Genomic DNA, 144,179 nt, shown 5'->3' with positions numbered 1-144,179 from the left:
ACTTGAAAGGTATGGATATCAAAATTGACAGTACTGCCCAGGGTATAGGGATACTTAAAAGGCATCTCTCATCTTGTCACGCTCTTATCGTCCTAGACGATGTAGATAGTACCGATCAGCTGGATGTGCTATTGCCAATTAAGCATATCCTTAGTCCCCAAAGCTTGATTTTGGTTACCTCCAGGGACAAGCATGTCCTCGAAAGCTCAAGAATGTTAGGGTCGTCAATTTATAATTTAGGGGGGCTGAATACACGACACTCCAAAGAACTCTTCTGCTCATATGCCTTTTATCACTCACTCCCTCCACCAGAATTTGAAAATCTGGTAGATCTGTTTGTAAAGGCGTGTGATGGCTTGCCATTATCATTAAAGGTATTCGGAGCGCTTGTTTGCGGAAGAAATGACAGAAGGTACTGGGAGGAGCTATTGGATCAAATTCACAAGACATTACCTGTGGAAATACAGCAAAGGCTTAGAATCAGTTATGACAAACTCCATGAGCAGGAACAACGATTATTCTTAGATATTGCTTGTTATTTCATAGGAGAAGACAGAGATTTGGCTATAAAATTATGGGGTGTGGTGGAACTTCAAAATCTAGAAGACAAGTGTCTACTGGAGGTGGATCATGGAAATAAGATAAAAATAATAAAAATGCATGATCACATAAGAGATCTAGGAAGAAATATTGCGCAGAACGTATCCATGCCCCTCCGTCTATGGTCTTACACGACAAACACCATTGATGACTGGTTGGAGCAATCGTCATCTGTAAGTGCTTGAATCAGTTAAAACCTGTCTTTGGCTTTAAAACGAACTTGAATGTTAAAACTTTTGTCTTTGGCTTTAAAACGAACTTTTAGTTTTCTTGAAATTGAAGATAAAGATAGATATGTGTGATTTTTACTTTTGATCAATTAACAGGTAACAACTGAAGTTCACGGAATCAAGACGATTAATCGAGCACATCGTTTTTCCGATTCGCTCATCACGAGGAGTTCAGAAATGTCATGGTATAGATGATGGAGTGATGAGGTATTCGGGAACTGTTTGAGGCATCTATTCAATAATTTTGGTCGTGGTGGTATTCTGAATTTGCAGCTTGTTACAACTGAAGCTGGTTATTTAGAAAACATAATGAGGAGGGCACGGTCACCAAATCTCATATGGCTCCGATGGTATAAGTGTCCATATTCTTGTCTGCCTTCCTGGATCCGGATGGAGAATTTGAAAGTTTTAGAAATAGCCGGGGGCCAATTGGAGATATTGTGGAAACGTCAATCTCAGTTATGTTTATTGATCTTTCTTAATTTCATTACAAATTCCATCTGTAAGCGAAAATTGTCAATTACATCTTTTTGATCGCTCAAATCTGAACATTGCAGGCGCCTCTGAAGTTGCGTGAGTTAAATATCATCGCTCCTCTTTCAGCCTTTCCCAAGTCCATAGGGCAGCTGAAGCATCTGGAAAAGATTATCATCTGTCGTCCACATTTCCACGGCATCCCACTGGAAAGTTTGCCTGAAGAATTTTGTTACCTTCGCTCCTTGAAATACCTGGAGTTAAAAGGGTGTGAGAAAATGATGTCGCTGCCTGATTCCTTCGGAAAGCTTACAACTCTCGAGCACATCGATTTGACAAGTGCTTCCAGCTTGCAAAAGCTTCCGGATAGTTTTGGGCATTTAAGTCGACTCAAACATCTATCGTTCTGCAATTGCTCCAATTTGACCATTTCCAATAGAGCACTTGGAAACATTACCACTCTGGAATTCTTGGATCTTTCATCATGTAAGAAGGTGAAAGAATTGCCATCCCAAGTTGCACGACAACGACACTTGGGAGAATTATTACTGGTGGGAACAGACTTAAAAGAATTGCCCGGAGGTATGGGCGAACTCTGCAACTTGAGAATTATGACAATAGGAGGAGATTTGTTCACAGAGAATTTGTTGGAAGAGCTGCCACCTTGCCTCGGTTATCTTAAGAGCTTGAATGATTTGTCAGTCACCGGTTCACGGAAACTGACACGCCTGCCAGAATCATTTGGACCGTCGAGTCCGTTGAAAAAGTTGAAATTATGGAAACGTGGGATAGAATACTTGCCACAAGATTTCGCTATGATGAAGTCTCTGGAGATTTTAAGTGTAGATAAATGTCCGTTGCCGGAACTTCCATTCAGAAGGGTTGAAGGAGGAACAGGGGAAAGACAGTTGGATAAATTGTCATCCACCGATGACAATTGCATGTTTGGCCTTCGGGAGCTATGGATGTCAGGGACAAAAATATTGGAGGCAGGCTTTCCGGTGGGCATTTGCCCTAATCTTCAAACTCTGACTTTACAGTCTTGTTCAGAATTGAGGCAAATAAGCTGTTTTACTGGTTTGGGAAAGCTTGAGTTTCTCGAAATGATCCAATGTGATAAAGTGAAAGACCTGCCGAGTTTTGAACCCTTGGTATCTTTAAAGCAGTTGTGGGTTGTACGCTGTGACGAGATAAAGAGCATAGAAGGCCTGGGGAAGCTCACAAAGCTCAGAGAACTACGTGTTCGTAAATGTCATGAGATACAAGAGCTTTTTGGTGTGGAACACATAATGTCATTTAAGAAGCTGTATATTGCAGGGTGTCCCAAATTAAAGTGGGTTAATGGAGTGTTGGAGCAGTTGCAGCTACGACTCAAGCAAGGATTTAATGTTGAAAACAAAGATGGCAAAGATAACTAATTTGACAATGATTTATTGGTAGGGGATTTCCCTGAAACATTTTTACATGGAATCCATTTGAAAGAAGCAACTTTTAATTGCCAAGTCCAATACTGATTATATTTCATGCAGATTGTTATGGATTGTATTGTAATCAGTGATCAAATTTGAAGGGCAGGTTTTAATTTCATTTAGAAGGGCACACATCTAGGTCGCACTTCTATAATGAAAAGCATAAAAAAAAAGCAATTCAATTGACAATAGTAAATTATTTTCAAATTTCTTTTTATTTTTTCACAAACAAAAAGATACCACTACGTCAAAGGTTGCATTAGTAAATGAATTACTCTTACACATGTGATTGAGAAATGTAACCACATAAGATCATATTGCGCAGGCCTTGAACTCAGCCACAATTGAACCAACTATAGGGACAAAATCATAGTTGGGAAACTGCATATGAGTACAAAAAATAAACATATAGGGATAATTATATTTTAATGAAATTGAAATAAAAATAAAAATACGAAGAAACAAAAATACTTATATTAAAAGTATATGGAAGGTCTCATTTATAAAATTAAAAATAAATTCTAGCTTATAGAGGAAGTATCAGTGTAATTCTAGCTTATAAACTTCAAATTTGACCAACTCACTATTCTATTGTCTATTAAAACTCTTTTAGAAAGCTGAGACTTCCAATATTTGCACATCTCAAATTATTGGAACTACAGCCTCTATACTTGGCTGCAAAATTGATACTACTCATTATTCTCCCTTCTACATGCAGCAAAAGGAGACCTGTCTATGTAGCAAGAAGAGGATCATTATACGTTGGGAAGAGGAGGCCTTAACGAGCCCTAGACACAGTCAAAGAGGAGTCTATATACGCTGCCCTAGCCGCAGTCCTCAAGGTTGATGTAATCCGCAATTAAGGGTGACACTTACACGCTATCAAAGGAGCCCTAACGAAGCCTACTAATCTATTGTTTGATGATGCCCTAATCCGCAGTTATGATGAAGCCCTATTCGCAACGAAGGAGAGTTGATCAGTAGTGAACCCATACACTGTAATAAGGACCCTAAATATGCAGTTTAGAAGGGCTTCTATTTGTTGTCATCTAGCCGCAGCAAAGTAGCCATCATACAGAATGAAACTGGAATAAGTTAAGGGACGGTTTGAGCCTCCCTCTTGCAACTGTGTGAGGATGGTTCCTTCTTGTAAGGACGCCGAGTTAAAAGAAGCAGTGGATCAACCTGTTGGGATATCATTGGAAGATCAAGAGTAATGTTTTGGAAGATCAAGAGTAATGTTTATGCTGCTATAGGAAAACTATGTGTTAGGCTATAGGCCATAACACCACACTCAAATATTTCTTATGGGTATTTGAGGGTTCAGATCATTAGCTTAATCTAACAAGGTGTTGTGTATAATGTTGTTGAGATCTAAGGCTAATTTTGATGACTATATGATGTTGCCTAGAGAAAATGGACTAATTGCTAGATGCGGGGTAATAAAAACCACTGGTATTTCACATCTCATGTTTGTGGATGACTTGTTGTTTTCTAGAAAAATAAGTTAAGCAAACTACAAGCATTCTGTAACATACTTTCCAGATTTGGGGTGGCATCTAGAATTATTATGGATAAAGATAACTCTGTTCTCTGATTACTAGTATCTTGCCTCCAAGTCACTAGCACATTTACTAACACTGATACAAGTAACTCATTCAGAAATTGGGAATATGAAAACATACCAGGAATTGGGAATCCGCAAACAAATAAAATCCAGTACGTTAGGAAGCTTGTGGAATGCGCTCCTCTCCAAGCATAAATTGTGCTTAAACCTTGCTTGATAGGTGTTTGCTGAATCATGAATCTATGCTTCTCTCCAGCTTAAATCGTTGTCAAACCTTGCTTTGGGCAGCCTTCAGGCACAACCCAATAAAATTACAGACCCAATACATGACCCATATTGACATCTAGTGGCTCTCAATTGAAACTACCAAATGAAATGGTATCAAAGGGTAATTGTGAAATAATAATTAATAAAAACTTGGATCATATGCACAATTAGAAAAAACAACTCAAAAAGAAACTGTTGTTTTTTAAATGAGAGCAACTTAGAAACTGCCAAATGTAATGGTATAAAAAGGTAATTTTGACATAATAAGTAATAAGAACTTGCATCATATGCACAAATAGAAAAAACAACCCAAAAAGAAATTGTTGTTTTTGAAATGGGAGTTTCTCAAATGGAATTTAAGTTTTAACATGAAAGGAAATTCACAAATTCAACATTCTTAAAATTTTAATTTCAGAAAAAATGAAATTTAAAAAAATGTTGAAAATTTAACAGCCCTTCTTACAAAATTTTAAGATATTATTCCAATTTTTTTTTTAAATGACAAAAATCATATTTTAAATTTCTTTTGACGTGTAAAAAATTCTCCTTACTTCTCTGACGTGCCAGAGGCCCTTTGAAGGGCTCTGACGTGTTCAATTTTGAACGCTGATTGTAATATTATTTTGACATAATGTGTTATAATTTATCAAATATCTCTATTAATTATATTTTTAAATATAATTAATTGTATTGGAAGATATTTTTACTTATGGGGTGTGGGAAATGTTGTTATGATATGTAATTATGTCGGAAAGGTAGTTTCACTTTGGACAATCTCTTTGCTTATAAAAAACAGTATATAATATCATTAAAATCTTGAAAACAGTTTGTAAGTAAGTTGAGTATAACATTCTATAATCATTTGATATTTCTGCAGACCTCTGTCAGTGTGAATTGACCAGATTATATCTTTATTTGCAAGACAGTGCATTAAGAAAGGACCGCTAGACTCTTAAGAGATGAGGAACTACTGAAGAGTAAACCGGCCAGTTTATGTGAACACTAATAATTATTTTATTCCTTTAAATAATTCGATTCATCTCTGAATGAGTGTTCAATTTTGTATGAAAGAATAGTTTTCCTGTTTAAGAAGAGATCGTAGGCCATTGTATTATCACTCAAATCTTATTTGAATGTGTAAAAAGGAACCAAAACATAAAATAGTTAAAAACACTTCTTTCTGAATGTGAAATAGTATTTGGATGGTTTATATTTTCCTTAATATCAATTCAATCTGAACATTGTATTTTAATCCTTTTAAGAAGCAGGTTGAAATTATAGTCAAAACGGCCAATGGCAGAGATTGAAGGTTACACTCTGAGTGCATATTCAATGCACTGCAAAAATGGTAGTTGGCTTTGTGCTGTGGCAGGGTTGGGCAATTTCAAAACAGACGAAAAGTATGTTGTGAGCTGCAAAAATGGTAAATCTTACTAAAAACAATTCTATTGATTTTGGGTTGTAATAAAGTTAGAATTTCAAAACAGATTCATTAGTCAAATCACTAATTTAATGGTTTTCGCAATTTAATTCCTTACACTTTGAAAAAAAATCCCGTGGGCTGTCGTATCACTGCTGACGCGCACCAGAAGACGCCGACGAAAATTTCCACGACAATGTAGATTGGTCATGTGGGGAAGGAAATGGGGTTCAATATCACAGATGTAGCATAATGTTAAATAAGTGGAGGTTTGACCAAAAAAATTCGTATCCTCTATCTTTTATGACAGTGTAGACTGGTCACGTGCTAAAGAAAATGTGGTTTCATATCACTTTCCAGTTTGGTGTTATGTTAAATAGTATTAATTTTTGTAGTTATTTATTAATTATAAAATTTAAAATTGTTTAGCTAAAATTTGGTAAGATAATTTTTAGTTAAATTATAATTTTTTGTTCTTTAAAATGAGTTTTTTTATGGTATATAAATTTAAATCTTAAAATGTTTTGGATTATAGAATGCTGACTTGAATTTTTATTAAATTTGGACAAATTATATTAATAATAATTAAAAAAAGAAATTATTCTAAAACAACATATAACTAATTCTCCAATGGGGTGAGAACTTCGAAGCACATGGCAATCGAGTCCCATGAATGACAACATATGGCTTGCCGGCGGAGGATTGGCCTCCCGATCCCCTCATCTCAATCGACACAACGAGAGGTGTACTGGCAGAGTTTATTGCAATCGTGCGAGACTTCGTTTCGTCTCAGAGAACATGGGTGGTGTAAGGTTAACGAGCGGGATGGCAAGGAAGGTTGGCATTTGCATTTGTGTCTTGGTTTGGTGTTGGGATCCTGGGTGGTATCATGCGCGTAAGCATAAGCGACAACAGAGGACCTCCAGCGCCGGAGGGTGGTATTCGATATTCCTCTTTGACTTTGGTATGGTGAATTCAGTAGAGTTTTTTTCCCAAGATATCCCGGGCTTTACTGTGCCTGCATTGTGTGGACGTTGGTAAACGAGGGAAATTGTTATTTCGGTTTTCTATGGTTTTTAACATGTTTGAGTGGCTGGGTTGAGAGAGGAGCCCGAAGGTGGTATCGCAGGAGGTATAGTTGAGAGTGGCAGTGTCTCTTGGTGGAATTCTCCATTTCTGAAGCCTGGCCTAGAATTTGGCGGGACTGGTGGTTTGGTGGGCAGCAGTGACACCAGAGTCGTCCTCATGGAATACACAGGGTCGTCGACATCTTGGTGTGGTCTGTGCGAAGCTTCTTGGGTAGCGTCGGCCTGGGGCATGTTCTCCCCGGATTTTCCTTCTCCTGCTACTCAACCTCGTGCCGGGGTTCCCATCATGTGGCAAGGCAATGGCTAGGGTGCAGTGGGTGGCCTTCTAAGGCATTCTAAGAGTGTTGGGAGTCCTGGCTCTCGAGGGTGGTGGTCGGGGCAAAGTCCAGCGGGATGAAATTTGAAATTTGTTGGTGTCGGCCCTCCTGACTTGAGCCACATGAAATAATCCGCATGACGTGGGCGCTCCTCCCTGTCAGCCATGCTAGGGTTTGTGGGCTCGGATGAATTGGCAATAGCGTTGGTTGGTGCACGCCGCGGTGGCAAGACAGTGGGTCGCTCTTGTCATGCTGACATGGAACTGCGTAGTGGTTGTGGTGGAGGTAAGCGGGGCTCCAGTGGTGGCGGTGGTGTTCGGGCACAACAAACTCAGCGTCAGGGTGGCAAATGAGGAGGAGGAACAACTAACCGGGGATCTGGGCGACATGCAGCTCCCGGCTCGCAAGAACTTCAACACCGTTGTTTGGAAAATTGTCGGGAAATCATTCAAACTCTAATGGATCGGGTGGACGCAGCGGAACAGGATAGTTGGGAGGAGCATGTTGAGTTGATGGCCACGTTGGATAGGATGCACTACTTTCAGTGCTAGGTTAGAGAGCAAGTGGTGGTGGTCTAGCGAGGCAAAAACCACCTTGTAGAAAAAGTGGAAAAGTTGGAGACTTGGCTGGCGCACTTCAAAGGGCACGCCTAGTGCAACTTCCATCCCCCGCCTCCTCCAGGAACAACCCCGGACAACCCAACTTCCATTACGTCAGATGACTAGTATGCTTTTAGGTGTTTTTTATGTATTGTCTTATTTTTGGTGCCTCTGGCCCTCTCGTTTGTGCACGTTTTCCTTAGCCTTCTTTCTGTATTTTTGTCACTTGTTGCAAACATTGGTCAATAAACCCGGTCTAGGTGAGATCACCTGCTTTTTGCTCTGTTTGTTGTACATCTTTTTCTCAATATAAATAGAATATTGATTTACAAAAAAACAACATATAATTAGAAAACTATTGTTTAATTTTATTATATTTTGAATTTTATTTTAAATTTTAAAAAAATAGTTGAAAATTATAAGTTTTAATCAAAATTAATTTTGACATAGAATTTTATTTTTATATATTTAAAAGTTTTATTTTATTTTTATATATTTTAAAAGTTTTAATTTATTTTAAGATAATTCAATGAAAAAAAAATTGTTGAAAAAAACATAGACACATTTAAAAAAATTAATGTAACTTTATTTTTTTAATCCATTCAAATTTAAATCATTAATAATTCTTCCCCACCCTTTAAATTTGAAGATGAAAAGAGCACCTACTCTTTGAATTTGAAAATGAAAAGAGAAAAGCTGCATTTTTAATTATTGAATTTTTTAATTTAATACTAATTAAAATTTTTTATTTTTAAATAAAAAATAAATTCAAAACTTTTTTTTTCCAAAGAAAAAATTGAATTTTTTATTACCAGGATAAAAAGTTACATAGTATATGCCGAAGCATTCATTTTGGTCTATAATTTGCAAATCATAGAGCTCACTAGATGAATATTCAGTCCAGTTAACAACAAGTAGAGAGAATCACTGAGCAAAAACACGACCTCCTCATATGAGGATTTCAGGCCAGTGCCTGTCAGATATGAGAGCAGCGTTTAGAAAAGAAGGGGCAAAAAAATTAAAAGCAAAATTTCAAGAGAAAACGACCACAGCAAGAACAGAGGAGCCAAACTTGGAGGATCAAGTCTTCCTCTTTTTCTTCTCCACCTTTCTCCATTCTCATTGGGTTATGGGAACAATTTGAAGTGGATTTTCTTCGCCGGGTCGAGGATTTTCTTTGTCTGAATCTGAGGTATCTGATGAATGCTGCCTTTTGGTTCCATTAGTTTCCATTTTATTTGAATTTTTTCCAGATTGTGATTCCATGGTCTCTTGTATACAAATATATTGTGTTTCTGTTGGGATACTTTCGTTTTGACTAGGTTCGTCCTCTTCATCCTCTTCCTCCTCTTCCGAATCTGAATGGTTGAATTTACATCATTTTTGTTGACTGCCGGTTCTCTTCTTTCTTCGGCTGTTCTTTTTATATTCCGGACAAGCATTTTGGAGATGTCCAGTTTGTCGACATATTCTGCATCTGAAAGCTGTATTTTCATAGTCTAAAGACTGTATCCAGCTGCGATATTTGTGTTTTAGGTTTATACTTCCCGATAATCCTTTAGTGAGATCTACTTCCACGCATATGCGTGCAAAAGTAAAAATTCTTTCTTCTATTCTTTGTGTATCCATTTTGATATATCTGCCTATGGCGTTTCCTATGCTTGCCAGTACCTTTTCATCCCAAAAATGGATAGGGAGATTATGAAGACGAACCCATACTGGCATCTTAGACACAACAAAAGTGTTTGCATCAAAATCTGGGAACCATGGAGTGATGAAAAGACCCGAAGATCCCCAGAACCAAGGTCCTTCCTGGATCACGAGATCTCTGACTTCTGGGGATTGAAATTTGACTATAAAGAACCCTTTTGAGCAGAGATGGATCTCACAATCCAAAGACCATTTCGTGAGAATCCAATGAAACAGATCAAAAGGTTTGGGCCAAAAGCCGTTAAAACGACAGATGATGGCTTGTTTTTCATAGCTGTTACATACCTTCTCTGTTTCTATTGTTTCAATTGTTAGTTCAGGAGTGTGTTATAGTTGCTCCACAATGTATGGGCTTGGTTCTAATGCAACTTATTTTGGATCTGTTGGAGAAGCTTTTCCTCCTTGTAAAATATGCTTATAAGATATTTCGTCACTTCTGTGTTGCTGGAGTGGATCTGGGATGTGGTTTGATTTAGATCCGCTGCCTCCCACTGTTGATTTGCCAGATTTTGTTCCTCCTAGTAGTCTCAAATTGAGAATGATTGTAGATCTTGGCTTAATATTGTAATCTTTTATGGATTGGAAGTCCTGAAGAGATCTGGCCCCTATTAATAGGTGTTTTTTTCCAACTGGGTAACCGATTTGATTTGAAATGTTGTATTTCAAATCTCTTACACTGTCTGTAGCTGAAACCCATATAAGTGTTGAGTTCCCCTTGGGCGTTCTAACGAAAATTTGGAAGTGGTCACTTAATTCCAAGTTTGCCCCATTCGCCGGATCCAACTCGATTAGAGCTGTATCAGGTCTGTGGAGCTAGACCTGGTCACAACGTCATTTTCCTTTCCACCAGAGTGCCGGCTTTGGGAAATTTTCGTGCTTTCCGGCTGTCCCTTTGGATCCCGTTGAGAGCTGCTTCCTAGTCATCGAAGTCCTTATGCAGCTGATCTCTGCCTTGAGCATCTGAGCTAGGCTGCGGAACGGACAATCCTTGAGGATCCAGGCCGTATCAGACCAGTGAGAAGAAAGATCCACGGTAAGAAATGCAGATCTGATTCCAGATCCAAGATCTAGCGCTACCTGTAGCCCAAGATATGTTCTCCCAACCGCGTAGAGACTTTGATCTCGTCCTCGGTACCTCCCCTCCTCCGCTTTCAGGAATTCGGTATCAGTGATTGCCTTGGAGGAATCATTAGTGCTATTTTGCGATCTTCTTTCATGGCAGTTCTTGGGTGCCTGAACCCTCATCTTCCCCATGATGAAATCATCTAGTTCCCGGCGAAACGATTCGAACCAGGGCCTGCTGTATTTGCCGAGGGAGTCATCGATGAAGGGTTTCCTTTCTGCGGCCTGCTGCATTATTGGTTCGCGAGAGATCAAAACCGTCGAGAGCCGCAAAGACCTTTTTTTCTCTCCTTCTTTTTTCAAATCTTATCGTGTTAAAGAAACCCATCAAATAAATTCAAAACTTGAATGACATAATTATATTGATTTTACAATAACTTATTAAAAAAATTAATTTTTATACAAGCACAACCATATCACACAAATTTTAAAAAAATAATTGCATGTAGTAATTTGGAATATCTTATCACATACTATCACAACATAAGTTTTCTCTCCCTTATTCATTGAGTAATTTTGGAATATCTTATCACATAGTACCACATCATAAGTTTTCTCTGCCTTACCCATTGAGTAATATTCTAAAAAGTGGTGGGTGAAGTTATTACTTATGTTAGGGAAAACATGTTTGTTATCAATAAATGCACTATTAAGTAAGTTTCCTCTACATTAGTCATTGAGTAAGTTTCTAATAAGTGGTGGGTGGATTTGTTCTCTATGTGACTAAAACATGTGTGTATCATTAAATCTTGAATTCTTATTCCTAAACCTCTTAAATCATGTGTTAAAGTAAATGTTTCAAGTTCATCTTAAAAAGGTGTATGCTTCATTAGAATGCTCACTAATTTAATTTTTATCATTCTTTTATTTCAATTTATAGAATTGTCTCATTATTCAATTATACAAATACCATGGTCATGTTTAACAACAATGCCTCCTCCACTTTATTCCCACTATATTTTATTCATAAATCATTATGTTAAAAATAACCTCACTAGTGATTTGTGCAAATGCCTTCTTGCCCATGGATTGATAGTTTTTCTCGACAAGCCAAATCTAGAGGGACATAACATTTCTTCTTAAATATAAAACACTATTCATGTAGCCTCTATACATAATCTGAGAGGGCGTTATTCAAGCAACCTCTATCCACATTGCCATTTTTCTATGAATTATGCAAAATTTGGTATGGAAAAATGAGGGGCCACAATTCTTCCTAAATTGTATAGCCTTCTATAGCCCACCATATTATTAAAGATGTAGAATATGTTGAAGCTTTAGATAGGGATTCAAGAAAAGAAACTAGTGAAGGGAAATGTCAATATAACTCTCATGCTCTTCATAGTTGGAAAAACATTCTTTCTAATATAACCTATATAAGAAGGGTCACATTCAAATCCTTGAATGGGTGAGGATCTTTTACTTTCTCCCTGATTCCATGTTAGTTTTCAATTGGTTGGATTGATATAATATGCACGATACTTATGTTGATGTTTCTCATTGCAAAAGTGGAGACTTAGTAAAGCACAAAGATTTGCTAAAAACTTTCAAGAGTTTAATTCATTCAATCTACCTCCATATTCAACAAATCTTAATATGGTCATTTGTGACAACATGTAGCTTTCTCTTGAAGTGCTTTATTGGATGAGATAATCTCTTGATTCAAGGTATCAATATTCCATATTAATGATTTCCTTTACTACAAAGGTTTAGAAACTAATCAGTCATAGTTATACATATTATTCATCGATTTTTGCACATGCAGAGTCTGCAAAGATTTTTTCAAAAGAGTAGCATGACTCTACAACTCAACTAAGTGAGTATTACCTTCCTATCACCAATGAATCATACATACATCAATCTCCCAACCAAGTGGGGATACACGATTTTGACTCATCCACCCAACCAAGTGGGGATATGCCAAATGTTTATACAAGACTGAAATAGACATTATTACATCATCCTTCCCATGCAAAGTGGGGTTACAAATTACATCATATGACTCATGGGTCTTTAAAAGAAATACATGACATTTTTAACAAAGACCAACGACCTAAACAAGACCATGATAGTCATCAGCAACTATCATACACCATATGATCTGCACCATAAGCATCTCTCATCAACATCAACAACCTGTAACCTACAATACCATTCTTTTGACCAACCAACAATAAGTAGCAAGATGTATCATTTAGCCACATAAGAATTATCACCAAAGACTTCTAACCATAATGCCAACAATGCATTATTCGAAGCATATGCTCCCCCTGAACCTGTGCCATCTATTCACTGTCAGATCTGATCATGCATATATCAGCAAGAAGTATCAAGGCATCATCATCATCAAGTTAGGATGAAAAGCACTTCTAAACAACATCTTATGAGTACCAACACATTTCCACACATCATCAGCAGATTGTAACCATTATCAAACAGAGCAAATAATGGACTGAATCATATCAGACCCTTTTTCCTGAGTCTGTCCCACTACTTTTCCTCAAACCAACATATATGCGACTATGCAGCTTCGAACTCGCATATACACGTGAATTGTCTTCATGAAACTTGTGTATGAGATTTAAAACACTGAGGTTCCATACTTTTAGCTTCCTCTGAGCCTGCCATGTCTGTATACTCTGCTACGCCACATCTTTCTGATTGTACTTCCTTTTTTCTTCCATATCTTTGATTGTGATGATGTTTTCTCCTTTTGGTATGGTGCCCAAAGTCTTCTCCTGCATTCCTTTGCTATATGTCCAAGTTTGTTACATGCATAACATCATACATGTTTCATATTCTTTCTGTAGCAATCAACAACTTTGTGACCAAACATATTGCAAGTAAAACAATACCCCTTAAAGTATCTAGAACGTGATGATCTTTCTGTGTGATGGTCTTGAACCATTCTACTTCTGCATCTCGTTGCAACATGTCCATAATTATGACATACATAACATTTATTCATTGGAGGAAATGACCGTCTATCACTTCCATATTTAGGAGAAAACGATTTTCTTTGAAGACTATCTTTCCTTGGTTGTTGATGGGTTCAACCTCTCATCTCCTTGTTGAGAATTTTAGATTTTGCATTAGAGTTCCTTGTCTCACCTTGTGAGATAGATTCATCTTCAACATATTCATAAAAACCAAGACTAGTTTTGATAGCAGGAGACCTTTGGCTACTAAGAATATCATCCAAAATCTTAGTACTGTCTTGAAATCGTAACAGTTTATCTTTTTCTTCTAATTTACCTTTCAAGATATTTACCTCAACCTGATGTTGTTCTTCCTTTTCCAGATATTGCTTCTTCAAGATTGCTTCAGACTTTCTTCCTTCTTCCACTTGCTGCCTTAGTTTGAGAATCTCATTTTCTTGTTCTTTATTTTTCGCCTGCAGCATTTGACGTACTATGAAGGCACACTCCAACTGAGCTTTTAAGCTGATAACGTCTTCTATGAGGGCACTCTCCCTTTTGTTAAATAGATCTTGTTGACCTATGATTTTATTTGATGCTTCATTTTCTTGTTCATCTTCAATCTAGGGTGATTCAGAATCTGAATACTTGTTTCCACTTACCGGCAGGCTTTCACTGTTCCTTTGAGTTGTCTTCTTCTTCTGACGTGTTTTCTTTCCCATTGTTCTACGGATATCCTTTAAGCGATAAAGCTTCTAGCAAAGGACTTGCTCTGATCCCAATTATTGGAAATAGTACTGAGAGGGGTGGGGTGAATCAGTATTAGCAAATCACTAACATTTTCATTTCCATACTTAGATTCATATAAGGTTAAGGGAACCCGCGTGTACACGCAACTGTGTTTAATGCAACTAGCATATATCCAGTAAACTTATGATTCAGTTAATCCATTATATGTTGATCTTTAATCAGTGCATCAGAACTTCATTAACCATATGAACAGTAAACAGGTGCAGTAAAACAGAACAGATCATCACACATAAGAAGCACACATGAACACCATGATATAAGGTGGAAACCTAATGCGGGATAAAAACCACCTGCTGCTGTTTTCTTTAAGAGAAGAAAAACCTGTTTACAATCTTGTACTGGCACAGATGCATACTAGTACGCAGGCACCCACCTGCAGAAGGCTACAACCTTCTCTCTTTCTCCAGCTACTACTGGAATGGAGCTACAACCCCCTAGCTCTTGTACTAGCCGATTCGTTTACTAGTACGTAGGTGCCAACCTACTGAAGGCTACAACCTTATTTATTCATCACAACACCATAATATGAAGGCCACATTTCATCCAATTTTCATACTGGACCCATCAACAACATTGAAGCACAAAATCAATCACCATTGCAATACAACCATCAACTACACTTGCATCATTCATTTCTAAATCACCGAACATTGAATCACTGAAACCCTGTTAATAAAACATAGTCACCAAAACACAAAGTAGAACACAGAACTTTGCAGCAACAACCAGATCCAACTGCAACTTCAAATATCATATCTCACAATGTATATGCTACTATGATGAACCAAAACAGCATGTATACGCGCTTTTACCAAAGACAAACCGCGTACAGATCTGCAAATATTTACTCATAACTTTGCAGCTATTCCAAACATCAGTCATACCTAGATTATAACATTTATACAATAAAACATGTGTCAATAATTCAAATCTAGTCTATCTATGATCAAACCACATAATGATAATACATTCCAAGCCTTATGATCCTGATCCATCATCCATCATCAACTACATACGTGCATCATTGATTCAGATCAAGAAAAGCATCAAAAACCCATATCCAGCATATTAGATCTCACACTTCATCAGATATTCAATCCTTGCACACTTCCATTGGCCTAATGATCTTCTTCTCCTTATATAGGTTTAGACCTCACTCAATACCATGGTCCAAAACCACGTAGGACCAATACCTTGGACCCAATACCTGGGGTCAATACCTTAGACCAAATACCATGGACCAAATACCACGGACCAAAACTTAGTTTTCCAACATGTACGTGCCTTTCCTTCTGTGAAAGTGCGTGTGTACGTTATACGCGCCCTTGTATATAGTGAACCTGCGTGTATACACTACTTGGTATATAGTGAACCTGCATATATATGGGACTTCGTATATATTGAACCTGTGTGTGTACACGACTTGGTATATAGTGAACCTACGTATATACGCGACTTGGTATATAGTGAACCTGCGTATACCTTTCTTTCTTCATTCTTTGAGTCTGAACTATGATCTATCATCTGAGTGAGTTGCCATCAAGGACAACACTTGAGTTATACCTATATCATAATGCCAACATCTTCCAGCCAACCACCCAATGGGTGGGGCTTTGTTTATTCCGCCAAATGTTTGTTATATAAGCCATGTCATTTTCAATGGACGGGGAGGAACACAAAACGTGAAAGTTTGTGGAACGTTGACAGAACAAAAAAACTTGGAGCTGAGGGAAACCTATGTGCGAAACCTTGATGATGAGGTTCCAAAGGCAGAATATTTTCTGGGATTATTCCATTTTGATGTTGTGAGGAATCTAAAAGATTCCTTAAGGGACCAAAATTGACATTGTCGAAATGTGACAAACTTTATACTCATTTTAACCAGAATTTTCAATGATTGCAATGGTGCAGTCAATTTTTGCTTTAGTGCACCTTTTAGAAGTAGGTCATGTTTACAATTGGAGGTCTAAGGAGGACAAGATAAACATTTTTGTTGTGATTGTTGTGTTTTGGGTAGTCGAATTTCGAGTCACTCCCGAGGATTGGAGGTATAATGATGTATTTTTCCATGTCCTTTCCTTTATTTTTGCTAATATGAATGAAGCGACCTCCCCACTATTGAAGAAGGGCCCAAAGACATAGTCCACACTAGATTAAATCCATTATCAAACTTTTGTGTGCATTGTCTTTATGATCTCCTTTATGTTGCTTCTTCTTTAAGTATTTGCACATATGGTTTTTACATGCTCTTTCATGCAATTTTGTTAACATCAACTGAAGAAAATATATTGGGTAAGGTCGGTAAATCAGAGACTCTGGATCAAGTTTGGTATCAGAGTGGTCTTCTTGTTGATGTGAATTGCGAGTGTGAATGATAACCAAAGATTGAACGTGAAACATGAGGAGGGAAAATGGAGAAAGACAAAGATATCTACAAGGATTTCTACCAGATTGTAGACATGGTAGATATATTTCTTGTAGATTATGAGAAGAAATCAAAAAGAAGAAATTAGATAAAGAAAAGGATAATGCTTCAGTGAATGAAGGAGAACCTCCATCTCCATCTTCAAGTGAATGTTCTTCTTCCTCATCTTCTTTTCATCATTAGAGTATTCAAGCAGAGAATGTTGGACCGAGAAGAATTCTATAAGAAGCAGAAGAGGAGAAGCAAGGATTGCAACTTCAGCTACGAGACATGGAAGAGGCCTTGGAAAAGTTGAAGTGTAGAGAAGGCTTAGTGAAGCCATCATCACCCACTCCAGAAGTGGAAACTGAGGTAAAGGGTGCCAGTGATTCTTCTGTTTCTTTTTCACATTATAATGATGATTTTGGTGCATTTGAAAAGCACACTATAGGTATTCGTTCGAAGCTAATGAAGAAGATGATATTTTAGGCAATTGATTAAGAGTTAATGGCCAAGGCATTATGAATCCCATCCAAGTGGTGGAATTACCCTGATATGAAGGATTGGGCTATGTCATAAAAAAAAAAGAAACAAGAGAGTCTTCAAGCGACAAGTTTGGGTGAGCGCAGGATGCTGAGAGCACATCACAACATTTCAGTGATAGTGAGAATTCCAAAGGAAGAGCTAAAGCAAGTTCTCCTCGCTAGACTTGAACCAAAGACAATCGTTATGGGAAGGTTACATCGATGTGGAAGGAGACACGACATAAGGATCCATATCCACATCAGGGGAAAAAGAAGGTCAAGAAAGTCTAGAGGAAGAAGAACCATTGTAGCCATTACAACGCTATGGCCAAACACTACAACAAAACCAGCGATTAGCGTCCCTTTTTACTTATTTTTTTGCATCTAGAACCCATTTTTGGTGCTATTTGCATCCATTTATCAAATATGGTGCAAAACTTGACACAAAATTTGCATCAAGTTTTGCACCAAATCTTACACCAAGTTTAGCACCAGGTATTGCAATAGGTTTTGCACCACGTTTTGCACCAAATTTTATGCCAAGTTTTGTGTCATCCTTTACACCAGGTTTTGTTCTAGGTTTTGCATCAAGTTTGGCACCTAATTTTGTTTGACATACTTTTGCATCCACTTTTTGCACCTACACTTGCATCAAATTTTGCATCGACTTTTGCATCCTTTTTTGCATCCTTTTTTAAATCATTTTTTGCATCCATTTTTTCATCCATTTGTGCATCCCTTTTGCGCCAAGTTTTACATCGAGTTTTGTGTCTATTTTTGCATAAAATTTTGCATCTACTTTTGTTGCATCCACTTTTCCCTCTTGTTTGGCATCCATATATACATCCTCTTTTGCATCTATTATTGTACCCACTATTGCATCTAATATTTTTGTGCCACAATTAGCGCCTAGTTTGGCACCTCCTTTTGCACCCACTTTTGATTATAATTTTGCGTCCACGTTTGCATCCTCATTTGCGTCTAGGTTTTCATCAACTACTACATCTATTTTTGCATCCCTTTTTGTATCCAATTTTGGACCGGGATTTGCATCGGGTTTTGTGTCTCGTTTTGCATCTACTTTTGCATCGACTTCTATTGCATCCACTTTTGCACACAATTTTGCATCCACTGTTGCACCCATTTTAAATTTCACTTTTTGCATCCCTTTTTACATCTTCATTTGCATCATACTTTGATTCTTTTTTTGCATCTATCATTACATCCACTTTTGTTATGCCACAATTTGCACCATGTTTTGCACTCACTGTTGTATCCACGTTTGCTTCCAATTTTGCAACCATGTTCACATCCTCTTTTGCATCTATTTTTGCATCCACTTTTATGTCAGGTTTATGCATTGGGTTTTGCATCTCATTTTGTATCTACTTTTGCATATACTTAAATTATATCCATTTTTTGCATCCAATTTTGTTTTGCCTGTTGCATCAATGTTTGCTTCCACTTTTACATCCATTTTTGCATCTTATTTTGCATATTTTTTTGTCTATTGTTACATCCACTTTTGTTGCACCATATCTTGCGCCTACCATTGTAACCACATTTGCTTCCACGTTTGCATCCCCTATTGCATCCACTTTTGTTTCATCCATTTTTGCATATACTTTTGTTTCCGTTGCTGCATCCGCATTTGTTTCACCACAATTTGTGCCAAGTTTTACACCTACCATTGGACCCATGTTTGCTTCCACTTTTGCTTTCATGTTTGCATCCAAGTTTGCATTGACAACTGCATCTACTTTTGCATCCACTTTTGTGTCAGGTTTTTCATGTTGTTGTGCATCTACTTATGTTGTATCCACTTTTCATCCAATTTTACTTCTATTGTTGCCCCCATTTCTATGTTCGCTTTTGCATCCCTTTTCCAACACTCATCATATTTTCTGCATTGATGATATTCCTTATGGCATTGAAAATTATGAACAATTGATGACAATGTCAATAATATTGACAATGATGAAAATGAAGATGATGGCGATGACATGAATTGTGATTATGATGATAAAGATGATAGTGGTTACAATAACAATGATGATGATGGCAATGATTATGATGATGACGATGCTAATGACGTTGGCGAATCTTCCCAATTTTAGATGTTGTCATTGTCATAATCATAAGCATTATCTTTGGTTTCATGATCATCATTTTCATCTAGGTCATCATCAAAAACAATAATGGCATGAATGATGATGATGCATGATTACAACAATGTCGATATAAATTACATTAATGATGATGATGGGGATGATAAAAATGACAATGACGATGATAATGGTGGTGATGATGATCATCATCGATCATCTGTCAAAAATAGAGTTGTTATTTCTCTTACGTATATCAATGTGTCCTAAAAAACCCTTTTCTAGCACTGATCACATTTTTTGGGTTGATGATATTTCTTACAACATCTACAATTATGAACAATTGCAAACAATGTCCGTAATGATGATGATGATGGCATGAATGGTGATTATCATGATGATAATGTAATGATGGAAATAACAATGACAAGGATGATGGTGATGATGATGACAATGATTATGATAATGAGAATGACCTTACAATCTTATGGATTCGTGAACAATTACTAGTTTCAATACCATCTTCTGGATACGTATTGCTATCATACTTTTAAAATTTTCTGTCTCTCTTGAGGTATCTTACTATAATGGTGTTGTCAACACTAGAAAGATATCTTGTTGTAATGGTGGTTCTAATGTTAGCACTAGCAAAGTTTTTGTTAAATTTTGGTTAAAAAAAACCGATTTATGCAATTATTTTGACAATCTATGTAAAAAAGTAAATAACATCCAATTATTTTGACTGTAGTCCCATTGATTATCATGAATTCACCAGTGTGAAGACCATCTTCTACATACATATTATTATTAAACTTTTTGCATTATATCCCTCTTATATCTTGTGGTAATGGCAATATTAGCACTAGAAAAATATCTTGTTGTAATGGTGATGTTAGTATTAGCACTAAAAAAATCACTAAATTTTGGTAAAAAAGGTTTATCATTTATTTATTTTTAATTTGGGAAATTTTTGTTTTTATATTTTTTGTTTTTAATTCTATTTTTATGAAGTAATATTTTTTTTGGTTGAATTTTGGTAGTAACTAGTTTTTGGTATAATCATATGTATTAACCATGTTCTTTATGCTACAAGTATATTTGTTGGGACAAAATTGCTCTTTCAAATAAGTTGCAAAAAGCATATAAATGGAAGAATAGCGATGACAACTATTTTCATTGTCCAACTGTTCAGTATATCATGTATGAAAATATTCAACATTTTTATAAACAATGGATTAGAGGTGAGTCTGTAATTGTACATAATGTTTGGATGATACATAAAAACAAAGTTTGTTTCATTGATGTGGTTAGGATCTACTTTGGATACGAAACCCTAGGTTTGGAAGTATGCAAATAATGAATTTGGTTTACCTTTGATAACAAATGAAATTTTATTTCTTTTTCCTCGTAAAACCAAGGAAGATATGGCAATAATTCTCGTTAGAAAACTACTTCTTGTTGAAGGTTTATAATTGGTTGCAAAAGTTCAACAACTGGGTATAGAAGTTTTTAGTTGCTATTAAGGAAACAATGTGATTATAGGTTTTAGCAGACATAGATCATTCTTGGTATTTGATTCACTTTGACGATGGCCTCTTCTGACTAATATATGAGATTGTGAATTTGTTGATATTTTTTAGATTACCAAGTAGATATAGTTGTTTATAGGAATTTTGTAAAACCTGAAGTATTGACAAATGGTTTTTCACTGTTAAGCAAATTTAAGTCAAATTGGGTTGCAGAACTTAAGGAGAAAGCAAAAAAAATTGTTAGTAGTTGTGAATTGATATAGTCATTAAATAATTCCCAACCATTTTCTTTGTGCTACAAGTCTAATTTTCAAGACAAAATTAATAATTTTGTTCAGTTACAAAGAGCATATAAGTAGAATAATATCAACCGTACTGGAAACTATTTGTAGTGTCCATTAACTATTCAGTATATCATGCGTGAAAATATTTAACATTTTAAAAAACAATGAAAATGACAAGTGAACTTGTAAATATACAGAATGCTTGGATGATACATCCAAGACAAAGTTGCATTCATCAATGTGTTCAAGATCTACCTTGGAATAGAAACCATATGTTTTGGAAGTGTGCAAAAAAATAATTTGATCTACCTTTAAAGATAGTCTAGTATGGTAACCTTTTATGACCAATGATTTTTTTTTTTTCTCATCATCATCATATACATATATATATTAGAAACCAAGGAAGATATGATGATAATCGTCATCAAAAATGACTATGATAGTGGTGGCGATGGTGAATATGATGACGATGACAATGGCAATGAGGATGATGATTAAATGATGATAACGATGACAACAATACAATGATAGGGACCCTATGCCATTAGGGATTCCCTATATGGGGAAAATATTACCTGCGTGTGGGAAAGTTATTATTGATCACAAAAATGAATAAACTCAGTAGAAAATTTGAATCACCTTCATTACCCATCCAAATATCCTTAATAATTCGAATTTTTATTGTAGTGTAGTTTAATATATTTGTGTTAATTAATTCCATAAATTCAACTTAACAAGTTATATTTGTGTGTTAAGCTATATTTGTCTATATTCACAATATGTGACAATTTATACACACATAAATTATTTTCATTTTGTCTCAGTCATAACTTCATAATATTTCTAACCATTTTCAACTAATAGATGAAACTAACCATAGTAACTCTTATCTAACTAACTGAGCTTGTTATTTCCAACCAACAAACCATATTAACTAACATACATTTTAATGACATTAATTGCATCAAGTAATGAGTATACCTATAAGAATATTCAAAACACCAATTTAGATTATGAGTTCTAAACATGGTAATTAAATGACTATTACAACCAAATAACAATGAATCATTTCAAAATGGGACATAATAATTGTCCTTATTTAAACATGAATGACATACCTTGTAAATTATCTAGAAGTCTTCATTTATGTTATCATCTGCATCTATGTCTTCCAATGCTTCCTTGTCAATGTTCATATGTTCTTGCAAGAAATTAATATTACTCTTCCTAAACCATTCTGCTAAAGTCATATTGTGATCATCCTCATCTTCACCTTCGTCATATTCTGTATCAATAAAAGTTGTTTTGTCATCAAAATATCAGTGTTACCAGATCTATTAATTTGATCTTCATATTGTATATCATCAATATTGCCTTCTTCTATAAGATCATTTGCCTTTGGAAATTGTTGGTTGTCATGGTGAATTGCCTCATCTAATTTATCATTTTGTGAAAATACACCTCTAGCCCTGCTTCTCCATACTGCTAAAGGAATGTTGTCACCATCATCTAGTTCACAGTCCTCTGGTTGAACATCATCATCTTGAACATCATCATTGATGCCAATTTGTTCTATGTTCCCCGATTCTTGAACTATATTTGGTTGGTCATCATTACTTTTCTCTGTATTGATTGAGGCATCTTCGAATATATGCCTTAATCTTGGATCATAATGAATGACAAATATCCATTTTGGATCCAAAATATCTTCATAGAAAAAAACCTGCATGTGAAGAAGATAAATATATTAGATCTCCAGTGGTATCAAATTTTATTATCAATGAGAAGGTATATATCCACAATAAAAAATGGATTACAAAATTACATACAACCATTATTTCTTATATTTCTTATATTTTTTTTAGTGAAAAATACCTGCTCACAATGAATTGGTAGAACATAGGGCTCCTTATCCAGTGGTAGGTATTTTGATGAATCTATAGAAAACAATCCACTATGGATATCATGTCTCCGTGTCCTGTCAAATGCTTCATACCATTTACATTTAAAAATAATACATTTGAAAGAGTGGTAATCTAACTCAATAATTTCTTGTATTTTTCCAACGTATTGAAGATTCCCTTCAATAACATTTTTATCTTTTGAACTTGCTCGACTTGATTGCTTGAAATCAACCATGACCCCACAATCGAAGGATCGTCTTTTTGCATCTACTCTTTCTACACGATAATGATGACCGTATGCCCACATTGCAGGATACTTCCTCACCTGTGACAAGCCATTTACTTGAGTGAAATTAAATATGATTGTGCATAGTTAAATAGTTAACAATGTGATTAATGTATTCAAGCAACATTTTGTAATAATTCAAAATTTACCTTTTTTTCACATCCTCTGCACATGTTGATCTCATCTTCTATTATGTTTGCATCTATTCCTTCCTCATCTATTTGGTTTTGAATTTGTTTAGAAACCCATTCTATTGTGCATTCTTTTCCCCATTGACCGGAAATATTAGTGGGAAGTGGGGTATTCCTTGGGTTTGATATCTTAAATTGTTTCCTTGCTTCTAACACTTCTTTCCTTTTTATATCATACATATCAATCCATTTATTCATGAATTCCATTTGGTAGAGGACAAATTTGTTGAGCACAACACTTTCATCAACACCTATTAAAAATCAACATGTATAATTAAAACTTAAAATATTATTCTTTCAATTCGGGAAGCTCAAAATGATATAGTAAATGATTCTAAAATAACTATAATAATGAATATTTTACATACCAATTACTTCTTGAACACCATTAGTTTGAGGCTTTTCTCCATCTATAATATCAGATGCACGTTCTTGATCCCAAAATTGTGCACCATCTTCAAAATCTTTACCAAGGAATTCACATAGGAAGAAAAATGCTTCATTTAGTACATACCCTTCAGCCATGCAACCCTCTGGATGTGCCTTCTGTCGGACATATCTTTTTAGGGTTTTCATGTATCTCTCAAAGAAAAACATCCATCTTGTTGAAATGATACCTGCCATTTCAATGTCATCAACTAGATGTATAAGTAAATGGACCTGTAGGTCCATGAAACTTGTAGGGAGCTCCTTTTCAAATACACATACAATTTCTGTGATTTCTTTCTTCCATCTTGGCACTTCAGACTCATGGATCTCTTTAGAGGTCACCCACCTAATTAGATATTGTCATTAAGTTAGTATGAATTTTTAGTGACATTTAGAATGAGATATAATATATCATTGTATCATATAGAGGAACATTTCATACCATGTAAAACCTTGTAAATATCAAGCGACCACATACCTCGTAAAGGCTGATAATCGACATATGGCATTCCTTAAGTCAGTTGTAAGGCATGAATCCCCTCTTATTGCTAGTGGCATGATATGCTATCAAACCAAATTATTATAGTTCATTAGTATTGATTTATCATAATATATCAAAATAAGTTTTAGTAAGTAAATGATAAGAATAACAATTAATTGATGTTAATACCTTCATAAAATTGTGATAATCATGTGTTTTGAATCCTGTGATATGTCCCTCTACTGTAAAAGCTTTATTCAATGATGATCCATATCCAGTGGGTGTTCTTATTGAACGAATCACATTTTTTAGTTGATCTAACTCTTTCCTTTTTAGTATCCATGGAGCTTCTGCATATGATTCATTTTCCTTACTTGGCCACAAATGTCTTCTATCAAATTTGGTACGTGAAAGAGCAATATCCCTCCTTGATGACAAAGTGTCTTTATCTTTGCTAGATATATGTTGAAAAATAGAATCAGGGACATTTTTGAAAACATGCATAGGATCTATTAAATGAGATATTAATAGATCCTTCCAGTAAGGGAGATCATAAAATATGGATTTCCTTTTCATTCCTTTTGGCATTTCAACCATAACTTGTTCTGGTTCCTCAATTGAATGATCATGACGAAAAAAATGGTTCCAAGCTTTTGATTCAGCATCTCCATACATTTTAAGCCAATCAGCTGGACCCATAACCTTGGGAGGAGGTTTATTTTCAATTTTTCCATCAAATTGATTCTTTAGGCGGCTTCTGAACTTATGGTCAGGTGGTAGAAAAACCCTGTTGTTTGCATATATAACTTTGTGTAGATCTTTAGAATATCGCCCTTCAAATTGTTCTGCACATCTTGGACATGCAAAAATCCCTTTTGTTTGTAGCCCTATAATCAATAACTAGCTTACATAAGAAAACAATAATAATGTAATACTTATATACAACTTGAATTGAAAATAAATTATGATGTACTACGAATATGCAAATTATTTGATCTCTTACCAGAACAAACACCAAGTCCTGGGAAATCATGAATTGTCCAACATAGTATGCCATAAAACATGAAGGACCTATTTGATGGAGGACGTGATATGTCATACATTCTTATGCCTTTCCATAACAATTGCATCTCATCAATAAAAGGTGCAATGTAAACATCCATTTTTTTCACTTGATGTTTTCCTGGAATGATGAGAGTTAGCATAAGGTGTTCCTTTCTAACACTCATCCATGGGGGAATATTGTATACTATCAGTCCAACTGGCCAAACACTATAATTTGAGCTTAGGAAAGAGAAAGGGCACACTCCATCCATTGCAAGTCCTAACCTAATACTGCGAGGTTCATCCTTGAATTTTCTTGGCCATTTTTCCTCTATATGTTTCATTGCTTTGGAGTCCATAGGAATTCGCATGAATCCATCTTTACTCCTATTCTTTGCATGCCAATCCATCAATTGTGCAAGAGATTTACAACGAAACATCCGTTGTAGTCTAGGAATAATTGGCATGTGTCGTAAAACCTTATTTGGAACTGTAGAACCTTGTACATCCGTACGATATCTTTTCTCTTTGCAAACAGGGCATTCTTCATTGTCTTTATATTCATCTCTATATAAGATGCAATCATTTTTACATGCATGAATTTGCTTATATTCAATCCCCAACTTGACTAACAATTGACGCGCTTCTCTACAAGTTGATGGCAACACATTATCTTCAGGGAATATTTTATCCTTTAGAGCCCTGCAAGTTTTTTTTTCAAACCTACACGTTAAAAATGTCATTTATAACGTTGTTTATATACCATAATGTAAAATCCACCTCAAATTAAATTAAATGAAGTTAGTACTTATATTCTAATTGAGGACACAAATTGACAGTGCAAAACTAGAAAAATAATTCAAATAATTACTTTAGTAAGGTAGTGAAGCTCTTGTCTGACCAACCAAATAATGACTTGATTTCCAATAATATTAATGTGCATGAAAGCTTGGATGTTCTACTTGCACCCGATTTGAACACCACTGTCTTTGCTGCTTGCTTAATTGATGCATTGATGTTGATATCATCATAATTATGTTGGCGGTAGTTTCCCTCTATATCAGCATCATCATTATTATGCATAGGATCATCACCCTCATCATTGTTTCCATCCCCAAAGAAACTTGTGAGCATTTCGTTCAATCCTTCTTCATGCATTACATTTCCATCGACATCTCTACTCTGAGTAGTGGATGGCATGTCATCAATGTATGCTAATTTCATCAATTCCTCAAATTTTTCACGTGGTAGTGCTCTCTTCAATGCTTCTCTTCTTCTCCTAGTATGGTTTAAAGGATGAATTGGATCATCTCGTTGAATTCTTAATGGTCTAGTTGGATCTTGATCATTAATAGGTGTATCATCAACATCGTTTACCTATAATTAAATCAACCATTATTTAATGTTAGATAGCAATTACTGTATAGAACATGGATCCATTTCAAAGATATACGCAATAAATTACTCAACAAAACAACATTATACATGTATACAATAAATTAAAAATATTATTTTTGAACACATTATTTTAAAAACAAGCCACATTAATTTCATATTCTTAGATTTTCTACCTTAGGAACATCCAAAAACAACAATTGTCTCAAATTATTCATCTATGCATGTAGTATCATCATGACCAACCTCTTGTTCATTGTGTTGATTTTCTATTTCATTTACAAACTCCATTGTCATATCCTCTTCCACCCATTTCTTTTTGCGTGATTTAATTGTACGGCGTAGGCCACGTCCATATGCAGGTACTTGTATTGGTCTATCAAAATGATTAAACTCCTCATTTGTTCTGATTCCATTGCCAACCTAAAATAATTGATACATGCATTATTTTTTCCAAGGCTAGAGATTAGACTATATGATGTACTTATATCATCCATTAATTTATAACTGAACTTATTTATAGCACCCACAAAGTATAACACTTGTATCAAAGTATTCATTCCATGTATTATCATCATGACTAACCTCTTGTTCATTGCCACCAATTTCTATTGTATTTGTAGAGTCAATTGTCATATCTTCTTCCACCCACTTTCTCATGTGATGTGCTTTAACAGTATGGTGTCCACCCTTGTGTACATATTTTGGTTGTTTTACAGTAAAAGGGTTCAACTTTGTATTTGTTGAAAACACATTTTCCACCTAAAAGAATCAACTACATGCATTATTTTTTTTCAAGTTTGAATAATAAACTATATAAATTACTAGGTTTAGGAAAACAAGGATCAGGAACTAAATTTCATTTTATTATATTTCATAAATTAATGTAATATTCAAGTACCTGATGCCCTAAATCATGTTGTGTGTCTTCATTGGAAATAAATTCATTTGTTTCCATGGCCTCTCCTAGCACCTGCAATACACAACAATGATAACAATTTTTATTAAAGTCATCTATGGAATTGTTATAGTCTTATTTCTTATTCCATTGTTTCAACCATTCTATTTTTCATGTTAGCTATTTGCATTTTCAATTATGAAATTCTCCACCATTGTTGTGACACTCTTATGATAATGATTGAACCCGAGTTGAAGTCTTAACTTTTCATGCAGATCTACACTTCTGATTATTAGGGTCATATCTATTGAATTTTGGATATATACTAGTTTTTAACATGGATATCAAGTTGCCTATCTAGTTTGAATGTACATTAGGAACATAGCCTTGTTTGAATCCTATGGAGATTTCAATATTTAGCGAACATTAAATGTTGAACATATTATACTACCATGTCATACATGTGAAGCATATTTAATATATGTTAGATGATATATTTAATAGGATGTCTTATATACGTATTAACAACTGAATCAGAATTGGGAGGATGAAATAAGAAAGAAAAGAATAGACAAAAACAATATATATATATATTATTTATTAGGCCGATAGACCTTCCTTTGAAAAGGACTTTCGTCGTCCCTTTGCTTCTCAGACTGACACTTGGCAGGGCATAGAGTCGGCATAAACCCTCTAACCACCCACACCTTTGTCGGCAGAGTTCTGAAAGCGAGGACTCAACCCTCTCGAAAACCCAGTTATGCGGTCCCTGTTGCCGTGCACAGCTTGAAACCCCTGTTCTGCGATGCACGATCAACAAATTCGTGCTTTGGAAACCCTGTTCTAAGGATTGAGCTGGCTTTACAACAATAATGGTTCCTCCTCAGCTGCGGCAACGCAGTTCCATGGAGGAAATGCTGGAGGCAATCAAGGGCCGCGAGGATAGATCCCGTGACAACGGTATCCCTCCTGTACTGCCAATGCGGCCGACTTTGAAAGCCAGGCCTCCTTCTGCAGCTGGAACAAGAAAAAAAAACCAGACATGGTTTAATCAGAGCAATGATCAAGTCCCTAGGGACGTTCAAGCTGTGATTCCACCGGTTGATGTTCAAGGTATCTGTATGAACAAGACGAGTGAAAATATGACAAATGTTGATCAGTTTGAAGGGGATCCCTTGGCCGATGGTAGCGATAATGGAGTTGCCGAGGTTAATGCTGAGCGCAATAAGGGTTCAAAAGTGACAAGCAAACCCCTTTTCGCCCTGATGCCCAACATTGATTCCAATATGGCTGGGGGTGCTTTAAAGGATAAACAGGGCTTTAAGAGAAGGAGTAATCGAAGTCTAGTTGAATCACCTTACAAGAAGCCGGCGTGATGATTCAAAGATCGTTCGGGCGACAGCGATGATTCAGAAGCTGGTTCCTATCCTGCATCAGTGGAGGATGACGGGAAGTGGACGGATGACAACGTTTCTGGCATGAAAAAGGTAAGATTGTTCAATACTATAGTTTATTTCTTCCAATGACGACGATGCCAATGTTAATTTTGTTAGCGAGACAGATGCTCCATCGCCTTGGGCCCGTCATCCATTGCCATCGCCATTGCCGTGTTCCTTTGATCCATCGCTGCTGCACAGGCCACCAACCCAACTCCAACCCCAACCCCAACCTCAACCCCAGTCAGCGAGTCCTTATCATCCAGTCTTTCCTGCGGGCGGTTTTCAGATTCAAAAGCCCTATGATAAATCCTTTCCTGAGCCTTGTTCGTTTGTTAGCCCTGGTGGCGGTGATGGTGGAGGGGCATCTTCCGGTTCCCCTTTCAATGAGAATGACCATTTGGGTATCTCCCGGGTGCTCGAGGCTCCTTGGATGACACTGAGTTCGCTGAGGCCGCCACTGGGGGCAGGAGGTGAGAGCGGAGGACAACCACCAACTTGGTCTCATGATCCTCAGCCCGAGCCCCAATCGCAGCCTCGGCTAGTGTTCAGTGGCAGTAAGGGAGTAGCGAATCATCATCATCATGGGCCCACATTCACTGGTGATGTTTTGCACCAGCAGAAACATTGGCCGCAGTCGTATGGGAATGGGGCTGACCTTTTCCAACACCTGCAAGGGCTTTCTGAAGAAAACGGTTTTTTGCTGGGCAGTTTTGGTGCACATCATAAGCTTAATAGTACAGGAGGCAATGCTACTATGAATGAAATTGTAAGCCAAAAGTGTGTTGGGAGTGCAAACCTAAATGTTGGGGATTTTGCTCTGAATAGGAACCAAAAGTGTGTTGGGGGAAGCTCAAATGCTTGCTATCTTCCTGTGAATGAAAACCAAAATTCATCTTGTCAAACTGGATCAGTGCCCTGTCAATCATGGTCAGCTGTAGCTGAAGAGCCATTCAGCAGAGATGGAAACTTGATGTTTGGCTCAGTGGTATGCCAGTCTGAACGTGATCGCAGTGAAAGGATGTTAGAGTTGCAATCAGGAAATATTTTCCTTAACAATGCCGAGCTTCCATGCAACCTACAGGGTAAAGGTGCTGTGCGGTTACTTTGTAGGCCTTCCTCAAGTAAACAAGTCTCAGGAAATAAAACAATTCCAGAGGAAGGACTGCCTTGGAAAGGACATCCATCAAATCGATTAGTTGATGAGCCCAGAGTTTCGAGAGGAGCATCCACTCCATCTTCTGAGCAAGTGATTATAAAGGATAAAAGAGGTTTGGATCAAGAAAGTAGAAATGTTGTGCGCAACCAAAAATCTACTTCTCGCATTGCAAATACATTTGATACAGATGACAGGAAAAAGGGACCAGAAATTAAATCCTATGTGCAAATCGAAAGGAACAGTAACCAAAGTATTTCCCGGCGTATCAGACATGTCCAATCAGATATAATTGGAAAGGATGACATCAGAAATGGAACAGCACAACGAGTGATCAAAGAAAGGCATGCCAGGGAAACGGGCAAACAGTCAGTGGAAGTTATTGCAAATGGAGAGGGCATGGGGAATCACTCTTTGAAATCTCAAGGAAGAGGTATATACAGGCATCGGGATGACTTTGAGAAATGTGGGGAAATTGAGCAAGAATGGGATATGAAAGAGTCACAAACCAAGGATCAAAAGCAATCTGGTGTTTCTGATTCATTCTCAACCATTACTGATCATTTATCTGCTTTGGAAGTGAATGAATTTGGTCACTACAAATTTAATGACGACTTGAAAAAGCATATCCTTAGTAGGATATCTGATGATGCATCTTGCAGTCAACCAGTTACCTCTAAACTGGAAAATCCCCGTTCCTCTTCTGGGAGCAATTTGCATTCTGTTCCAGCATCACAAATGGAAAAATCTCAAAGACAATTCCATGGGGTTGCTCTTTCTGATGGAAACCAGAGGTCTAGGATTGATAGAAGGCGGCAAGGAAAACACTTCTCAAATTTAACTGGATGTAGATATCAGGATTTTGATAAAGAAGATACTGGCAGGTTTGGTGGAGAAAACCAACCGTCCAGTGATCACGATTCGCGAGATAAATATTGCAATGAAAATAGGTCAATTGTCCCTCGATTCCACAAGGTAAGAAAACAGATTCTTGATGCTTGATTCTCGTGTGTGTCTTGTTTGGAATCTGGATATAGATATCCTCTAAGAAATGCTTCCTTTCTTATTTGATGACACTGCAATAGGAATGGCATATAAACCTCCAATTTCACTTTTCTATTTTTTTCTGTCTCAAGTCTTTAAAGTTCTGTGAATATGTTGACAGTAATTTACCCTTATGATGTTGTTTCTTATTGTTATTTCTCATCAGCGGCAGAGCTTTGTTTCCATCACTGAAGTAGAGCGATTTTTAATGTTCTGTTCTTTGTCTTTTAGACGTCACAAGCTTTCCATATATAATTTCATTACCTTTTATGCCCTTTAGGTGGTTGATTTGATTATCAAGTGATGTGTGCTCATGGGCAGAAATGCACAGGGCATCAGAGGCCACACAAAAAGTAGGCACAATTATGCATGTGCTGTGCACTTTTCATTACATGTGAATAAAATCTATATGCACACTACAAAGCGTATAACATTTTGGGAAGATGAGTCTATAGTGCATGCGTAACAAGTCATCTTGAAGTTGTTAGAATTAAAGCTAAAGGCGAAAAGCATAAAGCTAGGTGCAAGTTCTCATCATTTTCTCCCTGCTTAGAGGGAACTGTTCCCAGCTTCTGCTAACCTAAGGGGTACTCAATTTCCATGAAGTACATAATAGTCTCTTGACTCTGTGTAGTTGGGGTCTTGACATGGACCCATATCTTCTGATTTTTGGGTCTGAAAATCTTTTGAACGTGGACTGCTTGAATCAAGTGTGGAACAGTCTGTCATGCTGGAGTTCAAAGTAGAAAACTGCTGACAGTTCTCCTTGCCAAAATATCCGAATTTGCTCTCGTGTATCATTTCCTATAGAAGGCAGCTTGAGTTGGTGATGTTCGACTCTGTGTGGATCCAAGTTGGAGTTGCTTTAATAGCTAACAAAATTTGCACCATGAAATTTTTCACAATATAATTTCATAGTAAAAAAAGAAATATAATGATTTATTTATTTAGAGTGTAAGTAAACCCACAATTTTCTATGTCCATAAAATTGCACACAAGGATCGCACTCATAATGCAGGTAATCCAATGCTCCACTAATAACCTGATTAACCTGTGCATCTGATACATCTTCTACAATGTACTGGGAATCCCTGATAAGTGTACAAACATTTTCCCTTGTGTCGATGCTCCTAGGAAATCTAGCAGTTGCATCTCTCAGAAGTCATAGTATTGTCATATGCGGGGGCCTATCAGGCTTCAACATAAAATGGTCTTGAGCCTTTAAGGTAGGTTTGCAACCAAATTTCCTTAGTGGAGCAACAACTGCATTACTCCCATCTACAGTAGTGTAAGAGACAGCCCTGTCAGGAACAGAGTATCGAAGAACTTCTTCTCTACAGAAATAGGCTTTCATATTAGCAGAACTTGGGGTGATAGTGATTGAACTTTTTTGAGCTCTAAAGTCCTGAAATATTTCCTTTTCATATATACTTGTTGGCATTTATGGTGGTGGTGGGGTAGGAAGAAGAACAATCTGCTGAAGAGTTTCATTCCAATTTTTCATCCAATTTGCAAATGCTTCCACCAATTTTAAAAGCACATTTTGAGAAATGTCCCATGCTTCTAGAGAACTCTGGACTTCCATGGACTCATCCCTTGGGGAGCTAGATATGATCATACCACTGGACCAATCCATGACCAGCTCCTGGTAGATTTATCATAGACTGCAAGGAACTTCGAACCCTTGACTCCTAGAAGTTTTTTCATTGAAGCAAAATTTGCTACCATATCAACTCCCAAAGGATGCACAAGAGGGCTTCCAATACCATGCATGCACCTATACTTATAGATTCAAAATTTGAATCAAACCCAAAGAAATTTTCTTCCATGGGCCACTGGTCATACGTCTCCTCCATTACAAAACATGAGCATATGTGTCCTCTCCTAAGAACATATGTGTACTTGTTAAAGGTAATTGTAGGATGGGTATGCACATGGAAAATGTATACTTTAGTTTTTGGATTGATAGGCAAGAAAATGTCCATTGTTTCAAGCTATTGTTGTCCCCTAAGTCCCCTTCAATTCTTAAGATGAAATTTTGAGATCAGGCCTTGTCATTCACTGTAACTTCAAGATCACAACATGACTTAAGTCGCTGAATATGATTGACAACTTCTGGTAAAGTAGATTTATTTGATTCTTTATTTTTGTGTTTAATATGGAACCTATTAGTTCCTTTACCAAAACACCACATCCCCGCAATAGCTCTCAACATAGATATTTTATTACTTCCATTTTGGCTCATTATCAATGAGTAATCTCCTTTAGTGTTCCCTAATGACAATCCTTCAATAAGAGTCATAATGCACTATGGTGTTTGCATTGTTAAAAGTTTTTCGCAAACTTCAAAAGCATTAGCTCCATTACATTGATCAATATCCAAACAAGCTCCCTTTGGTTTTGAGTTTTCTACCAATAGGCTATTTCTTTGGTCCATAATATCACTGCACTTGCCTAAGAAATCCATGACAGGTATCTAGTGCATAATTATCGAGAAATCCCCTAACACGTGATTGGGAACAAAATAGGATTAATTTATTACTCAAAATTTTATTTTTGCCAGTGAAATATATGGGAGCCACAACAACTGCGGGTAAAAGAATTACATCTTCGACCCTTAGAATCTCAACAGGAAATAAATACCTCCCATGTTGTCTTGTCCATACCCACTGTGTTTGCTTGGAAAGGAGCATGGGGTCTCTAAGATCAAAGGGACATTGCCATTTTAGATGTTGAGAATAAGATAAAGGATGATTCTTACTGTCTCCAAAGATGAACTGAAGTTTGCTAGATACAACATCATTATGAGTGATTAACATTGCAGGGTAACATTCAAGATAAATATCACTTCCCACAAAATCCAATATTGGAGCTACTATGTCTGTCTCAACCCCTGGATTTGGTTCCATCATAATGTAGTTCGATGCAGCAATTGCATCTCCAGATGGCAAGTTATTAAATCCTAGCTGCCCGATGCTCAACATACACTTTTAAAAACACAAAAAATTATGCTGCCAAACAATCCATCAGATCAAATATCAGAGGTGGACCCACCTAGTGGCTCTAAAGAAGAAATTTTAGCTGTGACTGTTGGCTTAAACAGAAAGAAAGATATGGTGCACCTTAGAAGAGCAGCAAAAGAATACTTGTAGATTCCAACAGTACCCATAACTGTATAGACATCAACTAAGCTAAGCAACTGAACCTAATTGTGTACCCCACTCCATAGTTAAAATCATTGATCGATAAAAGGTCAAGACAGTAAAAAGATTCCATAAAGTCATGGTTCAAATACAAGAATTGGAACATTTAACACAACTCTATGCTCTTCAGCTCAATGAGATGGGTAGGGTACTAGGTGTTGAATAGTTGATGCAGTGGGGTGCTTATAACATTAAACTTGAAGAATAGTTCAAGTAATTTAACTAGAAAAGACAAAATTATGAACTATATGGGTTGAAAGTTCCCATCACAAATGATCTACAACTAATAGAAAGGGGGCAAGAAACACAGACAAACATATAACCACAAAGAAAGTATGTTACCATGGATTATCAAGGTTTCACATTGAATAACTAGGCCAAAAGACTTTAGAATATGATGTGCACACTGCAAAGGAACCTCGCCATCACTCAAATCAAGAACTGAGTCAAACTCCCACAACTAAATAAAGATGATGCTACCAAGAAAGCATGCTCAGCAAGAGAAAATCTCATTTACTATGCTTTGAGGACAAAACATTCTTAAGAGGGTGGCAATGTAGTAGGAACAGTACTAATTATGCCAATGAAAGGTCAAAGGCCACACACCTCGTGACCAATCACTGTATATCTATACACAGTCAAGAGGCCCAATGTCGATATCATCCTTAATAAATTCATATCAATCAATCATTATCCAGTATTTTAATTTACAATTGCAGATATACTCTATCAATCTTAGTAATAAACAAGGACTATTTATTCCAGTCTCATCCATGAGGTGGTTATGGGACCCCACATCAGTGCTTACAGCAACCTTAGTCACCTTAGGCAAAGACACAACTGTGTCATTTCAGCATCAAGATCCAAACATTAATTCAAGTCAGAATGGGAAGATATTACAGCATTAAGGTTTTCACATGGGTAGATTTCCAAGGAATCCTAATGCAGATAATAAACTCATATAAGTTTCATGTAATTTTAAATACCGCAACAATGATTTGACCAAAATAACCTTGTTGTCAAAACAAACCAATATACCACTTCAAAATAATCTTAAGTCTGTTATTAAGCACAAATAAAAACTTACAAATTCCTTTGGGAAATCTATTGGAGAGTGCTTGTTCCTCCCAACCAACATGCAGGCATCACCAACTCTCGAGCATAGACTTCTTCCTTCTAGGAACAACACCTTCTTAGTCCCTTAGTAATATTTTATAAATTTTTACTAGTAGATTTTTCTTTCCAAAGATACTTATAGATTTCTTTCTAATTTCTAATTTCTAATTGGTAAATTTTTACTAGTAGTCTGCTGCTGTTTGTATGTAATTATATAAAAATATGCTGATGTTAAAAAGAGAAATGTTTTTTTTTAGAAAATAGAAATTTCTAATTGGTAAAAACTGATGCTGTTTGTATTATGTCATAAAAACAGCAGATTTTTAGCAATTAGAAATTAGATTTACCAAATTTTGAAATGTTTCTTTATCTAATTACAGAACATAAACAGCAGCAGATTTTTACATAATTACATAATACAAACAGCAGCAGATTTTACAAGTCCCTCCTCTTGAAGGTAGAACTGGGTGAGTGATTTGCAAGTGACCTAGAAATCTTCTTCATCCTCTATCGCAAAACAGAGTATTTCTATGTTAGTTAGTCGAACTCACATGGAAAATCCAATCTGTGATATGTTTTATTTCTCTAAAATAAAACAAAATTAATCATAAGTTGCATTTCAGATTTGTTTTTGACTTGCATCTCAATCAGCGATATTAGGCTATATATCTCAATAAATTACTGTTTTCATTGTCACGTTCCAGGTACTCCTTTGAGGTCAAGCCCTGAATTCTGGATTTTATTGCTTTAAGTTCGGGCTTGAATGTGCTTTGGAGCTGTTCAACACACTCACTCAGTAGTTGTTGCTGAGGTAAGATTTTTCTAGCCTTCATCATGAGAACTATTGTTGAATCTATTTAGAAATGTCTGTCTTCTTTTACATTTTCAATCACTCTATTTATCTCATTTGCATTCATATCTGTAAGTGGAATCTTAATTTTTTTTCAACTTGTTCGAAAAGGGAGGATTGAATTCAAAATTATCACTTGTAGATATTGTTGTAGTGCTAGGTTCCTTTAGAAGAATCTTGTTCTTGCCACATGAAACTAAATACAGAAGTCAAATAAGATCTTCATCTTCCAAATTTAGTTGAGATTTAATTTCTACACAGCTCAGCTTCGTAGCTTCACTGAACAGCAATAGCAGAGCTGCTTGGTATGTTGTTACTGCCAAATCTATCACCGATGGCTCTTGGCTCTACACAGTTCATATGGCTCACGATGTATAAGACTTTGTTCCTCTGCATTATGTATAACATTAACACACAGGTCGACTGACACGTTCCTCTACGTTAGTCTAGGGCATATAGTTGGCATAGTAAGAAAAGATATGTTGCTCCCTCAGAACTCACTGATACTTCTCACTGGCACTAGCTAGTAAGGTGCCTATGAAGAAGTGAAAGGAACAAATCTCTATGATACCAAAGATCATCTAACTTAGCTTCCACCAATTTTAAAAGCACATTTTGAGAAATGTCCCATGCTTCTAGAGAACTCTGGACTTCCATGGACTCATCCTTGGGGAGCTAGATATGATCATACCACTGGACCAATCCATGACCAGCTCCTGGTAGATTTATCATAGACTGCAAGGAGCTTCGAACCCTTGACTCCTAGAAGTTTTTTCATTGAAGCAAAATTTGCTACCATATCAACTCCCAAAGGATGCACAAGAGGGCTTCCAATACCATGCATGCACCTATACTTATAGATTCAAAATTTGCATCAAACCCAAAGAAATTTTCTTCCATGGGCCACTGGTCATACGTCTCCTCCATTACAAAACATGAGCATATGTGTCCTCTCCTAAGAACATATGTGTACTTGTTAAAAGTAATTGTAGGATGGGTATGCACATGGAAAATGTATACTTTAGTTTTTGGATTGATAGGCAAGAAAATGTCCATTGTTTCAAGCTATTGTTGTCCCCTAAGTCCCCTTCAATTCTTAAGATGAAATTTTGAGATCAGGCCTTGTCATTCACTGTAACTTCAAGATCACAACATGACTTAAGTCGCTGAATATGATTGACAACTTCTGGTAAAGTAGATTTATTTGATTCTTTATTTTTGTGTTTAATTAGGCCGATAGGCCTTCCTATGCATCAACACAGTCGTCAACACTTTCAATTTCCTGTTGACATCTGGCATGGTTTCCTACCATTTTTTTCCGCTGCGAAAATTATATACCTATGGTCCACGTAACCCTCATTAGGTGGCACACGTAACCCTCATTAGGTGGCACCGCAGGTTTCCGAAACCTACATAAAATCTCATAGCGGCATAGAAGGATGCGTGTTTTAGCCAGTTGCAGAAAATATCCAGCTTTATCTCCCTCCGCATGGAACACCACCAAACAACCATGGAAACAGCAGCCGCTGTAGTTTTTGTCCGCCTGCAATAATTAAATACCTGTGGTCCACGTAACCCTCATGCTTCCGGAACTTACATAAAATCTCATAGCGGCATAGAAGGATCTGTGTTTTAGGCAGTTGCAGAAAATATCCAGCTTTACCTCCGCATGGAACACCACCAAACAACCAAGGAAACAGCAGCCGCTGTAGATTTTTATATGCGTTTTCCATCTTTGCCATTCTAAATTGCATACTATACAGCAAACGCTTTTTACTATTTTATGCGTGTTCATAGTTTGCATACTAAATGCATAATACAGTCATATAAGCTACATCAGTCACGGAAGCGATCTGCCATTAGTGAAATCTTCTACAGTCATGTATTTCATCCCCATCTTCTTGCACTCTTGGCCTCAGAGTTAATCGTTTCTTTGGTCTCCCGGTTGTTGTTGCTGTTCTTTTTCCCTGGCTGTTTGCCCTCAGAGTTAATCGTTTCTTTGGTCTGCCGGTTGTTGTTGCTGTTCTTCTTCTCTGGCTGTTGGCAATCACTGGTTATATTAAATTATCACTGTTCTTGTTCTTCTTGTGCCAGTTTTTGCATCTTAAATTTGAGCACGTTAAAATCCTTGAATTTTATAGCTGGGGTGTATATAGGTATTCACTCTTTTAAGGCAGTTTTGTATTCAATGTTAGGCTGCGGGCTCTCCTCATATTTTGTGTTTGTGCTTTAATGTTTTTCATCTTAAACTTGAGCACGTTAAAATCCTCCGTTAAATCCTCACTGTTAATCCCTTAAACGTTAAGTCTCCCTCATTCTATTAAATGTTTAAGCTCAGATCAAGTTCCACTCTACTTGCCAGAGTAATAGTTTTTAAAATTTAGGAACGATCCTCAGCACAATTTCTAAAACTTCACAAAACAATCTGAACATAGAAATATACCGTTTCCTTTTATTGACATGTTTCTTGACTAAATGCTGTTAGGGATTGAGATTTGTCATGGCTGGTTTGCTAATTAAAATGTTTTCTTGATTAAATGTTGTAAGGGATTGAGATTTGTCATGGCATATGGTCTGTTAATTGACATGTTTTCTTGACTGATTGGGGTATTGACAATGTGTGTGGCTCATATTCATTAAAAAGCGCTTCTGCGTGAGTCCTTGATTGATCAACTCCTGATGTAAAGGAGTCTCTTTCTTCTATTTCTATATGTTATGAGATTCTTTATGTTTTTTGTCATGATTATCGAGTGTCACGAGATGATGACATACATCTATGCATTGTAGTCCTTCCCACTTTATCTTGGATTGATCAGCTCCTTATGTAAAGGAAAGGAGTCTCCTTGGATTGATAAGCTATGAGTCTCCTCGTTTTATTTCATGTTGACAATCCAGCAGTTGACAGACGGGAATCTTTAGAACGGTCTCCCCCGAATCTTTAAAACTTTAGAACTTCCATACCACAATTAGCTTTAGCAAGAACATTTTTTCGTTATCGAGAACTTTTGTATCCCTGACTAATTAAACAAAAAAAAAAAGCATTTTCACTTATCCAAAGGAATGCCAACGTTTCAAGCTGCATTAAAAACCTGCCAAACAAGACCCTCTGGATCTGCCATTGCCTCAGAAAATCCTTCTTCATGAATCAAACGACACAAATCATCATAGATAAAGTTGAATGCAACATCGTATTTCTTAAGCATTTGAGCTACTGCCAACTGGAGCATACCCATCACAAATTGCTGGATTATAGAAGCCTGTTGTATGCTCTCCATCAATCAATTCCTGAAATTTGCAAGAGAAAATACATGATTACCATCATCAAACAAAATCTGTGTATACCAACAAAGAAGGCATTGTGCATTTGATATTCCTATTGGCTGCTCCCTTGGTGCTCTGTGTGGTAATTATTCCATGAGAATTGGCTACTTGCTTGGCCTTTGCAGAACTGTTGTGCTTAATGAGTATAGTCCACTTGAAAAATCGGGCACGGCAGTTATTGGCTTTCACGTATCAATGGAAAAATACCACGACGTTGGCACGGTAGTTTGACTGGAGATGAAACAGAATTACCTGAAAAACGACACAGAAATAACTCTCAGCTCTACGATGGCAGAACCAGCAGCAACACATGTAACAGTTGGAAACTATCGTTAGTAGTAAATATGAGATGTTTTTACTTTACTTTTACAGAATGGGATGTTTTTATTTAAATTTTTAGAATTAGATTATACATTATTTTTTCAGAATTGAATATTTTTATTTTATTTTTCCAGATTTATTGGAGATTGGAATTTCAAAACAGATTCAGCAGTGCAATTAGACCGTTCTGATACTCCCAACCCATTTTCACGGGATCTCCTCATATTTTGTGTTTGTGCTTTAATGTTTTTGCATCTTAAACTTGAGCACGTTAAAATCCTCCGTTAAATCCTCACTGTTTAGCCCTTAAACATTAAGTCTCCCTCTTTCTATTAAATTTTTAACCTCAGATCAAGTTCCACTCTACTTGCCAGAGTAATAATTTTTAAAATTTAGGAACGATCCTCAGCACAATTTCTAAAACTTCACAAAACAATCTGAACATAAAAATATACCGTTTCCTTTTATTGACATGTTTTCTTGACTAAATGCTGTTAGGGATTGAGATTTGTCATGGCTGGTTTGCTAATTGAAATGTTTTCTTGATTAAATGTTGTAAGGGATTGAGATTTGTCATGGCATATGGTCTGTTAATTGACACGTTTTCTTGACTGATTGGTGTATTGACAATGTGTGTGTCTAATATGCATTAAAAAGCGCTTCTGCATGAGTCCTTGATTGATCAACTCCTCATGTAAAGGAGTCTCTTTCTTCTATTTCTATATGTTATGAGCTTCTTTATGTTTTTTTTCATGATTATCGAGTGTCACGAGATGATGACATACATCTATGCATTGTAGTCCTTCCCACTTTGTCTTGGATTGATCAGCTCCTTATGTAAAGGAAAGGAGTCTCCTTGGATTGATAAGCTAGAAATCTCCTCGTTTTATTTCATGTTGACAATCCAGCAGTTGACAGACGGGAATCTCTAGAACGGTCTCCCCCGAATCTTTAAAACTTTAGAACTTCCATACCACAGTTAGCTTTAGCAAGAACAATTTTCCGTTATCGAGAACTTTTGTATCCATGACTAATTAAACGAAAAAAAAGAAGCATTTTCACTTATCCAAAGGAATGCCAACATTTCAAGCTGCATTAAAAACCTGCCAAAAAAGACCCTCTGGATCTGCCATTGCCTCAGAAAATCCTTCTTCATGAATCAAACGACACAAATCATCATAGATAAAGTTGAATGCAACATCATATTTCTTAAGCATTTGAGCTACTGCCAACTGGAGCATACCCATCACAATTTGCTGGATTATAGAAGTTTGTTGTATGCTCTGCATCAATCAATTCCTGAAATTTGCAAGAGAAAATACATGATTACCATCATCAAACAAAATCTGTTTATACCAACAAAGAAGGCATTGTGCATTTGATATTCCTATTGGCTGCTCCCTTGCTGCTCTCTTCTTTTTTGGTTCAAGCATGTCAACATTTTTAAATACATGTGAATGAATCTGGACCCCAATAAACACATGTTCAGTCAGAAAGTCTTGTGGTTTTCTTTATGTTCTTCTGCGTTTACATGCTGCTCTGTTCTCTTTTTCTCTTCCAGTATAAAGGACTTACATTCCCAGTCTGTTCTGTCTCCTATATCTTTTACTCTATTTCAGATTTAATAAGCTATACAATATCAATAGCAGCCTAGAAGTTGGCCCGACCTTTTATAAAAATTCAACAATTCCAACTTCATAAATCTATCGGCCTCTCTTTGTACCTTTTGGGACAATTGCTAGTATGGAACCTATTAGTTCCTTTACCAAAACACCACATCCCTGCAATAGCTCTCAACATAGATATTTTATTACTTCCATTTTGGCTCATTATCAATGAGTAATCTCCTTTAGTGTTCCCCAATGACAATCCTTCAATAAGAGTCATAATGCAATATGGTGTATGCATTATGGTAGGTTTGCAACCAAATTTCCTTAGTGGAGCAACAACTGCATTACTCCCATCTACAGTAGTGTAAGAGACAGCCCTGTCAGGAACAGAGTATCGAAGAACTTCTTCTCTACAGAAATAGGCTTTCATATCAGCAGAACTTGGGGTGATAGTGATTGAACTTTTTTGAGCTCTAAAGTCCTGAAATATTTCCTTTTCATATATACTTGTTGGCATTTATGGTGGTGGTGGGGTAGGAAGAAGAACAATCTGCTGAAGAGTTTCATTCCAATTTTTCATCCAATTTGCAAATGCTTCCACCAATTTTAAAAGCACATTTTGAGAAATGTCCCATGCTTCTAGAGAACTCTGGACTTCCATGGACTCATCCCTTGGGGAGCTAGATATGATCATACCACTGGACCAATCCATGACCAGCTCCTGGTAGATTTATCATAGACTGCAAGGAGCTTCGAACCCTTGACTCCTAGAAGTTTTTTCATTGAAGCAAAATTTGCTACCATATCAACTCCCAAAGGATGCACAAGAGGGCTTCCAATACCATGCATGCACCTATACTTATAGATTCAAAATTTGCATCAAACCCAAAGAAATTTTCTTCCATGGGCCACTGGTCATACGTCTCCTCCATTACAAAACATGAGCATATGTGTCCTCTCCTAAGAACATATGTGTACTTGTTAAAAGTAATTGTAGGATGGGTATGCACATGGAAAATGTATACTTTAGTTTTTGGATTGATAGGCAAGAAAATGTCCATTGTTTCAAGCTATTGTTGTCCCCTAAGTCCCCTTCAATTCTTAAGATGAAATTTTGAGATCAGGCCTTGTCATTCACTGTAACTTCAAGATCACAACATGACTTAAGTCGCTGAATATGATTGACAACTTCTGGTAAAGTAGATTTATTTGATTCTTTATTTTTGTGTTTAATATGGAACCTATTAGTTCCTTTACCAAAACACCACATCCCCGCAATAGCTCTCAACATGGATATTTTATTACTTCCATTTTGGCTCATTATCAATGAGTAATCTCCTTTAGTGTTCCCCAATGACAATCCTTCAATAAGAGTCATAATGCACTATGGTGTATGCATTATGGTAGGTTTGCAACCAAATTTCCTTAGTGGAGCAACAACTGCATTACTCCCATCTACAGTAGTGTAAGAGACAGCCCTGTCAGGAACAGAGTATCGAAGAACTTCTTCTCTACAGAAATAGGCTTTCATATCAGCAGAACTTGGGGTGATAGTGATTGAACTTTTTTGAGCTCTAAAGTCCTGAAATATTTCCTTTTCATATATACTTGTTGGCATTTATGGTGGTGGTGGGGTAGGAAGAAAAACAATCTGCTGAAGAGTTTCATTCCAATTTTTCATCCAATTTGCAAATGCTTCCACCAATTTTAAAAGCACAGTTTGAGAAATGTCCCATGCTTCTAGAGAACTCTGGACTTCCATGGACTCATCCCTTGGGGAGCTAGATATGATCATACCACTGGACCAATCCATGACCAGCTCCTGGTAGATTTATCATAGACTGCAAGGAGCTTCAAACCCTTGGAAGTTATAGAATCTACAGAAAGAAAATGAAACAGCAGCGATGGATTCTGAAAAGGTAAGCTAAATTATGTATGAACTTCATATTTTTCCATCTTCTTTATCAGATTCATCTTAAGGAACATAGTACACAGTTGGTGCACTGTATGTGTGACATTTTTTCATTTTTTCCTTTCAAGAGATAAGTAAACAATTTGTTTCACAGAATATGTCATCACCTACATTGGAACAGAGGATGGAATCCTTCGACACACCACTGAAGACTCTTGGACATACTGAGGGCCATGATATATCTCCTTGCTTGTACACATTATTTGGACCAAAATGTAGTACGCCATTGACAAATCGTGAGCTTACATAAGATAATGATAAGGTTGTTACTGGCACACCATTTGAAAATGCTCTACAGTCTCCATTAGTGACTGAATCAGGGGGAGTTGACAATTTTGGCAATGAATTGCCACGGTTAGTTTATGTATTTCTATCCTCTATCGCAAAACAGAGTATTTCTATGTTAGTCAATCGAACTCACATGGAAAATCCAATCTGTGATATGTTTTATTTCTCTAAAATAAAACAAAATTAACCATAAGTTGCATTACAGATTTGTTTTCAACTTGCATCTCAATCAGCAATATTAGGCTATATATCTCAATAAATTACTGTTTTCATTGTCACGTTCCAGGTACTCCTTTGAGATCAAGTCCTAAATTTTGGATTTTATTGCTTTAAGTTCGGGCTTGAATGTGCTTTGGAGCTGTTCAACACACTCGCTCAATAGTTGTTGCTGAGGTGAGATTTTTCTAGCCTTCATGATGAGAACTATTCTTGAATCTTTTTAGAAATGTCTGTCTTCTTTTACATTTTCGATCACTCTCTTCCTCTCATTTGCATTCATATCTGTAAGTGGAATCTTAATATTTTTCAACTTGTGCGAAAAGGGAGGATTGAATTCAAAATTATCACTTGTAGATATTGTTGCAGTGCTAGGTTCCTTTAGAAGAATCTTGTTCTTGCCACATGAAACTAAATACAGAAATTGAATAAGATCTTCATCTTCCAAATTTTTAGCAGATAAAAACTGCTGCTGTTTGTATTATGTAATAAAAACAACAGATTTTTAGCAATTAGAAATTAGATTTACCAAATTTTGAAATGTTTTTTTTATCTAATTACAGAACATAAACAGCAGCAGATTTTTACATAATTACATAATACAAACAGCAGCAGATTTTTACCAATTAGAAATTTCTAATTGGTAAAAATCTGCTGCTGTTTGTATTATGTAATTATGTAAAAATCTGCTGCTGTTTATGTTCTGTAATTAGATAAAAAACATTTGGAAATTTGGTAAATCTAATTTCTAATTGCTAAAAATCTGCTATTTGTATTATGTAAGTATGTAAAAATCCGCTGCTTTTTATATTTTGTAATTATGTAAAAAGGGTAATGTTTTTTTAGGAAAAAACATGAAGGGGGGAATAATGGCATGAGGTCTTTTATATACATGACAACATAAGAGCTGAACCATTTTATCATTTAGCACTGGAGAATCTGATTCCAAGAAAGGAAGAAATTGTCAAAATAGAAATTGTCACTTGGATTTTTAACTAAGTTGTTTGCAAATTCCGCCCTAGAGAGCCATTTTGAGATTATTCACCTTCAATCCTTTGTTTTTTAAGGGAGAACATCCTTTTCTATCGATCTCTTCTACTTTGAGGATATGGCAAGTGGAGAAGGAGGTGCAAGTGGATCGGAAAAGGTAAGCTTACTTTGTTTTTATAGAATAATTGCATAATATAATATGTTTTATTTTTTGTTTAAGGTTTGAAGTTAGAATTATAATTTTATAATTATACTTTGTGGTAAATCATTGAAATTTGGACAGGGAAAGAATCCGATAACGGAGTCCTTGCTTGAAGATGTTTTTGGGATAGAAGGACTCAAAAAACTTCAATCTTTGGATGCTGAATCCCTAATGCATTTTCTTAAGACAAAATCCCCTGAAGCTAATCAACTAGGTCCAAGTAATCAACAAGCTTTAGGAGAATCCATTAGTTCCCCATCCTCTCTTGGATCAAGAAAAAAATCGAAAAAAGTGTTATTGACATCAAACACCAATAATGAAGAACATTGTGTTGAAACATCTTCTCTGGTGGAAACTCCTGGGACTGCAAATTCTTGTTCATCCTGAGCTTATGCATCATCTATTGGTAGTTTAGGTACCAAGATAGAGTATGACCCTGTCTCAGGGGAGATAAGAAGGACAGAAGCAGGAAAACAATTCTTAAATAGGCTAAAGGACTCCTGCCTTCAACGATTTAGAGATCATCTTCACCTCACATTCTCCAAGATTCCACTTCACCTAAAAAAGATGGTGGTACAAGACATAGAGAATGAATTTGGTACCGGTTGGTCGGTTAAGAAGATAAAATTGCAAATGTCGCTCAATTGTAAGAGGTTTCGTTGCAACCAAACAAGAAAAATTAAAAAAATGCCTCAAGATCAAAGACTGAAACAAAGACCTATTGACATACCTTTTAAAGTATGGAAAGAACTTGTAAAATCATATGAGAAGTTGGATGCACAAAGAAAAGCCGACAATGAGAGCATTCAGGTATTGAATTTTTCATTAAACATTATTTAGAATGTATTAATACTTATAAGTATCTTATACATGTATTTGTGTGAAAATAAATTGAATTGGTTTATGTTTAAGGACAAGGCATCCAAGGCGAGGTTAACCAAGACAAAAGTCACTCATCGTAGTGACCAGAAAGGTTTAAAAGCACTGATAACAACCTTTGTAAGTATATTAAACATGTGATATTTTTTAATAAATTTTGTACTAGAAGAAATTCATTGTTATCTAATTTCTCCCTATTTACTGATTGATAGGAACTAAAATATGGAAGACCTCCAAATCATTTGCAAAAGGAGGTGTTGCAACAAAAGAGATGGGTTGAATTTGTTGTTTGGATGGACTCTATGGTATGTAATCTTAGTTGGATTTCCAATATACTTTTAAACCATATTTTCATTTTATTTTTTAGTACTATTAGATATTATATCTTACCTCATTTTATGGTTAACATTGTATAACAAAAACATGCGTTGTGTTATGTAATTAATACTAACATGTAATATTGATTTTTTTTGTCAGAATGCTATAGGTAATGATTGCCAAGACGATGATCCAAATTATGTTCAACATATATCAGGAGATGATGAGGATGAGGATGAGGATGATGGTGGTGAAGGAGGAGATGATGATGATAGTTGCGGTGTTCGTGATGATGTGGATCAGAGTAATGAGGATGGTCAAGATGATCATGAGGATGATCTTGGTGGTGGTAGCTAGGCATGCACATGCATTGTTTTTTATGAAGAAATTATTGTGTAGAATGACATTGTTATGTTTAGATGGGTGTTGTGAATTTACCCTATATCAATGAGACATTTTGATTTTGTAATCATACGATGAGTTTGATTTATGTATGTTGTTAATTTATCGTAGAATAACGATATTCATGAAATATTTTGATTTGTTAATCATATTTGAATTTTAGTTGTTTTGATTAAAAATAATACTGATTTTATTAGTATTATGTTGCTATTTTATACATGTTTTGAAAATTGTTAATGACACATTGTTATTTTTTTGGATGGATGTTGTCAATTTCTCTTAAATTTCTTTACAAATGATTTTGAATTGTGATATCTGCTTTAATGATATTTAGAAACTATCATATATTTCACTATGAATCTATAAAGGGGGTCATATATGTAAAGAAAAATATACTCTATATAAGAAGTCAAATGCGGATGTAACCATGGATGCAAAATTGAAAGTAGAATTGGATGTTAAACTAGGAATTAATACAAAATGCAAACAATTGACATACAAAGTGTTTTAAATTAGAAGTGAAAAATGTGCAATAGTTGACACAAAGAAGGGAACAAAACATGGCATACAAAAGGATATCAAATTGGGCAAAAACAAGGACACATAAATGGGCACCAAATTAGATGCAAAAAAAGACAACAACTAGATGTAAAATAAGATGCAAATTTGAGTGTTAAAAAGAAGCAAAAAACGTTACAAATTAATATGCCAAATGATGATGCAAATAATGGTGTAAATTTAGGATGCAAACTTGGGTGCAAAAAAGGAAAAAAAAAAAAGATGTAAGAAAAGACATAAAACAAGATGCAAAATGGGGCTGAAAAAAGGTGAAACCAAGGATGCCATATTGGATGTAAAAAATGATTCCTAATCTCATGCAAATTTAGGCTCGAACTCAGACACAAAATTATATGCAAATGTGGACACAAAATGAGGTAAAAAAAGATGCAAATTTGGATGGTGAAAACGATGTAAAACTAGACACCAAAAAAAATGCAAAATTGGATGAAAAAGTCGGTGTAAATAATGGTGCGACATTGGACACAAGTAGACACAAAAAAATGGTGCAAAAAGGGGCATAAAATATCTTAAAATTGGATGCAAAACTTGGTGCAAAAACAAATACAAAATTAGACGTAAAAAATGGCTCTACATTAAATGTACCATTAGACACAAAATAAGATGCAAAGGTGGACACAACACATGACTCAACATAAGATGCAAATATAAATGCAAATTTGGATGCTCAAAATGATGTAACATTAGATGCAAGAGATGGTGTTAAAAATGATGCAAAATTGGATGAAACAAATGACGGAAAATATGGTGCAAAATGAGATGGGAAAAATGGAGACAAATCAAACGTAAATGTGGATGTAAAAAATGGTCCAAAAAAAGATGCAAAAATGGGCACAAAAATGGATGCAAAATTTGGTGCTAAATCAAATTCAACACATGGTGCAAAGATAGGCACCAAAGCTGGTGCAAAAATAGAAGCAAAAACTAGTGTAAGACTAGATACAAAACCTGGCGTAAGACTAGATGCAAAAACTGACACAAAATGGATGCATAAAAAGACGTTAAATTGGATTCAAAATACAGTGTAAACTTGATGCAAATGATGGTGCAAAAATGGAAGCAAAGAATGACACAAAATAGGAAGCAAAAGAGAATGAAAAATAGAAGCAAAAAATGACACAAAACTAGAAGCAAAACCTGTCATAAAATAAGATGCAAATCTTGGTTCAAAATTTGACGCAAAAAATGATGCATTGTTTGGTGTAAAAAATGGTGCAAAATCTAGCGTGAAAAAGGATGCAAAATCAGGTGCAAAAAAGGACGCTTTAAAAATTGTACAATAGAGCCAGATTTAGCGCCAGGTTGCTCATCACAATTACAAAAAAAATGCACTAAAATCTGGCGCTAAATCTGGCGCAAATCGCTGGTTTTGTTGTAGTGAAAGAAGGACAGGGAGCATGAGAAAGCACTTGTGAAAGATCCAACCAATGAGGCAGTTCAACAAGGAAGCCAACTACAGGAAGAAAATCCATTAACCTAGTTAGGTAAGGAAGGGGTATCTTTTCTAGGTAGTTTCGCATGGCCACCATTGTAAATCACATGTTGATTTTTAATGTTTGTAAAAGTGATGAAGTGTATAACATCACTTATGAGTGCAACATAGTGATATTTTGGCCTTTTAGTTGGATAACAAAGGGTATGGCTTCTGATGTAAACTTGACCATGAGTGTTATAAACTCTTAGCAAGTATGGTTCTATTTGGAATCTTGCAAGTTGGACATGTATTGGTAGCTACAAGTTGGCATATGGATAGAAGAGTTGGTTTCATCACTTTTGGCTCTAAAGTACACATGTGAAGGAGAAAAGAGTGTAACCTTCCAGAGACATTTGTTATGCAGATCATGATTGCAGTACTGTTTATACTTTTAAAGGACTGAATGTCCTTCAGTCGGGAGGAATGATCCAAGTGGATCTGTAAAGGCTCAAGTTTCAAAGTCCTTGAATATAAATAACATTGGCACCAAATTAAAGTGTTTGTTGCTATGATTCCTTGGGCGCAAATGACACTCAAATATGAGTCTGTATGACCAGATTATAGGAGTTTGAAGTTGACAGGACAAGGCAAGAAAAGGGGGGCCTACAATGTGCCACATGGGATCCAAGGCTTAAATGGAAACCAACTATTGTCCTACCAATCGCTGACATATGGCAACCAATCATTGACTCCTTTTGTCCTACAAAAGACAAAGAAACAAAATATATATATATATATATATATAAGGTCTTGGATAGACAGTGATCGAGTGCTCTGTTAAGGCACTCCTTGATGTGAAGTCACCGGTTCAATTCCCTGCCCTGATCACGGTGATATATTGGACATGATGAAGGTGTAGTCCTATCAAGCTTACATATATATATATATATATATATATATATATATATATATATATATATATATAATGTATTACCCCCATGAGGCATATAAAACAAAATTATAACTAACCATATATATGGTCATGGATCTGATTGGAGGTTCATTATATATTAACAATGGCATGTTATAACCATGGGTAATGTATATCGTTATTTAATACCATATATATAAAACAAATTGTAATGTATTGTTAACAACAAATGTTATATATTGGTCGCAATAGTTATGTCAACGAACCAAATTGTTTTATGTATTAAAACATGTGTTAGATGGGGTTGACGAGTTTTGAACCCCCAACTGACCCAACTGCCCATGACCTAAACTTAGTTTTCCAACCAACCACCTAATGGGCGGGGCTTTTTTTATTCCACCAAAAGTTTGTTATATAAGCCATGTCATTTGCAATTAATGGGGAGGAGTGCGAAACGTGGAAGATCGTGGAACGTTGACAGAACAACATAACTTGGAGCCGGGGGAAATCTGCATGAAGAACCTTGACGGCGGGGTTCCAAAGATAAAATATTTTGCGGGAATATTCCATTTTGATCCTATGAGGGATCTAAAAGATTCCCCTAGGGGCCAGAAGCAACATTGTCAGAATGTGGCCAACTTTATACTCATTTTAATCAAAATTTCATGAGGATCACAATGGTGCAGTTAGTTTTTGCATCTGAGTAGTGGATTCAGGGGTCATAGGAGAAACTCACTTTATTCATTATTTATTGGGCATCAAGTTTGAGCCAAAAATGCACCTTTCAGAAGTAAGCCATGTTTACAATTAAAAGTATCAAGAGGATGAGACAAAACTTTTGGTGATGTGATTGTTGTGTTTTGGGCAATTGAATTTCGAGTCACTCCCAGGATTGGAGGTATAATGATGTATTTTTCCATCTACTTGCCTTTATTTTTGTTGAGATGAATGAAGTGGCCTCCCCACTATTGAAGCAGGCCCAAGAGACGTAGTTCACACTAGATGAACTCCGTTATCAAAATTTTGTGTGCATTATATTTATGATCCCCTTTATGTTGCTTCTTTTTGAAGTATTTGCACATATGGTTTGTACATGCTCTTTCATGCAATTCTACTAACATCAACCAAAGAAATGATCTTGGATAAGGCTGGTAAATCAAAAATTTCGGATTAGGTTTGGTATAAGAGTGGTCTTCTTTCTTATGTGAATGATAACCAAAGATTGGATGTACAACACGAGGAAGGAAAATGGAGAAAGACAAAGATATCTACAATGAATTCTACCTAATGGTAGACATGGTAGATATATTATTTGTAGATTATGAGAAGAAATTGGTAAAGAAGGAAAAGAAGCAGGAATAGAAAGAAGAGGACAATGCGTTGTTAAATGAAGGAGAACCTCTGTCTCCATCTTCAAGTGAATGTTCTTCTTCATCTTCTTCTCATCATTAGAGCATTCAAATGTAGAATGTTGAATTGAAAATACTTCTACAATAAATAGAAGAGGAGAAACAATGATTGTAGCTTCAGCTACAAGCCACGGAAGAGGCCTTGGAAAAGTTGAAGAGCAAAGAATTCTTAGTGAAGGGGTCATCACCCACTCCAAAATCGACAACTGAGGTAAATAGTGTCAGTGATTCTTTAGTTTCATGTTCACCTTATATTGATGATTTTGGTGCATTTGAAAAACACACTACTGGCATTGGTTTAAAGCTAATGAAGAAGATGGGATATGAAGGAAAGGGCCTAGGAGTTAATTTTCTGTTAAAAAATCGCCTATTTTTTACATATATATGATCAAATGGTTGATATTTACCGAAAAATGACCGATTTTAATATTAAATTACATGATTTTTACTGAATATATGCCAACATTCTATACACATGAATTTTCAAAGAAAAATAGTCGCGGACAATACTATATATAGGAAAAATAGTAAATCCTTAAAAAATACCCTAGTGGGGGTGAGTGGTCTTCTCTCCAGAATAGTGCATGTCCATTTGACAAATGGGGGTGTCCTTCGAGTCTCGAGCAAGAGAGATGTGCCCAACAACATAGACAGTGGAGGGTTAAGAAGAGCTCGGTGGGATTAAAAGTGAGGCAGATGGGTCAGGAGAGGAAAAGGATGGGATGTGGAGGGGGAAGGAAACTTCAAGGTTGCAGGAGAGACGACATAGGGAGGAGTAGAGATGATTGGAGTGAGCATTGACATTGACATTCCATCTTGTAGCGGAGGCATGATCGCGTTTCTGGGTAAGGAGGATTACGAAGAGCCCAAAGACTGGACATAGCACTGCCCCCCACGACTTACCACCTATATTTCCATCTCGATGACCTGGTGTCAAATGTTATCTCAACATTTTCCTTTGGTGTAGTAGGAGTTCATCCCCATCCCTGTCCACGACCACCACACCGCATGTGGTCACGTTCATGAAGCATTATAGGCAAATGGAGGTCATGGAGATTGGTAGTGGTCATAGAGCTTGCAAGAACCAGACAAAGGAAAATGCAAGAAGAGACTTGTTGTGGGACTACCAAAAAGAGGGAAGGGATGCACCTTTTAACATAAATGACGTGCATTAAAACATGTAGGAGGAGCCCAATGGTTCTGAACATGTGAAGACAAGAGAGAGGACATGATTTATGGAAGGGTGACGACATGGGAGGTAATGTAGATAAGAGGGATGGCAGGTGGAGTGTCTAATTACTCTAGGCATTGACATGTGGATAGGCCTTGATTGACACCTAGATTCAATATTGATTTGTGTATACTACTTTGAATATTCTAGAATATTATGTGGAGGTTAAATGTCTAGCATTCACCTAATAATTATTGATAATTAAATTAAAAATTGTCACCTCAAATGGTATCATTCCCGACATGCTCGACTATGGAGCATCAGAAGTCCACATCCACGAGATCTTTATGACATTGTAGATTGGTCATGTGTGAAAGGAAATGTGGTTCCATATCACATCACAGACGTCGCATAATGTTAAATAAGTAGAGGTTTGACAATTTTTTCTTCCATATCCTTTGTATCTTTTATGACAGTGTAGACTGGTCACGTGCTAAAGCAAATGTGGTTTCATATCACTTTCAAGGTTGGTGTTATGTTACATAGTCGAAGATCTTTAATTATGGAATAATTTTTGGAGCTATTTACTAATTATATGGTTTAGAAATATTTAGTGAAAAATTGGTAAAACAATTTTTGGTTAAATTATGACTTTTTGTTATTTAAAATGAGTTTTCCATTGTATATATAAATTCAAATCTAAACCATAAAAAGTTATGGGTTATGGAGAGCTCACTCAAATCTTTATAAAATTTTGGTCAAATTAAAAAAATGAAAATAAATAAATAAATATTTTGGCTTTAAACTAACATATGACTAGTAAACTATTGCTTAATTTTATTATATTTTGAATTTTATTTTAAACTTTAAAAAAATTTATTGAAATTTATAATTTCCAATTATTGATATGGAATTTTAATTTTATATATTTTAAAAGATTTAATTTATTTTAAGATAATTATATTATGAAAAAACAAAATCAATTAAGATAAATAACTTGTATAATGTGGACACCTATAACAACTTATACTTGGTAGATTTTTAATCCTTCCCTAAATTGGGGTTAATATAAAGATGTCCCAATATATGTTGAAACTTTGTGTCAACTTTTTGTTGTTGTTGAGATATAGAGTTTAATGGGATAGTAGCTTAAAGAGGAGTAATTTTTGTTATTGAGTGGAGGTGAACAAATTTAAGGGAAACCCTTAATTACTAGATAAACTTGCCAAAAATGCAAGCATTTTTAGGACTTAAGCTTATAGGTAAATTGATATTACCACCTTTCTCTAGATGCTTCACGACCTTGAATGATGTAAATCTCAAGTGCTCTGGAAGTCATACTTTAAAGTTTATTCCATCTTTTCATGCTAATTGGAATGAAATATTTTCGTCCATTCCCTCTCTTCATGCTAATTAGAATGAAAATCTGAATGACAATGTATAATCACATTCTCTATGAAATAGTTTTTGAATAATAACATTGCGACTTTATGTAAGGGTGTTGTGGATGGATGTGGTGGTCAATTTAGATACTTCAAGATTTTGGATGAGTCTAAAACCTTTAGAATCCGCGTTAATTGGTAAAAAAAAGGGAAACAACAACATATAATCACATTTTCTATAAAATAATTTTTATTATAACATTAAAATTATATGGTTTTTATCATAACATCAAAATTTTATATAGAATGAGGTCATCAATTATGAATTACTACATATAATCACATTCTCCATAAAAATAACTTTTGATTATAGCATTACAACTTTATATAAGATGAAATAACTGATAATTTAAAATTTAAATTTTCCAAAATTTATAATTTAAATTTCTTTGCTATGGCATTCTCCATAAAATAATATTTAATCGTATATTATTTTATTAGTGACTTCATGTGAAAGTGATCATAACTTCATATCTCCATAAAATAATATTTGATCATAATATTGTGACTTTATATGATTTTATATGAGGTGATCAGGACTTCATGTCATCTATTTATTCATTATGACTTTATATGATGATGATGGTGGTGGTGGTGGTAGTTAACGTCCACTGGGACCAAATTGGTCTATCCGACCTATAATTTTCTTAGTTTCTAATTATCTAGCTCTTCGTCTTTCTTGGTGACATTGGTGTTGTAGCTTTCTTTTTTTCTCTATGGTCTTCCAACTTTCTTTATCTTGCATCTCCTTCATCTCTTCTGGTTCTTGGGACATTGGTGTCTTAGCTTCGTGATCTATTGTGTTCGTCCTTTTGAAGATAGTCGGAGAAGAAGTTTGGTCTAGGAGATCTGCTTTGTTGTTAAATGAAGATTTATTTTGTGTGGTATTCGAATCCTCATAACTATTGATGCTTGAGGGGTTGTCGAGTTCACTCTTTTGTTGTTGGGCGGGGCTTTCCCCCTGCTTGTCTTGAGAGTTGTTTCTTTCTTGCCCAATTTCTTGTGATTCAGAGTTTTCTCGAGAGTATTCTTCTTTGATGACAGTGTAGTGTTCTTTTTGTGCTCCTTCCCACCATGTAGATTTATGGTGATTTTTTCTATCAGAATTTTCCTAGGAGGTTTTTGGGCAATTTTTGGCTAGGTGGCTTGTCTCAAAGCAGGATTGAAATCTGAAGAGGACACTTTCATAATTGAGTTTCTGGTTCCACACATAGTCTTTACTTGTTAGGTGTATTTCAGCTGGGAATCCGGCACTAAAGTCCATTTCCACACAGATGCGTGCATAGGTGGTTCTGGCATATTCCTCTGTTTCTGGGCACCTGCAGTAAAATTTCTCAATTGCATTTCCAATGGATTTTAGCGAAGAGAAATTCCAGAGATGCAAGGGTAGGTTTGGCAATCTCACCCAAACTGGTGTTGAGGTTATCATTGTTGTTGAGGGATCGAATGATGGGTTCCATGGCCTCGTAAATAAACCTAATTTTTTCCAAAACCAAGGGTCGGAATCTAGAATACATTGTCTGCTTTCAGGGTTTTCAAAATCTACTATAAAGAAACCCCTAGCACAGGGGTAGATATTAATTGCATCAGGAATTAGAGGCTTCCATACCTCCGATATCCGACTGTGGAGAACTGTCAGCCGTGGCCAAAAACCATTGAATCAGTGGATTATGGCACTTTCAGAGAACTTCAAAGCCTTATTGAGTGAGGCGTGGACCACCTAGATAGTGAGAGCTGGGGCTTCACTAAGGATATCTCATGAATTGAAATGATCTAAAATTAATTCGTTATTAAAATTTCATTTCATCTCATTACATTACATAGTAATTTCGTTGAATTTTATGGTATGAGGTAGGTTTGTGATTTATAATATAATGTGTGAACGAAGTGGAATGGTTATTTATGCGACCCCACCCATTTCATTTCAACGCATCTACGTTTGAAAATCACTTCCCAATTAGGGTGGGCATTTGACATATTAAGTATGATAAGAAAATGTTGAATTCCATGAGGCTGGAATTTGGAAATCAATTTCTCGGTGGCATTTTGGTCATTACTTTTAAGTATAGATTTTACATGATTTTGATTTATTTGGTGGTTAGTTATTACCAAATTGCCCAGTGAGAAGGATTGATTCATTAGCATTGACACAATGTGTTTGGTGTCCAACGGAATTGTACCCTGTAAAGTATTGAAAATATGTGGTTGGCTTTGAATGAAAATGTACCCCTTGGACGCATTGAGAAAATTTGGAATGGCACCACCCGGTGATGTAATGAAAAATTGTAGAGGAGAATAAAAGATATATATATAGAAATTAACGAATCTCCAGACATCTTTATTTGGACCATGGATTTTATGTGAGATATCCCATGGATTTTAGCTTCCATATTGAATTTAGAATTTAGATAACCCTACGCTTAAAAATTACTTTGCAGATGGAATTAGACTCCGGTCAAATCGGTTAGTGTTTGGTCTTGAAATTCCAAATTCGTTCTCTTTATACCACAACCCAACCAAACCACGTTACGTTAGTCTTAAAGCCCTAATCCCAAACTGCTGAACTTTTATGGTATCGGGATCTGGGCATCTGGACAATGAATCATATCCCATATCCACCATACAGGTTTGTGTGTGTCCAGCACATCTGTTTGTCATCCTCACAGCTTAATGCCTATTGCTGAACCCACCCTCGCCTCAAGCGCTAACATAAGCGCGTCGATTTCATCTTTATAAGGCGCATTCTTGCTTGCAGTTTCCTGCGCTAAAGTATCTTTATAAGACGCATTCTTGCTTACAGTTTCCTGCGCTAAGTTGCATCGTTGTTATTATTCTGCCTATCACTCCATCCATTATCTATATTATACCAATAACAATGACATCTCTAACAACAGGTCCCCTTTCCTCCTCCACTGCCTCCTGGTGTGCCTCGACTTCTTATTCCGACTACGATGTGTTCATAAACCATCGTGGGCAACACTTTCGCCAGTCATCTCTACAGACGCCTTCGTGACCATGGATTAAGAGTTTTTCTGGACAAGCCCGAATTGGAGGAGGGTCAGAGTATTTTTTCTCAAATAGACCACGCTATTCGAGTAGCCTCTGTCCACATTGCTATATTTTCCAAGAATTATGCACAATCCAGTTGGTGCCTCGATGAACTCGTCCTGATGAAAGAGTCAGGGGCTACCATCCTTCCCGTTTTTCTCAACGTGAAACCTTGTGTGGTCCCGCACACTTGTGAGGACGGGGAGTTCGCTGAAGCACTGCAAAAGCACCGAGAGAAAACAACATTCGACCCTCGAACCGGGGAAAGGAAAAGACGTTACGATTCGGATACCATCAGAAAATGGAGAAACGCTCTTTCTGATGTGGCGGATATAACCGGCTTTGATCTGAAAGCTTTTAATGGGTGAGCATCTTTTCTTTCTTTTTTCAGAAGAAGAAAAGCTATCCTTTTATTAATAAAAACAGGAGAGTAAAAACAAAAGAGTGCACATAATTTATGAGATGATTTGTAGAATTTTATCAATTTTCCTATATCTGTTATCTGTTACATAGATGTCTATATTATTCCTATAATCATTTTTTTTATCAATTATATAACCAGTATCATTATATCTTTACAAAAAGACATTTGACAAACAGCAGAGTTCGCCCAAAAGATCAACTGTCCCATTTCCGCTCCTAAAAATGATTGAAGTATCCAGCATCGGTCAATACACCCCGTTCATAAGCATTGAGATCCTTTGCGATTCTGATTCTGATTCTGATTCTGCTCTCTGATCAAATGCAATATGATAAAAAGAGCTTACTAGTTGCCGGATTCTCCTCATCTCCTTGTTTTTCTTGTCCGCGTTAGTTTTCAATTATGTCGGAATGATATTAGATGCATGATACCTAGACGTTTCTCACTGCTCAGTTTTTTCTCAATTACAATTATTCAAGGACGAGGGCGAACTCTTAGATAAAGTCTTGAACAAAGTTTTGAAAACAGTTCCAAGAACACCATTGGATGTTGCTAAATATCCAACTGGTCTGGGCGAAAAGTTGCAGGAGTTTGAAAAAGCAGTGCTATCGCAGCATGAGGAGGAGTGGGTGAAAACCGAAATTGTTGGAATAGTTGGTGTGGGCGGGGTAGCCAAAACGACACTGGCCAAAGAAATTTTCAACTGCATGGGATCTTGTTACAATAAATCCTCCTTTATATTTGATGTTAGAGAAAAGGCAGCTAGAATGTCTCTAAACTCTGTGCAGAGCCAGCTTATTAAGGACTTGAAAGGAATGGATATCAAAATTGACAGTACTGCCCAGGGTATAGGGATACTTAAAAGGCATCTCTCATCTTGTCACGCTTTTATCGTTCTAGACGATGTAGATAGTGCCGATCAGCTGGATGTGCTATTGCCAATTAAGCATATCCTTAGTCCCCAAAGCTTTGATTTTGGTTACCTCCAGGGACAAGCATGTCCTCAAAAGCTCAGGAGTGTTAGGGTCGTCAATTTACAATTTACGGGGGCTGAATGCACGACACTCCAAAGAACTCTTCTGCTCATATGCCTTTTATCACTCACTCCCACCACCAGAATTTGAAGATCTGGTAGATCTATTTGTAAAGGCGTGTGATGGCTTGCCATTATCATTGAAGGTATTCGGAGCGCTTGTTTGCGGAAGAAATGACAGAAGGTACTGGGAGGAGCTATTGGATCACAAGACATTACCTGTGGAAATACATCAAAGGCTTAGAATCAGTTATGACAAACTCCACGAGGAGGAAAAACGATTATTCTTAGATATTGCTTGTTATTTCATAGGAGAAAACAGAGATTTGGCTATAAAATTATGGGGTGTGGTGGGACTTCAAAATCTAGAAGACAAGTGTCCACTGGAGGTGGATCATGGAAATAATATAAAAATAATAAAAATGCATGATCACATGAGACATCTAGGAAGAAATATTGCGCAGGACTTATCCATGCCCCTCCGTCTATGGTCTTACACTACAAACACCATTGATGACTGGTTGGAGCAATCGTCATCTGTAAGTGCTTGAATCTGTTAAAACCTTTGTCTTTGGCTTTAAAACGAACTTTTAGTTTTCTTGAAATTGAAGATAAAGATAGATCTGTGTGATTTTTACTTTTGATCAATTAACAGGTAACAACTGAAGTTCACGGAATCAAGACGATTAATCGAGCAGATCGTTTTTACGATACGCTCACCACGAGGAGTTCAGAAATGTCATGGTATAGAAGATGGAGTGATGAGGTATTGGGGAACTGTTTGAGGCATCTATTCAGTAATTTTGGTCGTGGTGGTATTCTGAATTTGCAACTTGTTACAACTGAAGTTGGTTATTTAGAAAACATAATGAGGAGGGCACGGTCACCAAATCTCATATGGCTCCGATGGTACAAGTGTCCATATTCTTGTCTGCCTTCCTGGATCCCGATGGAGAATTTGAAAAAGTTTTAGAAATAGCCAGGGGTCAATTCGAGATATTGTGGAAACGTCAATCTCAGGTATGTTTATTGATCTTTCTTAATTTCATTACAAATTCCATCTGTAAGCGAAAATTGTCAATTACATCTTTTTGATAGCTCAAATCTGAACATTGCAGGCGCCTCTGAAGTTGCGTGCCTTTCCCAAGTCCATAGGGCAGCTGAAGCATCTGGAAAAGATTATCATCTGTCGTCCACATTTACACGGCATCCCACTGGAAAGTTTGCCTGAAGAATTTTGTTACCTTCGCTCCTTGAAATACCTGGAGTTAAAAGGGTGTGAGAAAATGATGTCGCTGCCTGATTCCTTCGGAAAGCTTACAACTCTCGAGCACATCGATTTGACAAGTGCTTCCAGCTTGCAAAAGCTTCCCGATAGTTTTGGGCATTTAAGTCGACTCAAACATCTATCGTTCTGCAATTGCTCTAATGTGACCATTTCCAATAGAGCACTTGGAAACATTACCACTCTGGAATTCTTGGATCTTTCATCATGTAAGAAGGTGAAAGAATTGTCATCCCAAGTTGCACGACAACGAAACGGAACTGACTTAAAAGAATTGCCCGGAGGTATGGGCGAACTCTGCAACTTGAGAGTTATGACATTAGGAGGAGATTTGTTCACAGAGAATTTGTTGGAAGAGCTGCCACCTTGCCTCGGTTATCTTAAGAGCTTGAATGATTTGTCAGTCACCGGTTCACGGAAACTGACACGCCTGCCAGAATCATTTGGACCGTCGAGTCCGGATGTTAGGGACAAAAATATAGGAGGCAGGCTTTCCCGTGGGCATTTGCCCTAATCTTCAAACTCTGACTTTACAGTCTTGTTCAGAATTGAGGCAAATAAGCTGTTTTACTGGTTTGGGAAAGCTTGAGTTTCTCGAAATGATCCAATGTGATAAAGTGAAAGACCTGCCGAGTATTGAACCCTTGGCATCTTTAAAGCAGTTGTGGGTTGTAGGCTGTGACGAGATAAAGAGCATAGAAGGCCTGGGGAAGCTCACAAAGCTCAGAGAACTACGTGTTCGTAAATGTCATGAGATACAAGAGCTTTTTGGTGTGGAATACATAATGTCATTGAAGAAGCTGTATATTGCAGGGTGTCCCAAATTAAAGTGGGTTAATGGAGTGTTGGAGCAGTTGCAGCTACGACTCAAGCAAGGATTTAATGTTGAAAACAAAGATGGCAAAGATAACTAATTTAACAATGATTTATTGGTAGGGGATTTCCCTGAAACATTTTTACATGGAATCCATTTGAAAGAAGCAACTTTTAATTGCCAAGTCCAATACTGATTATGTTTCATGCAGACTGTTATGGGTTGTATTGTAATATTATTTTTATATAATTTGTTATAATTTATTAAATATCTTTATTAATTATATTTATAAATATGATTAATTGTATTTAAAGATATTTTTACTTATGGGGTCTGGGAAATGTTGTTATGATATGTAATTATTACAGAAAGGTAGTTTCACTTTGGACAATCTCTTTGGTTATAAAAACAGTATATAATATCATTAAAATCTTGAAAACAGATTGTAAGTTGAGTATAACATTCTATAATCATTTGATATTTCTGCAGACCTCTGTCAGTATGAATTGACCAGATTATATCTTTATTTACAGGACAGTGCATTAAGAAAGGACCGCTAGACTCTTAAGAGATGAGGAACTACTGAAGAGTAAACCCGCCAGTTTATATGAACAGTAATAATTATTTTATTCCTTCAAATAATTCGATTCATCTCTGTATGAGTGCTCAATTTTGTATGAAAGAATAGATTTCCTGTTTAAGAAGAGATTTTGGCCATTGTATTATCACTCAAATCTTATCTGAATGTGTAAAAAGGAACCAAAACATAAAATAGTTAAAAACACTTCTTTCTGATTGTGAACATTATATTTTCCTTAATATCAATTCAATCTGAACATTATATCTTAATCCTTTTAAGAAGCAGGTTGAATTTATAGTCAAAACGGCCAATGGCAGAGATTGAAGGTTACACTCTGAGTGCATATTCAATGCACTGCAAAATTGCAAATATGCACTGCAAAAATGGTAGTTAGCTTTGTGCTGTGGCAGGGTTGGGCAATTTCATAACAGACGAAAAGTATAGCAGTTGTCTATAAAGCGATTTTTTGAAAGTTTTTTCGGGGGTTTTTCTGGTTGAAATTCGGCAGGAATTTATTGGAATCCCAAGTTTGATAGCTAGTTTCTGCACAATGAAAGCGTCCCAGGGGTTTTCCAGGGTGCTAAATCCAAATATGCAGTTAAAAAACCATTTTAACTGCAACAAATCAAAATTTAACCTCAATTTCTTCTGCCGGATTCTGTCACCGGAATCTCCAAAAAATCGCATTATAGACAACTCCAAAAGTATATTGTGAGCTCACTGAAAACAATTTACTAAAAACAATTTTATTGATTTTGGGTTGTAATAAAGTTAGAATTTCAAAACAGACTCATTAATCAAATGACTAATTTAATAGTTTTCGCAATTTAAATTTTTACACTTTGAAAAAAAATCCCGTGGGCTGTCTTACCTCTACCCGTATTCAGAAAACAAAAAATCAAATGAACATTATCACTAAAATAATAGTGGCATTCAACAACATCTGATGGTATCACGGCTGACGCTCACCCAGAAGACACGGCGAAAATTTCCATGACAGTGTACATTGGTCATGTGTGTAAGGAAATGGCGTTCAATATCACATCACAGATGTAGCATAATGTTAAATAAGTGGAGGTTTGACGGTGTAGATTGGTCACGTGCTATAGAAAATGTGGTTTCATATCACTTTCAAGGTTGGTGTTATGTTAAATAGTATTAATTCTTTGTAGTTATTTATTAATTATAGGAATTAAAATTGTTTAGTTAAAATTTAGTAAGATAATTTTTAGTTAAATTACAATTTTTTTTTTATTTAAAATAAGTTTTTTTTATGGTATATAAATTTAAATCTTAAAATGTTTTGAATTATGGAAAGCTGACTTAAATCTTTATTAAATTTGGACAAATTATATTAATAAATAATTAAAAAAAAACTTATATTCTAAAACAACATATGACTAATTCTCCAATGGGGTGAGAACCTTGGAGCATAAGGCAATCAAGTCCCATGAATGACAACAAATGGCTTGCCGGCAGAGGATTGGCCTCTCGATCCCTTCATCTCAACCAACGCAACGGGAGGTGTACTGGAAGAGTTTATTGCAATCTTGCGAGACTTCGTTTCGTCTCAGAGAGCGAGGGTGGTGTAAGGTTAACGAGCGGGATGGCAAGGAAGGTTGGAATTTGCATTTGTGTCTTGGTTTGGTGTTCGGATCCTGGGTGGTATCATGCGCGTATGCATAAGCAATGACGGAGGACCTCCAGTGCCAGAGGGTGGTATTCGATATTCCTCTTTGACTTTGGTATGGTGAATTCAGTAGAGTTTTTTTCCCAAGATATCTCGGGCTTTACTGTGCTTGCATTGTGTGGACGATGGTAAACGAGGGAAATTATTATTTTGGTTTTCTATGGTTTTTAACATGTTTGAGTGGCTGGGTTGAGAGAGGAGCCCGAAGGTGGTATCGCAGGAGGTATAGTTGAGAGTGGCAGTGTCTCTGGGTGGAATTCCCCATTTCTGAAGCCTGGCCTGGAATTTGGCGGGACTGGTGGTTTGGTGGGCAGCGGTGACACTAGAGTCATCCTCGTGGAATACATAGGGTCGTCAACATCCTGGTGTGGTCTGTGCGGAGCTTCTTGGGTAGCGTCGGCCTGGGGCGTGTTCTCCCCGGCTTTTCCTTCCCCTGCTACTCAACCTCGTGCCAGGGTTACCATCAGGTGGCAAGGCAATGGCTGGCGTGCAGTGGGTGGCCTTCTAAGGCATTTTAAGAGCGTTGGGAGTCCTAGCTCTCAGGGGTGGTGGTCGGGGCAAAGTCCAGCAGGCTGAAATTTGAATTTTTTTGGTGTTGGCCCTCCTGACTTGAGCCACATGAAATAATCCGCATGACATGGGCACTCCTCCCTTTCGGCCATGCCAGGCTCTATGGGCTCAGATGAATTGGCAATAGCATCGGCTAGTGCATGCCGCGGTGGCAAGACAGTGGGTCGCTCTTGATGTGCTGACGTGGAACTGCGTAGTGGTTGTGGTGGAGGTAAGCAGGGCTCCAGTGGTCTTGGTGGTGTGCGGGCACAACAAACTCAGCGTCAGGGGGGCAGACAAGGAGGAGGAATAACTAACTGGGGATTTGGGCAGTGTGCAGCTCCCAGCCTGCAGGAACTTCAACACCGTTGTTTGGAAAATTGTCAGGAAATCATTCAAACTCTAATGGATCAGGTGGACACAGTGGAACGGGTTGTTTGGGAGGAGCATGTTGAGTTGATGGCCACGCTGGATAGGATGCACTACTTTCAGTGCCAGGTTAGGGAGCAAGTGGTGGTGGTCTAGCGAGGCAAAAACCACTTTGCAGAAAAAGTGGAAAAGTTGGAGACTTGGTTGGCGCACTTCGAAGGGCACGTCTAGTGTAACTTCCATCCCCCGCTTCCTCCAGGAACAACCCCAGACAACCCAACTTCCATTACGTCAGATGATTAATATGCTTTTAGGTGTTTTTTATGTATAGTCTATTTTTTGGTGCCTCTGGCCCTCTCGTTTGTGCACGCTGTCCTTAGCCTTCTTTCTATATTTTTGTCACTTGTTGCAAAGTACATCTTTTTCTCAAAATGAATAGAATATTGATTTATAGAAAAAACAACATATGATTAGAAAAAACCTATTGTTTAATTTTATTATATTTTGAATTTTATTAAATTTTATTTTAAATTAAAAAAAATAGTTGAAAATTATAATTTTTAACCCAAATTAATTTTGACATAGAATTTTATTTTTATATATTTAAAAGTTTTATTTTATTTTTATATATTTTAAAAGTTCTAAATTAATTTTGAGATAGAATTTTATTTTTATATATTTAAAAGTTTTATTTTATTTTTATATATTTTAAAAGTTCTAATTTATTTTAAGATAATTCAATGAAAAAAAATGTTTGAAAAAAACATAGACACATTAAAAAAATTAATGTAACTTTTTTTTTTAATCCATTCAAAATTTAATCATTAATAATATTCCCCCACCCTTTAAATTTGAAGATGAAAAGAGCACCCACTCTTTGAATTTGAAGATGAAAAGAGCACCCATTCTTTGAATTTGAAAATGAAAAGAGCAAAGCTCCATTTTTAATTATTGAATTTTTTAATTTAATAATAAATTAAATTTTTTATTTTTTAAATAAAAAATAAATTCAAAACTTGAATGACATAATTATATTAATTTTACAATAAATTATTAAAAAAATAATTTTTATACAAGCACAATCATATCACACAAATTTTAAAAAAATAATTGCATGTAGTAATTTGGAATATCTTATCAGATACTATCACAACATAAGTTTTCTCTCCCTTATTCATTGAGTAATTTTGGAATATCTTATCACATAGTACTATAACATAAGTTTTCTCTGCCTTACCTATTGAGTAATATTCTAAAAATTGGTGGGTGAATTTATTACTTATGTTAGGGAAAACATGTTTGTTATCAAGTACCATTGAGTAAGTTTCCTCTACATTAGTCATTAAGTAAGTTTCTAATAAGTGGTGGGTGCATTTGTTCTCTATGTGACTAAAACATGTGTGTATCATTAAATCTTGAATTCTTATTCCTAAACCTCTTAAATCATGTGTTAAAGTAAATGTTTCAAATTCATCTTAAAAAGGTGTATGCTTCATTAGAATGCTCACTAATTTAATTTTTATCATTCTTTTATTTCAATTTATAGAATTGTCTCATTATTCAATTATACGAATACCATGGTCATGTTTAACAACAATGCCTCCTCCACTTTATTCCCACTATATTTTATTCATAAATCATTATGTTAAAAATAACTTCACTAGTGATTTGTGCAAATGACTTCTTGCCCATGGATTGACAGTCTTTCTCGACAAGCTAAATCTGGAGGGACATAACATTTCTTCTTAAATATAAAACACTATTCATGTAGCCTCTATACACAATCTGAGAGGGCGTTATTCAAGCAACCTCTATCCACATTGCCATTTTTCCATGAATTATGCACAATTTGGTATGGAAATATTAGGGGCCACAATTCTTCCTAAATTGTATAGCCTTCTATAGCCCACCATATTATTAAAGATGTAGAATATGTTGGAGCTTTAGATAGGGATTCAAGAAAAGAAACTAGTGAAGGGAAATGTCAATATAACTTTGATGCTCTTCATAATTGGGAAACATTCTTTCTAATATAACATATATAAGAAGGGTCACATTCAAATCCTTGAATGGGTGAGGATCTTCTACTTTCTCCCTGATTCCATGTTAGTTTTATATTGGTTGGATTGATATAATATGCATGATACTTATGTTGATGTTTCTCATTGCAAAAGTGGTGACTTAGTAAAGCACAAAGATTTGCTAAAAACTTTCAAGAATTTAATTCATTCAATCTACCTCCATATTCAACAAATCTTAATATGGTTGTTTGTGACAACATGTAGCTTTCTCTTGAAGTGCTTTATTGGATGAGATAATCTCTTGATTCAAGGTATTGATATTCCATATTAATTATTTCCTTTACTATAAAGGTTTAGAAACTAATTAGTCATAGTTATACATATTACTCATCGATTTTTCTAGTGGGATTGATTACTAAAGATTCCTTTTGCCCAACTTGAGGCATAAGGTTATCCACCTAGATTTCTATACTAGAGCTTGCGTGTAGTGTTTGAAATGTGCAAGTTGAGTCTAAGGCCTTGTTTGCATATGGTTTCATAAACATCCCAAATGGGGTGTCATTGTTACATGTCCAAGAATCCATTCTTTGGATTTTCTAACATTCATAAAATTGATGATTGTATTCTATTTTGGTTTGATTTTATTATTACAACTCTATAAATTGTACCCTATCTAAGAATTTTTCTAAAAATAAAATTACTTCATAATTTATGTGCTCACTCTCAACTTTGTCTTCTTTGAAATTATCATTCAAGTTAATTTTACTTGCATTGTGTATTAATTTTAGGTAATCATTTACTCTACATAATAAAATAAACAAGTGTAATATGCAATGTTGTTGCTTAGTGTTGATTTTTCAAGACAATTGATACAAGTACTTTCTTTTTGAACTATGGTAATCACTTGTGAATATATATTATAATTATTTTATCTTCATCAAATCACACATAAATTCAAGACTAATAACCCTGAAAATAAAGTAGATATCACAATGTGTGTAAGAGAGAGATGTGCGAGTGATAAGTGTGTATGTAAAATAAAAAATCTCAAGTGTATTTTATACCCAAGATACCAAGAGACATATGATCCAGGTAAATCCCTAAAGGTTCAAATTTCAAATTCCTAAAATTTCAATAACATTGACACCAAGTTCAAGTGTTCGACGTTACAATTCTAATGATGCAAACAACACTAAAGTTGAGTTCATATGACCAAGTTATCATAGTTTGAAGTTAACAAGACAAGCATGAAAAGGGGGGCCTACAACATTGCACATGGAACCCACAACTTACATGGGAAGCAACTATTGGCAGACCAATCATTGACATATGGCGACCATTCATTGGCTCCTTTGGTCCTACAAAAGACAAAGAATATATATATAAAAAAAACCATATATATATATATATATATATATATATATATATATATATATATATATCTATATATATATATATAACAAAATTATAACGAACCATGTAAATATGGTCATGAGTCCGATTGGAGGTTCGTTATATATGGTTATTTAATACCATATATATGAAACAAATTGTAATGTATTGTTAATGATGGACGTTATATATCGGTCACAACAATTATGTGAACAAACAAAATTATTTATGTATTAAAACATGTGTCGGATGGGGTCGGCCGGTTTTGAATCCCCGATCAGCCCAACCACCCATGACCTAAACTTAGTCTTCTGTTGGAAATAATATTGGGGGGGGGGGGGGGGGGGGGGGTTGAATCAATATTAGCAAATCATTAAATTTTTCATTTCCATACATAGATTCATATACGCTACTTCAGTTAAGGGAACCCGCGTGTACATGCAACTATGTTTAATGCAACCAACGTATATCCAGTAAACTTATGATTCAATTAATCCATTATATGTTGATCTTTAATCAGTGCATCAGAACTTCATTAACCATATGAACAGTAAAAAGGTGCAGTAAAATAGAATAGATCATCACACATAAGAAGCACACATGAACACCATGATATAAGGTGGAAACCCAATGCGGGACAAAAGCCACCTGTTGTTGTTTTCATTAAGATAAGAAAAACCTGTTTACAATCTTGTACTGGCGCAGACTCATACCAGTACGTAGGCACCCACCTGCAGAAGGCTACAACCTTCTCTCGTTCTCGAGCTACTACTAGAAGGGAGCTACAACCCCCTAGTTGTTGTTGTACTAGCCGATCTGTTTACTAGTATGTAGGCGCCGACCTACTGAAGGCTACAACCTTCTTGATTCATCACAACACCATAATATGAAGGCCACGTTTCATCCAATTTTCATACTAGACCCATCAACAACATTGAAGCACAAAATCAATCACCACTACAATACAACCATCAACTACACTTGCATTATTCATTTCTGAATCACCAAACACTAAATCACTGAAACCTTGTCAACAAAACATAGTCACCAAAGCACAGAGCAGAACACAAAACTTTGCAACAACAACTAGATCCAACTGCAACTTCAAATATCATATCTCACAATGTATACGCTACTATGATGAACCAAACCAACGTGCATACGCACTTTTACCAAAGACAACCCACATACAAATTTGCAAATATTTACTCATAACTTTGCAACTATTCTAAACATCAGTCATACCCAGATTATAACATTTATACAATAAAACGTGCGTAAATAATTCAGATCTAGTCTATCCATGATCAAACAACATAATGATAATACATTCCAAGCCTTATGATCCCGATCCATCATCCATCATCAACTGCATAGGTTCATCCTTGATTCAGATCAAGAAAATCATCTCAAACCCATAACCAGCATACTAGATCTCACACTTCATCAGATATTCAATCATTGCACACTTCCATTGGCCTAATGATCTTATTCTCCTTATATAGGTTTAGACCTCTCTCAATACCATGGTCCAAAACCACGTAGGACCCATACCTTGGACCCAATACCTGGGGTCAATACCTCGAACCAAATACCATGGGCCAATACCAAAATACCATGGACCAAATACCACGAACCAAAACTTAGTTTTTCAACATGTACGTGCCTTTCCTTCTGTAAAAGTGCGTGTGTACGTTATACGCGCCGTTGTATATAATGAACCTACGTGTATACACTACTTGGTATATAGTGAACCTATGTATATACGCAACTTGGTATATAGCGAACCTGCATGTGTACACGACTTGGTATATAGTGAACCTGTGTATATACACGACTTGGTATATAGTGAACCTGCGTATACCTTTCTTTCTTCATTCTGTGAGTCTGAACTATGATCTGCTATCTGAGTGAGTTGCCATCAAGAACAACACTTGAGTCATACCTATATCATAATGCCAACAATCCCCCCCTTTGGACTTAATGGCAATAACCACACCAAGTCACTCTCCCCCTTTGACATCAAGAGCAAAGGGCAGACCAAGATATTCTCTCCCTTGATATACATTTTGATGTCCATACTCCCCCTGAGTACATGTTGAAATCTCTGATTGAGCTCTCCCTTTGTACATGATGAGATGTACCAATCCGTCCATGCTTCCTCTGAGCACATTTTGAATTCTCTGATCGAACTCCCCCTTTGTACATGCCAAGATGTACCAATCCTTCAATGCTCCCCCTGAGCACATGCAGAGTCTGCAAAGATATTTTTCAAAAGAATAGCATGACTCTACAACTCAACTAAGTGAGTATGACATTCCTATCACCAATGACTCATACATACATCAATCTCCCAACCAAGTGGGGATACACCATTTTGACTCATCCACCCAACCAAGTGGGGATATACCAAATGTTTATACATGACTAAAATAGACATTATTACATCATCCTTCCCATGCAAAGTGGGGTTACAAATTACATCATATCACTCATGGGTCTTTAAAAGGAATACATGACATTTTTAAGAAAGACCAACGACCTAAACAAGACCATGATAGTCGTTAGCAACTATCATACACCATATGATCTGCACCATAAGCATCTCTCATCAACATCAGTAACCTGTAACCTGCAATACCATTCTTTTGACCAACCAACAATAAGTAGCAAGATGTATCATTTAGCCACATAAGCATTATCACCAAATACTTCTAACCATAATGCCAACAATGCATTATTTGAAGAATATGCTCCCCCTGAACCTGTGCCATCTATTCACTGTCAGATCTGATCATGCATATATCAGCAAGAAGTATCGAAGCATCATCATCATCAAGTTAGGATGAAAAGCACTTCTAAACAACATATTATGAGTACCAACACATTTCCACACATCATCAACAAATTGTAACCATTATCAAATAGAGCAAATAATGGACTGAATCATATCAGACCCGTTTTCCTGAGTCTGTCCCACTGCTTTTCCTCAAACCAGCATATACGTGACTATGCAACTTCAAACTCGCGTATACACGCGACTTGTCTTCATGAAACTTGTGTATGAGATTTAGAACACTGAGGTTCCATACTTTCAGCTTTCTCTGAGCCTTTCATGTCTATATACTCTGCTATGCCACATCTTTCTGACTTTACTTCCTTTTTCTTCCATATCTTCAACTGTGATGATGTTTTCTCCTTTTGGTATGGTGCCCAATGTCTTCTCCTACATTCCTTTGCTATATGTCCAATTTTGTTACATGCATAACATCTTACATGTTTCATATTCCTTTTGTAGCAATCAACAACTTTGTGACCAAACATATTGCAAGTAAAGTAATACCCCTTAAAGTACCTGGAACATGATGATCTTTCTATGTGACAGTCTTGAACCATTCTACTTTTGCATCTGGCTACAACATGTCCATAACTATGACATACATAACATTTATTCATCAGAGGAAATAATTGTCTATCACTTCCATAGTTAGGAGCAAACGATTTTCTTTGAAGACTATCTTTCCTTGGTTGTTGATGGGTTTGACCTCTCATCTCCTTGTTGAGAATTTCAGATTTTGCATTAGAGTTCCTTGTCTCACCTTGTGAGCTAGATTCATCTTCAACAGATTCATAAAAACCAAGGCCAGTTTTGATAGCAGGAGACCTTTGACTACTAAGAATATCATCCAAAATCTTAGTACTGTCTTGAAATCGTAACAATTTATCTTTTTCTTCTAATTTACCTTTCAAGATATTTACCTCAACTTGATGTTGTTCTTCCTTTTCCAGATATTGCTTCTTCAAGATTGCTTCAGACTTTCTTCCTTCTTCCACTTGCTGCCTTAGTTTGAGAATCTCATTTTCTTGTTCTTTATTCTGCTCCTGCAACATTTGACGTACTCTGAAGGCACACTCTAGTTGAGCTTTTAAGCTGATAACTTCTTCTATGAGGGCACTCTCCCTTTTGTTAAATAGATCTTGTTGATTTATGATTTTATCTGATGCTTCATTTGCTTGTTCATCTTCAATCTGAGGTGATTCAGAATCTAAATACCTGCTTACACTTACCGACTGGCGGTCACTATTCCATTGAGTTTTCTTCTTCTTTTGACATGCTTTCTTTCCCATTGTTCTATGGATCTCCTTCAAGCGATCAAGCTTCTAGCAAAGGACCTGCTCTGATCCCAATTGCTGGAAATAATACTGAGAGGGGGGGGGGGGTGAATTAGTATTAGCAAATCACTATTTTTTTCATTTCCATACATAGATTCATATACGCTACTTCAGTTAAGGGAACCCGCGTGTACATGCAACATGCAACTAGCGTATATCCAGTAAACTTATGATTCAGTTAATCCATTATATGTTGATATTTAATCAGTGCATCAGAACTTCATTAACCATATGAACAGTAAAAAGGTCCAGTAAAACAGAATAGATCATCACACATAAGAAGCACACATGAACACCATGATATAAGGTGGAAACCCAATGCGGGAAAAAAACCACCTGCTGTTGTTTTCTTTAAGATAAGAAAAAACTTGTTTACAATCTTGTACTAGCACAGACTCATACCAGTACGTAGGAACCCACCTACAAAAGGCTACAACCTTCTCTCGTTCTCCAGCTACTACTAGAATGGAGCTACAACACCCTAGCTCTTCTACCAGCCGATCCATTTACTAGTGCGTAGGCGCCGACCTACTGAAGGCTACAACCTTCTTGATTCATCACAACACCATAATATGAAGGCCACGTTTCATCCAATTTTCATACTACACTTGCATCATTCATTTATGAATCACCGAACACTGAATCATTGAAACCCTATCAACAAAACACAGTCACCAGAACACAAAGCAGAACACAGAACTTTGCAACAACAACCAGATCCAGCTGCAACTTCAAATATCATATCTCACAATGTATACGCTACTATGATGAACCAAACCAGCGTGTATACACGCTTTTACCAAAGACAACCTGCGTACAAATCTGCAAATATTTACTCATAACTTTGCAGCTATTCCAAACATCAGTCATACCTAGATTATAACATTTATACAATAAAACATGCGTCAATAAGTCAGATCTAGTCTATCTATGATCAAACCACATAATGCTAATACATTCCAAGCCTTATGATCCTGATCCATCATCCATCATCAACTGCATAGGTGCATCCTTGATTCAGATCAAGCAAAGCATCACAAACCCATAACCAGCATACTAGATCTCACACTTCATCACATATTCATTCCTTGCACACTTCCATTGGCCTAATGATCTTCTTCTCCTTATATAGGTTTCACTCAATACCATGGTCCAAAACCATGTAAGACCAATACCTTGGACCCAATACCTGGGTTCAATACCTCGAACCAAATACCATGGACCAATACCAAAATACCATGGACCAAATACCACGGACCAAAACTTAGTTTTCCAACATGTACGTGCCTTTCCTTCTGTGAAAGTGCATGTGTACGTTATACGCACCCTTCTATATAGTGAACCTACGTGTATACACTACTTGGTATATAGTGAACTTGTGTATATACGCAACTTGGTATATAGTGAACCTGTGTTACACGACTTGGTATATAGTGAACCTACATATATACGTGACTTGGTATATAGTGAACCTACGTATATACGTGACTTGGTATATAGTGAACCTGCATATACCTTTCTTTCTTCATTCTGTGAGTCTGAACTGTGATCTGTCATCTAAGTGAGTTTCCATTAAGGACAACACTTGAGTCATACTTGTATCATAATGCCAACATCTTCCAGCCAACCACCCAATGGGTGGGGCTTTGTTTATTCCGCCAAATGTTTGTTGTATAAGCCATGTCATTTTTAATGGATGGGGAGGAACAGAAAACGTGAAAGGTTGTGGAACATTGACAGAACAACAAAACTTGGAGTCCAGGGAAACCTATGTGCGAAACCTTGATGATGAGGTTCCAAAGGTGGAATATTTTGTGGGAATATTCCATTTTGATGTTGTGAGGAATCTAAAAGATTCCTTAAGGGACCAAAATTGACATTGTCAGAATGTGACCAACTTTATACTCATTTCAACCAGAATTTGCAATGATCGCAATGGTGTAGTCAATTTTTGCATCTAAGCAGCGGATTTCAGGGCTCATGGTAGAAACTCACTTTCTTCATTAACTATTGTGCACAAAGACCGAGACAACAATTCAACTTTCAGAAGTAGTTCGTGTTTATAGTTGAAAGTCTCAGGAGGACAAGACAAACCTTTTGGTGTTGTGATTTTTGTGTTTTCGGTAGTTGACGTTCGAGCCACTCTAAGGATTGGAGGTATAATGATGTATTTTTCCATGTAATTTCCTTTATTTTTGTTGAGATGAACAAAGCAACCTCCCCACTATTGAAGAAGGGTCCGGAGAGGTAGTCCACACTGGATGAAATCTGTTATCAAACTTTTGTGTGCAATGTATTCATGGTCTCCTTTATGTTGCTTCTTCTTTAGGTATTTTCAAATACATGCTCTTTCATGCAATTTTGTTAACATCAACCGAAGAAAATATCTTGGGTAAGGTTGGTAAATCAAAGATTTTGGATTAGGTTTGGTATTAGAGCAGTCTTCTTGTTGATGTGAATTGCAAGTGTGAATGATAACCAAATATTGGATGTGCAACACGAGGAGGGAAAATGGAGAAAGGCAAAGATATCTAAAAGGATTTCTACTAGATGGCAAACATTGTAGATATATTGTTTACAGATGATGAGAATAAATTGAAAAGAAGAAGGAAGAGAAAAAAAGGAAAATGCTCTGGTAAATAAAGGAGAACCTCCATCTCCATATTCAAGTGAATGTTCTTGATCTTCATCTTGTTCTCATCACTAGAGCATTTAATAAGAGGGTGTTGGGCTGAGAAGACTTCTAAAAGAAGTAGAAAAGGAGATGCAAGGATTGCAACTTCAACTACGAGACACAAAAGAGGCCTTGGAAAAGTTGAAGAGAAGAGAAGGTTTAGTAAATCCATCATCATCCACTTCGGAATTGGAACCGAGGTAAACAATGTCAATGATTCTTCAATTTATTTTTCACATTATGTTGATGATTTTGGTGGATTTGAAAAGCATACTACACGCATTGGTTTGAAGTTAACAAAAAAGATTAGATATTAAGGCAAAGGCTTAAGAGTTAATATCCAAGGCATTGTGAATCACATCCAAGTGGTGGAACTATCGTGATATGCAGGATTGGTGTTGGGGCCTTCGTTTTGATTTTGCAAAGGTTTTGATTATTTTTGCGGGCCAGAGAACAGGGAGGAAACAAGTGGCAACAAAATTAGCTTGTGGGAAGGACAACTGGACCACAAAGCAAGAATAGGTAATTGACGAGGGGTTGCAGCAAGGTGGCGGTGGAAGACAAAGGCAGCCGAGCAGACATGAAGGAGGAAGGGCAGTCGAGGGAAGAACAGTTGAGCAGGAACTAGTAGTCCAAGCAGCAGGGAAGAATATAAAAGGAGAAGGCCTGTAAGGAATAGGGGTTGGTCAGTTAGTATGTTGAGGTTGGTGTTGCGAAGAAGATAGCCGGTTGCAGAAAACTGGTACCAGAATGCAGAGGCTTAGCTGAGCAGGATCTTCGAGCTAGAGAATGAGCCTATGAGTCTGTAAATGGGTACTCCTTGTAATTACCTGCACCGAATGTCGAGATACCTTGTAATGTTTTACTATTGAATTAATACGATATCTGAGGAAGTCCAATTGTGGCGAACTGGTGTTGACTCCCCTAATCGATTCTGCCCTTTCAACCTTCTTAACCAATTGTAGAAGTCTTTTGGGAACTTGCACCAGAATATCTCATATTGGTCATTAATACCGTCAGCATATAAAATCCCTTCACTCACCTTGCTAATCGGCTGATTCCTGTGGATAGCTTGTCTATGCTATAAAATGATCTATTTGGTGATTAATCCCTAACCTCTTTCTTGAATATTCTCGACACCATGTTCTGAACCAGTTCTTGAAACTTCAAGTCCCAGTAACAGAACCATTTGTTGGAATGAAAGAGTCATCAAGGGAAAAGACCCTGGGTTCAAGCGTGGAAAGCCAACAATGGTTCGTTGTAGTCTAGGACAATGCCGACACTTTTACCTCACCCAAGGGGTAAGGAGTCTCACCCAAGGCGTATTGCAACCAAAAATAAGAAGGGTTCATCATGGAGTCAAGGAATCACCAACCAATAGGAAATATACAACATTTCATACATAGTCAAGATAACAATATACCATCCAATATACAGAAACTACTACACACATGAATCTTACGAGACATTTCAAAATTTTAAAAGGGTCACCACATCATATGGACTCATACACATTATGCTACGCAACCAATCTGACCTTTCCTTTATATTAATTCAACAATAAAACATTACAACATATCTCGGCATTTGCCACAGATAATTATAAGGAGTACCTGTTTACAAACTCACGGGCTCATTCTCTAGCTCGAAGATCCTACTCAGCTAAACCTATGCATTTTGGTACCAGTATGCCACAATCGACTATCTTCTTCGCAATACCAACCTCAACATACTAATTGACAAACCCTTCTTCCTTATGGGCCTTCTCCTTTTATATTCTTCCCTGCAGCTTGGAATGCTAGTTCCCGCTCGATTGTTCTTCCCCTCGGCTGCCCCTCCTCCTTCTTGTCTGCTCGGTTGCCTTTGGCTTCCACTGCCACCTTGCCGCAACCCCTCCACAACTGTCTATTCTTGCTTTGCAGTTCAGCGATGATCCAGATTTAAACAGGAACGCAACAAATTACAGAGATAACCATATACACAAAGATGCAGCGGAAATAATACTTCATTTCATTAATGGAAAATACTGAAATATGCTTACAAACAGAAATGGCAATAAACTAGCTAGGGCGATGGTAGCTTATCTCTGAGAAGAGATGTGATGGCTACATGCCTCTGAATTGTTCTGAACTGTATTACAATGAGGCTCGACGGCCTATTTATTGTTGAGAAACAATGGAAAACCCTTCACATCCCGAAACCTAACCCTAGAAGATGAAACGCCAAATTGTGGGCCCCGTTTGGGTAAATTGGTACATCAATTTCCCGGGGTCGTAACTTTGGCATACGATCTCCGTTTGACGCGTACAATAGCTCGTTAGAAAGATCTATCCGAGTACTACCACTTTGGGAGGCAACATCGGTCCATGGACCCATGTTGCCCCAGAATCCAAAAAAACGTCGTTTAGGGCCTCAAAACGGCTCCGGAAGTTCAGGACCCGAAAAACTGCTAAAAATAGTAAACTGTGCTACAATTAAGGAAACTGAAAATGCTGAGAAAGACAATGGTGGGGGTCCAGGTGGACCTGGCAGGTGGCCACCAATATCCACCTGGATCATTCCTCCCCCCTTAGGAAGCAATGGTCCCCATTGCGTTGAGCTCCTCCATGAGATGAGGAAACCTCTGCTGAACTTGTTCCCTGGTGAGCCACTTGCCCTGCTGAAGGAGTTGGCCTGCTTTGACAACTCGATACAGTTGGATATGCTGTTGGCGAGTGTTCTTGATCTGTGTGTCCATGATCCGATCAGTTGCAGCTTGTTCCATGCAATCTGGATTTAATTCTGTGGGTTTGAGCTGTTCTGCAATGTCGGATGTGTCTAGCAATGGTGGAAAGTATGGCCGAAGGCGGTCCACATTGAACACTGGGTGCAGGCCAAGGAATGGGGGAATGCTGAGCTCAAATGCATTGTCTCCCATAGCCTTAGTAATGGTGTAAGGACCATATCGGAGTGGTCTCAATTTCCGATAGGCTCCAGTAAGGCGTTCCTTTTGCAAATGCAACCAGACTTTGTCGCCCACCTGAAACTTGTGTGGCACCCGGTGTTGATCATGTCGCTGCTTGTACTTGGCATTTGATTTCTCAAGAATGTCATGGACCTGCTGGCGAATATGTTGGATGCGCTCAATGAAGCTGGTGGCCTTATCTGTTTCGGACTGGACATGAGCTGAATTCATGTGAGTAGCTGCAAGTGGCATGGCCACATCAATGGGGCATAGTGGCTGGAATCCTAAACCCACCTGAAAAGGGCTATGGCCAATGGAGCTGTGAAGAGCTCGGTTGTAGCTGTGCTGAACATAGGGGAGGCTCTCGTCCCATGTGCGTGGATGCTTTGAGTTATACATGCGCAGAATGTGCACAATCATCCTGTTGACAACCTCTGTCTGGCCATCAGTTTGAGGATGGAAGGCTGTGGACTTCGTGAGTTTGGTGTCCAGCATTGACCAGAGACTGGACCAAAATGTGCTGAGAAACCGACTGTCCCGATCTGAGATGATAGACTGTGGGATCCCAAAGTGCACCCACACTCGTTCAAAGAAGAGTTTAGCAGTGGCTTCTGCTGTGATATTCTTCTTGCAGGCCATCATAATGGCCATCTTTGAGAACCTGTCGACGACCACAAAAACACAGTCATTTCCATGCTTAGTGGAAGGAAGGCCTGACATGTAATCCATGGAGATGGATTCCCAAGGTCGACTAGGGGTAGGCAACGGGGTATAGAGGCCTTGCTTCTTAATGGTCGGTTTGGCAATGGCACAGGCAGTACATGATCGGATGTACTTCCCAACATCCTGTCGAAGATTCGGCCAATAGAAATAGTTTTGCAGTACTGCCACTGTTTTCTCGACCCCGAAATGCCCAGCAGCCCGACTGTAGTGTGCTTCCAAAATCATCTTGGCACGCTCGCTTGAAGGAACACAGAGGTGACCGAGGTGGCATAATAGGGCATCCTGGAGGTGAAAATCTGCAACCTGCCGACCCTCCAAGAGTGTCTGGTATGTGTGGCCGAATTCTGGGTCGCTTTTGTAGAGAAGTGGCCAATCAGAAGTCTCGTGCCCGCAAGAGTTGAGCACGGTGGTTAGCGCCATGATCGGTGGTCGACTGAGGCAATCTGCAACATTATTGGTGCTGCCCTTTTTATACTTGATATTCAAGTGAAACTGTTGCAGGTATGTAGACCACTTCTGATGGCGATCATTCTGCAATTTCCCTTGGGTCTGTATGAATTGCAGAGGTCGGTGGTCTGTGTGGATGACCGTTTCCGGACTGTGTCTGAAAGTGTTTCACTGTGATATGCCACTGGATGTCCATGTTGAGTAAGGACTGCCCCAATAGCATAGTCAGAGGCATCTGTCTCGACCTCAAATGGTTGTTGTAAATCTGGTAACGCGAGCACTGGTGCTGTGCAGAGGCGATCCTTCAACTCCCTGAATGCCTTCTGTTGAGATTCAGACCAAAAGAATTTTGCTTTCGCCCCGCCCTTGGTGACTTGACTCAAGGGCCAAGAAATATGAGAAAATCCCAACACAAACCTGCGGTAGAAGTTGGCAAGACCTAGAAAGCTGCGGAGCTCTGTTAGAGTGGTTGGAGAGGGCCAATCCCGAATGACTTGGACCTTGGCTGGATCGACATGCACCCCCTGTTCATCAATGATGTATCCCAGATACTGAACCTCGGTCATGCCAAAAGTGCATTTCTCCAAATTGGCACATAGCTTGTGTTGCCGCAGTGTTTGGAGAACCTGTCGGATGTGGTGGAGGTGCTCTTCCCAACTCTGGCTGAAGATCAGAATGTCATCCAAGTATACTACTACAAAGGAGTTGGTGAATGGCCGCAAGATGTCATCCATTAGCCTCATAAAGGTTGCAGGAGCATTCGTCAATCCGAAAGGCATGACCAACCATTCGAAGAGGCCCTCCTTGGATTTGAAGGCAGTCTTCCACACATCTGAGGGTTCAATTGGTACCTGGTGATATCCTGACTTCAGATCGATCTTGCTGAAATATTTCGACCCCTTTAGTTGGTCTAGGAGGTCATCAATCCGCGGGATCGGGTACCTATTACGGACAGTGATCTTGTTCAGCGCCCGATAGTCAATACAGAGTCTCCACGTCCCATCCTTCTTCTGTACCAACACTATCGGGCTCCCACAGGGCGAAGAACTCGGACGGATGTGACCTTTCTGCAGGAGCTCCTGAATCTGCCTCTTGATTTCATTGTTCTCCAGAACGGAGCGCCGATAAATTGGTCCATTGGGTAGCGGCGCACCTGGGGTCAGATCGATGGAGTGCTTGACTTGACAGTGCAGAGGAACCCCTGCCGGGGAGGTGAAGATGTCTTTGTACTCCTCCACAATCTTGTCCATCTGTAGCTGCCGTGCAGAGGGACCCCGTTTGGAGGCCGCGGCCACTGTCTTCTTCTTCCCTTGAGGGCGTATCATCAGGAAAACAAATTTCCTGGTTTTGGAAATGATCTTACTGCATTGTTTTGCAGTAATCAAAGAGATGGCGACAGGTGGTGCTACCTCTGGTATCCTGAACAACTTATTTCCCAATGTAATAATAACAGCACGGGGCCTTGATTCATACACAGCATGTCGCTTCCACAAGTATGGTTGTCCTAGTAATACATCACAAACTTCAAGGGGAGCAATGTCACACAATACCTCATCCGTGAAGGGCTTGATGTTGTATGGAAGGCGACACTGCTGGCTCACGCGAAGATCTCGCCCTTGGTGAAGCCACCCAATGGTGTATGGTTGTGGATGTGCTGTGGTCGGTAAGCCCAACCGCTTCACGACCTCTGCCGAAATGAGGTTCTTTTGACTCCCGCTATCAACAATGAACTGTATCGGGGAGCCCTTGACCCACATCTGGGAGTGGAAGAGACGCTCCTCCTCCTCTGGATCTTCGGGTTCATTTTTCTGGATCTTTGCGGTAGCAACAGTGGCGCTGGGATCCGCATCAATGATCTGCTTCCCTTTTTCATACCCCTTATCGGGTTCTGACTCAGAGTCGGAACATGCATCTGATTCTGAAACCTTTAGCTCAGCCACCAGTGACTGCTTGGCCCGACACTCACTTGTGTTGTGAGTGGAGCTCTTATGGAACTCGCACCATTTTCCAGTGTCCTTTCTCGGCTTCGCGGCGTTGCTCTTTGCTTGCAGCTTCGGCTGGTTGTCTTGGGCTGTCCCGCCTTGGCTTTGTCCTTTTTTCTGTGGTTTAGGGGCACCTTTCCCCTGCTTTGGATTCGCAGATCCAAAGTCTCGCTTCTTTTGTTTAAACTTCTGCTCGACTTTGACGGCATACCGGTATGCTGCGCCGAGCGAGGGGATGTTTAGGAACTGTATTTCTTCCTGGATGTACTTGTGCAGGCAGCCACGGTATTTGAGTATCAAATGTTGCTCCGAATCCTTGATACCCAACTTTGTGCGAAGGGTATGGAAAATATTGGTGAACTCCGGCACGTCTTGGTCCCTTCCCTGCCGCAGCGTGGTCCACTTTATGTATTCATCCTCATAGCTTCCGACAGGGTAGTACTGCTCCTTGATGGCATCCCGGAACGAATCCCAGGTGGGTGCGGCTGAAAATAGTGAGCCAGTACTTTCATCCTTCTGCTCGCAGTAGGTTTCCCACCAGTCCTTGACGTGGGGGGCTGCTTTGAGAAGAGAAAAAACAATCTTTTCCCGACTCGAAAATTCATGAACAGAAAAATAACCCTCTAGCAGATTTAACCATTTATCTACGGCATCGGCGTCTATCTGACCCTCGAATATGGGGATTTCAAAATTAACTTGTACCTTAAAGGGTGTGGCGTTTCCAGAGGAGCTGCTGGAAGCCGATGCGCCGCTTCTGGGTAGCCGCTGAAGGATCTGCGCAAAGCTGTCCATCATCGCGTTCCGTTGTCGCTCGAGCGCTTCTTCGAGCAAGATTTTGATGGGATCTCCTGCCCCCTCGTCTTTCTTCTCGTCCGCCATGGGAGGCCGTCGGGATTTGCGAGGCTGGTCTTGCAAAGGTTCAACCAGTTCAAGCCCTAACTCCTTATATCCCGACCTTGTTGGGGACATGCAAAGAAAAACAGAGAAAAAGCAGACCGCTCTGATACCACTGATCCAGATTTAAACAGGAACGCAACAAATTACAGAGATAACCATATACACAAAGATGCAGCGGAAATAATACTTCATTTCATTAATGGAAAATACTGAAATATGCTTACAAACAGAAATGGCAATAAACTAGCTAGGGCGATGGTAGCTTATCTCTGAGAAGAGATGTGATGGCTACATGCCTCTGAACTGTTCTGAACTGTATTACAATGAGGCTCGACGGCCTATTTATTGTTGAGAAACAATGGAAAACCCTTCACATCCCGAAACCTAACCCTAGAAGATGAAACGCCAAATTGTGGGCCCCGTTTGGGTAAATTGGTACATCAATTTCCCGGGGTCGTAACTTTGGCATACGATCTCCGTTTGACGCGTACGATAGCTCGTTAGAAAGATCTATCCGAGTACTACCACTTTGGGAGGCAACATCGGTCCATGGACCCATGTTGCCCCAGAATCCAAAAAAACGTCGTTTAGGGCCTCAAAACGGCTCCGGAAGTTCAGGACCCGAAAAACTGCTAAAAATAGTAAACTGTGCTACAATTAAGGAAACTGAAAATGCTGAGAAAGACAATGGTGGGGGTCCAGGTGGACCTGGCAGGTGGCCACCAATATCCACCTGGATCAAGCGATCCTTCCTGCAAGCTAACCATTGTTGCCGCTCGTTTCCTCCCTATTCTCTAGCCGCCAAAATAATCAAAACCTTTGCAAAATCAAAACGAAGGCCCCAACAATTGGGCTATGTTAGAAAGGAAGAAATAGGAGAGTCTTCAAGTGACAAGTTTGGGTCAGTGCAGCATGTTACGGGAACATAACAAAATTTCATTGATAGTGAGAATTCCAAAGGAAGAGCTAAAGCAAGCTCTCCTAACTAGAATTGCACCAGAGACAATTATTCGGGGAAAGTTATGTCGACCTAGAAGGAGACATGACATAGGGATCCCTCTCCACATTAGGGGAAAAGGAAGGTAAATAAAGTTTGAAGGAAGAAGAATCCGTACAACCATTACAACAAGGGTGGACATCAAAGAGCCACATGTTATAAGCTCCATGTAGAGCTACACCCAAAGAAGGATAGGGAGCATAAGAAAGCACCTGTGAAGTAACTAACCAATGAAGCAGTTCAACAAGGAAGCCAACTACGGGAAGAGAGCCCATTAACCTATTTAGGTAAGAAAGGGGTATCTTTTCTAAGTAGTTTGGCATGACCACCATTGTAAATAAAATATTTCTTTTTAATGTTTGTAAAAGTGATGAAGTGTATAACATCACTTATGAGTGAAAAATAGTGATATTTTGGCCTTTTAGTTGGATAGCAAAGGGTATTGTTTTTTTAGGTAAAATTGACCGTGAGTGTATTATAAACTCTTGGCAAGTATATTCATGTTTGGAATCTTGCAAGTTGGACATGTATTAGAAACTACATGTTTGCATATGGATATAGGAGTCGGTTTCATCACTTCTGGCTCTGAAGTACATAGGTGAAGGAGACTAAAGTGTGGCCTTCCAGAGACATTTGTTATGCAGATCAAGATCGTATTATTGTTTATACTTTTAGAGGATCAAAAGTCCTTCAATGGGGAGGAATGATCCAAGTGGATCTCTAAAGGCTCAAATTTAAAAGTCCTTGAATATCAACAACATTGACAACAAATTGAAGTGTTCGTCTCTATGATTCCTGTGGCCTAAATGACACTCAAATCCGAGTTCGTATAGCCAACTTATCACAGTTTTAAGTTGAGAGGGAAAGAAAGAAAAGGGGGGCCTACAACATGCCACATGGGATCCAAGGCTTACATGGAAGCCAACTATTGTCCTACTAGTCATTGACATATGGCGACCAATCATTGACTCCTTTGGTCCTACAAAAGACAAAGAAACAATATTGAATATATATATCTATCTATATCTCTCTCTCTCTCTCTCTCTCTCTCTATATATATATATATATATATATATATGATCGGAGGTTCTTTATATATTAAGAATGACATGTTATAACGATGGGTAATATATATGGTTATATATAAAACAAATTGTAATGTATTATTAACAACATATGGTATATATCGATTGCAATGGTTATGTAAACAAACCAATTTTTTTTTATGTATTAAAACATGTGTTGGATGGGGTCAATGGGTTTTGAACCCCCATTTAGCCCAACTGCCCATGAACTAAACTTATTCCGCTAGCCAACCACCCAATGGGCGGGGCTTTGTTTATTCCACTAAAGGTTTGTTATATAAGCCATGTCATTTGCAATGGATGGGGAGGATCACAAAACGTGGAAGGTCATGGAATGTTAACAATACAATAGAACCCAAAGCCGAGGGAACTCTACATGCAGAACCTTGACGGTGAGGTTTCAGAGGCAGAATATTCTGGGGGAATATTCCATTTTGATGCTGTGAGGAATCTAAAAGATTCCCTTAGGGACTAGAATTGACATTAGTGAAATGTGGCCAAATTTATACTCATTTTAACCAAAATTTCACAAAGATCACAATGGTGTAGTCAATTTTTTCATCTGAGTAGTGGATTTTCAAGGGCCATGGCATAAAATTTCTTTATTCATTAATTATTGGGAATGAAGTTTGAGACAACAATGCACCTTTCAGAAGTAGGTCATGTTTACAGTTAAAAGTCTCAAGAGGAAGGGACATACCTTATGGCGTTGTGATTGTTATGTTTTGGGCAGTTGAGTTTTTAGTCACTCCTAGGATTGGAGGTATAATGATGTATTTTTCTATGTACTTGCCTTTTTTTTTTGTTGAGATCAATGAAGTCGCCTGCGCCCCCCCGCGCCCCCCCCCCCCAATTGAAGTAGGGCCCAAAGATGTAGTCCACACAGGACGAATTCCATTATCAAACTTTTGTGTGCATTGTCTTTATGGTATCCTATAAGTTTCTTCTTTTTAAGTATTTGCACATATGGTTTTTACATTCTCTTTCATGCAATTATACCAAAATCAACCGAAGAAAATATCTTGGACAAGGTTGGTAGATCAAATATTTCGGATTGGGTTTGTTATTAGAGCAGTCTCCTTGCTAATGTGAATTGCAAGTGTGAATGGTAACCAGAGATTGGATGTACAACACGAGGAAGGAAAATGCAGAAAGACAAATATCTCTACAAGGCTTTCTACCTGATGACAAACATGGTAGATATATTATTTGTAGATTATGAGAAGAAATTAGTAAATAAGGAAAAGAAGAAGGAAGAGAAAGAAGAGGACAATGCTTCGTTAAATGAAGGAGAACCTCCATCTCCATCTTCAAGTGAATGTTCTTCTTCTCATCACTAGAGCATTCAAGCAGAGAATGTTGAACTGAGAAGACTTCTGTAAGAAGGAAAAGAGGAGTAACAAGGATTGCAACTTCAACTACAAGCCACAGAAGAGTCCTTAGAAAATTTGAAGAGAAAAGAAGGCTTAGTGAAGCCATCATCACTTGCTCCAGAATTGAAAACTGAGGTAAACAATGTAAGTGATTCTTCAGTTTCATGTTCACATTATAATGATGATTTTGATGCATTTGAAAAGCACACCACTGACTGGAGTGGCAGGAGGGGGATGGATTCTCATTAATCCCAAAAGAATCATCGAAGATAGATATGCTTGGGGACTTGGAAGGAAGACAAACAATCAAGATGAATCTTATGGTTTGTTTCTCGGTTTAACATTGTCTCAATAAAATGGAATTAGAAAGATCCAAGTCTTAGGTGACTCAATGTTGATCATAAGGCATATGAACTATATTCGTTAGCAAAAAACATGAAACTAAATCAAATTATAAAGAGATCTCAAGGGTTGATCCCCTCCTTTGACTTTATGTCCTTTTTTCATATCCTAAGAGGGAATAATCAGGAACAATAAGCCAACAAATTAGGCTTACCATTTGAGTGAAGAAAAATGTATAGTGAACAAGGTTGAGGAAATGATATGCATTCCCTAATCTTATCCATGGGCTTCAAATATTGGTTTGAGGATGGAATTACTAGCCTCGCCAAGGGAATAGAAAGTACTATCAACTTGGATTATGCAAGGCTAACCACCTTTAAGTTATCCTCCCCCCCACTTGCTTCATTCCCTATCTTTTTGCGCTCCCCCCCCCCCCCCCACTCGCTTCATTCCCTCTCTTTTTGCTCCCCCCTTCCCTTTCCTCCCCCTCTCGTCTTCTCTCTTAAACCCTCCTCTCCCTATCCTCAGCCATCCTTCTTCCTATAATATTTTTTCACCTCTCATTTGTCTCAACCCTCCTCTTCTCCTCTCCGTTATGGTCCCCTCCTCCGTTTCTTTCAACCTCCTACTCCTTGGTCCATGTCGCATCATCCCATGCTTGGCCTGGCCTATACTTGTGCTTCATGGCAAAGGATTTCTTTGTCTGCTGCAACGACGTGTCTGCGTATGTCATAATGGTACTACACTTGTGCCTGGTAGATTGCAAAGTGTGAGTATCTAGCCACCATAGCTTAGATTATGTTGCAAATGTCGGCGCTCCATCATATGCGAAGGCATGTTAATGGGAAATTCGGAGAAGAATTTATTTCCGCTACTCAGAATTTCTCTTGTCACTCATGGGAGGAAGGATTGGGTGAGGATGAAGGTCTAGGAGAAGAGCTAGGAAATAATGGTTGATAGTTGGGAAATTAAGGAGGATCATTGTGATCACAACTCCATTGATACCATTCCCTAGTACTGCATCATCACGTAGAACTGCACCTTCTATTCAAGGAATAATAGTTTGATATGTTTATATGGTTTAAGGTTTATCTTTCCTTAGGTGGCCTCTGTGAAGGCCTTGCAGCTGAAGTTAGGGTCTTTGAGTATCAGTTGATGGTTTTGGGCCATAACGTCAGACTTCAAGGGGGCTTCTAGAGGAGTTAGCTGCAACATAGAGAACTTGATTTTCGAATTACAAAGGGATGCTTGTTTGAGTGTGGCTTCCAGTCTGAGGATTGCTAGTCTGAGGGCTGATAGTTTGCTAATCTGGGAGGAGGTTCTGGAGTAGAACCTCACGGGCACTTTGGAGTTGGAGGTCGATGGTATATTGGAGTTGTGGGTCACCACTATTCTGGAGTTGGGAGTGTGTGATATTTCGGAGCTAGGGGTCTATGGAATACTAGAGTGGTGCGTCTTTGAAGACAAACATGAGTGTGCATAGAAATTATGCAAAGGATAGCTCCATGTCTGGCTCATGGGGTCGTCGCAGGCCTAGGACAGGGGGGCCAAGGAAGGGTAAATATTTGGTCAAAGGCAACAACAGGTAGGCCTATAACAACTGTGTGCAAGATCACTTGGAGATTCAGGAAGGTTTGGTTGTTCTACAGTGTTGCATCCACCAACAACAACTTGAGAATCTAGCCATGTAGGAGTGATAATTGGAGAAGAAGTAGTGAATCTGCCATTTGGAGGACGAGAAGGATGCATTACGTCGACAATTTGAATAATTGAAGCTCAAGATGGAGGAGAGAAGAAAGAGAAATGAAGAAGAATCCACCAGACTGTATCTGAACAGTCCAACGTCAGTGGAAGAATAGTCTGTTCTCTCTCTGGTTTTGTAAATGTTTTTTAATGGCACACTTTAAATTTATATATTTACTTTTCATTTATGTCGAATGTATAGCCATAAGATACCAGAAATGAGAAATTTTTGTAAGAATCATGGGGAAAACTCCCATGGAATGAATGGGGAACAATTGATGTATCAATAACCCTTAGCAAGCTCTAAAATACTATGTAAAATCTTGATTTTGCACGCGAACAAACATGGTTTATAAATATAAAAAACTACTCATTCTGGTTTTTTCTTTTTAAGGACACTACTAACATTGATTTGAAGCTAATGAAGAAGTTGGGATATGAAGGAAAGGGCCTAGGAGTTAATTTTCCGTTAAAAATTGCCTATTTTTTACACATATATGATTAAATGGATGATATTTCCCAAAAAAATGCTGATTTTAATATTAAATTACACGTTTTTTTACTGAATATTTGCCAACATTCTATACATATGAATTTTCAAACCAGAATAATCATCTACAATAATATATATAGGAAAAATAATAAATCCTTAAAAAATACCATAGTAGGGGTGAGAGGTCTTCTCTCTAGAATACTGCACATCCATTTGATGAACATGAGTGTCCTTCAAGTCTCGAGTAGGAGAGATGTGCGCAACAACATAGATGGTGGAGGACAAAGAAGATCTTGGTGGGACTGAAATTGAGGTAGATGGGTCAGGAGAGGAAGAGGATGGGATGTGCAGGGGGAAGGAAACTCCAAGGTCATGGGAGAGACGATAGAGGGAGGAATAAAGATGATTGAAGTAAGCGTTGGAATCAACATTCCATCTCGTAGTGGAGGCACGGTCGCGTTCCTAGGTAAGGAGGATTATAGAGAGCCTATAGACTAGACGTATTTCTACCCCACGACTTACCACCTTTGTTTCCATCTCGATGACTTGGTCTCGAATGTTATTAGGGACGTGGCTTTGAAAGAAAGCCAATTCAGTGCTTGCCTTTGGTGTAGCAGGAGGTCATCCATGTCCCTGTCCACAACCACCACACCATGTATTGTCACGTTCATGGAGCATTGTAGGTAGGTCATGGAGATTGGTAGGGGTCATAGAGCTTGTGAGAACCAGACAAGGGAAAATGCAGCGAGAGACTTGGAGTGGGACAACCAAAAAGAGAGAAGGGAGGTACTATTTAAGATACATGACATGCATTAAAACATGTAGGAGGAGCCCAATGGTTCTGAACATGTGGGGACAAGAGAGAGGACAAGAGTTATGGAAGGGTGATGACATGGGAGGCAACATAGGATGCCGGGTGGAATGGCTAATTACTCTAAGCGCTGACAGGTGGATAGGCCTTGATTAACACCAGAATCCAGGATTGATTTGTGTATACTCCTCTAAATATTCTAGAATATTATGTGGAAGTTAAATCTCTATCATTCACCTAATAATTATTGATAATTAAATTAAAAATTGTAAAAGTCCTATTTCAAAATAGACACACCTATAGACGTAATGACGTAATTAAATTGTTTTGAGTTTCATTAGTTGTTATATTTTTTGGTTTGTTATTTTTTTAATAAATTTATTTTAAATTTTATCAAAATTATTAAAATTATGAAATTTAAATAATTTAAATATTCCAAAATATTATTACATAGATTAAATTCATTTACATATTCAAAAATATAATTTAAATAATAAAAATTTCAAAAAATATTTCTATAAGAACAACCAAAACCTTTAGAATCACTGATCCAAAATATCGAATTTGCTATAAATTTCATGGATTATGCATCTATAAAGTATCAATTAATGTAAATGGCATTTTGCATTTTATTAATGTTGTCATGTTTTGTACATTTATTTGTGTGTTTTTAATAATAAATAAATAAGGATATCAAATCTTACTAATTAAACATCTTTTTAAACCTATCGATAGGTAGGTTTCTTGTTTTCATTTTTTATACCTATTGATAAGCAAGTTATCTTGTTTTTATTTTTATCGTAAATGGGGAAAATTTTAGGGGCTAATATTCATAGATGGGCTAATTTACCATGTTTTTTCCAAAAAATATTGATTCATAAATTTCCATTTTTTCTAAAAATTATTCCCCCAAATCTTATAGGATAAAATTTTTTTACCTTAAAATCACCAAAATTCTAGAGAGACTATATAAAATCATTATAAATTTGCATAATTTTACAAAAATTTCACTAGAAATTTTACAATTTGCATATTAAAGGTTAGTAAGATTCGCCAAAGTTACTAAAGTTTAGGATAAATATCTATCCTTAAAATTTTCCTTGCTATTATTATTATTATCCAATTTTAAGGTCACACCCAAGCTAGACACCACATTGGTGTATGAGACCCCATTGTTTGTGGGATAAGGGACCCACCTCTGCGCAGTGATTTGACTGCTAAGTCTACAAAGGCATACATACTCTACCCCCCTCTAGTTTTGAACTAGTGACCTCTCAGGAGGAAACACATGTTCTTAACCATTAGGCCCACTCAATCTATATATACCTTTGACCTTTTTGTTTTGTAAATTTGTTTATAGAATTTTATATATTTTTTTAGAAATTATTATACTAAAATAATTTTTCTAGAAATTAATTTTTTTTTTTAAAATTTGAAAATTCTATTTTTTGATCGGTTAAAACCATTGATTATAATATTTTCAAGGGCTTTAATTTTGAATTGTCATGTATGAAAATAAGATTAAAAATATAAATTTGAAAAAAAAATATAAAATTGACATCTATACTATAATGATAACAATCTTTAGCAACCCTCTTATTGCAATGTACCATCAAATCTTACAAAATCTTACCTTATGTAATGCTCCAAATATAGTTTACTAGATTGAGGGCTCAAGGCTATGGCCCCAAGGGTGTGGTCTATTTAAAAATCATCTCTATTCATATCAACTCAGGTGGAGTAATAATAGACCACATCTAAAATGTCAGAAATGCAATCTAATCAACATATTATTTAGGCTGCCATTAATACTTTGCTACTCGAAAAGGTGAGATTTGTTGACTGTAGTTCATTGTTTGCAGTTCAAAATCTCCCTTGTTCTTTCACTACTGATGTCTTCTCCTTCTTTGTAGATGCACATGGATGGAAAAAATAATGTTTCCGTTGGAAAATCACAACCATTGTTTAGCTTAAGAAGATCTCAAGTCTTGGAATGATAATTAGATACAATAGTGGCATGAATACATAAATATATAAAAAGATACAAATACCATTACAAATCAAAGATCAAAATTTTTGTATAATAAATACCGAGATACAACAATGGCATGAATATGTAAATATATATTTGTTAATTTACTTTAAATTGTATTAGATTGTTTTAAATTTAAATAAAATATAGATTCTAAAAAATCCATTTTATTTTAATTTTTTAAGTTAAAAAATCATATATATATATATATATATATATATATAATTATAATTATAATTTAATTAATCTTAATAACCATTAATTAAAATTATTAATTTTCTTTAAACAAATACTATTAATATAAAAAATGTGATTACAAATACATCCATTTGTAGTCCTTTTTTCATTTTGCAAATGAAAAACTTTCTAGCTATCTCTAGCTCTTTGCCTTTATACCGCTTGTACTTACCTTAATTATAACGTCTTATCTTTTGTACAATCAAAAAAATTTAAATCTAAGGGTGGCTCTTTTCCTTTATACCACTTGCACTCATTACTTTTTCTTGGTATGTGTTTTACAAAAAAATTGGCCATCTCTGATTTGTAACCAGCTTAGATCCATCTTAACTTCGAATCCATCAAGCGCCGCGAGGGATCAAATATATCGAGGTGAAAATCACTTTTTTGAGTGCAAAAATTGAGGAAAGGTTTCCACCTTGAGATATTTTATCCCTGTTGGCGCTTGATAGATCCGAAGTTAGGATGGATCTAGGTTGGTTTCAGTGATGCGCGACTAAAGAAAATGTGATTAATTTTATCAAAAATATGTAAAATCATCTGATATTAATATAATCATTTTAAATATGTCAAATACGTCTCAGATTAATATGTTCATTTTAATTTTAAATTTGCTTAGTTACCTCAGTTTATTGAATGATAAATATTGTGAATAATTTTAATTATGAAAAATGATAAAATAAAAATTTTGAATGTAAAGTGACAATGTAATAGTGTTGAATGATCGAAAATGTGAATAATAAGAATATTGTAAATTACAAATAGTAATCTCAAACTATTTTCTTCTTCTATTCTTATTTTCACCCTTGGTACTTTTTTCGTCTTTACATATCGATTATATGAAAGGACAGGTTAAACTGTAACCATTTAAATCTTTAGCTCGAGATATTGTAGTAAGCATCATACCTTATCTCTCCAATATTAATAGGTTGAATTACTATAACACAAAAATCAATGTACATTGTAAACAATTTTTTATGCTTACATTGAAATCAACATACAACATTAATCTAGTTTAGTAATCTTCGGAAAAATCACATAATCAATTTTTTGTCGACGCGTTTCGAACCAACTAGTGTGGTTCATCGTCAGGACAAGTTGAAGAACTAATCTGGCTTAGCTTGATTAAATAGAGTGTGCAGAGACTCCAACGGCTATATAGCAACGACTAATTTTGACCTGATGATCAAAGTCAAACTAATAATTTTATTATTAATAGAGACATATTATTAATAGTTAATTGAATAATACAATAAATTTAATGTTTTAAATATAATGGTCATTAAATCTACATATTTATTAAAAACCTATATTTATTATTATTCCTAAATTATTTAATTACAAATAAATAGTATTAAATTGCTATCAGTGTATTTATTTAATAATAATTGTTTATATCTAGGGATCCAATGGTAAACTAGATATAATGGTCATTAATAAATTATGGTAAATTAATAATGGTAAACTAAATATAATGGTCATTAATCAATTATATCTTCATAAAACCTATATTTATTATTATTCCCAAATTATTTAAATACAATTAAATAGTATTAAATTACTATTGTTCTTAGAATTTAGTTACAATAGGTAATAGTTTAAATCCAATAAATCATTTTAATTTAATATTTAAAAGTAAAGGCCCATTCGAAATTAAAATAATAAGTTCTATACAATAATCTATATTTTCTTAATAATTTATAGTTCTAATATTATTAAAAAACAATAAATAGTATTCTAGTTAAATCATTAATATTCCTAGAATATAGTTACATTAGGTAAATACCATAATTAAAGTACTTGTTTATTAATAATAGTATATCCATTATCTCAATGTTATTGGTATATCATATATTTCTAATAATTCTTGTTTATCATTTAAACCTAAGGGTCATTTGGTAAAACTAGAACACCTCTTATCATTAATTTAATAATTTATATTCATTAATTAATCAATAATTATTTACTAATTTTTTTTTATTAAAATTAACTATGTTATTAGTTAATTATCTTATTACTTATAAGGTTTAAAAAAGGGGGTCTTTATTAATTCGATATAAGGAAATCAATTAAAGGTAAAAATCAATGTAAAAAATCTAATCTAATTCTAAAATACCCCCTGGAATAAGGTTAATACAATAATTAGCCCGAAATTACTTAATAACATATTAATACCCTATGCACTCCATAATAATAAGACAAACCCGCCAAAACCAGAACTTGAGGAGAGGGAAGACAGAAACCCTAAGACTTAACAAAGGGGAAGGAGGAGGCTAGGAAGACAAGGCTGGGACCCAGCAACTGCTAATCTTCCAGCCATCATCCCTATTAAGATTGTTCGGCCTTTTCTCAATCTCCAGGGCCTCTCTAAATTTGCGATGGTGAAACTGCGCAACTTTGGCAATGACTTGAGCATCTTCTATACAAACATGATGCATAGTCTTCCCCGCATGCTCAGCCAGGGCTGAGGACTTGGTCCTACCATGTCTTAAGTCAGCCGAATGCTCGCTAATCCGTTGATTGATAGAGCGACCAGTCTCACCAGAGCGATGATGGCTGGAATATTAGCAGTTGCTGGGTCCCAGCCTTGTCTTCCTAGCCTCCTCCTTCCCCTTTGTTAAGTCTTAGGGTTTCTGTCTTCCCTCTCCTCAAGTTCTGGTTTTGGCGGGTTTGTCTTATTATTATGGAGTGCATAGGGTATTAATATGTTATTAAGTAATTTCGGGCTAATTATTGTATTAACCTTATTCCAGGGGTATTTTAGAATTAGATTAGATTTTTTACATTGATTTTTACCTTTAACTGATTTCCTTATATCGAATTAATAAAGACCCCCTTTTTTAAACCTTATAAGTAATAAGATAATTAACTAATAACATAGTTAATTTTAATAAAAAAAATTAGTAAATAATTATTGATTAATTAATGAATATAAATTATTAAATTAATGATAAGAGGTGTTCTAGTTTTACCAAATGACCCTTAGGTTTAAATGATAAACAAGAATACATTGAGATAATGGATATACTATTATTAATAAACATGTACTTTAATTATGGTATTTACCTAATGTAACTATATTCTAGGAATATTAATGATTTAACTAGAATACTATTTATTGTTTTTTAATAATATTAGAACTATAAATTATTAAGAAAATATAGATTATTGTATAAAACTTATTATTTTAATTTCGAATGGGCCTTTACTTTTAAATATTAAATTAAAATGATCTATTGGATTTAAACTATTACCTATTGTAACTAAATTCTAAGAACAATAGTAATTTAATACTATTTAATTGTATTTAAGTAATTTGGGAATAATAATAAATATAGGTTTTATGAAGATATAATTGATTAATGACCATTATATTTAGTTTACCATTATTAATTTACCATAATTTATTAATGACCATTATATCTAGTTTACCATTGGATCCCTAGATATAAACAATTATTATTAAATAAATACACTGATAGCAATTTAATATTATTTATTTGTAATTAAATAATTTAGGAATAATAATAAATATAGGTTTTTAATAAATATGTAGATTTAATGACCATTATATTTAAAACATTAAATTTATTGTATTATTCAATTAACTATTAATAATATGTCTCTATTAATAATAAAATTATTAGTTTGACTTTGATCATCAGGTCGATATTAGTTGTCGCTATATAGACGTTGGAGTCTCTGCACACTCTATTTAATCAAGCTAAGCCAGATTAGTTCTTCAACTTGTCCTGACGATGAACCACACTGGTTGGTTCGAAACGCGTCGACAAAAAATTGATTATGTGATTTTGCCGAAGATTACTAAACAATGTTATGGATCACAGAAGTCTAAATTCCTTAACATTAATCTAATGATTTTAAAATTAATGCACCATCATACATCCAATTACATCAAATTAGAAATCAGCATCTACAATGAAATCAATGCATCTAATGGAAGAAATCAAATAAGATTAGAAAACAACATTTACACTGAAACCAATGCATCTAATGTAAGTAACCAAATATGATTATAAATCAACATTTACACTCAAATAAATGCATCTAGTGCAAGTAAGCAAATAGGTTTATAAACCAACATCTACACTGAAATGAATGCATTTAGTGCAAGCAATCAAATAGGATTATAAATGATTTACATTTAAATCAATGCATCTAGTGCAAGCAATCAAATATCATTAGAAATCAACATCTACACTAAAGTTAGTGCATTTAGTGAAAGCAATCAAATAGGATTAGAAATCATCTACATTGAAATCAATGCATTTAGTGCAAGCAATCAAATATCATTAGAAATCCACATCTACACTAAAATCAATGCATCTGGTGCAAGCAATGAAATAGGATTAGAAATCACCATCTAAACTGAAATCAATGCATCTAGTGCAATAAATCTTCTTCCCTCTCTCCCCCCTCCATCTAAATCTTTAGTTTGAGATATTGTAGTAAACATCATACATTATCTCTCTTTCTCTCCAATATTAATAGGTTGAATTACTATAACACAAAAATCAATGTACATTGTCAATAATTTTTTATTCTTACACTGAAATCAATGCACAATATTAATCCAATCACTTTTAAAATTAATACACCATCATGCATCCAATTACATCAAATCAGAAATCAACATCTACACTGAAATCAATGCATCTAATGCAAGAAATCAAATAAGATTACAAAAAACATTTACATTGAAATCAATGCATCTAATGCAAGCAACCAAATATGATTAGAAATCAACATTTACACTCAAATAAATGCATCTAGTGCAAGTAAGAAAATAGGTTTATAAACCAACATCTACACTGAAATCAATGCATTTAGTGCAAGCAATTAAATAGGATTAAAAATCATCAACATTGAAATCAATTCATCTAGTGCAAGAAATCAAATATCATTAGAAATCAACATCTACATTGAAATAAATGCATTTAGTGAAAGCAATCAAGCAGGATTAGAAATAATCTACATTGAAATCAATGCATCTAGTGCAAGAAATCAAATATCATTTGAAATCAACATCTACACTAATATCAATGCATCTGGTGCAAGCAATGAAATAGGATTAGAAATCACCATCTAAACTAAAATCAATGCATCTACTGCAATAAATCTTCTTCCCTCTCCCCCCCATCCATCTATAGCTATATCTCCCTCCATCTCTCCTTCTTTGTCTCTTTATCTCAACCCTGCAAACACACCCGCTCTCTTACTCCATATCTATCAATCTCTCTATCTCTCTCTCCATCTCTCTCTTCTTCCCTCTCTTCACTTTCCATATCTCTCTCTATCTCCCTTTGTTTCTCTATATCACCCCCAAAACATGCACTCTCTTTCTCCAATATATCTATCTATCCCTCCCTCCTATCCCTCTCTCTCTCTTTCTCTCTTCCCCTCCTCCCCCTCTCCCATTCTTCTATCTCTCTTCCTTCTTGTTGTCCTCTCTCCCTCTCTCTCCATCTTCCTTATCACTCCCTCTCTCTCTCTCCACCTTTATCTCTCTAATTATTTATTCTTACCTCCCTCTCTCCCCCTCCAACACTATCTCTCTCTCTCTCTCTCTCTCCAACTATGTTACTATATCCTTCCCTCTCTCCTCTCTCCTCTCTCCTTCTCTCCCCCATTCTCTCCATCTCTCCTTATTTGTCTCTTTATCTCACCCCCAAAGATACACACTCTCTCTCCATCTCACCCTTGTCACTCCCTCTCTCTCTCCACTTCTCACTCTCTATGTATTTCTTCTTCCCTCCCTCTCTCCTCCTCTCTCTCAAGTCCACTCTCTCGTACTTCCTCTCTCTCTTTGCCCTCCAATCCTCTCTCTTTCCTCATCACTTTCCTCCTCTCTCTCAAGTCTTGTTTCTCGTTCTCTCCCTCTCTCTCTCTGCCCTCCAAGGCTCTCTCTCTCTCTCTGCCCTCCAAGGCTCTCTCTCTCTCTCTCTCTCTCTCTCTCTCTCTCTTCCCCCATCACTCTCTCTCTCTCTTCACCTTCCAACTACGTTACTACATCCTTTTCTCTCTCCTCTTTCCTTCTCTCCCCCATTCTCTCCATCTCTCCTTCTTTGTCTCTTTATCTCACCCCCAAACATACACACTCTCTCTCTATCTCACCCTTGTCACTCCCTCTCTCTCTCCACTTCCAACTATTTATGTATTTCTTCTTCCCTACCTCTCTCCTCCTCTCTCCCTCCCTCTCAAATCCACTCTCTCATACTTCCTCTCTCTCCCTTGCTCTCTTACCTCTCTCTTCTCTCTCTCTCTCTCCCTCCCTCTCTCTCTTTTCCCTCCAATAATCTCTCTTCCCTCATCACTCTCCTCTCTCTCTCTCTCTCTCTCTCTCTCTCTCTCTCTTCCATCCAAGCCTCTCTCTCTCTCTCTCTCTCTCTCGCTTCCATCCAAGCCTCTCTCTCTCTCTCTCTCTTCCATCCAAGCCTCTCTCTCTCTCTCTCTCTCTCTTCCATCCAAGCCTCTCTCTCTCTCTCTCTCTCTCTCTCTGTCCTCCAATTCTCTCTCTCTCTCTTCCCTCCAAGCCTCTCTCTCTCTCGCTCTCCAATCCACTCTCTTCCCCCATCAGTCTCTCTCTCTCTATTTAATTTATAGTTTTTATAATTTTTTGACTTCACTCCTTGTCTAGAGTTTGACTTTGATTCTTTAATAAATTAATTCAAATATTATTTATTAAAAACTAGCCATTTTACCTATTAATATTTTTAATAAACTATTAAACTAATATCATTATTTAAATATTATTTTTCAAAAATTGGCCATTTAATATAGCTTTTACTTAATAATATTTGTTTTTAATGTATTAATAAATTAATATCATAATTTAAATATTATTGTTCAAATATAGTTGTTACTTGAAATTATGTCTCTACATTGCTCTCTATTTAAGCCTTTGCCATGGTCCATGTCTTTATCTGATGATGAACCACACTTGTTGGTTCGAAACGCATAGGCCAAAAATTTCTATTACGTGATTTCTACCGAAATACTTTGCTTAATTCATTATGGATCGCAGAAACCTGAATACAAAAATCTATTTTTTATTTAAATTTATGTAAATTAACAAATATAAATATAAATTTATTATTTTCTAATTTTTAATAATAAAAAAAAAATTGTATTTTAATACAACATACTAAAATATCCATATGTCATTTATCAAAATTTATTTATTTATTTTAAATTTGTGTTTTATTATGAATTATTAAAATAAACTATATATATATATATATATATATATATATATATATATATATATATATAATGCTTTTATTAAAATGATTTATTGAATTAATAAAAGTAGGTATTTTTCATCAATGACTAATATTCAAAATTTTCAAATGATACAAATTATAACCATACTCATGCTAGTTATACATCAATACATGTTATAACAATGGGGTCAAGCACAAGTTACATACATCTTCAGTGAAACAAATAACTTATGCTATCTATTACTTTTTGCATGAGAGGTAGGTAGTAAGCATTGAAGAATGTAGCTTTGATCGGTCTTCGTAATCCTGATGTATTTATAATACTATGTAAAAACATGAAAGAAAATTAAATTTTAAATTAGAAGAAAGAAAATTAAAAGAAAGGAATTCAATAAAACCACCGAAAATTAACATCCTTGAAAATAACTCATACTCACGTAAATAACATATTTACCATCAGCTACTACCCACCATAATTTAAACAAATATTTTCATAAAAGATGGAATAAAAACAAGATGTAAATAAATATACTTACCAAGAGTTACTGCTCACTATTATTTACATGACCTTCAACACTTTAACAAATATGAGTAAAAATGTAAATGTGGAGACTTACTAGAATTTAATTTACAAAGAGACATGATTTAATTTAGGAGACATGTCTCTTGGGTATCTTGGGTTTAAAATACACTTGAACTTTTTCATTTCACATACATACTTATAACTCACATATTTTTCTCTCTGTCACACATTGTAATATCTACTTTCTTTTCATGGTTACTACTTGAATTTATAAAGTGTGATTGCTTGATGAAGATAAAATAACTATAATATATATTCACAAGTAATTACCATAGTTCAAAATAAAGTACTTGCATCAATTGTATTGAAAAATCAACATGGTATGAGAGATTTGTTAAAGGAAAGAGCACAAAGATCACTCCTTGAAAATCCCTACCTTGAGATCACCTTAAAGAAACCCTAGATCTATATTAAAATTGAATCCATGGCTTCTACTATAAAATTAGATAACAAGTTAGAGGGGGCCACTAACTTTAGGGCTCGGGCCACTAACTTCAAGGTTTGGAAGACAATAATTGACCTAATTCTTGTAAATAAGACTTTTTGGAAATTGTGCAAGGCAAAGTGACTGAACATATAAATGAAGCTAGAAAGAATTAGTACAAGAAATATGACATCATTGCCATGAGCATTAGTGTGGAATCCGTCAATGAACATCTTATTCCATACATCTCAAAGGTTGACAATTCAAAGAATATGTATGATGTCTTAAATAAGTTATAACGATATTGGCCAAGTCATGAGTTTGAGAAACGAGCTTCATGATATAAGAATGACAAAGAACAATACAATGGATTCATACTTTGTGAGGGTTTCTCAACTAAGAGATCAACTACAAGTTAATTTGTTAAAACCTTTGTCTTTGGCTTTAAAATGAACTTTTCGTTTTCTTGAAATTCAAGATAAAAATAGATATATGTGACTTTTACTTTTGATCAATTAACAGGTAACAACTGAAGTTCCTGGGATCAAGATGATTAATTGAGCACATCGTTTTTCCAATTCGCTCATCACGAGGAGTTCATAAATGTCATGGTATAGAAGATGGAGTGCTGAGGTATTGGGGAACTGTGTGAGGCATCTATTCAATAATTTTGGTTGTGGTGGTATTCTGAATTTTCAACTTGTTACAACTAAAGCTGGTTATTTAGAAAACATAATGAGGAGGGCATGGTCACCAAATCTCATATGGCTCCTATGGTATAAGTGTCCATATTCTTGTCTACCTTCCTAGATCCCGATGGAGAATTTGAAAGTTTTAGAAATAGCTGGGGGGCAATTGGAGATATTGTCGAAACGTCAATCTCAGGTATGTTTATTGATCTTTCTTAATTTCATTACAAATTCCATCTGTAAGCGAAAATTGTCAAATACATCTTTTTGATAGCTCAAATCTGAACATTGCAGGGGCCTCTGAGGTTGCGTTATAGGCTGTGACGAGATAAAGAGCATAGAAGACCTGGGGAAGCTCATAAAGCTCAAAGAACATTATGGTTTATATTTTCCATAATATAAATTCAATCTCAACATTATATTTTAATCTTTTTAAGAAGCCGGTTGAATTCATGGTCAAAATGGCCAATGGAAGAGATTGAAGGGTACACTCTGAGTCCATAATGCATTTCAAAAGTAGTTTTTGGCCTTGGACTGTGGCAGGGTTGAAATTTCCAAACAAACTTACTCGTCAAAAGTTTTCACACCTTATATCGTCAAAAATTCTGTAAGCTGTGGTACCTCTTCACGTATCCAAAAAACAAAAAATGTAATTAACATTATCACTAAACAAATAGTGGTAAAGAGCACTCACTCTTTGAATATGAAGAAGAACAAAGCTAATTTCTTAATTAATAAAAATTTTAATTTAACAATAAATTAAATTAATTTTAATTTCTTTGCAGGCTTTGGGTGAGAAAAAACTATTTATCCAGCCAATAGGATACATCCATTTTTATCTTCCAACTCAAAAATTAAAATTTGACATGTGGGAGTGTGAAATGTTGTTGAGGACGACAATTTGAATAGTGACGTTGAACCCTCATACCTTGTTGCCGCCTCTGTACGAATTTTTGCCACTGGTTTTCAGGAGTTTTTGATTTGGTTTAGGCTTTCCTCTCTACAACACACAATGCCATGTCCACATCCAACTCCATGTCCATTGAAAAGGCCCCTAATCAAATACCTCTATAGGAATTCTAGGATGGATTATCCAACTCATTCGGTCATCTTCTACATTGTAGAGCTCTGACGCGGGTGCCAAATGTTAGGTTCATATTTTTTTTCATCATAAGCCTCGCATTCCCAATTTTCCATTACTCTTTTTTAGAATTGCCACTGCTAGGTTTAGAAATCTCAGTGTTTGGGGATCTGGGTTCTCAACAAATTATTGATTTATTATGTGAAAAGGAAGTGGTTCTAATCAATAAAGTATTTGTTTAAAAAAAATAGCTGTAGTGGCAAGTGTATTGTTGAATGAAGTGAAGGAAGGTTAGAAGGCTCAATCCATGGAAGGACCTATGTGAAACAAGAGCTTTGACATAGTTTCAGTGGTGAAGAGATTGAATTCGATAGTTGTTTGTAGCTCGTCACAGTAATGGGATATGGACATCAAGAAGAGAAGACAGATTACATTTTCAAGATGGTGATTATTGGGGACTTTGCTGTGGGAAAATCAAAACTGCTATCTAGATTCTCCAAGGATGAATTTGGCTGGGAATCTCGAGCTACACTAAGCGTAGAGTTTTAGACCAATCCAATATTCATTGAGAACAAGATGGTCAAGGCTCATATCTGGGATACTATAGGCCAAGAAAGGTGTTATACAAACTTTTTTTTTGTTTCTTTTAATGCAATCTATTTTACTAGTTACAACATATATTAGTTACAGCCTATATCAATAGGCATAAGAGTTACATGAAGATCCTCTTTGTATTCAAGTTCTAGACATGAATATATATGGCCTTGAACAAGATTCCAAGTAGCAAGGAGTTTTCATGCTTTGAAGCATATTAATTTGAATTTTGACATGGAGTGTTTGCTAATATTTGAACACCCTGAATTCTCCTTATTAGAAGTGTGAATTGAAAGCTGATTCCTCAAGAGTGAGAGTTGTGCATATCTTTTATTGAGGAAATGCAATAACATAAAATTATGTGGTGTATCATATCTCTTTGCAGCAAACCTTTGATTAGTTAAGTTTGATAGTAGTATATAAGTAATTGTATTCTGGTTGAAACTTTGCCCACCCAAAAAGTTTTTTGCAGATAAACATGGACACAAAGCAAGCCATGCTCCACTATTTCTCATTTTCAAATCTCTTTGCAACAAACCTTGATCATTTATGTTTAAAAGTTGTATATACATAATTGTATTCTGGTTGAGTCATACCCAACAAGCATTTGCAAATAAGCATGGCCACAAAACAAGACATTGTCCACTATTTCTTCTTTTTCAATATGAAACATTGAGCATTGAAAATTGTAGAGATGTTTGCTTTATAATAAGGTTCAGGTTTTATTATTTTTTTTAAATTTCAAGATAGAATTCACCTGAATTGAAATCAACATAAATCTAATATTCTTTTTAACCAGAATGAGTATAGTTTATATTAAAAAGTCATCCTCGTTCATAACAAAATCGGGTCTTTACATCGTTTTTTCACTGCTTCAACAAGTTGATACAAATTTCTTGGTCCATCTAGACTATTACAGTAGATATGTCTATCCTGGTTACAAAAATTCCCATTCTTGGATATCTACAACTATATATTCGACATAATTGAAGTAAGAGATATTACATTTACAATTTAACATTTTTATAACACAAAAAAAAAAACCATACAGAGGTGGTCAGATATCCATAGGGGTTGGGTTGTTTAGATCCAATCCTTGGGAGGCCTCTTCTAAATCCTTGGGATTTCCATGGTCTATCTCATCCTCCACATTTTCCTCCAAACCATCCTCTATTGCATCCACCTTGAGCTTCAAATTATCCAATTGGTGACTCAGAGCATCCACCTCATCCTCGAGTTGCCTAATACATTCCTTTTTCTCAATTTCCATTTCCTGAATGTTCATATTCTCATGCATTTGCTGATGCATGCTACGTTTAAGTTCTAACATTGCTTTCCGCAAGTCTTAATGATCTTGGATACAGGTGAGATAGGAGGGTTTTTTGTCTTCCACCTTGCACCGAGGAACCAACTCTCTGCCCACCTGACCTCGGCCTATGGCTTCCCCACATGCTCGACCGTGAACTGTCTTCAGACCTCCGCATGTTGGCTTCCAAATTCACACTTTTTATCGTGCTAAAAAAATTGGCACTATTTTCCTCGATCTCCCACAGTCAGACACCCTCTTGCACACACAATAGATTTCCCTGATCCTCGGCGAGAATGCACCGTCCCACCTCCCTCCTACTCCAATTCTCCTCCCGCTTCTGGAGAGAATTACTAACCCACCTAGTGTCCCAAATCTAGTCCGATTGCAAACACTCTGGACAACCCAAGCCCAACACCCATGACCTACCAATTATGCTCAGGCTTTCTTGATTTTTCTTCCAAACCTTAGATAGACAGACCTTTCTACCGTCCTTACGGCTCTTCACATCATAACGCCCAACCTCCATGACACTGAAATTGATACACAATAGCCTCGTCTCTAGCCACCAGGCTTTTGCAAAGGCCACCATCCCACTCTTAGACCTTATGAAATACAAAATCCACATACATGTATGCACTTTATACCTGCTGCCTGACCTAGAGGTGACGTAGAGATGAGTGAGGAGATTGCTGAAATTGAGATTCCATGAGTATTACATCATAAATCCACCCTCCTTGATTAAATTCCCAGTAGGATCATGTGCTCTATCGGTCATTCCCACAATTCTCCCACGAATGGGCCTAACCACACTGAAGATTTGAATTAAATTTTGCTTCGTAAAACTCAATTCCTTGCATGCGCCGCCCATTTCTCCAAGAAGCAGGGCCGAGACGCTGAGGCCGCACGCTGTGACTTATTCGTGAAACAGGTGTGGTACCAAATTTCCATGGGATGCCACGTTTCAAGCAAGTCTAGGTGTCCAACTTGCTATGAGTCTACATGGCTAGAAGGACCTTACAATGGGTGATGTGACAGGGGGAGAAGGAGATCAGGGCAATGGTTATAGCGCGGAGGTGAGGGTTAGAGTGGGGAGGGGCCACAGGGAAGGGGGGAGGGGAGGGAATGAGGGAGAGGAGGGGGGATGGGAGATAGTGCAAGGGAGGTGGGGGGGGAGGGGGATGGGAGATAGGTCAAGGGAGGCGCGGGGTGGGGAGTGGGGGGAAGGGGGAAAGGGTAGGGAGGGGGATGGGGTCTGGGGGGAGATGGCAGGAGAGAACTAGGGGGAGAAGGTTGGAGCTTCATTTTATTATCGAATGATAGATTCAACTTTTACACCTCCATTTCTATCCATTGGGGCTTTATTTCCGGCCTACATGACACTCTTCAATTATTAAGGTGTTTTTGTCATGCTCACGAAATCATCAATAACAAATTTTTCTTCCTCCAGATGGCTTACTTATTGGCTTGTTTGTCAGCATCATGATTATTTCACCTCAAGACATGGTAGAAGGCCACCGAGTCAAAAGGGGGGATCAAGTTCTAGGCTCTCATTATGATTTGATTCAGTGTAGATATCTTAGCCTTTGAAGTATTAATCATATGCCTTATAACTATAATGGAGTCTCCTAACACTTAAACCTTTTTTATCCTATTTCTATGAGCCAGAATTAGTCCCAAGAGAATTCCATAAGCCTTAGCTTGGTTATTGGTCTTTTGGCCTAACCCCCAATCATAACTATATTAAATGATTCCTTCGGGATTAATGAGAATCCCTCCCCCTCCTGCCACCCCAACATAAATCTAAATTTTACTGAGATATAGTTATCTATTAAGTTTGATATACCCATATTGATTGGTTTTGTTGGGAACCAAAGACAAGCAGATACCAGGCAATGACAAGTGCTTATTATAGAGGAGATCTAAGGTCACTAACAGTGCACTATATCTCCAAATGGTAGTCATTTGAGCATATACCTCGGTGGCTTGAAGAGATGAGAATGCATGTAGAAAACAACATTGTGATCATGCTTGTTGGCAACAAATATGATTTAGAAACAGGAAGTGATCGTAGAAGAAGAACAAGGTCAAACTAGAAGATCGCTTCACATACCATCACTGAATCTCGAGCTGTTTTTGTTTCATTACTCGGCTCCATTTTTCGTGCTTTTGGTAGGACTGCATATCCATACCATACGCTGAGGAGGCCAGGCATGCTGCGTTTAATTTTTTCTGTTATAATATTTGTGCAAACAGTCCCGTGCCTTTACAGTTTTTGAATGGCACCTCTTTTCAGAGGTTTCAGTTTAGAATCAGCAGCATACTTAGAACAGCTGAGGTTCAAGTCAGCGTGTTTTTGTTGTAAAACAGTTCTCGGTATATGTCGGATCAGTGATGCTCAGCATTTACAATGTAATGTTTCGCAACAAATATGATTTAGGGAACTTGAGGGAAGTCCCAACAGAGGATGCTAAATAGTATGTAGAGAAGGAGGACTTGTTTATTCTTGAGATTTATACTCTTGATGCCACCAATGTTTAGAATTCATTTCTCATTGTCCTCTGTGAGGTCTACAAGGTAGTGAGTTAAAAGGCCTTTAATGCAAGCCAGGATGATGGGCATGGGCTCAGGTCCATTACGTCGGGAAGAAGACTGGCTTTAACTCCATATGATGATAATAAGGCTAATAGGGCAGGATGTTGTTATTCATAGTGCTATTCATTTTCATAATTGGGTCTATGGCCATTTAGATTCCAGAGGAGAGGACGAAATTGGATGTATTTGAGGCATAAAATATCATGAAAAATCTGTGATACATATGAGGAATATAAGATCAAGGGTTTTGACAGATCTGTGCTAGACTTAATTGATCCATGGCCTATAATTTTCACCTTCTTATAAAGGCGGGCCTTTTTTTAATTAATTGTTCTTTCACAGCAAAACTGATGAATATGTCATACCGAGTCTACTTTTTCTATTAAATTTAAGTTGAAAATTTAATACAAAATTTGAAAGCAAAAAGAATAGAAGCAATAATTCTTATAAATGGTAGGAGCTAGGAGTTGATTTATGCAACTGCAATTGATGTTTATTGTTTTTAGTAGTATGTACAATTGATTTATTGCATATTTACATCTAGATTTCAAAAATTTGGGCGTAAGTTAAGTCTCGTTTATCCTGGTCATCAACTTGATTTAGGTTTTGCCATTAAGAAACATCCCATACTTAATGAAGGTCCTCCCATTTAAAATGTAAACTTTTCTTTTATATCCCTGTAAGCCTATTGTCATATATGTATATCAAACTAAGTTGTTTCAAGAGCCCTAACGAAGAGTGTATGGAGCCAGAGAGCTGGTCTTGAGAAACAGTGAGGTCAGTGATATTTCAACAAAAACCTAACTCTGTAGATATACATCCATTTAACTGGTATTCATCCAAACTAAGGGTGATCAAACTACTTAGATTACATAACTATGCCTAATCATTGTATTATGTTTCAATGAAGAAAAATGGACTACCATGTTCATGGTCAACCATAATTTGACCATATTTAACCATAGTCAACCATGGTTAAGCAAAGGGTTAACCATGGTCAAACATAGTCATCAAGTTTAGGCATGGTCAACCTTGCAATGTTGTAGCCTGATATGTCGCGCAAGGCCAAAGTTTCCTTCCACATTCCCCCACTCTTCCTATCAACGTTCCTTTGCACCTCTCGGTGCAATTTATTGTTTTATGTAATCATTTACTCTACATAATAAAATAAACAAGCGCAATATGCAATGTTGTTGCTTAGTGTTTATCTTTTAGTACAATTGACATAAGTACTTTATTTTTGAACTATGGTAATTACTTGTGATATATATTATAGTTATTTTATCTTCATCAAGCAATCACACTTAGAAATTCAACTAATAAATATGAAAATAAAGTAGATATCACAATGTGTGTAAGAGAGATGTGTGAGTGTGTTGTAGTACTCAACAACTCCCCATTATTATTTATGACAATTGAATTAATAAATACTGGGGACCCTTTTGAAAATTGATAAAGCTCCTTAGTTATAATAAAATAAGGAAATTTTTATTTTTTTTCACCAAAACACCTTTGAATAAGAAAATCTCCCTTATTGGAGCTTCCATATCAGATTTTAACCCCACAAATATAGTATTCACAAATAAGCCGATACGCTTTTGTTTAAAATGTATTATCGAAAGAGTTCTATCAGAAATATTTAAACACCGCAACATTACTTATAATAAAATTGCGATAAAACTTTCCCGTGATTAAAACTTTTTGGTACTTTAAGTCTAATGTTATATAAACACAAATTTATGGATGAAATAAAGAAAATCCTGGCCCCACAAAACTACCACGTAGTATATTGGAGCTTCCATTTATCGGAACTTTAAGAGTAAGCGCCACTTTAAAACCTCTGATATCTAATACCTCCGATATCCTTTGATGTCCCTCATCCTCCGATATTCGCCTCCTATCCATATCAAAACTTTTATAACAAGAGGTACTCTTTTAAAATCTCTTATATTGCATCCCTGATACAGAACCTCCGATGTCTCTTCCCGCTTACAACTCATAACCGTTATATCTTTGAATAACGTCTATCAAAAGGTGAAGATATCGCAAGTTTTAAAGGTGCATCCCTAGGATTTCCTTGATAAAATTTGTCGATATGATGACATGTACAAAGCCCATGTGAAAATATGTTTATCATTTAATGGCCAAAAGCAACAGATTTATGTTTTTTGAAGTTTCAAACGATCTAATCATTGAAACTTGATGTCATCGAGATTTGCTCATAAAGACATGAATTGTTATGGAAAATAGTTATTTTCCCTAAAGAACTCTCTGGTTAAGAAATTTCCGCTTATTTTTGTGTTTTCCATTACAGGGCAGTCCTGACAAGAAAAATTCATTACAGATGTCTAGGGTAGCTAAAGCAAGGAGGAAACCCATTTTTCAATAGCAATTGGTCTCTCCTTTGCTTGGAACTATCGAAATGGATGCATTATTCTCAGATACAACATGTTCTCCAGATGTTTGAAGCTCCTCTTGGGAAGCTATTTATAATATTTTTGAAGATGAAGGACCCAGGGTAACAGAGAAAACAACTACGACAAATGAGTCTACCTCGATCTCTAAAACTACCTACAGTGATGTCACCAATTCATTTTTGCATGGGATTGCAGCCTGACCCAAGATCCTTCCTTATACATATATGATTAAATGTTATTGATCATATGAACATTGCACAATGGAATTTCATGACTAAGAAGCAAACAATCATTGGGTCATTCTACAAAAACGATTTGAGAAAAATGTATCATCTTCCACAACCTAAACAAAAATATAACAAGCATTTTATACAGAATTTCATGAAGGAGAATGAGCATCAATCAAATCCCATCAAAAACTGAAGAAGAGATCCTAACAAACATAAGCGAGAAGATAAGGGTATGTATTATATTCTTCCCTTGCTGGTTCATACTGTCAAATAGCGCTATGTTATGTAGGATCAATGGTTACCCTGATACACATAAATTCTTCGACAAATGGGTACCACTCATTGATGTTGCCTATAATGGATATATTATGGATTGGTGAAACATATTTCCTGGCAATATAACCACTCAAATCATGAATTATAGGAGTAAACACATATTTTCACGGAACGTGGTTCCCCCTTTTTATATGAGTGCCTATATAATGGATGCCATCTATTTCACCTCTGATTTTACTTCTATGGGATGGGTATGGACTATAGAAGACCCTACTCCTATTCCTATTTATCATGACATACTCTAGGAATAAAAAAGTCACCCTCATTTCTATAAAATTTTCCATAGAGTAATGTTTCCCATCCACTAAAGTGTCTTTGATGAGAGGGCCCTTAGGGTTTCACCTAAAGCTAAAAATTATTTGTTATCAATTGGGAACTAGTTTGGAGAAGAATAATTCACTTATGTCTGGATCTTTGGTAATCTTTCACATTCCCATGTTTTCCCCCTAAACATCCCTAATAAACTTCTTGCCCGAGAAATAACTTAACGAACCATAAGACATGGTGTTTCAAAGGACCCGAGTCATGCTAATAATACAATGTGGCCTACTTTTCCTATTCATGTGGTGGGTATGCTCTAGATAATTATAAATATGTTGGTCTTAAGATTGAAGAGATTGAGAGTTTAAACCTCCTAACTATTCCAAATAGACAATATGATCCTAACGGAATTACTAACAATGTCACTACACGGTCAAGTATCAGGAAATTTATGCATGAGGCGGATAAGTTTGATGACTAATTTGAATCAACATCTGCCTATTTAATGGTTGTGAAACTAGTAGCAACACATTTAACTCCAGAGGAGATAACTCAATTTAATCAGTACAAAATAAAATGATAGCTCACTTGCCTATGGATTTATCAAAGTTCCCTAGGAAAAAAATAGAACACAATAAAGTCTTGGCTATTTCAACACAGGTTACAGATGTATCCCAGGTAAAAGAGATAGGTACTTCCTATTATTCCCAAGCGGAAGAAACTTTGTTAGATAAAAAACTTGATGCTATATGGGAACAATTTAATCAAGTTATTCAAGAAATAGGGCCTCAAGATATAAAGACTCCATTGCAAGAGAAAGTTTCACATACTTCTGAAATTGTAGAAAACCCCACTTACTACTGGGACTTTTGACAAGCCTTTGGACACTGATGGCATAAAAATCTTCCCGACATTCCCGACCCCAAGTTCATTTTGAGGGTAGAAGAGATTCCTCCTCTTGACATATTTTACAGTCCATAACATAAAGCTGTTGTAAAAATACAAAGGAAAATAAGGAAGATTGATCAAACCCATGCCTTAGTCCTTGAAAATATTTCATTTGAAGTAGTATGTAAAAACCCTCAATCTACTCTTGCAGAGGACCTCGGGAGGCTCTCATATTTTTTAGGAGCATATGCTTCTACTACCATAGACAAGGCCATCAAAGTACAACAACTTCTGAAAGGAAAGGATGAAAGAATTATGCAGTTCGAACAAGGTATGGAGAATGAAAACCAAATGATTACTCAACAGTGGCAAGCACAACTTGCAAAAATTCAAAATAAATTTATGCATTGAAGCTTCAACATGAATTTGATTTGAAAATTCGCGATACTCAAATCCAAGAGTTACAACGTAGTATTGAACAATTGAAGATTATTCCCGAATTGGCTGAATTCAAAAAGGAAGTGGGAGAATTAAATACTCTCCTAGTTCAACAACATATTACTTTTTGTCAAAAATTAGCCATTATTCATGATTTATGTAAAACAACAAATACATTGGTGAATCAGTTGTTGGATTTCAGGACATACTTTGAATAAATTGAGGAGAAAATATCTGATTATGTAACATGGCAAGAAAGTGCTGAAGGGATATTATCCAATCTCCCTCCAATTGAAGAGTCACAAAAGGAGATAGTCTTTCGAGATTGGGAAATAAGACTTAAACATGCAAAGACAACGATATTCAGTGCTAGGGATATTTCTAATGACCTCACTGAATATATCAGTGAGAATTTACTGCAGACCAACCTTATTCCAGACTAACTCGAGAGAAATCTTCCTGATATTAAATTATTGACCAAGACATGGTAAGAATTATCAAGGAAGAAGGCCGAAAGCATCGATAAACTGTCAAAGGTTAACTTAGAATACCACAACCATTCGAAGTTAAAGCTCATATTCAGTGGTTAATGTTGAGATGTCTATCCAACATGACCACTCATATGCTTCCAACACTCAGGGATGTGATATTTACTGGTCAAATGCACATTCAACCATGGTCTCCACCCGAATTGAAGCCTATGATAGATATCTATGAACTACGGTAGTGTATGGGAGAAAATTCATCTTCAAAGTCTTAGCTGGATTGTTGTAACAAAATCTAAAATTGTCTTATGGTTTTACTTTAAGCAGTGTTTGTTAAAACGGCTCAAGACTTTTATTCTGCTTTTCTATATTTGTATTTTATTTGAAAATTACAAATCCCATTCATTTGAATGAAGAAGGGGTTCTAAATTTTGTGGAGAAATCTTTTGTTTACATTATTGTAACTCAAGTAATATTAATAGAAGGCTAAACCGATGTTGTTTTTCTCATAAATAGATTCATAATAGATTTGGTATTGTTATTTGTTTATTTTTCCTGTGTTTTAAGAGTTAAGTGGCTATTCAATTTATTTTTACTACATGCATGAATAAAAGTGATCTTACATTCTTCATTATTGTCATGTACGATTGAAATCATATACTGTATGTATAAACAATGAAATCATATATATATGAGAAGTTTTAACAACAAAATTTAATTAAATTTTAGCTATCATTCATTGTTTTAACTTCATGATCATTTGATAATCTATATTGCCTTATTGTTTATGAAATTATATTTAAATCACATATAGAAAATAAGCTTTCCTGAGATAGATATATAAATAACCAATTTATATATTTCTTTATTCTAAAGTTTCATTAATCATAAGTTTCACACATAGATACTTCATCCATTTTTATCATTTATATTAAGGGAAACTAGTCCCATAATCCCTAGTCGGAGCCACCAATCCAAATGGAAAAGGATCTGCTCTAAGGTCCCTACCGGGCTGTTTTCCCCGATGTTGAGGTGGACATGAAAAAGGTCAAAGCCAACGTTTCCCTTTATGAGGTTAGTGAATTAAAACAACAACATAAGCTTTTACTTAAAAAATTGAATGCAGTTCCCGCATTTCCATTCCCTACTGTTGTCACTACAAAAGGATCAAAAGGGAAAGGAAAACCTCCTAATGTCTCTTCAAATAAAAGCGACCCATCAGATTATATTCTAATTGGAGATAGATCAAATTCCCATAATCCTCCCTTTTTATTGTCTAGTAGATTCTGGTGCATCATCAAATGTCATGCCTTATACGGTGTGTCTTAACTTAAATATTTCACTACAAAAATATGTTGTTCAAAGTGTTCAATTAGATCACACAATAGTCAAAGTTTTGGGAGAAATGAATTTTGTTTTAATCAGGTTATCTTCCAATTCAAAGGTTTGTCAAATAATAGATATATTAGTTGTAGACATTCCTGAATTATATGGTCTCATTCTAAGTAGAGACTGGTTTGAAAAACTACATGGTTACTTTGCAACTGATTGGTCACACATGTGGCTTCCCTACAATGGAAAACCCAATTAAATTCTTTTTGTTAGGGAGAAACATATGAAATATCCCGTGACTGATTTTGATGAGGAAAATGAACCAATAGCATTTACAAACAACATTCTTGGAAGTTACTCTTTTGAATATTTCTTTGGCAATTTTCAAGCACAAAAATTTCCCTTTCTAGTTGATTATGTTTCATCTCAAATTGAATTTTTTTCCCAAACAGATTCATCTAAGTGTAATAATATTGTAGAAAACCTTGTAAATAAGCATGGACTATTTATTTTGATGGATCCAAATCTAATGACAGTGCATGAGCTGGTTGCATCCTGGTAGACCCTAAGGGTGAAAAAACTATGCTTGCATGCAGATTGGAATTTGATTGTACCAACAACATGGCTGAATATGAAGCATTGGTACAAGGCTTACAAAAGGCCATTAGCCTTGATGTCAAATATCTTAAAGTTTTTGGTGACTCAGAGATTGTAATCGAACAAATTAGAAACAAAATCCATTATGTTTCTAGTCACCTTAAGCATTATCAATCCTTGATCCAAGACCTAATTTCCCATTTCACTGCATTCAATATAGCTCCTATCCCAAGAATACAAAATGCTAGTGCTGACCTCCTACCAAACATTGCTTCCAATCTCATTCCACATGAGGATTTTAGTCTTGATAGATTTTTAATTTAATTGATTTTTTGCCTCTCCATTCTAGACAACATAACTAATTGGCGTGTGTTTAATTATGATAGTGACATCCTGAGTTTTTTAACATCAGAAGGGTCTTACTCTGACCAGATTATTGATGAAGATGAACATGAAAAGCAACTGAATAAATCTTCTGAGGAAAATAACTTTCATAAACGAGTAGTAAAATTGGAACACTTATATGATCTAAAAAATGGATTCAAAATGGTTACCAATTGCAAAATTCAAAGCTCTTCTTTGAGGTTTGAATTGGTTAGTTTAGAATTTGATCGTAAGCCTTAGAACATTGATTTAGGCCTTGGAATTTCACTAGATGAGAGATCTGTTTTCATTCATTTGTTGATAAGATACAAAGATGTATTTGCTTGGAATTATTATGATATTAAAACTTATGATACATCTATCATTCAACACACCATTCCTATGCTGCCAGATGTCAAACGAATTAAACAAAAGCTGAGGAAGATTCACCCTAACTTGGAAGCCCAGGTTAAGACTGATTGAATAAGATTCTCAAGGCAAAAATTAGTTTCCTAGTCAGACATTCCAAGTGGGTCTCAAATCACGTGCTAGTTAGAAAGAAGAATGGAGGTATTCGTATTTGTATATATTTTAGAAATTTAAACAAAGCTTGTGAAAATGATAAATTTCCTTTGCCTCCAATGGAACAAATTTACAATCCATTGCTGGTTTTGAGCTAGTGTTTTTCTTAGATGGTTTTTCAGGTTACAATAAGATTCTTGTACATCCAGATGATAGTATGAAAACCACATTCAAAACCAAGTGGGGAACGTATTCTTATGAAAAAATTCCTTTTGAGATGATTAATGTTGTAACTACTTTCCAAAGAACCATGGGCATTGCATTCAAAGGTTTTATCAATAAGATATTTGTAGTGTATTTAGATGACATTATAGTTTATTCTAAACAAAGAAGTAATCATTTACATGATCTAAAACAAATCTTTGAAATAAGTAAAAAAAATGGAATCTCCTTAAATCCTAAAAAGTCATTTTTTCCCTTAGCGAAGGTAATCTTCTAGGATTTATTGTGTCTAAAGAAGGAATCTACATAGATCCAAATAGAATTAAGGTGATATTTGAAATCCCCTTACCACACAACAAAAAATCCATGCAATCATTTCTTGCGTAGATTAATTTTGTTAAACGATTTGTCCTAGATTTTTGTCAAATTGTATTACCCTTACAAACTATGATCAAGAGGAAGTCAATTTTAAAATGGGGACTGATCAAAAGAAAATCATTTGAGTCAATAAAACAAGCAATCATAGATGCTCCTTCGTTATCAACTCCTAATTTGCTAAAAAAAAAAATCTTTATACGTTTTCTTCCAAACAATCCTATCCAACAGTATTAACACAACCTAATGAACAACAAGTTGAAGCTCCAATTTCCTTCTTTAGTTCCAATTTACAAGGACTTGAGCTAAATTATTCAGAGGTTGAGAAACAAGCCTTTGCAATTTTTAAGTCCATAAAACATTTCAGGCCTTTCCTCCTAAAAGCACATACAAAAGTAATTGTTCCTTTCCCTTGAGTCAAACAATTGCTTGTCCAGAAGGAATTAAGAGATAAAAGAGGAAATTGGGTTACTTTCTTGCAAGAATATGACCTAGAAATTAAGCCAGCTAAAATAGTAACGGATCAAGGTTTTGCATATTAATTACTGGAGCTTATAACACTTCAACTGATGAAGATTCAAGTAATAATGTTCAAATTACAGGGGTATGCCCCATTGACATTGAATCTCAATATGTTGATTTAATATTTTAATAAAAAATGGTTATGCTCCATTGGAACTCAATTACAAAAAGAAAAGAGATCTCAGACTTAAATCTAATCAATTTATAAGCTTGTCAATGATGTCTTGTTTAGAATAAATAATGATTCTGTTTTGTTAAGATGTCTAGAAAAATATGAAGCAGAAAAAGTTTTGCAGGAGCTATATGATGGACCAACTAGTGGACACTATGGTGGGGAAACCACTACTCATAGATTTTGCATGTTGGATACTATTGGATGAATATATTTAAGGAAACCCATGCCCATGTCAAAAAATGCAAAGTCTTCCAGGTTGCTTCAGAAAGACAAAAGAAACCAACCTTAACTTTGTAGCCAGGTAACATTGAGAAACCTTTTGAGAAATGGGGACTAGACATAATAGGTGAGATTGTTCCTAACTCTTCTAAGTAGCATAAATATGTCTTGACTGCTATGGATTATCTCACTAAATGGGTGGAAGAAATACCTCTTAAGGTGGCCAATTTTGAAAACATTATTGAATTTATTGATCAATTTATTATTACCAGGTTTGGTTTTCCTTATGCCCTTATGTTTGATAATGCATCTTATTTTTCCAGAAATACCATGAATGAATTTGATCTTAAAAGAGGTTTTAAATTAAAATATTCTACAAATTATTACCCTCAAGGAAATGGCTTAGCTGAGTCTACTAATAAAAACCTCATTAGGATAATCAACCGAACACTTGGCAAAAATAAAATAAATTAGAACAAAGCTCTAGTTTTTGCTTTATGGGTTGACAAAATCACTAAGAAGGTCTCTATAGGCACTTCTCATTTTCAAATAGTGTATGGAAAAGAAGCTATCCTACCTCCTAATCTAGCTCTTCCTTTACTAGCCCTAGTGAAATCTATTGAAGAAAAACCTTATTTTTCTTTGCAATTAAGAATGTCTCAAATTATTAAGTTAGAAGAAGAGAGAGATAGATCCAAATAATTTCATGCTCACCATCAATGATTGGTCAATTCATCATTTGATGCAAGTTCAATTAATAATATATATATTTTTTAAATCAATGACTTAGTTATGAAATGGGACAAAGCCCATGAAGAAGAAGGCAAACACACAAAGTTCCAGAAGTTATGGCTAGGTCCATTTCATATCATTGAGAAACTGGGCCCATCAACCTCTATCCTCCAATATTTACAGGGAAAGAAGGATGCTCTTCCTGTTAATGGGCTAGTTTTGAACAAATATTTTTCTTAAGGATATCTATCCTCTTGTAAATATGTACATAATCACATGTATATATCGGTGTCTTTAGCCTTAATAATGATCAGGCAATGCACTTTTGACTTCATGTTGGGGTCTCTCATCATTTACATGAAATGTGACTAATTAAAGGAGAATTGTTAGAAAGTAAATTATAACATTGAAGTTTAGTATTTCATCTGTTACAAATTTCTAAAATCTTTATATCCATTAAGTTGTATATATTTCATAACTCGAAACATTAAAAAATCTAGTTGTCCTATGATTGGTCATGAAAGGTTTTCTTTAAAAAGTGAAGACTATTTTGAAGTTTTAACATCTTTTGGCTTCAATTGTCATCCATGACCCTTAAGGAGTGAATATACCTCCCCATCCACTAATTTTAAAATATTTAGAGTGTAATTCAAACATATATAAAACATAAAAGATAGGAGGTCTCATCATGAGTCGACTTACCATGATCATAGGAACCAATGATATTGAAATAATCATGACTAGTCACCAAACTAGGATAATGACTTGTGGTTGAACAACTATAAGACAAGAGGTCTCAAAACGAGCTGACTTGTTCAATATCATTATAACATGTGAATGGAATTTTCATCATATGGTTACCAAGCTAGGTCAATGACTTTCAAGTAAGCTTTAAAGCAAAAAAAAAAAAATTAAAAGGAAAATTAATACCTCTAAAATGTTACTATAAGTGGATGGGATATTGGTACATTTTGGTTAAATGGTAACTTGTTGAGGCTATGGACGCTTGTTGGTAGTAGTGGCTCTACCAGTGACAAAAAATTCTATCTTAAATGCTAAGCTTCTATAGTTCTTAACTTTATATTTATAATTGACTAAATCACTGACAAAGACAATACAAATTTTCATCAATAACAAGTTGTGAGGTAATTTGCAAGCTAATGAGTTCTTTCCTTAAGAGTAATCTTTACCAATAAAAACTTCAATTTTTTTTACCTTTCTAAGTCTTTTTCATTAGTAGTTAAAATTTCATTTATGTTTATAGAGATAATTGTTTCGCCCAGTATGTTGCCAATTGTTGTAGTACTCAACAACTCCCCATTAATTTGTATGATAGTTGAACTAATAAATAATGGGGACCATTTTGAAAATTTATAAAGCTCCTTAATTCCAATAAAATAAGGCAATTTTTAGTTTTTGTCACCAAAACACCTTTGAATAATAAAATCTCCCTTATTGGAGCTTCCATATCAAAGATTAGCCCCATAAATATAGTATTATGTTGACGGTGCTAGACCCGCCAACATTAAGGGATCTCCGCGATATGAAGCCCCAACTAGACGTCACACCATTTGGTATAGGAGCCCCATCTGGTACGATGGCCCGGTTGCCATTATCTTAATGATTTGCCTCAACTCTTACTTGTTAGCACAGGAGAGTGGTCTGCTTTGTCTTCTGAGAAGTGAGGTTTGCATGCCTGGTGAGTGTAAGTGTCACTTGTGTCAATGGTTCATTCATCGTAGAGGGAGAGGGTGGGAATGAGTCCCAAGTCGGTTAGGAGAAGTCCCAACTCTGCTAGGAAAACACAATACAACAGGACATGCGCAACTTTCAGCAGAACAGTCCACATAGATGCGGAAATCAAAACACACAAGGGAAGATAACACGTATAACACTCAGTGGATTAGTCTGCGCAAGTACAATGGTTGTTATAGCAAGTTCCATGTGAAAGGTTTGTCTGATGTCTGGGAGAGTAGTCTACACGTGCGAGGCAACGTTAACAACACATACAACACATTTTCATTAACATATGTGTATTACAACAAGTGAATTAGTTCAAGTGTTAAACACAGGTTCAAGCAACATGCATTACAAGTGTTAAAGATTAGTCTTACAATAGATACAATACATGTGTGAAAACGTGCTGGCATGCTAGCAAGATTCTGAATTAAGTGAAAGTTCCAAGACACATCATTACACCATACATCACTAACCTTGTGTGATGGGCGTTGGAGCCACTTCTTACTCCTCAAAGGAAAGATAACAAACTCTCTTGGTTGTGGGAGGAGCTGAGGTGAAAAGTCCTTTGCATGTACAAATGAGGGGGTATTTATAGCCAAGGGTGAAACTGACCCTTATGGTTGTTTGAATACCCTCATGATTGTTTGACTTCCCTAACTTTTCAGCTTTACATGACTCTTTGTACAACAAGTTTGTCTCTTGGACTTCCATGTTACATTACATTGATTTGGCAACATGGCCCATAGTGGAGATGTTGATGACATGACTCATGACATGACTCGACATGACAGTGATGGTACATTCGTGCTGTTGCTGGAGTGCATGTCGAGCTATAATGTTGTTGGGTGATAGATGTCTTCATGGTGTGTTACAACTTCACCTTTGCATGGAAAGGTGTGCGGAGTCTTCGATGGTTGTTGGATCGCTTGTTGTTACTTTGACACGTTGCTCCTTACTTGTATGTTGGAAGGCTTGAGAGGATCATCTATTCACGAAGCGTGCATGTTCGTCCGTTCATCCATCTGTGAGCACATCTTGGATGTCTGCTCATTCGTCCATTTGTGAACACATCTTTGCATGATCATCCATTTGTGAGCACATCTCTTCGCATGCATCGTTCGTTTGTCTGTTGGTGAACCTGTCCTTCTGCATGTGCTCCCTTCGTTCATCCCATTCGTTGTCACGCCATGTTTGTTGGTGTACCTATACCTGTAGTCACTCATGACGAGACGACATCAAATCCAAAAAAATCATAGTCTACCATGACAAATGATCATTTTTGATGAAGGTGACTGAGAGAGGCAACAAGGTTGTGAGGCGAGATGATGACTTCGAGCACTGCTGATGAAACCACGCAAAAGTCACTAGGTGATGAAGATGGACAATCTTGGTCGAAAGTGACTATCTGCGAGGTCTGGCTTAGCTGGAAAGTAAAACTGCACAAATTTTTGGAGGGACAGTTCGGACTGCAGGAAGGCAAGGTATTCAAAATCTGCACATTTTCCGGAACGAGTGAGCAGCGGGCTGGACAGGAAAATTTGCGCAATTTCTTGGAGGAATAGGCCAGGCTGCAGGGAGGATTGGTAGACAGGATTTGTGCAATTTTTCAGGGGAATAGGCTTGGAGCCTAGCAGCCAAAACTGCACAATTCCTGGAGGGAAATGGCAGCTAGTTGCTGGGTAACTGGCAATAGAAACTGTGCAATTCGTAATGGGAACTGGTAGTCTGCTGCTGGGAGCCACTGGCGAGGGAAGATGCACTGAGGCTGGGAGGCTGACCTACTAATCATCTTTGCACAAATTTTGAGCTGAGTAGACTGTTGGGTAGAAGATGGCTTGCTCATGAAAACTGTGCAATTTTCTAGATGAGCAGTTCGTTGATTGTTGGGAGGACTGGCTGGAAACACTGCGCAATTTTTTGAGGGAGACAAGGACGGGCACTGGGTTTCTTTCTGGCCTGTCTACGCAATTTTCCTAGCCAGCGGAGTGGGCAAGGTCTGCAGCCTCTGCGAAATTTTTGAGGGGAATGAATCCCGGGGTGGCTGCCAGGTCAAATCCTCTATTTGACCAGCTTGAAGGCTGAGTGATTGCTTGCGGGCAGCGCAACCTGAAATCACTTTTTTGGTGCTTCTATGCTATTCTGGGTGGCATTCGATCGAGTCGATGGCAGGGTGATGGTTCGGCTATCAGAGGGGAGTCCGATCGCAGGAACTTCAACAAAATGACTAAGTGTGTGAATGAGTGAAATATGCACATGTGATCTTGCAAACACACACCAACATGACTTGATGACGAGACGACCCTAACCATCAGACACACATTCTCAACAAGACTGATCAACAGAGTGAGTGACAAGCGCGACACTTATTATTGATCATTGATCGACCGTGACAACGCTTGCACGATAGTGAGTGTGACTCCATGTGTGAGTGCGATAGATGCTTTCATAGCGAACACAACATGTACACACGAAGCGAAGACCTTGAGCATGACTAGAACATGGTCGCAAGCATGACTTCGATATCAACATGAAAAATCTTGGATAGAATGAACAAGTAAGGCGGATGCAAAGACTCACATGGGCTCACAGAGTGAACCCGAGTGTGTGCAGTCATCAAGTGAAACTCTCAAGGGAGGCTGCAAAATTGGGTGTAGGCCAAAATTTTGGATGGTGGTTGTAGCTACTACAACATATTCACAAATAACCCAATAGGCTTTTGTTTAAAATGTGTTATCGGAAGAGTTCTATAGGAAATATTTAAATATCGCAACATTACTTTTAATAAAGTTGTGGTAAAACTTTCCCCCAATTAAAACTTTCTGAAGTTATATAAACACGATTTTATGGATATAATAAAGAAAATCCTAGCCCCACAAAACTGCCACATAGTATATCAAAGCTTCCATATATCGAAAATTTAAGAGAAGGCACCACTTTAAAACCTATGATATCTAATACCTTTGATATACTTCGATCCTTTGATGTCCCTCATCCTCCGATATTACGATATCCCTCATCCTTCGATATTTTCCTCCTATCCATATCAGAACTTTTATATTAGGAGACACTCTTTTAAAATCTCTGATATTGCATCCTCGATATAGAACCTTGATGGCTCTTCCCACTTGCAATTCATAATCGTTATGTCTTTGAATAACTTCTATTAGAAGGTGAAGATATCACAAGTTTTAAAGGTGCATCCCTAAGATTTCCCTGATAAAATCCACCAATATAAAGAGCCCATTTGAATACATGTTTATCATTTAATGGCCAAAAACAAGAAATTTATGTTTTTTGAAGTTTTAAGAGATTTAATCATTGCAGCTTGATGTCGTCAGGATTTGCTCATAAAGACATGAATCGTTATGGAAAATAGTATTTTTCCCTAAAGAACTTTATGGTTAAGGAATTTCTGCTTATTCTTATGTTTTCCATTACAGCCCAATCTCGACAAGCAAAAATCATTATAGATGTCTACGAAATTTAAAGCAAGGAAGAAACTCATTGTTCAACAATAACTGATAACTCCTCCGCCTGAAACTACTAAAATGCCTACATTATTCTCATATACAACCTGTTCTCCAAATGTTGGAAGATCCTCTTGGGAATCTGTTTATAAGCTTTTTAAAGATGAATGACCCAGGGTAGCAGAGAAAACAACTATGGCCAATGATTCTACCACGGTCTCTGAAACTACCTACAATGATGTCACCATTTCATTTTTTATATAGGATTGCAGCCCGACCCAAGATCCTTCCTTATACAGATATGGTTAAATGGGTTATTGATCATATGAACATTATAGTCATTGGGTCATTCATCGGTATCGATTTGAGCAAAATGTATCGTCTGCCACAACCTCAACAAAAATATGACAAGCATTTTATACAGAAGTTCATGAAGAAGAATGAGCATCAGTCATAGAACATCAGAAACTGGAGAAGGGATCCTAACAAACATAAGAGAGAATATAAGGGTATGTATTCTATTGCTTCCCTTGCTGGTCCATACTATTAAATAGCCGCTATGTTATGTAGGATCTATGGTTACCCTGATACACAAAAATTCTCCGATCAATGGGTACCACTCATTGATGATGCCTTTGATGGATATGTTATGCATAATTTGGGGAAACATATTGTCTAACAATATGGCCACTCAAATCATGAATTATAGGAGTAAACACATTTTTTCACAAAACATGGTTCCCCCTTTTTATATGACTTCCTATATAATGGCTGCCATCTGTTTCACCTCTGATTTTACTTCTATGGGATGGAGATGGACTATAGAAGACCCTACTCAAATCAATATTTATCATGACATACTATGAGAATCAAAATTTCACCCTCATTTCTAAAAAAAAAATCATAGAGTAATGTTGCCCATCCACCAAATTGTCTTTGATGAGAAGGCCCCTAGGGTTTCACCTAAAGCTAACAATGATTTACTATCAATTGGGAACTGGTTTGGAGAAGAATTATTCACTTATGTTCAGATATTTGGTAGTCTTGCACATCCCTAGGTTTCCCCCTATCCATCCCTGATAAACTTCTTGCTTGAGAAATAGCTTACTAGACCTTAGGACATGGTATTTCAAAGAACCCGACTCATGCTAAAAAGACAATGTGCCCTACTTTTCCTGTTCAATGTGGTGTGTATCCTCTAGATAATTATACACATGCTGGTATTGAGATTGAAGATATTCATAGTTTAAACTTCCCAAATATTCCGAATAGGAAATATGATCATGAGGGAACTGCTAAGAATGTGACTGCATGGTCAAGTATCAGGGAATTTATGCACAAGCCAGATAAGTTTTATGACTTATTTGAATCAGCCTCTACCTATTCAATGATTGTGAAACTAGAAACAACATAGTTAACTCCATAGGAGATAACTCAATTTAATCAGTACAGATATAAAGGGATAACTCACTTGCCTATGGATTTATTGAAGTTCCCTCAACAAAACACATAACAGGATAAAGTCTTGGCTATTTCAGCATAGGTTACCGATGTATCCAAGGCAAAAGAGACAATAACTTCCTCTTCTTCCAAGGCGGAAGTAACTCTATCAGATAAAAAACTTTATGTAATATGGGAACAATTTAATCAAGTTATTCAAGAAATAGGGCCTCAAGATCTAAAGACTCCATTACAGGAGAAAGGTTTCGCAAACTCCTGAAATTATAGAAAAAACCCACTTACTATTGGGACTTCTGACAGGCCTTTGGAAACTGATGACATAGACGTCATCCCAACATTCCCGACCTCCAAGATCGTTTTGAGGGTAGAAGAGGTTCCTCCTCTAGACATATTTTATAGTCCACAACATAAATTTGTTGTAAAAAGACAAAGGAAAATAAGGAATATTGATCAAACCCAGGTCTTAGTCCCTGAAAATACTTCATTTGAAGTAGTGTAGAAAAAGCCTCAATCTACTCTTGCAGAGGATCACTGGAGGCTCTCACAGTTTGTAGGAGCATATGCTTCTGCCACCATAGACAAGGCCACCAAAGTACAACAACTTATGAAATAAAAGGATGAAAGAATTATGCAGTTGGAACAAGGTATGGAGAATGAAAAGCAATTGATTGCTCAACAGTGGCAAGCACAATTTGTAGAACTTCAAAAGAACTTTGATGCCTTGAAGCTTCGATGTGAATCTGATTTGAAAATTCGGGATACTCAAATCCAAGAGTTAGAACACAATATTGGACAATTAAAAATTAATCCCGAATTGGATGAATTCAAAAAGGAAGCAGGAGAACTAAATACTCTCCTTGTTCAACAACATAATACTTTCTGTCAAAAAATAACCATTATTCATGATTCATGTCAAACAACCAATACATTGGTGAATCAATTGTCCGATCTGAGGACATACTTTGAAGAAATTGAGGAGAAAATCTCAAATTATATAACATGGCAAGAAAGTGTTGAAGGGAGATTAGCTAATCTCCCTACCATTTACGAGTCACAAAAGGATATAGCCTTCCGATATTGTGAAATCAGACTTAAACACGCAGAGACAACGATATTCAGTGCTAGAGATATTTCTAATGACCTCATTGAATCTATCAGTGACAATTTACTACAGACCAACCTTATTCCAGACTGCCCCAAGGGAACTCTTCCTGATATTAAATTATTGACCAAGACATGGAAGGAATTATCAAAGAATAAGGTCGAAAGCATTGATAAACTGTCAAAGGTTAACTTAGAATGTTATTGGCATTTCTTAGTTAAACTTCATAGTCAGTGGTTAATGCTGAGGTGTATATCCAACACGACTACTCATATGCTGCCAACACTCAGGGATGCAATATTCACTGGTCAAATGCGTATTCAACCATAGTCTCCACTCGAATTGAAGCCTATGACATATATTTATGAACTTCAACAACATATGGGAGAAAAGTATTCTTCAAATTCATAGTTGGATTGTTGTAACAAAATCTAAAATTGTCTTATGGTTTTATTTTAAGTGGTTTTTGTTAAAACCGCTCCAGACTTTTATTCTTCTTTTCTATATTTGTATTTTGTTTGAAAACTATAAATCCCCTTCATTTGAATGAAGAAGGGGTTCTGAATTTTGTGGATAAATCTTTTGTTTACACTATTATAACTCGAGTAATCTTAATAGAAGGTTGGACTGATATTGTTTTTCTCATGAACAAAGTCATAATAGATCCGGTACGATTATCTGTTTATTTTTCCTGTGTTTTATGAGTTAAGTGGTTATTCGATTTATGTTTACTACATGCATGAATGAAAGTGATCTTACATTCTTAACTATTTTCATGTACGATTGAAATAATATATTGTATGCATAAACAACGAAATCATATATATGTGATAAGTTTTATCAACAAAATTTAATTAAATTTTAGCTATCATTCGTTGTTTTAACTTCATGATCATTTGATGATCTATATTGTCTTATTGTTTATGAAATTATATTTAGATCACATATACAAAATAAAATTTCCAGGGATAGACGGATTAATAGTTAATTTATATATTTCTTTATTCTCAAGTGTCATTAATCATAGTTTCACACATACATACTTCATCCATTTTTATCATTTCTATTGAGGGAAACTAGTCCCATAATCCCTAGTTGGAGCCACTAATCCAAATGGAAAAGGATATGCTCTAAGGTCTCGACTCGGTGGTTTTCTTTGATGTTGAGGTAGATATTTCAACCCTTCAACAAAGTGATAAGTGTGCATGTAAAATGAAAAATATAAAGTGTATTTTATATAACCGAAGATACCAAGAGACATATGATCTAGGTGGATCTCTAAAGGCTCAAGTTTCAAATTCATTGAATCTCAATAACATTGACACCAAATTGAAGTGTTTTTCATTACGATTCCAGTGACTCAAACGACACTCAAATCTGAATTTATATGACCAACTTATAATAGTTTGAAGTCGACGGGACAAGAAGGAAAATGGGGTACTATGACATGCCACATGGGACCCACAACTTACATGGGAACCAACTGTTGAGAAATCTAGGGCATAGTAATTAGGTGATTTCTCTACTTATTGATAACTTTTTGTGAATTCTTTTTACCTCAATATATTAGGATCTTATCTTTATTTAGATTATTATAGTATTATTCTTCATCAAACAACTAGCAAAGCATAAACAATAAAGAGGCGAGAGACACGTAATGTAGACTATCATCCAAGGCCAAAACCTCTCCCACTTGAGAGGAAAACCCAAAAGAATTCTTCTTCTTATAGGGACTTTAGTTGATGAATACCAATACCAAGACCCTTGACCTATTTTCCACTCCAAGGCCAAGACAAAACTTCCTTCTTGAGATCCTTCTTGCTTGAGTCAACAATAGTCCAACCTTTGCTTCTTCCTCCTTCTCGACTACCCTCTAGAATTTGGCTTCCTTTTTTTCTCTACTTCAGACCTGCAACCTCTTCGACCCTAATTCAAAAACCCTTAGCACATGAGGTTGACCAACTTTGACCCTTGATTATCCTCACTCTTGGTGGAGGTTGCTTCCTTGACAAATACTCCTTAGTCTTCTCCTTGACTTGACCTTCAAATGGAATTGCATTACTTCATATTCTTCTACAACAGATAATGTATAAAATTCACACATGTGGAGTGATAAAGCCCAAAATAGACCCAAAAACAATGTTAAAGACTTCACTCTTCCTTTCCTCTTCTTCACTGGCTATGAGATTCATTTTCACACCTTTTATTGCAAACTTCTTCTTGACCAAAAATTTATCTCTGAAATCACGCTGAGATGCCCTATTTATAGTATTTTTCCCATCAAATAAGCCCACCTAAATTGTCGATGAGCCAACATGTCTTTTGGTGTAGATATATTACACCATCTTGAAGCTAACTTGAAGGAGACGTTATAACCTAGTATTGGATCGTCTTTTTATTATTTTAATGAGCCATACAAATATGTAACTTTCCCAAGAAGGGTCGTTCATACATGAAATTGAATCAATTTGACTTTATGACCAATCCTAAGGGATCTCAATGGGAGCCTTACCTAAAAATAAAATTCCTTTCTCATGAAACCTATGAGACAAGCATTACGATAATAATTTTATTTTTCTTATTTGCATCAATTACATTAGATCACAATTACACATTTCATTATGAAGACCGAACCTAGTAATACTTTTCAACACTCCCTCTTATCTAGGGAGGTATTTGTAATGGTACTTGGTCATTCTCAATCTGAAGAATTGTCATAAGAAGAGTCAGATTGGTAACCCATATGTATAGCATCATATCAACTAGAATTGTTACATAGCAAGGCCTTGACTAACAAATATATCTCTCCACAAGATATAAGTTCAATGTTGGTGAGACTAATGATGTATAGACACCCTCATCATTGTCCCTCTCGGAACATACCCCGCTTGGGTTCTTAGGGTGTGTTCCACTAGGACTATTCTTATCTTGGATCCCAATACTCAAATAATGCCAGTCCTCTATGAATACTCTTATCTTAGATGCCCTAACTCATCCTCAAAGAGTATCATATTCCAGATGTTTACCCAATCCTCCATTTTGTCTTCCTAACAAGTGAAGACAAGAATAATGTTTCTATATCTCCCTCTTAATTAGGGAGTATATACCTATTCCAATGAAGGAATGTACTCATTCCTATGGAAGGAATGTACTTAAGATCCCTCTTGGCTTATGAATTTACTTCCAAGTTTATACCAAGTTAGAAACTTTTTTCCAGGTTCCCTCTTAATTAGGGACCTACAACAACTCCTCAAGTGGAGATGATGGGACAACCAACTGCTTGAAGAACTCCTCCTCATGATATCATGAACTTTTATTCTTTATTTAGGAGTCTTCATGTTTTAGGATTTCTTCGTAGGGCACAAATCATCCATACTTTCATCCATGAGTCAGTCATGTCATTATTCCTTTTATGAGAAAGTGATCCATCTGTTCCTATCTGGATTCCTTCATGCCATGCTGCCTTCTTCATGCCATGATTCGTTAAGGATATTTCATCCTACTTCATGGACATCATGGGTGGAAGATATCCATATATATTCCCTTGGAAACCCTTCATAATCCCATCCATATATCATTCAAAAAATAAATAAAACAACATTAAATCAAAATTACCTTTGTGATGGTCTTTCATCATGACATCTTCTAGTTTTCATTAGCGTCCTACATACATATTGACACATCTCCAAAATATATCTATTGTCAAGGTTCTCTTTATTTTTCAGACTTAATCAAAGTCTTCATATCTTTCATGGAGATAACCTAGTCAGATCTCTTAGTCCTTGGATGTTGATTGTCTTTCCATAGTTGCATATTTCATGATCTCTTACTTACTTTCTTCACACATTTTTCTTCCCAAGAGATTTTAATCAGAGTTCCTCGAATTAGTGTCAACCACCTCATATTCCATATGAGGACATATTATGTTGTTTTCATCCAGACAATGTGTGACCCATACCTTCCTGCATCGTTTCAAAGGAGGAGATCCTTTCTTTTCATTATGCTCTCAAGATAGAGAATTTATCCATGCTACCTATAACCATATGACATGACTCTATAATATTGAATGCAAGAATACATAACTCAATTTCCTTTAGAATTCCTTTCAACAACTTCCTTGATTGAAATAACTTCAATCCCTTGATCTGCTTCACCTATTTTGTCATCATACCATCATCCCATGAATTCCACAAGTTGGAATTCTTGATGAAACCTTGCTTCCTTTTGATTGGTGAACCTTTCGAAGAAGATTCTAATAGAGGATCTTGAGTATCCTCATCCAACAAATGTTTCCTTTTGATTGATATATGATAAGCATTGTACTAGATGATTTTCCCAAAGTACCACTTATGTTTCTAACGAGTTTTCCAAGAGCTATATCTTCCCATGGGTGGCTGCCATAGACTTCAACGATCTTTCATGCTTCTCTATGATGATGTCACGAGCTCCTTATTTTAATGTTTTTATGATTCCATTATGCATCCTATCATAGCCATATCTTGAAAATAGGAACTTGAAAAGAACTAGGTGAGGAAGATTATCTCAATCATAGTAGAGATCTCCTACATCCTCTTTCTTGAACTTCTTCTTTTCAATTTCATTTTCTTTGGTAATATGTGCTTCTTATCTACCTATTTTGTTATTGTCCTTCTTGAGCTTAGGACAATATCTATTTTAATTCCCATATCCTTGACAAACATAGCATTGAATATTAGCCATGTTCCTTTTCTTATTCTGAGAGCCAAATTTTGCAGACTTTCCTCTTCGCTTTGTCATAGTAGCATATGCTTGATTTTTCCCACTAGATCCCACATCAATTTTAGCCTTCAACCAAGTTTCTTCAATCTTACATAATTACCATAGATCCTGGAATGGAGTAACTTCTTTCTTCCCATAGATGCTTGAAGTAAAGTTACCCCATTCCTCTGGTAGTGCACTTAGTACTACAATGGTCATCTCTATTGCAGAATTTAGTTCTCCTAGATCTTGAAGTTTATCCCTTATCTCAAAGATCCTCATAAAGTATGACGCTATTCGATATATTTAGCTTGTAGGTTTATTTCCTTAGAGAGATAACTTCTCCTGCAATGCATACGGAAAACAACTCTACCAATTTGTCTCATATTTCCTTTAAGGTGTTGAGTTTAGATATATGTGGAATGAGGGGATCCTTGATGGATTATATGAGAATCCATTGAGCCCTCACTTCCACTTTCATAAAATTTGAAAGTGCTTGAGAATATTCTCTCGTTGGTTTGGTGATAGATCCTTTGACAGGATCCATAACCTCATTTTTAATGAGATTCAGATTTGTCCTCTTCTTCCATGCAAGATAGTTTGAAGCCCCAACCAATTTGTTGCTTTACTTGTAAAAAGACATTTTGATTGATTCATACATAAATATACTTAATTTCTAAGATTCTTCTTCCACTTGATGCTTCCTTCAATTTGATGATAATATAGATGATATAGAACTTATCATTGATGAGGATAGATATCTTCAAGAGTGATCGTTGACTTCACAAAGACAAAGATCACTTTAGATCCTTTGGTGGAGATTCCCTTGTTGATGATGATTAATGATGAATTCTTGATGCTTCTTGGATATTATTTTATAATGGTAAGGCCCTTGCTTCAACGAGAGGAAACTTCCTTAGAACTTCTGAAGATGATGACAATGTCCTTGATCTTGCTTCTCTAGAAAGAAACTTGATGTATACGTCCTTCAACTTGAGTAGGGTCTTTGTGGTCTCTTGAGATTACTTAAGGATTATGTCGGGTGTGTGTTATATTATTTCCATGACTAGGCCCACATGTGAAGTTGGGGGATTAGAGGGGGGTAGCTATCCATGTCTTCGTTGTGTCAGGCGTAGTGGGGGCGGTAGTGTCCCCTGTCAGGGGGTTTGCAAGGGGGAAGTAGCCCCCTTGCATGGGGTTTGGGACAACGCCTCTGGAATTTTTTTTGGACCGTATATTAGGTGGGCAGACCTACCTATGGTTTTTTGCATGTGTTTCACACATGGTTTTGTGCATGATGGTTTTCTGCCCATGCTATTTTGTAGATCCGGTCAAGGGAAGTACAATTGTGTTCTAATACAGGGTTAATGGATTTGGATTTATGAATGCTTCGACATATATATATATATATATATATATATATATATATATATATATATGTATGTATGTATGTATGTATGTATGTATGTATATGTAACATTGAAAGGAATATAATTCAAAATAAATCTGGTAGTCTCAGTTTTGGTATTCAGGGGAAAATCTTTGTATATATGTTTTATGTTATTCTCTTGCCATTGTTTATTTTATGTTTTTTTTAGAACTCATATGCAGGTAATTTATGTACAGGGTTAACACCTACATTTGGTATCAAAGTTGTTTCAGCTTCAAGGAGACGCCTTTGCCACTGAGGGGTTTTTGCTCGGGCCAGTGGTAGACCATGTTTAGTGGGAGATCTGTGAGATCGATTCTTGTGGTGAAAGAAGATGATGAGCAGTGGAAAGGTAAATATTAAGAAATTTAATGGTCAGAGTTTTGAGTTGTGGAAACTCAAGATGGAGGATCTGTTGGTGGATAAATATCAGTGCATCGCGGTAGACACAGGTGCTAAACCAATGACAATGTCCGATGAAGACTGGAAGAAGTTGGATCATAAATAAAAGAGCACAATACAATTGTGTATCTCAGATTCAATATTGTTGAATGTATCATGGGAAGTTTTGTTGAAAGATTTTTGGGACAAGTTAGGGACTTTGTACCAATCTAAGTCTCTGGTGAATAAACTGTTCCTACGGAAAAATATGTATAACTTGAGGATGAAGGATGAAGACTCGTTGACAGAGCATCTAAACGCCTTTAATAATATGGTAAGTCAGTTGTTATCTGTTGATATTAAAATATTAGATGAAGATAAGTGCATCAGTTTGCTGTGTTCTCTAACATATTCATGGGATAGACTGGTTGTTGCAATAGGTAGCAATACAACTACGTTGCAATTGGATGAAATATTCTCATCCTTGTTGTCGAAGGAGATGAGATGAAAAAATGTGGAGGGCTATAATAGAGATGCATTGTTTGTATGAGGAAGATCCCAGAACAAAAACAAAAATAAAGTGAGCATCTGGGGCTTAAGGAATCTTTTAGATTCCCTCTAGATTCCTCAAAGATTCCTCCCCTAGGTCATCTCAAGATCTGTTGCTTAGATCAAAATGTTGACTACGCCATCAAGTTCGTGTTGTTGAGAGGTGTAGGATAGACATAAAGTTTGTGCAATTTGAACACTGGCAAAATATCTCCCTCTTGAAAATTTGGCTCAATCGTGGTTCTGCCTGTGTTTTTCAAGGATCATGGTTCCACCTGCAAAATCAATTAAAAAATACGCCTCGAACTCCATGCCACTCTCTCCTTAGCCTCCGCACACTAAGAAAGTGAGTTTATATAAAATATCCCAGGCAGAATTACCAACCTCGGGCTGTTGGCGTGTTGGTAAAGTCAAGAAAGTGGTTGAGGAGGCGTCAGGGGATGAAATCCCACCCTCCTATTTTTGTTATAAAATTGTTGCATGTTATTTAAGGGGAGGCGAGTCTATTGGTCTGGTGGCTCACTTTCTGCAATACATGCGTCATCTAAACATTAAATGGGTGCATGTATTAATTTGGCAATGGTTTGTTCTTTACCATTTGTGTGGTGGTATTAATGGTGTGTTGTTTGGCTGGAATGGGGCCGCCGCATGGTAGTGGGCTGGCACAGGTTCAATACCCTCCGACCTCCATTTATACATCAAGTGGTATGGGGGGGCGTGGGCTAGGTCCACCGGAGGTGGCCCGCCCACCACCCAATTATATAATTGTTTATATGTGGTGTGCGGTGGAGTTAGGGCGAGCGGGGCATGGCCCGTCGGCCATTTTTGATTTAAAATTTTGTTATATGTTGGTTGTTGGGGGGTGGCAGGACTGGTGGCCTACCACCCCATATATATATATATATATATGAATGTGCTTGTTATCTATATATATGTATATATATATGTATATATATATGTATATATGTATATATATGTATATATATATATATATATATATATATATATGTATATATATATATATATATATGCATATATATATATATATACATACATATATATATATATATGCATATATATATATGTATATATATATATGTATATATATATATATATATATATATATATATATATATATATATATATATATATATATATATATATATATATATATATATATATATATATATATATGTATATATATATATATATATATATATATATATATATATATATATATATATATATATATATATATATATATATATATATATATATATATATATATATATATATATATAGATAACAAGCACATTTTTTTGAATTTGTCTAATATAGGGGATATTAAACAAATTAACGATCCAACAAATTCACCCACTTTCGGGACCTAGGTTTCATGCCCCAGGGTCGGTCAAATTGTAGGACACTTAAACATGGCCCACAACCAAAATTTGAATGGCTCGTTCTCCCTCATACAAGCCCGGATTGACGAACTATTCGCACCGTTGTGATCAAGATGACAAGATATAAGCTCTGGTTTGGTTTGAAAGCATTCTGATCACTTTGATTTTTGAGCTTTCATAAGCCCTATTTGTCCTCTGTGTGTCTCTAGAGCCACCTGGATCATTCAAGGACACATGTTGATCATGAGGTATGGTTGATTGACTCAGGTGCATCCTTTCACTTCACTTCTCACAGGGAGTGGTTCTGCGAGTATGAGAAATATGATGGTGGTGATGTCTTCTTATGGGATGATAGGAAGGCTAGAATCATCAGTCATAGAAAAGTCAAGCTGAAGTTACAAGGTGGAAGGATTATAACACTTTCGGGTGTTATGCGTATTCCTGCATTGGCCAAAAATCTGATTTTTGTAAGCAAGATGGATGATGTAGGTGTAAAACCAATGTTCGAGAAATATACCTGCAAGATGGTTTAGGGAGGATTGGTATTGAAGTGGGGAGTTCATATTGGAACTCTGTACATGCTTATGGGAAGCATTGTTATTGATGGGTGCAACAGTTCTATAGTTCGTGAAAGTGGAACAGAAAATATAGCGGTCTCTGGAGAAAAGACCATGCTATGACATCAAAGGCTTGGACATATTAGAGAGAAGGGCCTTCAAATACTTCATGGTAATGGTATGGTAGAAGGTATGTATAATTATTCTCTGGATTTCAATTTCTCTAAACATTTTGCATATGGGACGCAAAATCAAGTGTGTTTCCCCTCGGGTGCTAAGAGGGTGAAACATATATTAGAGCTTATGCACAGTGATGTGTTTGGACCTATGTCGGTTCCATCACAGTGATGACTTCTCAAGGAATACATGGATATATTTCCTCAAGAAGAAATATGAATTCTTTGACATGTTTAATGAATTTAAGGCTCTGGTGGAAAAACAAACAAAGAAGAAGATAAAGGTGTTGAGGACAGATAATAGTGGAGAGTTCTGCAAGAAGGAATTTGAAGAGTTTTGTAAGAAGTGTGGCATAGCACAGTATAATACTACTCCATACACACCTCAGAAAAATGAAGTTGTAGAAAGAATGAACATGGAGTTCATGGAAAAGGCAAGAAACATGCTCAGTGGTGTCGGGTTAAGACATAAATTCTAGGCAGAGGCGGTGGAGACTACATGTTGTCTGGTTAATAGATCACCTTCATTAGCGTTGGAGGATAAGTCTCCACAAGAGGTATGGACTGGTAAGAAGCTCTCTCTTTCACATCTGAGGGTATTTAACTATGATGTATGTGTACATGTTCCAAAGGAGAAAAAAACCAAGTTGGATAGTAAATCTGAAAGGTGCATCTTTATTGGCTATAAGGATGGTTTAAAAGGTTATAAGATTTGGAACCCAGAAACAAGGAAGGTTTTGTATAACTGAGATGTGGTATTTAGAGAGGTGAAAGATGTTATTAAGCATGAAGTCCTACCAAAGGAACCGGAGAAGATAGAGTTTGAGTTAAAGGAGGAAGAAGCAAACTCTACAATAGAAGAGAAATCAGAAGATGAAGAACCACAAACTCTAGTTGTGAGAAGGTTAATTCAAGAAAGAAGGAAGCCAGAAAGGTATAGTCCATCTTATTTCTGTTCAAATTTTACTTTACTATTATTGATGATGATCCCATAACTGTCAGGGAGGTAGTAGATTCATAGGATGGAAAACTATAGAAAGAGGCCATGGTAGATGAAATGGCATATTTGGACAAAAATGAGGCTTTGGATTTGGTGGACTTGCCAGCTGGAAGGAAACCCATTGGAAACAAATGGGTGTTTAAGAAGAAGATGAATGTAGAAGGCAAGGTGGAGAAATACAAATCTCGCTTGGTAGCAAAAGATTATTCTCAGGTGTTGGGAGTTGATTTTGATGATATGTTTTCTCCTGTTGCCAAGGTAGCTTCTATTAGATTGCTTTTATCTGTTGCTGCTACTTTTTATTTTGAGGTAGAACAAATGGATGTGAAGACACCATTTGTTCACAGGGAAAGAAGAGATCTACATGAAGCAACCTGAAGGCTTTGCAGTGAAGGGTAAGAAAGAACTAGTATGCAGGCTAAAAAAGTCTTTGTATGGGTTAAAACAATCACCAAGGATGTGGTATCAAAAATTTGATACATATATACAGGGACTTGGCTTCACCAGAAGCAAAGCAGATCACTGTGTGTATTTTAAATTAATTGGTGACCGTGTTATTTATTTGGTCTTGTATGTGGATGATATGTTTCTTATTGGAAATAACAAAGAAATTATCTATGAATTGAAGACCCAATTTTCCTCCAAATTCGACATGAAATATCTTGGTGCTGCAAAATATATTTTAGGCATGGAAATTAAACGAGATCGGGCAAAGAGGAAGCTCTGGTTAAACTAGAGGAAGTATGTCGAGACAATATTGCAGAGGTTTAATATGTAGGATAGTAAACCATTGAAGGTTCTTATTCTTGTAGGTGTAAAGTTTCGAATAGTCTCCCAAGACACAAAAAGAGGAAGAGGACATGTCCTATGTTCCATATGCAAGTGCAGTCGGTAGCCCGATGTATGAAATGGTTTGTACTAGACTAGACATTTCACATGCAAATGAGAGTATTAAGAAAGTTTATGTCAAAACTGGGGAAGGAGCATTGGAAAACAATGAATCGGGTTTTTAGGTATTTGCATGGCACTAGTGATTATGGTATGTGCTACCAAGGAAGACCATGACTGGACAGAGTTTTGGACAAACATTTCTTTGTTGATGTAGACTGGGCTGGAGATCTGGATCAAAGAAGATCTACAAGTGGGTATGTGTTTAACCTATTTGGAGTTGGAGTCAGTTGGATGACTAAGAGACAACCTATAGTGGCACTTTCAACTACAGAGGTAGAATACATGGCAATCACTCATGCAAGCAAGGAAGAATTTTGGTTGCAGAGATTGTGTTCAAGTATGGGGTTAGTAAAATGAGTTATAAGGATAGACTGTGATAGCCAATGTGAAATTTTCTTGGCGATGAACCCTGCTTATAATTCAAAGACAAAGCAAATTGATGTTCAGTACGACTTTGTGACGGATATGGTTAAGGATAAAAATATGTTGTTGGTAAAGGTAGACACTTTGAAGAATACTATAGATACATTGATGAAGTCTATGAGCACTGAGGAGTTTCCTTGGTGTAGAGAAACACTGGGTGTTACAGCGATGGACCAATGACTAAGCTCTATTGAGCCCCCCCGTGGAAATAAAACAACAAGTGGGAGAAAGTTGGGTTTGTGTTATATTATCTCCATGACTAGTCCCATGCGTGAAGTCAGGGGTTTAGAGGGGGTTGGCCATCTATCCCTTCGTTGCGTCGGGCATAGCGGGGGCTGATCGCTCCCCTGCACGGGTTCTAGGGCAGCACCCCCAAAAATTATTTTTGGACCCTATATTAGGTAGGTGGACCTACATATGGTTTTGTGCATGGCTTTTGCACATGGTTTGGGGCATCGTGGTTTTCTGCCAATGGTATTTTGTAGATCCAGTAAAGGGAACTACAGTTACGTTCTAATCCAGGATTAATGTATTGGGGTTTATGAATGCTTCGACATATATATATATATATATATATATATAGTAACATTGAAAGAAATATAATGAAAAATCAATCTGGTAGTCCCAATTTTGGGATCCAGGGGAAATTTCTGTATATCTATTTTATGTTTTATGCTCTCGCAATTGTTTATCTTTTTTTATTTTTTAGAATTCGTATGCAGGTAAATTTGTATAGAGTTAAAACCTACATATTCCAAAACTTCTTGTTAGTGTAGACTTTCTTCTTCGATCTAAGGTTTTGACACTTCTTTGTAGATCTTGATTCCAAGATGATCTTCAATATTTTCTTTGATGCCTTTCTTGAAATTTGATCCTTGAGTGTCCCTTGATAATATGCCTTTCCTTGACTTTGTCACCTTAGCTCTAAAACATAGTTTATTTTCAACTAGTTCATTCTTGTAGTAGCATTCTCTTTCTTTTTTTACTTATTCTTTATTTCTATAAATTAGTTTAAGGACACATAAAAATCATAAAATCAACAAAATATTCAAGTTAATTAGTCAAGTGGAAATGCATAGAGGATCTACATGACATGTTCAAAGGAATTATATTTATAACATTCAGTTTGCATTATATGACATGTTCCATATTCAAAAAGTAGTATATCAACAATATGTTTGATATCATGGGAAACAAAGAGGGCTATATAAGGGTTAGTAGCATGCGTATAGGAAAGAACATTTCATGGTAATTATTGAGGAAATATAGAGGCATCAGGTCGATTATTGTTCAAGGGTAGATTAGAGGATAATATCAAAATGGGGGAAAGGGCCTGTATGTGTATGAGGTTGAAAATATTTCCACTAATCTCTAATCTCATGAACAATTCCATGAACATAAGATATCTACTCTTGTAGTGGGTTGGGAATCTAAAAACACCAAGATCAAGAGATATAAAATGGAAATAAGTTAAGTCCACTTATACCATTTATGATGAGATATAGAGACGGTGGTAGTGTTCTATAGTCAATGTCAATCAATTATTCAAAGAACATGGAATATAATTCATGGATAGAGGTAGGTTAGGATGTAATATTACCCCAACATCTCAAATAATCTCTTTGAAGACTAGAGGGGAAGTACTGGCATCAAAATTAATATATCATGTGCCCTATAGGGAGAAGTGAAAATAAATTCTGCAATAAATAAAATGGTGATTGGAATTGGTCATTTCACTACGTAAGGGAAGTTAATAAGAATGAGCATAATATTAATAGCATTGATATCGAACGTACCCATAACATACACAATGGAACCCCAACTTGGTGTAGGTATATATAAGGGCCAAATTGGTATTATATGCTTTGATAATGAGAATGAAACCATGCACAAGTAGAGGGGCACAGTAATCTCCAAAATTAAATCCAAACTATATTTATAGGCACGAAAAAAGAGAATGTCAAATTTGTTATATTTGATAAATATGCATAAACACATAACAAATATCTATATGGTATAATCTCTTACGAAAGCATCGAAAAATGTAGTAAACCAAACAAGTAAGAAAACAGAGGGATAAAGGAATTTATGTGGTAACACCTCATTGTAGGGAAACATCCACAAAAGCATATCCTTTATGCTCTAGGTAAAGTACTCAATCATATAAAGCTACATCCCCACATAAGCATTAGAGCTCATTGAATTACACTCTTGCACACTCAATAAAACCTCCTTCACCTCTATTATATATTACAAAGTGAAAGAAAAACAAATCTGATGATACCTGTGGGGAAAAACCTTTTAAAAATATCGTGAGTTGTTGAAGAATAAATTGGTCAAAAGACCACAAAACAATTATTAGTACACTCTAACAAATCCACATCTCTCTAATAACATGTAACTCCTCTATATATATTGTGCCACATAGATCTAAGTCACCACAATTAAATTGTAAGTGAATAAACAATTGTGTAAGTGTTATTGCAAAGGAAAAGCATGCTCTAGATTAAGATTCAATAGGTGGTAGTATATTGAGAATGTTTAGTTTGGATGACCTTTCTACAAGCTTTAGAGATTCTAAGAAATCATTTCAATAAAGGAAAATTATATCCAGTCTCATGAGAAAATTCTCAACATGCCTAAAAGTGACAACCTCATGCCATGAAATGAAAAAAGGATATTCAAGCATAGTTTCAAAAGGTGATTCTAATTGGAGAATCACTAGATTTTTAAACTCAAATTTTATATCTTCAAAACTTAGTTTAGCTCTAGTTCCTTTTATACCTTCTAAATTAGGAAACTTGGATCATGGTTGAGGTATATATTTATTTTGATAATAAATTCATGGCATAGAATTTTTGCCACTGTAGGTTTTAATCCCGTACATAAATTACGTAAATACGAATTCTAAGAACAAAAAATAAACTATGTGAGAGCATAACACATAAAACATAGAAATTGATGTTGACACAACTTCATGAAATGAATGTGGAAATGGTTGAATTCTCCTAGAGGAGAAAATTGCGGACACAGACGATTGGGGTTACGGCATCGAGCCCGGGGACTGAACCTATTGCTAGGACCTGAGAACAACAGGAGGAAGAATTCGTCACAGTTTAAGGTTCATTCGCGGCTTGCTCAAGTTATTCTTTAGCTATTTTCGGTTTTGGACAGTCGAGTTCATTTGTTTTCCCCTAGATGATTTTTGGTCCCCCACCGACATACCTGCAGGAAGCTATCAACTCGGTTTCTTGACAGTTATGGAGGACAAAGACATTTTTTCCGTGGGTTCTTCGGAACATCTGCTGATATGGCCTCAGACCGGGACAACAGTAGATGATTATTTAACATTTTAGCACGAACTTGCTACAGAGGTCGATGCCCTACCTTCACTCTCTTGGCAGCATATACCCTCTATCTCGATTGCTCCAGAAGCAATGGCCATTCGGGAATACATAGGCCCTCAACCTCTAAGGGAACGCTTATCGGAGGTCTATTGCAGGCAAGCGCCAGACACACGGACCCTAGGGCTGGGTTTCGGTTCATATCTTGCGGGGATTGAGTTGGATAAACCCTTGGAAGGGTTTTTCTCTTGCACCAGATAGCAGGGCGCCAGTCCTTTCTGCTCCATAAGACTCGGGGAACCCTCCACAGGGCAACTTCATGGGAATAGACATTATCTTAGGGTATTTCGACAATCTAAAGGCAAAAGGACCATTGGCAGGGAAGATGGTCTGGAGGATAGGGTGGCGGCAGACTTGAACAACAAACAAACAGGGATTTCAAAAAGAAAAAAGTGCCTCCCTCTGAGCAGCAATGAAATCTTCTTAAAATTGGCCGAAGACACTCCTTTCAGTGAGGCAATGGACTCGGCAAAAAAGGTTCTGGTTGGGCGTGTTAGAGGCAGACATTACAGCGTGGAGCGGCTTCAGAAGTGGACGATGGAGGTCTGGGGACACCATCTGTCGGAACCCCCTCGAGTACAAACCTTTGTGAGGGGTTGGTTTGCCCTGCGTTTCAAAAGCCTTGCCCACACCAATTGGGTCCTCTCTACAATATGGCACATTGATCAAGCACCAATCCTCCTTCGAAGGTGGACTCCGATGTTTGATCCAGAGACTGAAAAGGCGGGGGCTGGACTGGTTTGGGTACGACTCCCAGGTCTTCCCTGTCACTTCTGGACAGAGCAGATATTCAGACAGATTGGGGACGCCATGGGTTCGTATCTTACACATGATGAATCTTTTATCTCGACAGGAAGAATGGCTTATGCCAGAATATTAGTACACATGGACCTCTCGGGAGGGCTTCCAGAGTATATCAACATTCAGTGGAGGGATGCGGCGAGGAGGCAAATGCTGGACTATGAGGGGGTACCTTTCAGATGTAGGCGCTGCCACAAGGTGGGGCACCTTTTCAAAGATTGCCCTCTAAACAAGTGGAATAGCAGGAAGTCAGCGAGAAATTTTCCCCAGGTATCACAGGATCAGGATGCTTTGTCACATGGAGACCCAGCTAGAGAGGAACTGCCTTGTGCCTCTGAGGATTTTCATAGGATTTCTACTCCACACTCTGGGGGAACAGGCACATTATCGAGCCCTGGTTTGCGATCTGCGGAACTAGCTCAGAACACTCCGAGGAAGCGTGGTCAGCCACCTCACCGTCCTCCTCCACCAGTTCTTGGCATTGTTGTGATGGGCTCGGGTGATTCCAATACTTTGGGTATGAACTCCTTTCACTTACCCAACACACAATGCTTTTCTGATATTCATAATTCAATATCTGAATATTAGTATTGAGTCTGGGTACTGATATCCCCATGGAGTCCCCTGTTCCTAGTTTTTATGCCATCGCTCCCCCCCTCACCTCCTTCCCCCCACTCCCCTCGCGCTACTTTTCACCCCTCCTCTGCTGCCCTCGACTTCCTTGATAGTAACCTTGGTCCCAAGATACAATACCCGCTCTCGATCGAGGCATTCAGCACAAGACTAGGTTGGACTGGATATTCTCCACCCCTCACCCCCTGCAAAATCCTCTCGAGGCCATCCTTTTGAACTCAAAATCTCACAAGCACAAGATGATGTAGATATTGCTTTAGGCAAGCAATCTACTATCATTGGGGTTCTTAGAGCAAGAACAACCCCATCTAAACCCCCTCCATGAAGATTCTATCCTTCAATTGCAGAGGGCTTGCTAGACCCGGCAAAAAACTAGCACTTCGTCGGTTACTCTCTGCCGACTCTTTGGATGTCATATTCCTCTAGGAGACCTTGGGTCAATCTAGTGATATAGTTCGAACCCTTGAACAATATCTGCCAGGTTGGAGATTTTCAGGAATGGATGCACACGGTCGCTCTGGAGGTCTGGATTTGGGTTTAAATACTCGAACTATCAAAGAAATTAGCTGTTGGGGAGGACAGGGTTTTATTGGGGTTGATGTTCACTCTGCTAAGATGGGGATCCCCTTCAGAGTTATCAATATTTATGGGCCTTGCCTGAATCGCCCTGTATTCTGGGATCACCTTCTTGATTCAGAACTATTTTCGGCTGATAACCTGATAGTTGGAGGGGATCTAAATTTTTCTATAGGTCATGCTGAATCTTGGGGTCAACGAGCACAAAGGGACTCACTCTCATACTACTTCTCATCCATATTGGAACTACACCATCTGATAGACATTCTTGTTGCAAAATTACAGGCCACTTGGAGGAATAATAGGGTAGGAGATAATGGACTTGCAAGGAGGCTGGACAGATTTCTTGTCAAGGAGCAGGTTATGGATATGGGAATCAATATTAGGCAATGGGTTGGGACAGGAGGGCTCTCAGATCACTTTCCTATTTATATGGAAATGGGATGTGGAAGAGACAGGCCAAAGGGTCCTTTCAAATTCAGTTCTACCTGGCTCAAGGAGGCATCATATATTAGCATGGTCACTGATTTCTAGAAATCAAACCCTCCAAGGGTTTGAGATACAACTTCAGCTAGGTATATTCGTAACCTAACTGAGCTGAAGAAGATGTCTAAAATCTGGGCCCATCAAAAAAGACTTCAGGATGAACAATCGTTGAGATTGATTGGGAATGAACTGGAGGTATTTGAAAAAGAGCTGGGAGGGCTATACAGATCAGAGGAGCACAAGAATAACATCACATCCCTCTACTCAGCCCGTGGTAAGATTCTCAAAGAAAGGGAAGACAAATGGAGATTGAGGAGCAAAGCCATCTGGATACAGGAGGGGGATGCAAATACAAAATTTTTTCATAAATTTGCTAATGGGAGGAAAGCTATCAACACTATTTGGCAAATGAAGGATGAACAGGGAAGGACGGCAAACACTTTCCCTTAGCTTGCCTCACTTGCAAGCTCACACTTTAAAAATGCCTATAGTGACCCCAGGGAGACTAATTTAGCAGAAATTATCAGGGTTGCTCAATTGTTCCCTAGATATGTGGAGCAAGATGATGAGGAGGAATTGATACAGGAGGTCACTTTGGGGGAGTTGGAGGACACCTTAAAATGGTTCAGCAAGGACAAAAGCCCTGGACCTGATGGTTGGTCCATCGAATTTTATTTGGCATTTTTTGAGTTGATTGGACTGGATCTCCTCAGAGTTGTGGAGGAGTCAAGGGTTTCGGGACGTTTGGAAGCGGCCATTACATCCACATTCATTGCTTTAATCCCGAAGGCTCACAATCTGTCCACCTTTGATGAATTCCACCCCATCTCGCTCTGTAACTATTTGTAAAAGATAATTTCCAAAATTATAGCAAACAAATTTAAGCCTATATTATCAAAGCACATCCTGCCTAAACAATTTGCATTCCTGAATGACAGGCAAATTCATGAGGTGATTGGGACTACTCAGGAAGTATTACACACTCTCCACAAAAATAAAGGCAAAGGTATGATAATGAAGGTGGATTTATCTAAATCCTTTGGCACGGTAAATTGGTTATACCTGAGAATGCTTCTTACCCACCTTGGTTTCCCTTTTATATTCATTAAATGGATTATGGGATGCATCACTAACATTCCTTTCAGTGTATTGGTCAATGGGAGTGCATCCCCTTTCTTCTCCTCAGCTCGTGGTTTGTGTCAGGGGTGTCCTCTCTCCCCACTGTTTTTCCTCCTAATTATGGAAGGACTTGGTCGGATAATAACGGAAGAGCATAGAAGAGGCAGACTCTCTGGTATAAATATTACAGATGACTGCATGCTTACACACCTACTTTTCGTGGATGACGTGCTGATATTTCTCAATGGAAGCGTGGGGGATATAACATCGATCAGAGATATATTTTCCTTATTTCAAAAGGCCACAGGGATGATCATTAATGAAGGAAAATCTACATTGACGGTTGCAGCCTACTCACAGCACGAAATTCATTATGCCCTCCACAGATTTAACTTTACATCGATTGCTTTGGAGGAGGGGCTGAAATATTTGGGATACAAGTTAAAGCCAATAGGATACAAGATTGCAGATTGGACTTGGCTCATTGTAAAGATGGAAAAAAGGCTAAGCATATGGTACTTAAGATTCTTATCTCATGCAGGCCGTTTGACACTCACCAAGAGTGTCTTGGAAGCAACCCCGGTTTATTGGATGTATCTGGCCTAGATTCATCGGGGCATTCTGTCAAGGATACAAAATCTTTGCTACAGATTCTTATGGAGGGGTAATCAACCGAGAAGAATATATGCATGGGAAAAATGGGATGCCCTCACACTTCCAAAAAAATGGAGTGGCTGGGGACTCAAAAAGCTTGACGACTTTTCCTCAACCCTGCAAGCAAAGCTTGGTTGGCAATTGGTAGCTTCGGACAGTCTGTGGACAAGGGTGGCCTACTCGAAATATATCTCCCCTACTCATGTTCTGGAATGGATAAGAAGACCGACTAGACTCTTTACCGATATTTCAATAATTTGGAAGGATATCCTGAAAGCTTTGGACCCCATCCGCACTAGCATCACCTGGAGAATTCATTAGGGGAACAGAATATGCATTGGTATTAACCTGTGGATTGGCTATGGGAATATGCACAGATTGCCTCCAAATCTCTTATTGCACCTAAGGGAGCAGCAAGTTACTCATCTTGCACACATTGCTGATGAGATCAACTCCACATTTCTACAACAGGCATGGAAAACAAATCTTCAACTCAACATTCCTCCACCATGGCAGCAGTACTGGAGGAACTATATACGATCTCTCCTAGAGGTTCATATCTCATTGACGGGAGGTGATGACGAGATTATCTTGGCACTGCGAAATCAGGGAGATACACACCAAAGGATGGATACATTGTTCTGGCGGATCCGCAAAAGCCCCCCATCCTTCACAAGTGGTGGAAACACCTCTGGAAACTCAAGGCGCCTCCAAGATCCAAATTCTTATTGTGGTGCATTTTGAGAAATAAAATCTCAACGGGGGATAACCTAATGAAGCAATCTTTCTTTGGCCCACACTAGTGTCATTTTTGCAATAAGGATGGTGAATCTGCTTCCCACATTTTCTTGAACTGCCAAGTCATTCGCCATTTATGGGATCTTGTAACATCCGTTATCCCCACAAATTGTAACTGGCAACTAAGCACACTAGTCGATGCTTGGAACATTTGGTTTTCCTCTGTCACCCCCCTCAAATTGAGAAACCTCCCCTTTTTGTTTTGCTGGGTTGTCTGGATTTCTCGCAATCAGCTTATATTTCAAAAGTCCCCTCCTAGGTGGACTATCATTGCTGCATTGATCAAAGCGGATCATGACCTCATCCCTGATGACCCTCCCATCGCTAGAGCCCGAATCATCGCACAAGAGCTGATTGATCCCAGCCGACCCTACGCATATTTTGATGGGGCTGCTCAAGATGAAGGATGGGGGGGGGGGGGTTGCTATTCTACACCTATCTGAGAGGCACTCTTACAGTATATCCATGGGATTGAGAGGGGGCACAAATAACTTTGTTGAACTTTCAGTAGCCTCTTATATCATCCGTTTTGCTTTGGAGAAGAAATGCCATGCTCTTCAACTATTCGGTGACTCTAATATTGTCTGCGATTGGTTGAATAAGCATTCTTATTTCTGGTCTTTTTCATTGAGACACATACTAGATGAAGCATTAAGATTGATCTCCAATTTTGATTTCTTTTAATGTAATCATATCTACAGGGAGCGGAACACAGAGCCTAACCGTCTTTCCAAAGAAGGCGCGATCCAGGAGCAGGGCATCTAGTTGATCAATGAACAAATCAATGGAGAAAGCTACCAGTACTATCACAGACCCTTTATGGAAATCTTGGCTTAATCTTTGGACATTGTTTTCTGATTATTGTACATATATATTTTGCTGTTTATGAATTGTCTTGCGGCCATTATGATTGGCACTGTACATATTTTTGGTATTATCTCCTTGCATGGACCAAGATAATATTTACATAGCTGTTCGATTGTAATATTTTGGACTCCTCCTTGACTTTGTTTGGGCTACTACCTCGATGTGTCATAGGTAGTTGGATTTTATGTTTCTTTGGATCTGTTTTATATCGATAAAAATATCAGAATATGCATATGCATCTACAAAATGTAATTTCTTACTCACTAATGAAATTATGAATTTTTCCATGGGAAAAAAAAAACACATAAAACACATATACGCAGAGATTTTCCCATGGATCCCAAA

At 36.7% G+C, this 144,179-nt stretch overlaps 5 protein-coding genes and 1 pseudogene across 6 annotated transcripts in view; all 6 read left to right on the top strand.

Moving 5' to 3' along the window:
- Window positions 1-2,722, top strand: part of LOC149215018 (TMV resistance protein N-like) — a 2,759-nt gene extending 37 nt beyond the window's left edge. Inside the window, exons 1-4 of the mRNA XM_089389593.1 lie at window positions 1-773; window positions 927-1,015; window positions 1,104-1,122; window positions 1,388-2,722. The exon at window positions 1-773 is cut by the window's left edge and continues 37 nt beyond it. Coding sequence (XP_089245719.1) covers window positions 1-773; window positions 927-1,015; window positions 1,104-1,122; window positions 1,388-2,722 — 2,216 coding nt within the window. The remainder of the gene's footprint in view (window positions 774-926; window positions 1,016-1,103; window positions 1,123-1,387) is intronic.
- Window positions 2,723-29,211: 26,489 nt separating this feature from the next.
- On the top strand, window positions 29,212-32,284 carry LOC149215017 (uncharacterized). Its single transcript, XM_089392488.1, has 2 exons — window positions 29,212-31,632; window positions 31,982-32,284. Exons 1-2 carry the CDS (start codon window positions 29,935-29,937, stop codon window positions 32,003-32,005), a joined length of 1,722 nt encoding a protein of 573 aa, XP_089248614.1. The 5' UTR covers window positions 29,212-29,934; the 3' UTR covers window positions 32,006-32,284.
- Window positions 32,285-36,789: 4,505 nt separating this feature from the next.
- On the top strand, window positions 36,790-47,565 carry LOC149215016 (uncharacterized). 2 transcript variants are annotated; one of them, XM_089392490.1, is made up of 8 exons: window positions 42,506-44,041; window positions 44,189-44,448; window positions 44,669-44,775; window positions 45,666-45,745; window positions 45,872-46,600; window positions 46,703-46,789; window positions 46,882-46,974; window positions 47,147-47,565. In XM_089392490.1, the coding sequence occupies exons 5-8, from the start codon at window positions 46,358-46,360 to the stop codon at window positions 47,342-47,344; spliced, it is 621 nt and encodes a 206-aa protein (XP_089248616.1). In that variant the 5' UTR covers window positions 42,506-44,041; window positions 44,189-44,448; window positions 44,669-44,775; window positions 45,666-45,745; window positions 45,872-46,357; the 3' UTR covers window positions 47,345-47,565. The 2 variants fall into 2 exon arrangements, with proteins under 2 accessions (XP_089248615.1, XP_089248616.1); XM_089392489.1 differs by lacking the exons at window positions 42,506-44,041; window positions 44,189-44,448 and adding an exon at window positions 36,790-36,831.
- Window positions 47,566-57,505: 9,940 nt separating this feature from the next.
- On the top strand, window positions 57,506-60,636 carry LOC149215015 (disease resistance protein RML1B-like). Its single transcript, XM_089389592.1, has 6 exons — window positions 57,506-57,747; window positions 58,556-58,650; window positions 58,763-59,376; window positions 59,493-59,581; window positions 59,686-59,857; window positions 59,956-60,636. Exons 1-6 carry the CDS (start codon window positions 57,506-57,508, stop codon window positions 60,634-60,636), a joined length of 1,893 nt encoding a protein of 630 aa, XP_089245718.1.
- Window positions 60,637-99,557: 38,921 nt separating this feature from the next.
- On the top strand, window positions 99,558-105,123 carry LOC149215014 (ras-related protein RABA4d-like; annotated as a pseudogene).
- A 33,236-nt stretch (window positions 105,124-138,359) lies between these two features.
- LOC149215013 (uncharacterized) lies at window positions 138,360-139,289 on the top strand. The gene has a single exon (XM_089389591.1). The coding sequence runs from the start codon at window positions 138,360-138,362 to the stop codon at window positions 139,287-139,289; it is 930 nt and encodes a 309-aa protein (XP_089245717.1).
- Window positions 139,290-144,179: the final 4,890 nt, after the last annotated feature.

This window comes from Pinus tabuliformis, chromosome 1_1 (genome assembly GCF_031772625.1).
Source record: "Pinus tabuliformis cultivar Carrire ecotype Pingquan chromosome 1_1, CPIR1, whole genome shotgun sequence".
In the NCBI taxonomy this organism is placed as follows: Eukaryota; Viridiplantae; Streptophyta; class Pinopsida; order Pinales; family Pinaceae; genus Pinus; species Pinus tabuliformis.
Note: the sequence above shows the minus strand (reverse complement) of the source record. Positions and strands in the feature narration are given on the sequence as shown.

Coding starts and splice junctions, on each gene's coding strand:
- LOC149215015 (XM_089389592.1), top strand. CDS start 57,506: ATGAAAGAGTCAGGGGCTACCATCCTTCCCGTTTTTCTCAACGTGAAA. Junction 59,582..59,685: donor AGGAGTTCAGAAATGTCATG/GTATAGAAGATG, acceptor TTACAACTGAAG/TTGGTTATTTAGAAAACATA. Junction 59,858..59,955: donor TGTGGAAACGTCAATCTCAG/GTATGTTTATTG, acceptor TGAACATTGCAG/GCGCCTCTGAAGTTGCGTGC.
- LOC149215017 (XM_089392488.1), top strand. CDS start 29,935: ATGACACTGAGTTCGCTGAGGCCGCCACTGGGGGCAGGAGGTGAGAGC. Junction 31,633..31,981: donor TTGTCCCTCGATTCCACAAG/GTAAGAAAACAG, acceptor TATGCCCTTTAG/GTGGTTGATTTGATTATCAA.
- LOC149215013 (XM_089389591.1), top strand. CDS start 138,360: ATGGACTCGGCAAAAAAGGTTCTGGTTGGGCGTGTTAGAGGCAGACAT.
- LOC149215016 (XM_089392489.1), top strand. CDS start 46,358: ATGGTGGTACAAGACATAGAGAATGAATTTGGTACCGGTTGGTCGGTT. Junction 46,601..46,702: donor CCGACAATGAGAGCATTCAG/GTATTGAATTTT, acceptor TTTATGTTTAAG/GACAAGGCATCCAAGGCGAG. Junction 46,975..47,146: donor TTGTTTGGATGGACTCTATG/GTATGTAATCTT, acceptor TTTTTTTGTCAG/AATGCTATAGGTAATGATTG.